Raw genomic sequence first — 119,370 nt, 5'->3', positions numbered from 1 at the left:
ATATTGAGTGTTTTGAATGTAAGTGTTTGGGTATTAGGAGTATTTATAGGGTGTGCATTGATATTGGGGTTATTGGTATTAGTTATATTGAGGGTATATGTTATGGGAGTAATTTTATTTAGCTTGTTGATATTGAATGTATTTATATTTCGTGAATTGGTAATGGAGATTAAAACATTGTATTTTTAGAAAGAGAATGCAACAGAAGGGTCCAGTTTGCTCCTGTATAAAGAGCTGGCTTCACTTAGACAGAACCCGGCGTTCATGAACAGCAAGATAGGTAAGACCGTGAACGTCTATGTATATGCAGTATTTTTTTCTCTTCTTCAGTTAAAGCGCAGTTCATTAGATATAGACAGTAATACGGAACGATTTTATTATTTCTGAATTCATTTCAAAAGTCCATGTGTATTTTAGATATACCGGACGGTGATTTGAATGAACAAGTAATCATGTACGGCCGGGGAACGACGCGCGGGGAACGCTATCTCGTTATGGCATTCCTTGGCAATGCCAAAAGCAAGCAACTAGATGCCTCGTCATGGGGTTTGCAGGGCAAAGTTGTGTTCGCCACGAAATTGGGCCGCCGGGACCACATGGTCAAGCTCAATAACGTGACATTGAACCAGGGGGAGGGGCTTGTTGTGCACCTGGAGGAGGTCGAATTGCAGGCTTAAAATATTGAAAGAAGGGCTGTGCCGATTGATGGCTAGTGGAGTTGTGTTGTGTGTAGATTGATGGATTATCGAGGTGGGTGTGTGGGTGTGTTTTAGATAACTATATAATTATATCCAACATTTGATAGCGTACGGATGATTTGAAAAGTAAAAAGAATGTGTCGCTACCTCATTGTGCGTGCGTGCGTGCGTGCGTGCGTGCGTGCGTGTATGTGTGTGTGTGTGTGTGTTTGTGTGTTGTATAACTGTTGTTTGTGAGACTATAAAACATTTATTGTCATTTGCAAGCTTTTGAAATACGATACTAAGTAACCATGGACATTCCATTGTTTTACTGGTGCTATGCTTTTGATATGTTATCTTAAATCGACTGTTATACATTAATGTGCTAAAAAGGCAAATGATATATTCGTTTATACATACATGTATGTATGAAGAATTCTATCCTAATGTAACAAATTATATTACGGAATAAACTATGAAAAACTTCATTATTTATTGACACAGACTCATTTATTTAATGCACCAATCAATTGTAACCACGCCCCCCCCCGGGCCGTGTTTTACCTTCCAGGTAGCCCCGCAGTGCATAGTGGATGCGGTGCTTTTGTTTTCGCGTCTAAAATAGAGGGAAATGGGCCTTGCCTAGGTATCCCGGGGTGCGGGGGCATTTGGCGGGGATTTTACCCGTGACTTGCTGAACCGACAGTCAAACGAAAAGTCCCCGCTTTTCCCCATGGGGGGCATGGTTACAATTGACTGGTGCATAAACTGTGTACATGTATTGCAATTTGTGTTCGGTGCGCACAAATGTTGCGTAATTCAATGCTTGTGCTTTAGTTAACATGTATTTGTAATTCCTAACTTGGTGAATGCTAATTAACGTGATTAATGATATCACCTGTTGACTTTCAAAGGTGAAGTATTTGATGACGTGCTACCATAGTTGAATAATATTCAATTACAACTAAACAGTTGTCTCAAATCCTGTTAAAATACAGCAGATCGCAACTGTGTCCATTAAATTCATATTGCAGTAAAGATATAAAGAACGACGATATCGTTAACAACGTTGTTATTATATTTTTAACTTTAACTTAAGTTCTGAACATTCGGCCAAATGTCAAATGACAGTGTTAAATTAAGAAATTCGTGTTTAATCATTCTGCTGAAAATACAAAAATATATCAACTGCTTTGCTATTTAACCATTTTCCCGCTTTGGTTCATTATAATCGCAGTGTCTTTAAATCAATTAATGTGGTAGGGTTTAGGTTTCAGATTGAGAGATTCCGTGCGTATGTGCGTGACGGTGCCTTTGTGTTTAGAACAATAGGGGAGAAACTCCACAAACAATGACCCAAAATCTCAACAGATATTTGATCGTTGTTAAAACAAAGATCTTAATTAACTTAGAAACAAAATGGCTGACGGTGTAATTAATAATGTTTAAAGACAAAATGAGAAAAAAATAAGCATACTTAAGTAATCTTCAAGTTCCAGAATGGCTACAATTATGTATTCGGCAGTTCTATTTTTATGTTATTTTGGAATTTTCTTTGTGTTAACAGGTAAGCACATATTTTCTCTGTTTCACGTCGCATTATTAAATAACAAATCACGATATGGAAAACGTTTGTAGTTTTTTTCTTTTTACTAGACAGGCTTTACTGTACCGTTATCACTAAAATAGCATGTTACAAAAAAACCTTTAGAATTTATACATATTCTTTTAAAATGACACTTTTATTTAAAAGCAATACATACACATTTATGACAAACATTATCTTTGACCTACTGTGATCTACTATCGTCTCATAAAGTAGAAATATCGTGTTTTCTGCACCTTTATTTCAAAATAAACTTGGTATCCTTCATAAGAACCATTGTTTTCGACATTATTTCATTCTGATTGTTTAGGGGTATTTGTTACTTGTCGACAAAAATACAACTGGTGCGGTTTCCACAACTTTGTCAAAAGGACATGAATTACATTACTTTAAAATGCACCCTTTCTCCCAAATAAGATTAAACAAAATTAATACATACTTTTAATATAACAATCTATTATACATCATTTCATAGGCAATTCATTTTATCTGTAAATAATTTAAAAAAAATCACCTTCCAAAACCCAGACGGCCAATGTACCTTGCCGCTAAGTGACGGCACGTGGCATTCGAGTACGCGCGGCACGTGGACAGTGGCTACGAGCGGCGGAGCAACCGAGGTCTCCAACTTCGAGGCGGCACTGTCCTACTCAAGTAACGTGGCGACGCTTACTTGTCAACAGAGTTCAGGGACACAGTACATTTTAGGGTGAGTGCATGGCTTTTATTATAGGGCCTAAAGTGTTGTGTACCGACTAGTCTTCACTTGTTGAATGGGTAAAAAAGAACCCAAGAACTGTTAACAAGTATTGTAAATGTACCCGCTATTTCTCCTGTTTGCTTTAAAAGAAGCCCCGTACGAATTTAAGCAATTTTAAGCAAAGTATTTTCAGGACGAATTGTGAGATATTTTTCCAAGTGTTTATCAACGTGTCCGTGTGCCTGGACATACGGACAATCAGTGACGAGAACACAGACAGCTACATATTCTACTTCGCCACAGGTATACGTCCATAAAAGCATTATAACCAGTCTGTTTGGAAGTTAGAAACAAATATTTTATGATAAACTGTTGTGTCACAGCTACCGTATGATTATATATAAACTATGTATGTTCTTTGTTGTTTTTATACTATATGTCCTTTTTACAACTTTCTATGTTTTTCTTCTTTTTCTTCTTCGTCTTCTTCTTCTTCTTCTTCTTCTTCTTCTTCTTCTTCTTCTTCTTCTTCTTCTTCTTCTTCTTCTTCTTCTTCTTCTTCTTGTTCTTCTTCTTCTTCTTCTTTGATTGTTACTCATTTTCTAATCGGCGCCCTGCGTATATCTGAGAACGGAACTATATATTTCCAGCTGTTGATGATGCTACCGGGGAGCGGTTCACCAATAACACTGACGGGGCGTGCTCGGAGATCGGATACGAAACAGTCGCGAACGTTCAAATCCTCGTCAAAGATGGTACGTTTTATTTTGAATTGATGTTGTTGCGAACAAAGTTCAGTAGTTTTCTTTCTATTCAGCCAGAAATTCTCTATGCAGAGGGTGTCATAATATATGTCCCCATTTGTAATAAATGCACTTTTTATGCAGACAGATATAAAAGAAATCAGTGTTCATACTCTTAATGCATACAGAATAACCATGAATCGCCATGACTATTTAAACAAAACGCAATTTTACCCGTGGTGAGTCCAAAAGGAACTTACTAAAGCATCATGCGTTACATGTAAATATAAATATTGGCTCCCCGCCCGACAGGACAATAAAGTCAACTGCAAACTAGTAATCAACTTCGTCTTCAACCAGGTTTTGTGGCGAGTGCGGCGATGCAACTGCCGAACCTTGCGTTGGGGAACTATAGTGTAACATACGAGGTGCTGTTGTCAGCGGTTACCGTGGAGAACTGTACACTTGACACGTGTACCAACAAGACACTCATGGAGTTCGGCAACTCTGACCCAACTCAGTACCTCGGCTTTACAAGTAAGAATCGGGTCTCTCCAGTGACAGATGTGGAAATTTCTGACTATTATGTAAAAAATATTACGCTTATAATATGACAGTTTCTAGTAGGTGGTAAGCAACCCACTTCCTGATTTTCTGTGGTGTCATCATTTGCATTATATTTTTTGGAATTCTGATAATTACGATTTACGACAGCATTGTGAATTATTTCAAGGTGGTGGTCAGATGTACTCCATCTACACGGACTCTTCTGGGACTGACACCTTCACGTTAACGTACAACGCGGACGTCAGTCCGGATGGCATCAACACTCATCGCTTTGCATGCTGGGTGATTTGATTATTTTTCAAGCTTCATTTTTGATAAATAAAAGGGTACAGATTGTGTTAAAACATTTGTCAAATGTTCGATGGAAAATAGAGACAATTTTAAACGCTTAAGAGCAAGTAAATTCGAACTATTTGTGTGCAGTGAACAACTATTTATATGAGTAAATTGAAAAGTGGCCAGTCTCCACACGGATTTCTTTAGCCAAATACCATATACATGTACTTGAATCATCACATTTCGTTTCTGAAACTGTAACTGGTATTTATATATTATTTCAGGCGCTTCTTTATTCCGACGGGACGTTGCAAGCGACGGTACTTCCGGAACAGTGCGAGGGCTCTCAGACATCCACGGCGGTGACCAGTGGCGGACAGAGGTTAACCATGACCCCATATTTTACATGCGGTAGGTGGACTTGTATGGTTGGTCAGTTGGTATCCTCGTTAAGAATCGTTGGTATCAGTCGTCGTTATCATCATCGTCATCATATACATGTATGATTATATAAATGCTTATCTATGAACTCCGATTCCAGGCCCAGAGGAGGAGGCCGTTGGTGGTCTGGCGGGCTGGGTGATCGCACTAATAGTCCTTGGTATCTTGGCGCTAATCCTGATTGTTGCTATCATTATTGTCTTCATTTGTATGCGCAAGACCGTCGCGTCCTTGGATGATGAGGAGATGCTTAAGAAAGGTGAGATGCATCAGATTAATAATTGTATTCGTCTGTTTGTCAGGTTTTGCATAGAATATAAGTGTTGAAGTGTTCCAATAGGCTGTATTTTCAAGTCACGGGATTGAAATGAGAAAATTTGGTATTAAATATAGGATCAATGCATCCGTAAGAATGGAACAGCAGTAACTTCAAGTGTTTCGTTTTGATGAAAATCCGAGGTATAGTACAGAATGTTCATCACTCGTATTAATCGTTTGGTTAAATTCCAGAGGGTTCCCGGCAATCGACCCCGGACAGTCTGGTTGGGTATGGGGAGAAAGAAAAGGAGGCCATAAAAACCATCAGGCACGGGAAGGACCTAGCGTAAGAAATAACGCTTTTGATTTCGATAACGCATACTTTTTGCATAACCATTTGTCATTTACAATTTAACTTTGACAATAATATACCTGCTTTACATCTTTATGCTGTTCAGCAGCCTTTTGGAATAAACAGCATGGTTAAAAATTAAAAAACGCATACTGTATATTATTAAAATCTTTTTAACTCGTAGTCAAAAAACCTTCAAAACGTAAATATTCAAAAGCATATTTCTTTACTTCGACGCCGTTTATTTACTTGCTCTGGTCACTCAGATATAAACCGTCTAAACGGGAAAAACCAGACCGGGAGAGGACGTTTGATTTGACGGAGATTGGGAAACCTGGGGGCGGGAAAAAGTTACAGGACGGACAACCCGTGGAAGCAGAGAAAAGAGTGGAGACTTCAAAGGTGCGTGCGCACGTCGCCTACAGATGAGCAATAATTGCGGATTATCACGGAATATCTTAATCTTGCAGTATCCTAGAAGTTTTTCATCCAATAGGGAAGCATGCGATGTACTTTGACAAAAAAAATATTATTAAACGAAGTACACAATGTACTCTTGACTTATATTATTCCGCACATATCCCGTGTATAAAAATAGTTTCAGAACGTTCTTAGCAATTGTTAAAGCTGAATATTGAAAGGTTAGGATTTTCCTGACTAATATAATTCACCTTGTTTTTTCCAAGAGTGTGCAGCTACGAAAAGATATACAAGGTGGTGAAAGTTTGGGACCCATCGTGTTTCCACCCGGCAAGAAACCTATACCACCGACCACCCCACGACCAGACAAAGATGACGAAGTAAGAGACGAAAAAACATCATAGGAACGTTTAAAACTAGCTTCTACGGAAGCACATACCTGCCAAATGATGTTTTTTTGTATTTCATGGACAAACCACAGCATCCCCACTCAATACTTACTGGCGTTTAATTTCACCAAAGCAATCTTTCAGCGCTTTGTTTTTCCTCTGTAGAGTGGGTTATTTTCTAGAAAGTTCTGTTCTACTGTTCGACGAATAATTCGTTTATTTTTGTTTCTTATAAGAGTTAACTCCTTATATCATTTTTAAAAAATATATAAATAAACATGGTATAAATAAAAATACCAGAACTGTCAGTTAAACAAACATAAGAGTAATCAAAGCACCTACAGTACTAATAGACAGGGGCAATGTCATCATGATAATGTTCACAGCAAGTCACTTACTTGATGTAACTCATTTAAGAATTTGTATTTGAAAGAAACGAAATTTGCCCTTGTTTGTTCAGTAGCTGCGTTCTCATTATGAATGTTATTAAAATTATTATGCTATAATCACGATGAGGTATCAATTATAACGTGACTTCCTTTCCTAACTAGGTGCTGTTGCGGATTAAGAAGGAACGTGAGCGAAAGGAGCGCGAGCGTGAGGAGCGCCGGAAGAAGGAGAAACAAGCAGAGGAGCTCCGAATTAAAATGGAGGTCAAGGTAACTATACCGAATAAACGCCTTATAAACGTCAAAATGATTCATATAATAAAGCGGTGCTTCAAATTTGATATTTTGTTTCATATTGTAGTATTTTCTTATCTGTGTTTGTAGCAACGAATGCCATCTTTCTGGAGGAAAGCAATTGTATGGTGAAAACATTTTACACAACGAAACGCCTCTACAGTATTTGAATCCAATAGGTGTCATGCATACATCATGCACATACTTATCTCCAATTCTTTCTTTTTTCCAGAAGGACCCCGAAGAAATGGTTGATAAGGTATGTGCTCCTATATGTATTTCTTGAAAGGTATTTTGTTTTTCAAATATATTCCTTTGTCAACATATCGGAAGCAAATGAACATTGTTCCATTGTTTCACTAGTTAATTAAAGCTTAATTAAATATTGAATTCATATCTTTTTCAGGTGATTAAGCACCCTAAAGAACCGGAATCCAGTGACGAATATGAGGTAGGCTTCCGAATATATCACTGACATAACATTGATATGAATGTGTGTACTCATGCTATATAGACACGTGATGTATGTATATCTTGATCATAAGATGACAAACAGTTGCTTCAATGTGGATGATATTTTATTTCACAGACCGACGATTCTGAGAAAGAGGAGAGGGCCAAGCAGTTAATGGAAAAGGTATCATTAAACAAATGTGACCTATCATGATCCTCATTTTCTAAAAATCCACCGTCAAAACATTGTTTGTAATTCTTAATTCACTTAAAATGTATTTTTCTTTATATTAAGTTAGGCCACTCCTTTTTTATTTTTTGGTTTACAAGAATTTTTGGAAAAAATGTCCACCGGGTGGTCTAAAAAAAAAAAAAGAGGAAAAAAGTCACAAAACATACTCTTAAAGGGTGAAAATCTGAGAACAACATAAAAACATTGAAAATTTCTATCATTTACTTGACATTTTAAATTTTTAAACTGCTATTAATGCCTGTTTTAAACTTTTAATACACTCAAAGTACTAATTAAACACACAGTTTAAATCTTACATATTGTGCATATAAAATGAAATTGACTATAAAACATGTTTACATGTATAAACTACACTTTTTATCAAAGATACATTGACTATTACTCGGCAGGACATTTGTTTAGCTTTAAAGCTAAAGCAAAAGTGAATGCAGAACACTTAAAAACTGACCAATATTAAATTGGAAAAAAAGGGAAGGCAAATTTTACGCTTTAAAATACACAAGAATTGCACTGTATTAAGACAACACATTACATTTTTTAAGCATTGTTTCAGTTATTTTAATATTGAAAAATGTCAATAAAGTGAAATAGTTTCCAATTTTGTAAATAAGGAAGTTATATTGTATGAAGACATTGTGCTTTAATATTGTGCAAACAATTCCTGAAAAACTAAAAACCAAACTAGACCTAGATTTGAGTTTTAATAACCTTTACCATGCGGGGTCCTAGTTGTGTGTAACCCAATCCATGCTAAGTCCGGATATTTTCGGACCGGGATATTTACCATGCGATGTTCAGCAAATCCATTTCAAATTCAAATTTTGCAGCAAATTACCACATCAGTACATAAAAATCACATAGCAAAATAATAAATCTAGCATGTGACTTAACTTTATGTTCCAATGATAGTAACAGTGAAATCCATAATTATGTATCGGATATTTTCATCTTCTCCCAACTCCGCCAATTTGTGTATCATGCGTTCACAGGGCATCTATACTTCATGAGTGTTTATTTTTCATTTTAAAGAGTATTCCTTGGTTACAACAACAAATCTCATTTATAGTGAAATATCAAGTTCATTACAAATTAAAATGGACTTATTCAAAATAGTTTTCCGTGTTGTTTTATCTTAATGTTTTGCACACAACTCCTGGCATTAGTAAATGTCATTGACACATGTGTTCAACTCTTTCATTGTTTTTACTCTACTATTGACCCAAACATGAATAAACATGTAACCTAGAATAAACAGAAGCTTTACATTGACTCAATGACAAGTATTTCCAAACCAGTTTGTGATTTAAAATCCATAAACACAACCGACCGAACTTGTGAAACTAGGTCACCGGTGTCAACCTAGGAATTTTACTTTCAATTACACCACTCACACTAAGTGCACTGTTGTTTGATATTTAACCATAAAATGTTATAAAATATTTTTTCTCACACATAATTTACAGATATTTGTGTCTACTTATTCGATGGCAGCCGCTGCCACTTATTTTTCATCTATAAACAACAATATTTTCATGACCTAAATTTGCGGGGAAAAACAACAATCACGTGACAGTTATTGTTTGTGTCGGTTGTTAAATTTGCCAATGTATTTTGCTATTGTTATTTTAACAACTCCTACATATTTAACTTAATTATTTCATACAAAGAATGACTGCTATCGTCAATTCCGCCATTGCCAACGGCGCTGCCATAACAGTTGACTGGCTCACATGCTATATCACTATAAATCGGCGAATACGGCTACGGAACAACAAACCAGTCGAGATCTACTGCATTCGTACTCTTATCTGTTCGTTTTTCTTTCGTTTCGCACCAAAATCAATACGGTCGGGAAAATAATTTTGAAAAAAAAAGTGAAATTCATTTTTTTATTTTTTTTGTACTTTTCGGAAAATTAGACCCGCCGGTTTTGAAAACCAATTTATATAAAAGTAGTGGCCTTACATGAATGTATATTTGATTTTTATGGATGCAAGAAATGTAATAGAATAGAACCACAATGTTTTTAAGTGAGCAAGTGTATTGACATTTCTACTTTTTAGCGGCGGCGGCTGGCAGGTGCGACTTGGACTCCTCCGGGTGGATTGTCGAACGCCAAAGACGTGGTCGGCAGGAAGAAGCGCAGGAAGGTGAGACGGTGCATGCCATGTTTGTGTTGATTAGCATTGTTTATGCGTTCATGCAGTACACTCGCATTGGCGTTATTTTACAACTCTCGGGAATTTTGCAAATTTAACCGTCGAAAAATACTTTTCAATCCTTATATGTGTCATTGTTTTATTTTTTATACAAACTTCAAATTCAGGTTAAGTTATGGCGAAACATTTATTATTTAGTTAAAAAATACATGTCTGCAGCAATGATAAACTTTTTTCCTCATATTTTAGACGTTGTAATCAATGTTTCTTACTGTCTGTTTTTGTTAGCGACACGGACACGATGAGGGAGAACTTGGTGGGGCGCTCGTGACCCGCGAACAGCAAGATCAGCTAGAGTTCGACCGCCGCCGCCAAAAGAAGGCGATGCGTAAGCGCGCCAAGGGCCGCCGCCAGCAAAGTGATGTCAGCGGAAGTGAGACGGACACGGACAACGGTCAGCGTCGCCGGAAGCGGCGTAAGCCGCTGGCTCGAGGAGCACCGTTCATGGACAAGTACATTGTTAAGAATGAGATTGAGCACGAGTTGGATGAAATTGACTTTTGGAACGAGAAGACAAACACAGCGAAAAATGTTGACGACATTGTAAGCAAATCTTGTAAATAAGAACATCATTTGCGATTGTCCTGAATTATTTTTCACCGAGTTTTGTTACACACACACCCGTATTCTGATATACTACTCTGTTGCTAAGCTGTAGCTTAACTACGCTTGTTTACTTATAACTATCTCTGACATATTTAGATTGACGAAAAACCCAAAGGAAGTGGGGAACTACCAGACGGGTTCCATTTTGACAAGGAGGGAATGTTGTGGTATGGATTTCTCTATCGAATATTGAATCCGAATTCGAACCAAAAACGTTAATTATAAGGTATTGCAACAGTAAAATATTCTTAATTATTGGAAATATATCCCAAATTCTTATTCATAGAAGTTGCAACAGAATATTTATTTTACCTACACGGATTTATTTATCTTTTCAGAGAAATGTTGACGGTAAACTTATTCCTAAAGACATCTATCTGAAACAGATGGAACTGCGGAAAAGGTTTAATGTATTTGCACTCCCGAGATTGAAGAGGAGCACAGACGGTCGTCCAGTCGGGGTAAGTTTTCTGCGTAGATATCCTGTAAAACAAAAAATTGTGCACTCTTATTCAAAATCAGTACAAACACATAAATAACAAACATAAATTTTGAGTGATCAACCTTAAACTTCATACTTAACAATGCACTTTTGGAAAATATTAATAATTAATAACAAGATTATGACTGTGTATTTACTAGCTGAAAACGCAAAAATATTAAATGATTGGTGAATGCTAAAAGATTTACTTTGATCTACTATCATTTCATATGGTAGAAATACCGTGTTTTCTGCATTTTTCTTTCAAATTAAACTTGGTATCACTAATAAGAACCATTGCTTTTGACATGAATTTATCCATTTTGGTATATTAAAACAATTATATCAATTGTGGTAATTCTATTTAAGAGTAAGAGTGCATCTTTAAAATGTACAGGCTTGATAGAAATTAAATTATATATTCTGGTTATTGTAATAAGTGTAAGTCTGGTAATTTGAAACTAAACTGCTAAACACTTTGAATTGGTTCCAATCTAAGTCGTTTTGTATAAGCTAATCCAACCCCTTTTGGTATCCAGGGATACAAGGACGACGAGTTCGGGCCGACGGCTTCCTGGGACTTCGGCGAGCCGGCGAGCGGCACAGACGGGGAGGAGGATAAACGGCAGTCAGTGGTAAGGAATGAAGTATAATTTGATGTTGCATTTATGCTATGGGTGATGTGTTTGTCATTGTGGTCATCGTCGTCCAAAAACTTTTACCAGTCATAAGAATCCATTTCGATTTAAACATGCAACTTTATACACGAGTTCATTATGACAAAGCGCCATAATATTGTGTACTAAGACGTACCACTCTGATTAAAAGAAATTGATGAGTTATGCCCCTTGCTTAATAGGAAAACTAGCATTTGCAACCGTTTGTAGTGCCAATGACTAAGTCTGAGAATAAAGCTTTAAAAATTTACCTTTTACAATATCAAATCCCAAATGAGATTTGTTGATTTTGCTTGCATCTTCACAATTGTTTAATAAAAATGCATTCACAACTTTCTGCACCTTTTCCAGTCTATCAGGCCGGCCTCCGGTCGCCAGGTTGCCTTTAGTGTCGGCGGCGATAGAAGTAAGACATCTTCTCCTTTGGAGGACATCGACTACAATACACGGAAGGTCAGAAGACGCACTGAAATATCCCTTAAGTGTGATGTATTTGAGATACATTAGCAGACGCACTGACATATGCCTATAAGTGTTATGTATTTGAAATACATAAGCAGACGCGCTGGCATATGCCTTATAAGTGTGATGTATTTGAGATACATTGGAAGACTCACTGACATATCCCTATAAGTGGGATGTATTTGAGATACTTTAGCAGACGCACTGACATATCCCTATAAGTGTGATGAGTCTGAGACGCGCTAACATATCCCTATAAGTGTGATGTATTTGAGATACATTAGCAGACGCACTGACATATGCCTATAAGTGTGATTTATTTGAGATAGATCAGCAAACACACTGACATATCCCTATAAGTGTGATGTACTTGAGATAGATCAGCAAACACACTAACATATCCCTATAAGTGTGATATATTTGAGTTACATTAGCAGACGCACTGACATCTACCTATAAGTGTGATGTATTTGAGATACATCTGCAGACGAACTGACATATCCCTGTAAGTGGGATGTTTTTGAGATACATTAGCATACGCACTGACATATGCCTATAAGTGTGATGTATTTAAGATACATTAGCAGACGCACTGATATATGCCTTATAAGTGTGATGAATTTGAGATACATTAGCATACGCACTGACATATCCCTATAAGTGTGATGTATTTGAAGTACATCTGCAGCCGTACAAACATATGCATATTCGTGTGATGTATTTGAGATACATCTGCAGACGAACTGACATATGCCTATAAGTGTGATGTATTTGAGATAAATCTGCAGACGAACTGACATATGCCTATAAGTGTGATGTATTTGAGATACATCTGCAGACACACGGACATATCCCTATAGGTGCGATGTATTTGAGATATATCAGTAGATGCACTGACATTTGCATATAAGTGTGATGTATTTGAGATACATCAGAAAACATACTGACATATGCCTATACGTGTGATGTATTTGAGATACATCAGCAAATGCACTGACATATGCCTATACATGTGATGTATTTAAGATACATCAGAAAACATACTGACATATGCCTATAAGTGTGATGTATTTGAGAAACAGCAGTAGATGCACTGACTAGTGATGGAACGATTATCGAGTACAATCGATAAATCGTCGCTGACAATGCTTAGTCGGCGACAATCGATAGTGGTTGTCCAAAATCGATGTCGCTAATGTTACTTCCGGTAACTACGTATTTTAGTTACGCGGTAAAATAAGGTTACATGTCAATTTTTCCATCCGGTAAATTCTCGTTGAGTTCATTTTAACAAGGGAGATCAGTCTCTAACACAAATGCGGTGAATGTAAACACTTTTGCTTAAAAACTTACAAGGTCTCCCAAAATAAATTGTTTTTAATTGTATATATATTTCATAAAACCCAATAGTCGGTATCTATGGTGTAGTGGGTCCGATCTAACCTGCAAATACCGGGGATCCCGGCTCGATGCATTCTGTTTTTGAAACCTTTTTGTGGTATCGTTTGTTATAAACAAATTTACTTTTTTGTGAAGTATTATGAATTTTTTATGAAATCTTCCATATTATAGGTTATTGAATGTTAAGCTGGTTCACAAATATTCAATATGTTTTTACATGGATAAAATGCTAAGATAACATACTTGATGCGGTGTGCATCATTTTGCAATTGATGTGCAATTATTTAGTATGTGTTTTGTTTTTTCGTTAAGACAGAAAAAGGTTATGGATATTTACTTACTGTTGCAATAAGCACGACTATAGCATCACACATACTAATTTTAGATTAAACAATTTAAATGATCATGATTATACTATGTATATAGAATGTATTTCCTAAATGATTATATGAACTTTCGATTATTGTCCGATAGTAAATCGAATTACTTGATCTGATTCGATTCGATTATCGATAGCAAATGGACTCCGATTTTCAAACAGTAGCACTGACATATGCCTATAAGTGTGATGTATTTGAGGTACATCAGTAAACATACTGACATATGCCTATAAGTGTGGTGTATTTGAGGTACATCAGTAAACATACTGACATATGCCTATAAGTGTGATGTAATTGAGTAGGATGTATTTGAGATACATTAGCAGACGCACTGACATATCCCTTTAAGTAGAATGTATCTGAGATACATCAGCCGACGCACTGACAAACCCATATAAGTGTGATGTAATCGTGATACATAAGCAGATGCACTGACATATGCCTTATAAGTGTGATGTTTTTTAGATACATCAGCAGACGCACTGACATATGCCTACAAGTGTGATGTATTTGAGGTACATCAGTAAACATACTGACATATGCCTGTAAGTGTGATGTATTTGAGGTACATCAGTAAAAATACTGACATATGCCTATAAGTGTGATGTATTTGAGGTACATCAGTTAACATACTGATAAATACCTATACGTGTGATGTATTTGAGGTACATCAGTAATCATACTGACATATGCCTATAAGTGTGATGTATTTGAGGTACATCAGTTAACATACTGACAAAAGCCTATAAGTGTCATGTATTTGAGGTACATCAGAAAACATACTGACATATGCCTATAAGTGTGATGTATTTGAGGTACATCAGTAATCATACTGACATATACCTATAAGTGTGATGTATTTGAGGTACATCAGTAAACATACTGACATATGCCTATAAGTGTGATGTATTTGAGGTACATCAGTTAACATACTGACATATACCTATAAGTGTGATGTATTTGAGGTACATCAGTAAACATACTGACATATGCCTATAAGTGTGATGTATTTGAGGTACATCAGTAATCCTACTGACATTTGCCTATAAGTGTGATGTATTTGAGGTACATCAGTAAACACACTGACATATCCCTATAAGTGTGATGCATTTAAGACACAGCAGCAGACGCACTGACATATGCCTTTGAGTCTGATGTATTTGAGATACAGCAGCAGACGCACTGACATATCCGTTTGAGTCTGATGTATTTGAGATACATTTGCAGACGCACTGACATATGCCTATAAGTGTGATGTATTTGAGATACATTTGCAGACGCACTGACATATGCCTTTAAGTGTGATGTATTTGAGATACAGCAGCAGATGCACTGACATATTGCTTTGAGTGTGATGAATTTGAGGTACATCAGCACACGTACTTACATATCCTTATAAGTGCGATGAATTTTACTTATACTGCTCTTTTCGTTATAAATTCTAAATAATTTATTTTAGTTAGTTTATGTTTTGCTTGTGGTGACTGCTAACAAGCAATGTGCTGAAGAATTCAACTCTCATGTTAAAGGGTCGACAGTTGGGATCGGCGGAGCGGGGTCTGCTTAAACAGCGGTTGTTCGATAAAAACGGCAAGCCAACCACTGAAGAAAAACATCCAACCACACCGGTACTACTTTTTATCATTTCTGTATGCGAATCCCAAAGAATGGATTCATCTTCTCTTAAAGCTTCACTCTCACAGATTGATAGTTTTAACAACTTTTTTTTTGTCTTGGAACGAGCCAATTTATGCGAAACTGCATGGAAAACAGTGATATAAGACTGCTGGCAAAAATCAGATCGCAGATTTTATTTTTTAAGTTTAATAATTGATGTTTTATGCATTTTTCTTAAACCGTTAGTAACGCTTAAGGCAATTAAAATTAATTTTAAACCGGAGAGATGAAAATCTGCGATCTGATCTTCTATCAGCAGTCTTATATAACTAGTTTAGGCAAACATTTGCTCATTCAAAGACAAAAAAAAAAGTTGTCAAAATGGTAAATCTGTGAGAGTGTAGCTTTAAACGGCTGCTTGTTAAAAAAGCTTCCATTAAATTGCAAGAAAACACCCGTTCCTTTCAGGTGGTCAGACCATTTACAATGGATGGCCGCGTAACACTTTTCGCAACAAACACCATACACAATTCAAATCCGATTTCAGATCTTCTTCAAAGGTCCCACGGGCGGTCTTAAAGCGGATGCGGTTTACATCGACAGTGCCCAGATAGAGCGACACGAGCCGGTGAAGGCGCCCGCACGCAGCCAGTCCCAGCGGCCACCAGCTTCGGGCTCACAGATGATCAAGCGCTCAGACACATTCGAGGAAGGACGACCAAACATGAGCCGCAGAAATTCAAGTGAGTTATTTTGTCTTAAGCCTTAATGTGATTAAATACAATTGATTATTGAAAATCACTTACAGGGCTCGAAACAGCAATACTTCATTACTCATGTTCCATTAATGCTGATTGAATACATGACCCTTTAAGTCCATATTCTCGTTTAAAGCCGCCCTCTCACAGACTGATCGTTTTAACAACTTTTTTATTTTGTGTCTTGAATGAGCAAATTTTCTCGTAAACGTCTGGAAACTAGTGATGTAAGACTGCTGAAAAAAGACCAGAACGCAGTTTATGATTTTGGTTCGAAAATTAATGAGCGTTTCTAACACTTTCAGAAAAACGAACTGATCGGTAGTTTTACCAAACATTTTTTTTGTAAATTATTTTATATGACTGAATTGAATGCATTGATGCTCAAATCAGCCGATTTTGAGACAACTTGTTAAAAAATGACAAAACTGACTATCTGTAAGAGAGCAGCTTGAACGGTTCACTCCGTATAATATGTGCTGCATTAAAGTTAACGTTTGTCATTACATTTTTTATTAACATAATTGTCTTGAAAACTATGATGGTATATCTATAGCATACAGTTTAAAATCAGGTACGAATATTGAGCTACGTTTCAACCAATGTGTTGCCATGTCTGTTTCAGGGCTGAGGTCTTCCTGGACAGGCAATGCAAACTTGATTCCCGAGGAAGACAACGCTATGCAGGTTTGTAGCACTTGCATGGGCTACTTAAAACTTAAAATCAATTGAATCGCAAGCATTATCATTAGTGTCTCTTTCCTTCATTTTGCGACTCTTCATGCTTGTGCAATTAACAGGCAGTTTTTGACAGCTGGTGTGTCCCGGTCTATCTATTGCATTATCTATATTCATATTTCGTTATTTTAAACCATTTCAGGGCATGTCAAAGGGCAAACGCAACATCGGGTCAGATGACGAGTTTTTCCTGGTTGTTGGAAGTATTAATCAAGTCAGTACCTCTTCATATCTTACACCGTTCTATGCCAGATAATGTGTTTTGTAACTTATTTAGATTTCAGTTGAAATAGTGTTTATAAATACAAGAGCTTATGTTAAAGCTTTAGTGAGCATGCTGTCCATTGATCTCGTGTAACAATGTATATTATGTCTTATTTGAAACTGATATACAAATATAATTAGGCATTAGGACATATTTTGAATATTTTGCTTATTTGATTTCAATACATTTACGCAGGGACACTAAATAGAAAAAACGTATTCGCAATTACTCTTTAATACAACCCCACACGTATAGTTATTTCAAATATTTATATTCTTATAGCTAAGCAAGCCCCCGGAGATCCTGGATTCCCAGCTTGGCATTAACCGATGCACGCGGTACAGTGAGCGACACGGAGCGCCCCGGGAGCCGTCCGGTTTAACAGACATCAGCATGCGCACGGCGCCCGACTCCACTACACCCGACAACGTGAACTGTCGGAAATACCTAGAAGAGCTTTACAAGGATAAGATATACTTCGACAAATACGTTAAGACTGAAAGTAGGTATACTTTAGAGTAATTATTTATCATTTATCTGTCTTAATTTCATATATTAAGTTTAAAGCCAGAGCGTCAGAATTAATTCCAATACTTCATACATGTACTACAAAAATCTAGTTCCGACGCAAGAAAAAATGCTCTTCTATTCTATTTTTTTCATTTACTGGCTTTAGTCGTGCATGGTCTAAAATTATACCGCTAACTATTGATGTTACGGTGAACTTAAATAAAATACGCATTGGCTATTAACTCTCCTTTCAGAGCTTCCTACAAATGCTGCAGTGGAGACACGTGAACTAGCTGATCACGCGAGGAGTTACCTGAATAACTGTGCGGTGTATTGGAAGGAACACCAGCCTCTCAACCCCGCACCGCCACCAAGTGAGCTTAGGTTGAAGCTTTCCCGCATGCACACAGTCCATGCTGAGGATTTAAGGAAAAACTCTATGCCAATATCAGTAAGCGAACGTCCATTGAGCGCCGACGACATAAGGGACAGTACAGTGGCCTCTAAAGCACAGAGCCGTGAGGTCACCATGTCGCTTACCACTGATAGGTCGGCATGGGCCCCGGTGGACACTACCGGAGAGCTCGTGCCACCGTCTCCCGTGGGCATTTCCGGTGAGCGTGTCCCGCCAGTAGGGGGGCCATCAGGGTCAATTGAAAAGACAGTCACTATTGATGAACCTTCTAAAAACCTGACGAGGGAAAAATCATCCACAAAACCCCCAGCGCCACAAAAGCATTCACCTGCAAAGAAAACAAGTGTTGCGACGCAGGAGGCTGTAATACCCAATAATGTGATGTCTCTTGTAGACACATCGTAACTTGTGTTTCATAAAACCCGTTTGTAATAAAGGAACTCCAATTTTCTACTTTGTAAAGCCATACGGTAGTGGTTATATTTGTTAGTCACGAGTTTTCATTTTTTTCTTTTAATTATTACTGTTCATTTGTTTTTATATGATCCGTTAGAAATTTAACTTGGACGGTATGTCTTTGATAATGACTGCTATTCATTATAATTCTAATTTTTGAGAGAGAGAGAGAGAGAGAGAGAGAGAGAGAGAGAAAGAGAGAGAGAGAGAGAGAGCGTGTGTGTGTGTGAATGCGCGCGTGCGTGTGCGCGTGTGTATGTGTGAGAAAGAGAGAGAGGTTATATTCGCGTTTGCTCTTATATATGATATATCTGTGATATTCATTGTTATCATTTTGAAATAAATGCTTTCATTCATGTGCTTTCTTTATTAAACAACAAATAGTTCGCTAACATATAAATTTATTTATCGTAACATATACATATAAATAACTACCTTACAACGGAAACGAATCTAGCTTAAAAAATCAATATAATTTTATATATTATGCACATCTTTAATAACATAATAACAACGTTTACACTACGAAACAAAAACCCTATAATGGAGAGGTCTCACGGTGGAAATATATAACGTCCGCATCTCACAGCATACACTATAGTTAGATTGGATTAAACGTCCATTTCGGGTATGTCATGGTCTAGCTGTGTGATTGTGTGGTGACTTTGCGAAGGTGACCGGTAAACATGTCGGAGACTTGCGTCCTTGTCGATCAGATCACTCATTTTCTTCCGGGGACGCCGAACTTGAGCGACTGGTTGTTTAGTTGGGTCTGTATGCTTACGCCTCGATTCTGCCTTTAATGTCTCCTCGTCTCGAGGTGTAAGAATCTGTTCCGGTAGTGGGCTTCCGTCCCTGTACGTGGCTTCCTGGATAGGAACGAAAGGCGACAAACGGCCACCCTCGCTCCCTAGTGGCGACTGCCGTGCCATTATTTCCCGGTCTTTTTTCTTCACGCTGGCGGCGTCTATCTTAATCTTAGGCACCTCCACAGCGGTTTTTCTTTTTTGAAGGGATGAATTGTCCCTGTGTGTTAAAACCTGTTGCGGTAGTGCCGAAAAGGAATCAAATGTTGACTCCCTCGATCTGACAGCGGAAAATCCTGACGGTGAGCGGCGGTCAAAAACGCCAGCTGGAGGGCGCTGGAACTCAATATTGCGTGTGCTTAGGGGACCCGGCGATGGCGTCATAATACTGCTCATTGTTATTTCTCTCTGTTCAGAGAGCGGAGCAAGCGAGGACTCAGCTCGACCCATGTCGGTTACATGGCGTTCATGACTGACTGGAGCTTTGGACGGCGATATCGTTCCTTTGTCAATATCGCTGAATATCCAGTTTCCGTCAGGTGAGGTGGTTATTTGAGGCTGGGTAGCTGAAATAACGTGTGTACATGTAGGTTTGTTATGATTCCAACAGAACGCTATAAAGTCAAAACAATTTACTCAGCAAATTTACCATATGTACCATATGTACGCCTTATTTTTGTTATACAATGTTCTGTTGTGTAAAGAACATAGTTTAAACGATTCAATAATAAGATATTATAATATTCGTAAGATACAGTAAGTGAAATTCGATCGCAGTGATTGAAATATGACTGCGACATAGCGAGTTTTCTATATACATTATCGACATAAGCGGAAATGTGTTTTTTTTATAAAAACAGAAGGAATAAATTCGGGACCGGGAAAAAAGTCCGACATAACAGAGTTAGACACAACGGCTTTCGACTGCAGTCATGAACTATTGAGTATTAAACACAGCGATTTACCTTTCGAGTACATGACAGACTTGCCTCCCCCGACGCCCTTCCACAGTCGCCAGTACCTCCAGGCAAAGTATCCTAGGATTACCGCGGCAATGAGCGCCAGGCCAAACATTACTCCTAGACCGATGGCGGCTCCGCTGTTGCATTCGGTCGTCGTCGCCTCGCATGGACCCACTGTGGACACAGCCAGGGCTAGCATTTGTTGGATTGTAAGAATAAGTTGAAAACTATTTAAAACATCGAATTCACAATGTTCATCAAATAGTGTGTATTCTGTTTCAGAATTTCATTTTTTGTCAAATGTATCCCATGTTTTAGGATGACGAGCAAAACTAGTTTTCAAACTAAAAAGGTACCAATCGCTTATAACAAAATCATTGTTTAGCTGTTTAATAACACGAATAGATAATTGATTACAACACGAGTAAAGGCGTAAGTTGTGTTTTTTTTCTCCCAACGAAAAGAAAACAAAAGTTGTCCACAAAGGAAAAAAACACTATATAATTTTACCACATGATGGCGGCACGCTGTCCCAGGAGCCATTACGGAGGCAGGTGCTGCTCGTTGCTCCTTCTAGCGTGTACCCGCTGGCACATGTGTATTCTGCTACAGAGAGGGAGCCGCTTGTCGTTACCTTGTACGACAGGCCTGTTCCAACCTGCAGCTGCTCACAGCGTACTGGAAAACAGGACTAGAACACTCAATTTTGAACAAACTGACATACCATGGTCATGATCCACGTCGAATATATCACAAGCACGCTTTATATTGAGATTAAGTGTTGATTCCGACAACATTGATTTGGGTTACAGTAAAGCTTAAAGCGCTCGTATTACAAAAAAAATGTGAACAGCAACAAGAAGAAATTGGTTAGCTTTATCCGTTACCGCATGTCGGAAGGTGGATATTCCATGATCCGTTAGAGCTACAGGTGACGTTTTGGCTGTCGGCGAGGGTAAACCACGGGTCACATAATACAACGGCTTGACTGATCACACCACTTGTCACTAAGGTCACGTTCATGTTACTCCCAAGGTGCAGTTCCTCACATTGAACTGTAAGGATAATGTTGAAAAAACAATTGCTGAGTCTGTTTGCATTGAGTTAAACTTTTTTACTATGGCGAATTAAATAAGTTTTACTCAAGACCTGACAAGAGCCTATTTAAATATGTATCGTATACTTAACTGCTGTCTGTACCGCTTGTAAAAATGAGACATACAGTTAAACAATTCAATGAACAGTGCCTAACTTATAAGAAATTGTTCAATAAGTACCACAAAAGGGATCATCGTCAGTCCAAGCAGTACCGTCACTTTGGCAGACTCTCGTGGTTGGACCTGAGAGACTGTAGCCTGACTGACAGGAATACCTAGCCGTAAGCCCATCTGCAGAGATGATTGTTTCCCCATTTTGCAGAGACGGCGGAGGTTCACAAACTGTAAAACATAAAATTAAAAAAAAAAAACGATAAGAAGTGAGTTTGTGTTAACTTAACAATTTCCTGATACAAATCTAATATTTCATTTTCGCACAATGACAAATGTAACAAAATCAGCAATATAAACGTGTCATATACGGGCGAATACAACACATTAATGATATCATTATTATACAAAAAAATGTTAAACAGCCTACCACAATCAGGTACGTCGAAGTTCCAGGTTCCGTCAGCTCTGCAGTTAAGGGTTCCACTGCTGTCCAACACAAACCCTGCCGGACAGGTCACATTGGCAGAGGTCATCTCACCGTCTGTCATTATCGATACATCACCGACAGACGGGGGCGTCAATGTTTCACAAACCTCTGCAAAGGTGTTTGTATACATATAACTGAATGCAAACTGATAATTGCACCACTCGGTACGGAATTGCAGCGTTAAACGAACGCTTGAAAATCAGATTAGTGTTCTAACGAATATATATTTATCATTAACTATTAAACGTTACTATTATCAGTATTTTACAGTCCTTAGCTTAAAATTTCTCTGTAAAAACAAAAAATAGAAAAAACTAAGCCTACCACATGTAGGCTGACTGGCATTCCATGTGCCGTCGGAGCGACAGCTAATGATTGTCTTCCCGCTCATTGTGTAACCAGGATCGCATTTAAACTCGGCGTACGTTCGTTCACCGTCCGTAAACTGTATAACCTCAAGACCAGCCGTTGAAAACAATGTTCCACATATTACTGAAGCAATAAACATAGTATTATGAAACCAAAAATGATTAAACGTGTACGTGTAAACGTTTTCACGGACGAAATGAAGTCTACAAACCAAATCAACATTTTACCTTAATTAAATCTATATTACACGTCGTTAAGTGACAGTATTACCACAAGAAGGCTGCTGCTGGACGGAGGATCCAGATGTTGCAAGAATACATTCTTGAGAAGGAACACCCTGGAGGGAAAAACCGACATCGCAGGTGTATGATACTTGGGATCCGTCAGCTGACACCGTCATGTTGCCATTGGTGGGGGACACAAACCGGTCACACTCTGGAAAAGTAAACAGCTAGCAATTATTGCTTCTTATTTCTATAAACCCTTTATTATAATAATAATAATAATAATAATAATAATAATAATAATAATAAGTAGTAGTAGTAGTAGTAGTAGTAGTAGTAGTAGTAGTAGTAGTAGTAGTAGTAGTAGTACTAGTAGTAGTAGTAGTAGTAGTAGTACCATTATTATGATAATTAATAAGAATTCAAAAAAGGATAGCCTGAAGCTCACAACTGTCAATGTGGTTCTTTTAAAGTTAAGAAAGGTCGAAGTACATCTTTATGCATTAATTCATTGATAATATTAGAAAGAAGCAAAAAGTATTACCACACTTAGGTATGGATTTGTCCCATATTCCGGAGGAGTTACATTCCAATATTTCCGAGCCAGCCAAACTATATCCGTCCTCACATGAAAACGCAGCTGAAGTTAAACTCCCATTTGTGGTAATTGTAATATGACCGTTCAGGATCGTATCAATGGCAGAACATGCAACACACGTTGGCTCCGTAGCTGACCATGTTCCGTCCTCCCGACATGTCAGACGCTCGGTACCAGCCATCGTGTAATTGACGTCACACGAAAACGCGCCTTCGCTAATGGTACCAGTGCTGGTTACATTAACGCTTCCATGACTGTCCAGTGTGAGAGCAGGGCATTCCACTGGAATGTGTTATTTATACGTAATAGTATTTGTTTAATTTGATATACTTCTTCAATTCTATTAAAAAGTACTTTGATGTAACGTCGACTAAACATTCGTACTAAGTTCACATAGTGAATTCAGACTAAATTCTCTTTTTTGGAGAGTACAAAAAAACAACATTTCCAATATGCTTGATCAAACAGAGCCACTTACCGCAGTCAGGCAGACTTGCATTCCATGTACCATCCGGATTACACACAAGCATGTCTTCTCCACGGGCAGATGTACCGACATCACATGCCACTTCAACGGACGTCACTGAGCCGTTCGTAACCAGGGTTATATCCCCGTTCGAAAGAGTGGTCAGTTCAGGGCAAGAAACTGCAGATTTTCATACTAGACTGTTACAATACTGTCTCATGCACTACTCGAATAAAGTTTTTCTAATTTCCGAATTTTGAGGTGTTTATTACAGTTTAATTACATCCATTCATACATATCCATCCTTTTTAATAATAAATCACATTGCAAAAAATGTCGTCTTAATTCAAATGTATGCAAAGCTTCTAAAATAGCTGATCCTAAGGAGTTTTGGAATAATTTAGGAAACTATATCTTGTCTAATGTTTATTGGTTGAACAAGCACATTCAATTACCCACCACAGCTTGGTTCTGTGCCAGTCCAGCCTGTCCCGTCGGTGTTGCAAGACCTAATTCCAGCGCCATTGAGCGTGAAGCCAGTGTCACAAGTGTATGTCACCGACATGCCGTCTGCCGACAATACCGCCGACCCATTGGATATCTGACCGGATGGGTTACATTCTGAAATTATAAATTCATCAGCATTATGTTTTAATTTTCACATTTAGGAGGTTTGACAAAGTGCACTTTATAAAGGATGCATTGGTAAAGGTAACAGCTTCTGTGCGCCAAACATCAGCGGATTTGGATGCGGAGGTGCGACGGGTATTCTTTTGGAAGGGGGCACACTTTCTTAGCCGCGCTTCCAAAGTGCGCACCCTCTCACGCCAAATTCGCAGATTCCTTTACATTTGAAGTTTAAACCTGCATGTGATCATTTTGACACTGATGTATCATCTTGTTTCCAAAATGAACAGAAGTCAACGGGAACCCTTTTTGGATTAAATAACTACATAAATCCTAACCGTCGCCTTTAGGTCACACATATCGCAAAATACGGTAGTCCGTATTCCACTCCAGTGCAATACGGCCGTATTCCACTCTTGTGACGTCATGTCATAACAAGTATCGTTGCGCGATGTTAAAATGGTGTCATCAAACAAATTAGTTCGTCTTTAAAATGACATTTATTATGAAAACATGTGGCTTTTAAGTGCTCTAACCAGCAATGTATATAATAAAAGGGTTATTTGTGCTGCGTTTTGATCCGGCATGTCGTATTCGACTCTGGTGGATTTTTGCTGATTTTGATTTCCTTCGGTTCGTGAAATCCAAATCTGCAAAAAAACACTCAGAGTCGAAAACAACAACACAGTACTAATAACCCTATTTGATATGTATGTAAATGTTCATACTGCACAGAGGTTGATGGAAGTCCCAGAGTGCACTCAGACCGTCTTCTGCCTGGCATGCGAGGCTGGATCTGCCGTCAATGAAGTAACCGCTGGCACATGTGAACATTGCAACAGGGTTAGATCCATCCGTTGTAACGTTGACAAAGCCACTTGTTGGTGTATCCAAGGCAGGACAGGAAACTGTAACAAGACAACAAGAGCGGATGGTAATTTGACTGTTAGATGCAAACCACATAAAAAGTAAGTGTATATATTACAGTATATAGATTACACAGATTTTTTTCTTTCCGCTTTCCAAAACACTTTGCAAAACATCCTTTTTCTTTTCAATAATATATACCACATATTGGTTGCTGAAAGTCCCACGATCCATCGTCTCGGCATGTGAGATTAGCCGCTCCGTATAGGGCATGTGTCGTCTCGCAAGTGAAAACCGCTGTTGTTGTCGTCCCGGACGCCTGTAGCTCCACTGTGCCCCCAGATACGGTGCCTAATGTCGCACACGTAACTATTTAAATAAAAAAGTAAACTAATCAAATAAATCAAACTGATATTCAGAACAAAGTGTTTCTTACCCAATTAATATAGAAGCAAATAGTTAGTATGTTGATTATTCATTTGGAACTAGAGGAAAGCATAGCACTAATTTAAAAACAACTACATCTACAATCTAAAGTTGAAACAATAATAACACTGTGAACATTTGTAACACAACTTCGAAATATTATTATTTCAGTTACCGCATGTTGGAGGAGACGTGTTCCATGTTCCATCACTTCGACAAGTGGCGATACTTGCACCAACTAACGTAGCCCCAACCTCACATGAAAATGTCGCCGAAGTCACAGTTTCGTCGGAGGCCAACTGCAATTGCTGCGGTAGTTGATAGCGGATCGCACAGAGCTGGCAAAATACAGCTTTGTATGAAACACATGAAGACATGATATATTCCTCTAAACTATGTTGATAGGCTACCGCAAATATAAACAAAATTGAACATGCAGTTTATATTAAACACAATATAATATTGATTTATTTGGCAAACTGTTTATATTATGATACAATCATGCCATTTATTATCTCGAGAAATATTTAAATCCATAGTTTACATACTGCAAGATGGAGGTGTATAGTCTGGGGTTGTTATTGCTGTAATGCAATCTATTGTAGTGTCTCCCGTCAGTGTGAAGCCTTCCCCACAAGTGTAACTAGCCTTAGTGCCGTCCGTGGAAATTGTCAAGTTCCCGTTCTGTGGTGACCTGAACACCTCACATTCTGTCAAAAAGACATGTATCAATGTAAGGGCTGACGAATGATACCGTTTCTTTGGCTCAGTATTGAAGATTTGTCAACATATTCATATCTACATAAAACTTCAGGGTTTATTATTGATGCGTTTTAAAATAATGATTTTTAAAACTATTTAAACACATTACCACAAGAGGGTGCATCATCCGACCACGTTCCGTCCGGACGACAGGTAATTGTCGACTGTCCAATCAGGGTGTAACCGCTGTCACAACTGAATGATACTTTCGCCTGGTTGTCTTCATTAAACGAATCCGAAAAGCCGTTCTTGGGGTCGTTAAGCGAGGAACAATACACTGACAAAGTAAGAAATAAATATCGTTACAGTTGACTGGAAAGCATATATAATTTTTTTTGATTGCTTACAATACTATTTTCAAATTAGGTTGTGGGTGGTTTCCAAAGTTTCATAAATTCGAATGTCTTTGATACTTTCTCTGACATAAAAAGACAGGAAATATAAAATACTGACCACACTGAGGAAGTCCGGTTGTCCATGTGCCGTCTGGCTGACAGGAAACTATGGCATTATCACTCAGAGTATGCCCCAACTCACATTCGATAGTGAGAGCTGTTTCAGTACCATTGGTGGTATAAGAAACGCTCCCGTTCACCATGTCTTCTAGTGGGTCACATGGTACTGAAAAAGTAGAATAAAGTAAGTGAGTCAACCAGACTGTCGTTTGGTAATATGAACAGATATACATTTAAAAGGAAACATCTAGTAGAAGAGAAGACCTTCTTGAGCGTTGTCTTTAGAAAAAAAATGCATGAACATAACAATTTCAATTTTATCGGAATTGTTCATTGCGAATATATAATGAAATCCTGGGTTTTTAAACACTGCATTACCACATGTAGGAGGATCAGATAGCTCCCACGTTCCATCTTCAAGACATCTGGACTCGCTGACGCCAGATGCTGAGTAGCCGACATCGCAGAAATACTGCACGTGTGTGACGGTACCATTCGTGCTTAATAATACATTACCCGAGTCTGGCGATGCCAGATCACCACATTTTACTGAAATGCAGATGTACACAAGTGACACATAAGCACATGCCGATTGGAAGACACGTTTTAAAGAAAAGAGTATTATTTAAATTACCACTTTGATTAAGACTTTTATTTCATGTACACCGTCTATTGCATTTGTACAAAAAAGATACCTACACAATACAGAAAAAATACTTTCAAAGTATAAATAATGATTCTTACTACATGAAGGACTAGAGTCTGACCAGCCATCCCCGGAATCACTACATGTCCTGACGGTCATTCCAGAAAGTGTATACCCCTCAATACACGAGTACTCGAGCACACTGCCGTTTTCCCTTACCTGGTAAGCGCCGTTTGAAATGCTAGTTGGCATAACGCACTCTGTGAAAAAAAATGGTGAGCTTTGGTGATGTTTCGAAAGCATAATAAAACAAATAAAAATGTAAAACAAACATATGATACACACTGTGTATTCAAAATAATTTGAACCAAGGCGGAATAACCTAACTTACTGCAAACAGGACTATCTTCACTCCATAGTCCAGACGTATTGCACAAAATTACATCAGCTCCCTCGAGATAATATCCAGACGCACACACAAATGCAGCTTCCATGGTTAATCCGTCAGTGCTTACGTCGACGCTGCCGCTTGCAGGATCAACAAGGCTTGGACATTGCACTACAAAAAACGGTTTATCTTGCTACAGCAAACATAAAACTTAAATTTTACATTTCGACACATGCAGTAGGTGTTTGAGAAAATTGTCCAATTGCAATAAGGATTACTGGAAATGTATTAGAAATCCCTGTTTAAAATATTCCTTCGAACGCAAATGAAAAACTCAATACCACATGAGGGTGTCTGGAAATCCCAAGTCTGATCCGTACGACATGTCAGAATGGAGGATCCAAGAATGCTGTACCCAAGGTTACAACTAAAGCTGGCAATTGTAACACCGCCTCTATAAATCTGCTCTAACACTACTCCCTCTGTTGCATAAAGGCCCGGGCATGACACTGCATGTGAAAAAAAATCTATTTCATTAATGGCTGACCTTCTTCATAAGGCTAAATTAAAAATATGTCTTGCCTTTTCCTTATGTTTTCTGGTCATGTACATGAGATGTGACTGCCATAGTAAATAATTAGAATGAAGTTAACCCACAATCAGATGATGAGAAGATCAACCTTATATAGCTAGTTTGAACTTACCATAAGAAGAGGGGCCATAAAAAGGAAGTGATCTTACCACAAGAAGGCGGGTCATTTGTCCATAAACCATCGCTACGGCACTGTGTACTAGATGACCCGACCAAAGTGTAACCGACATCACAAGTAAATTCCATGACGGTCGTCAACCCATCCGTACTGGCATTAGTAAATGCGTTGGTTGCTTGGAGCGTCGCACACCCCACTATAACAATAATTTATGTTCCAAGTAATAATAATACTCAAAGCATTTTTTCATCTTGCGTGTAATCATATAAAAGCCAGAAAAAACACGGAATCAACAGGGTTTCAGACCTGTTAAAATGAAAGGAAAACAACTTTAGATGTATTTTCTTATAACTTGTAGAAAAAGACATACCACAAGTCGGTGGGTCGTTGCCGGCAAGCTGAGCATCAACAGTTTCACAGACTTGTTGTGCCTCTCCACTGAGAGAGAATCCCTCTGCACAGGTATATATGGCGCCTGTTCCGTTCTCCGAGATCTTCAGATCGCCGTTCAAGGGAGATTGGAATGATGAACACACTAAACAATATGTAACGTAGTAAGTAATGAGTACAGTAGAGAAAAGTAGTACTATGAACGAAACCATTTTAGATATCACATGGGAACTTTTCAGCGAATATATATATACATGTACATGTATATCAATGGTTTATACCGCATGTCGGGGTTGTTCCTTGCCATGACCCATCAGTCATGCAAATCAGATCTTCATCTCCAACCAAAGTATATTTATCCATACACGAAAAATTAACAGTCGTAGTTGTTCCGTTTGTAGTGATGACCCTGTCGGCGTTGTGGATACTTGCCAGCTCTAAGCACGGGACTGTAGTTCAATATTAAGTTTTAAGAAACTTGATAATAATAATAACTTTCCACGTGTTTAGTGCGAAACGTAAGAAATGAATTGACACAAATGTACACAAAGAAGCACTATTTCTAACTCAGATACGACTTTGAAGTAAATATGTTTATGTTTTGTTTTAATATACATCAGAGCAATGAAATGCAGGCTATACAGTACCACAAACTGGCGATTGATTTGACCACTGTCCATCTGACTGGCAAGACGAAAATGAAACACCGGCAAGTGTGAAGCCCACATCGCACCGATAGTCAACTATAGTATCAGTTCCGTTCGTACTCACGATATAACTTCCATTTGCCAAGGCGGCAATTTCAGGACAATACACTTAAACAAAGAATGGCAAAATAATAGATAAGCATTATAATATGAATGTATAACAATACATAAGATAATATCATATATATGTCTATACAAATACATTTTTGTCGTACCACAGGTTGGCACTTGCAGATCCCAAGAGCCATCGCTGAGACAGGTGGTGACGGATACTCCGGATACAGTGTTTCCTACATCGCAAGTGAAAGTCGCCAATGTCGCCTCACCATTAGTGGTAAAGTGGTATGTTCCGTTTTGAACAGAGCCCAATGGATCGCATGTAGCTAAAATAATTATAAAAATACTTTTGACAAGACATTATTACTTACAAACACATATAACTTCAAAAAGGAGAATACGTCTTATATTTCAAACCTTAAATCAATGTATTTGTTGACTGAAACATATGGCAAATATAATCACACATTTATCACAATATCATTGAATCATGAGGAAACATATTTCATACAACACTCCGGCTGTTCTCCCAGCCAGCCTGCCCCTGCGGTGTCACACATCTGTGAAGTATCGCCGAACATGGAGCTACCCACTTCACAACTGTAAGTCACCATTAGCCCATCCACAGATATGTTAAAACTTCCGAGGTTTAAAACGGGTGGTTCTTCACACTCTGAAATGTATATCATTACATCCATATATAACTTTTAAAGTGTATGTTTAGCAAAAACAATACGAACGTTATATATTTGCTATTTAACTACAAGTAAAGAACATAACTCACTGCAAATAGGAGCCACGTCTGACCAAAATCCGTTGGTTTGGCAGGTAAGGCTGTCCGTTCCATCCAAATAGTAGCCAGCAGCACACATATACGTAGCCTTGGTGGTTGTACCATCCGTTTCTAAATCAACTGTACCACTGTATGGGTCGGTCAGGGTTGGGCAAGAAACTAATGAAAAAACAGAAGTGTATGACATCAACAAAGATGTACAGCACACACCATGGCTCAATATAACATCGAAACGTCCCTTTGAGATATGACGGACTAACTCACTAAAAAATTGATACCAAGAAATCAAAACTACTAACCACACACTCCAGGTTTGAGATTCCAAGATCCATCTGCTCGACATGTAAGATTCCTTGCACCATTCAAACTGTATCCAGTGTTACACAACACAGATACCTCAGTCACCGTACCATCTGTTGAGTAACTTAGCGTTCCGCCCGCCGGCTGCGTCAGAGGATTGCACGAAACTAGACAATAACACAAAAACATTATAACATAAGCACATCAATGTCGTTATATACGTCATCATCCATTAATATCAAAGGTTCACAACGAAATCGAATTTTGAATAAAGCATGTTTACCATACATTTTCATCTGAGTATCGTATTGAATTACTTACCACACCCGGGAGCTTGGAAATCCCAGGATCCATCGCTCCGACAGGAAATATCTGAGTCTCCCTGTAGCGTGTATCCCTCACCGCATGTAAAACTTGCCATCGTTGTTACGCCGTCAGTAGAAATATTTACTGATCCACCGGAAACGAAGTCCAATGTCGAGCAAGGTACTGTAATAAAGCTCAATGCAATTTATAATAACCACCCTAGAGAGCAATCGTTAGTATTTTACGCTGTTATATCATACAAGTTTACGAATAGTTTAAACTTACACACAATAAAACTATAATTCAAGTACAGCAATGTTTTCTCACCACATGTTGGAGGTAGGCTTCCAGACAATAAGTCCTCGACACTGCCACACTGTTGCATCGTCTGTCCATTGAGCGCATATCCATCACCACAGGTGTACGTTGCAGTCGTGCCGTCAGCAGATATTTGAATGCCTCCATTTGTCGGCATTTGAAAGGACGAACATACTGCGAAAACGTGAAAATCACATTATGCAAGCTTGTTTAAGGCATTACAAATTAAGTAGTATGTAACTGTATTACTATTCGGTGAGAATGAAAGACATTTGGTAATATTTCTATGGAATGTCGGAAAACATTTGTCAAGGTTAGACACACTGAGTTCTAGTGTTTCATGACCCAAAACTCCATAATGAAAAAAGTTACGAACTAAACATTTAAAAAAAAGTGAGTAAATGTAACGTTCTATAGAAGAAAAATAAAATCGGTTGAACGTAACCACTATGTATTTGATTAAGTGACCACATCCGGTATGGACGTTCAAACGATGCGATGAAACTGCAAACGAAACAGTAAATCATGTATACCTAGCATGTTTGGAATGTTTTTATAATCAATAACCATTCAGATTTAAAACCTATAAAGATGAAAAGTAACCAATGGTCTGAGATGGTATAACCATGCTTTGATTCACGTTCATGTGCTAAAACACATGTAACACTGAGCAGTCACTTCCTAATTGATGTAATTTGCCATTGAAGATAAAAGAAAATATATATCATTGTATAAAGATAGAGTATTAACTAGTAGCAAATGTAAGCATGTGTTAAGCCATCATTTCTTCAACTGAGTTGTGTCATTTGGTTAATTTGGCATAAGTCGTCGATGAATTTAGATTTTGGATTTTCCAGCGCGGTTTTACAAGTAACATCTTTCATTTTAGAATCTATCGTTCATGACTTTCACTGACAGAAGATGTTAGATTGAAACATAGATGTCAACCATTTATTTGAGTATGTGTTTACGAGTGTGTATGCATAAGTAAGTGTAACTAGTTCAAGGAGCGATTTGACTTGTTTCCATAGTATTTCCCGGCCGGTAACAATTGCCAGGTAAAGTATTGCTAATTAATAAACAAATATTAACCGTTAACGTACTTATAAAAGTAACGACATCCTTCTCTGGAATGAATTATATCACTATTAGCAATATACGTTGACCTACCGCAAACAGGAATGTTGCCTGCCCAAGAGCCGTCACTTGCACAATACAAAACTTCGTCTCCTACGAGTGTATAGTCGGCATCACAAGAGTATATCGCACTTGTTTCGAGTCCGTTTGAACGTATCGTAAAGTTACCGTTCTCAACAACAGCTGGTGGTAGGCATGTAACTAAAGAGGATTTAATTATAAAGCACATGTTATACAGCAAGCATTCTACATAACAGCATAAATAACACCCCAATATCGTCTTCAATCATATTATATTACAATCAAATAATGTCCCAGTCTCAAAACAAGCACTAAAGATGGTTTCAGTCTTGGTCAAACACCAGTTAATAAATTAATGATCACACCAGTTAATAAATTAGTGAACAATCATATTACCATTTTACTACATTTAAATAGTGTGCACTCGTAAAACTACTCACCACAAAACGGTTGACTGGATGACCACACTCCAGAGTCAGAACACGAAAGAATAGCTGTTCCAACTAGGGTGAAACCAAGATCACATCTGTGCTCTCCCTTTGTCACAGTGCCATTGGAGCTCATGGATAGGCTCCCATTGTCTATTGTATTTAATTCAGGGCAGGACACTAAAACACAAACAAAGTAAATTTAAAAAGCAACAACACTTGGTTTCATAGAAAATAACTATTCGAGCGGTTAAATAGTTCTCACAAGATTAACATCTTTGCAATGATCATAAGGAACAGTAACTACTTCCAGAGACTCAAATATATGTACCACATATTGGTTGTTGAAGATCCCAAGAGCCGTCCGGTGAACAAGAGGCAACAGCATCACCAACTAGAGTATGACCAACACCACATGTAAAGGTAGCTGACGTAGTTTCACCGTCCGTATTGAGATTGACAGCACCATTGGTTATGCTTGATAGCAAGTCGCAGACGACTACAAAACAAACACGTCGTTATTGTTTCTTTGTGTTTCACATACTGTTGGACCAATATTTTGTTCTGCATTTCTTCTTTAGTTAAATATTTACCAATGAAATTTTGAGGGAATTTTGCAGCTTAAAAAGTTTTCATAAACATTTTGAAATTCTGATTTTATTGACGAAAAGTTAATTACGATTGCGATTTTTTTTCCATTTCAAATCAAAAATTGAAAAAAAGAAATAACTTATTGTCAGATATCCTCACTAAGAAATCCAAAAAGTTTGAGCAATGCCCTTATTCGAAACAATTATTATAGAGGCTTGCTTTATTAAGGAAATTCCCTAATTAAATAGACTTTCAAGCACTATTTCGTAATATTTGCATTCAACCACAAAATGTTCCTACCAAATGAAGCTTAATAAGGTCTTTACACATAAAGGGCAATGTTTATCATATTTAAAAGATAACATTTTTCATTACAAAACACCTTGTTTATACAGCATGTAAAACATACAGTAAAAATAACCATTGTGAATTAGAACATAGGTATGAAAATTGAATTATTTCATCTCAAGATCACTCTGTAAAGCTATAGTTCTCACGTCGTCAGGAAACCTACCGCACTCAGGTTGTGTGTCTAGCCAGCCTGTTCCCTCGGAGTCACATATCCGTGACACGTTTCCGACCAATGCGCTGCTAACATCACAACTGTAAGTAACAGTCTGTCCGTCACTGGAGATTGAGTAGGATCCGTTCTGTATTGAGGGCGGAGCTTCACATTCTGTCAAAAAAGATCGTTAAAACACACATTATGTCAAGAAAGGTTCATGAGTCTCATCATTAAAGAAAGATGATGTCAATTCTTGATTAATGAATTATTTAAGGTCACATATACTTCTTGGGATTGCAAGTATTTTATGGCAAATGACATATACAACGCGACGGGTTACTCACTGCAAACAGGTGGTTGATCAGACCATGTTCCGTCGGTCTGGCAAACTATGTCACTTGATCCATCAAGATAGTACTCAGAATTGCATGCATAGGTTGCCATGGTAACATAACCATTCGTCATAATGGAAAGCGTGCCACTGTCAGGGGTTTGAAGGCTTGGGCATTTCACTAAAATACGGAGATTTGAATTTTCAAAATACAAGCGAAACGGACATTGTAATTTCAACGCATTACATGTACTTATATAAACATTAGACATATGAATGGTTGAAATTGTTATTTTTTCCATGTACAACTTTAACTGAAAATAGAACAAAAGTTTTAATGCTGACCACATGTTCCAGGCAGAATATTCCAAGACCCATCTGAGCGGCATGTAAGATTCTGTGCACCATTCAAAGTTGATCCAACGTCACATAAAATAGTAACCGTTGAAACTGTCCCATCCGTGGAATAACTTAGAGAACCGTCCGATGGCTGAGTTAGAGAGCTGCATGACACTAGAAATCAAGAAAGAAAATCAAACATTATTTTTTAAAGCTAACTCTGTGTAATCTAACACAAGTTATTCGATAAAACGATACAACGGGGCCAGAATATAACTAAGTCATGTTTGAAGGTTAAACACAATGAAGAACACACGAATGACCATAATATCAATACCACACCACAATACTTACCGCACTCTGGAGCCTGCAGGTCCCATGATCCATCACTCCGGCAGGTGATCTCCGAGTCTCCCTGTAACGTATACCCATCTTCGCACGTAAACGTTGCTGTTGTCGTGACGCCGTCGGTGGAAATATTCACATTACCCCCAGAAACGTAATCCAGCGTTGAGCAAGTTACTTGAATATAAGAATTCACGTAGGCATTACCGATGTATTAAAAAGCTGATTTACAAGTTTTACGTTTGAAAAGTATTATGAAGTACATAAAAATATTCATAACGCAAACTGATGCACGCCGAATTAGTCTTACCCGAAGGTAAAATCAGGTAAACCAACCACGTTAAATGGAACAAAACAGTTCAAACATCCCGTATTTAGAATGTACTTAGGATGATGCAGGATTAATATTTTCTTCATTTTGAATTATCATCAAAAATCAAAAAGTATTACCACAAGAAGGAGATGAGTTTCCGGCCAGTACATCCTCAACACTTCCACATTGTTGGAGCGCTACTCCGCTTAGCGTATACCCTTCGCCACATGTGTACGTTGCCGTAGTTCCGGCATCGGATATTTCAATGTCTCCGTTTGTCGGCGTGTGAAAGGTAGAACAAACTGTAAATAAAAATGTAACCCTGTTCCGTTTAATATAAAGCGTTCCCCATTGCAAATACAAAGGGATAAGCCCTGACGCCAAACATTGTACCGATGCAACATGATTATTAAATACGGAGACACAAATTGTACGTACATAATAACACAGGCATACCACACATGAAAATATATAAATAATTTTATGGTATTATCGCCATGGAACGGTTAATATGTTATACTATGTTACAGGTTGTGGTTTGATTAAATGCTTTTCTTGTAGATTCTATAACTTCCCTGGATTTTGTTTGTCAAGTCAACTATACACGATTCGCAATGCTCTGTGGACGTTACTTCTTAAGAACGTTAAGCAAGGAGAAAACAAAACATCCAAACTTAGTTATGACCGAATTGTATTATTATTTTCTCTATAATGACCTACCGCAAGTAGGCATGTTGACCGTCCATGAGCCATCATTTCCACAATACTGGACGTCGTCTCCAACGAGGGTATAGTCAGATTGACACGAATAGTTTGCGGTTGTCTGTTGCCCATCGGTACTTATCACAAAGTTACCGTTTTCCAAAATAGTTGGCTGCTGACATGCAACTACAACATAATACATTTTGTAAAGAAATAAAAACAAAACGATTTACGGCTAACTTTTCCAAATAACACCAACAATTGTGCACACAATCATTTATTATTTCTAGATTGCAATAACAGTCATGATTTTTTTCTGGTGCTCAAAATTAATCTTGCATTTAAACAAGTAAATGTCCTAAATAGTCTTTCAAAATCAAAGCAACCATATCATTTTCAATAACAAATAATTGCATTCAATACTTCAAATGACATGCATATACTAGTAGCTACCTTTAAAAACAAAGAACAACTCACCACAAACCGGCTGACTAGATGACCAAGATCCAGATTCAGAGCACACAAGTGTGTCTGTCCCTACCAGTGTAAAACCAAGGTCACATGTGTGTTTCGCTAGCGTCAAAGTGCCATTGGAACTCATCGTCATAGTCCCGTTGCCTATCACACTTAATCCAGAACAGGATACTGAAAGACGCGTTTATACAAATAGTGAAACTCAAACCTTGGAAAGTCACAACGTCATCAGTATGATACCTTCCTACCAGAGCCTCCATTATTTTGACCCATTAATCTGATAAATTTAACGATTTAAAAATAGTTATATCCTGCTAAAAATAAAACGCCGGGATACAGAAATACAGCGTGGAAATAGTCGAACAAGCAAGAACTCATACTCGGAGCGCAATACAACTAATCTATTTTTATGATATCGTCGTCATTCTGCTAAACATAGAGAGCATTGAGACAAAAAAATGGTTAAAACGACATGAATAGAATTTGTTCATGGGAGTTTGCGGTCTTAAGACTCCCTGCGCGCATGTGCAGATAGTCTTAAAACTTAAACGTAAGAACGCTACTGTTTTTAGAGATCCTAAAAGGATTACTGACAAGATTGCATACATTCGGTGAGAACAGATAACACCACATATATTCAGATTATATATTCCAAACAATCATGTGTATTATACTTACCACACGATGGTTGCTGTATATCCCATGTGCCATCGGATTGACACGAAGCAACAGAAGCTCCTGCTAAAGTGTTCCCAACTTCACATGTAAATACAACCGACGTTGTTCGACCTTCCGTAGTGAGATTTATAAAACCATTTGCAAGGTTTGTCAGTGAATCACAGACGACTGCAAAATAAGGATTGTAAATTTCATTTTATCCAATGATAAAATTACTTGAAATAAATGCTCGATAAACATAACTTTTTCACACGTTCTCGAAACTTACAACACTCCGGTTGAGTGCCAAGCCAGCCTGCTCCCGCGGTGTCACACATCTGGGAGGTGTTGCCGACCAAAGCGCTGCCACTTTCACAACTGTAGGTGACAGTCTGTCCGTCGCTGGAGATTGTATAAGTGCCGTGTAATATTTGGGGCGGAGATTCACATTCTGAAATTATATTTAAAGTCGGTTAAGTGGTGTTAGGAAAATGTGCTCGCTGAATGGGTATAACCCGATGGTTATATGGAATGCATTTCTTGTAAGCTGGTGACCCTCAACGTCCAAGTTTCTGAATATGTGAATCATACATATTGTAATGATAGACATGGGTAGCTCATCTAGTGTGGAAAGATTGTGCAGTGTATTTGTTAGGAACAAGTCGACATGTTATCACGCATGACTGAGTACCGATCAGAAAAAAAATGTGATAGTGACTGACAGGCACGAATTTTTCACAAATACAGAACCTGGTGCAGTGAGTTGTCATATGTAAATAGCATAAGGTCGTGTGGCACAACTTTGTTGAGGACTGTCGTGGAAAAGTGGCACTGGATTTCTGACATTGTGAATGTTTGTATTGGTTTATAGTGATAATGATGGAGCATACTTTTGGGTTTTTGTATTGGAAATATAAATGCCTTCCCGTTATATTACTTTTAAATTAATAGATTGCGCAATTTCGCCTTAGCAATAACATGCCAAAAAATCAAAGAGCGCATAATAAAGTGTATGTATTGGTTAGCAATCATGCATTTGAGTTCTTTCAACATGACTTATATGTGTTCAATGGTGAAAGATTTCCTACATGTGCATGACGTCTGAAATTGTACAGCAGTGTTTTATGGCAAACGAATCATATAAAACTACTGGTCAGTTTACTTACTGCAAACAGGGGGTTGGTCCGACCAGGAACCGTCGGTAAGGCAAACTATTTCACTGAGTCCATCCAAATCGTATCCAGATGCACAAACGTAATCTGCTACGGAAACAGATCCGTCCGTTGACATTGATAAAACGCCACTGCTAATGTCCTCAAGGTCAGGACATTTCACTGCAATTGTGAATTGTTGCAGAATAAACATTAAGCTATTTTAAGAGCGTTCATGTTAACTGTTGAAATGACAAATTCATTTAAGGTTTCATTTTGAAATAAAAAAATAATAAAACAATTAAGTTTTCAGTAGAGACAATTATCATAACTAACTGACCACATGTCCCCGGCTGAAAATTCCATGAACCATCTGCACGGCAGGTAAGATTCTGTGCTCCAAGAAGGGTGTAACCGTTGTTACAGGTAATTCCGGCATTTGTGGCTGCGCCGTCTGTCGTATATTGTAGAATACCTCCAGTAGGTTGAGCCAGAGCGAAACATGGTGCTGTAAAACAAAGCGCAAATGGTAATCACGTGTTAAACTAGATACATTTTCTTTTCGAATCCTATTTTAGGTTTTAGCGAAGCTTCGTGCATTTATTTCGGAAGAGTCTTCCTCATATGAACAGGGTGTTAAAACAAAGGTCTTAACAACAAGCCATATCATAAATAGATAAAAGTCGGTGATGCATTTTCCTATGATAAAAGTAATTGTAGTTCAACATTTATAGGGACACAGGTATGTACTCAGCGACGATGGTAATTTTGATTAAATCATTTATGTTTATGTTAGTTCCATTTTAATTCCTTACCGCATTCAGGGGCCTGAAAGTCCCAAGATCCGTCATTTCTGCAGACGATGTCTGCTTCACCCGTTAGCGTGTACCCTTCCCCGCATGTAAAAGTAGCCGAGGTGGTTTCGCCGTCAGTTTTTAAGCTTACGCTTCCGCCAGACACGGTGGCAATGGTTGAACATGTGACTGAAGAAATATATTAAATACAATTAGAGCTAGAGAGACAAACACAGTAGTCGAAATCTCAGACATAAAACCCTGTTTAGTTGCGCATGGCAAGAGCCAGTAGGTACGTAATAACACAATGTCAAGAACGAACCAGGGTGTGGTTCAGGATGCCCTCTCTATAGTTAAGACTTTAAATACTTTTTCAGATTGATGTTTTCTTTAAATCTGACCGATGCACACTTATAATTTGGTATACTTTAAATTCAGTACAATTCCTGCACTCAGAGAGAGAAAAGTTTCATTAATATCTCAGAAATTTAATATTTTTTTTGTTCGACCATAACTTGGCTGTCTTCCGTTTTCATGCAACATGGGTTGCTTAGCATATTAACGGTGCTTATTATCAAAATGATTGAATTTTCTTAGAATAACCTCAACATACCTCTTGTTTCTAAATGTATGGGGTCAAAACTGAATGTTAAGGAAATGTAGGTTGTTATAAACATGTACTTCTGTTTTCTTAATGTTTTACGGTCAGTTGGTGTTTTACAATACCGCAGGTAGGTGCAGTTCCGTTCCATCCTGATCCGTCTGATTGGCAATACCGTAATCCATCTCCGTACAATGAGAAACCTGCCGAACAGCTATGCACAGCAGTGTCAAGGTTATCGCTGCTGTTGCCATATTCGACTGCACCGTTTACTGGGTTCGACGGTAAAATGCAGCCTGTATGAAAAGCTTACGATGTTAAAATTGACGCTTACCACTGAAGTTCATCAAATATATTTTATGTAATGGATGAGATGAGCCATTCTTAGAACAAACAACAGGATAACAATGTATGTAATACTAACGGCATTTGGGCTGAACTCCCGTCCAAGATCCTGACAACAGGCATTCACGTGAACTGTTCCCGTCCAGGTAGTAACCATCAACACACGAATATTCTGTCCTCGTTACCATACCATCAGTAACCAAGACAAAACTGCCGCTATCGGGAGCATTTAGCGTTGGACATGTTACTAAAACAATACATCGATTATCACATAGTTCTTCAAACTAAATTACTACCTGATTCGTTAAACAAATATAAAACTGTTATTTGTTGCTGTTTTACATGAAAGCTATAAACATGGCTTGGAACTATTACCAAGGCAACATTATTAACTTTTCCCCACTCGCACTATGACGTCTTTGCAATTTACTAATTTGGAACTTAATATATTAAGTTAAATATTGAACCCGAAATTATACCTTCATCTGACTTTTTGTACTGTTATATTGGAATAATATACATGTACGTAACAACACCTCATGCATATGTTTATTTATAGATAGCATTCCTTTGTTAAGTTCTGTTCACCACTTTTCATATGTTATTTTTCACTGCTATAAAGCCGAAATAAACGTATTGTATTGTATTGTATTGTATTGTATATACCATAAGAAAAATTGACGGTATACCATTAACGTTCGGTGGGTATTTTAAACACAAATGAAATTTTGATAAACAGTTATTTATTCATTCCTTAAAAACTTTTGCGCAAGTAAAAACAGTTATTTTATGGTTATATCAGTCAAATATAAAATCAGAAACCTACAGCAAACCTCACTTACCACAACTCGGTGCTTCGATAGACCACGTTCCGTCTATCCCACATTGTGCTGTATTAGCGCCACTAAGAGAAGAACCGGCTTCACATTGAAATGTAACTGTTGTTTGTAATCCGTCAGTTGAAAGAAGTCCTGAACCCGATTCTATAGCTGGTATATCAGCACAAAGCTCTGCAAATTCGTTTTAATGTATGTAAAACATGATGATATAACATGATGAACACTTAAGTGTATATAAACAAATTAATACGTAAATGAATCATGAAACGAAATCTTACCGGCAAAAATAACGACATTTAAATATCATTTTTAGGAAACGTTTAGTGCACAGGTTTTAAAGGGTAAGAACTTACTACAACTTGGCGGAACATTATTCCAACCAGTGCCGTCTGACTGACAAACAGAATTGGAACTTCCAACGAGAATGTAACCCAAGTCACAAGTAAATGTTGCCACCATCAGGTCTTCCGATAGTGTCATATTGCCGTGCTCTGGTATTGACTGTGCTTCACATACTGATGATAGAAGTATTATTGGTGTGTATAATGTAGAACAAAACAAAGATAGCGAAATGAATATCTTAAGTTACTACAAAAAATGACACTTGAGGTGATAGTGAAATAAATATCTTAAGTTACTACAAAAAATGACACTTGAGGTAAATAGTTGACTTTTATTGAACGAATCGTGACTTCACAAAGTATCCTACCACAAGTAGGTGCTTGGTCTTGCCATACTCCCGAGGCACATTCAATAATTTCATTCGTGTTCAAGTGATATCCATCAACGCAGCTGAATGTTGCACGGGTAACCACACCGTCGGAGTTGTACGCAACAAAACCTGCGTCTAGTTCCAACAGACTTGGGCACAGATCTAAACATTACAAGGTAAAACGGTATGCTAGAGCAAGTTCCAACAAAAACATTATTTAACCTAATGTTAGTTGGTATTTACGTAATGAAACATACAGTAGACAATTCATTGGCCATTTACTCGCAATTAAACATAGCACGTGTACATAAATATCTTTCCGGGAAGTCGGACAAAAATATGAAATATTGCTGAAACTGTTTTTAAATCCATATAAAATAACTTTGAGGCAATCTTTATTGCAAGAAGTATTTTATCTTAATATCTATACGTATGTTATATATAGTAACACAAACACAAGTTCATGCAACAGATTAGAATTCTGCAAATATGTAAAATATAAACAGCATAATAGCACACCGCAAGATGGACTGCTAGCATTCCATTGCCCTTCTTCTGTACATCCGATGACGTGGTGTCCTACAAGACTGTAATGCAAGTCACATGTAAACCATGCGAAAGTGGTTATTCCGTCTGTGGTTATAGAAATACTCTGATTTTCTGCTGGAGACAGTGCTGGACATTCGACTGAAACACAACAACATAATATACGTTCCGATATTGCTTCTCTAAGAGTTGGGCATTGGTCTTACAATCTTTTATTGATTACAAAATATGGCAAAAACGTGTTTATGTTCATTCAAATAAGGTTTTGTTTCAGTATGTTGATTTTATTTCTTTATTTTTCTATTATTTCTGACCCTCATCAACCAGCAGTCTTGTTTGTCAAATTGAACATTGGAAGACTATGGAAAAATGAAATTGGAAAAACATATGCAAATTTTGGAATACATAACATAAACTTGTATGAAAAATGCTATTAGCTACATGCTCATTAAAACTATTACCGCATGTTGGCGCTGTGGCGATCTGCCAGACTCCATCTTCTCCACACTGGATATCGCTGTCTCCACTAAGAGTTGAACCAACATCACATTGGAAAATTAATTTAGAGGTGCTTCCGTCAGTGGAAACATTGTAGCTTCCGCCATTGACCATTGGAAACTCTGCGCATGCCTCTACGTAATTAGAATGTAAAGATTGAATGCAAAGATTTGAGGGTGTTTATCATGTAATAAAACAGGAGAGCGGTATGAAAACCATGAAAGCTGAAAACTTCAATGGAACTACAGGGACAATCCTAGTAGTAAAATCAATGGAACCCTGCTTTAAAAGCACGAAATAAACGATAATGAACGAGGGAAAGAAACGTTCAAACACCGCAAACAGACCACACGTGCAAAGAAAACAGCTTTAAAAATAAATGGTGGAATTACCGCATTGGAACGGTCAGTAAAACACGAGTCCGCAGAAACACGACTTTACTAGGGGGTTTACCTAGTTCATATGCGCATAACATCATATTGTTCCAATATTGATCAGTAATCACAAAACTAAAAATAAATGCCACATCGGTGAAAACAATACTGAAGAAACCCTACCACAAAAAGGCGTTGTTCCGTTCCAGCCAGAAGAGTCCTCTCCACAGGCTAATACGGTGTCGCCCTTCAACGTGAAACCTACGTCACAGGTGAACGTTGTGAGCCGATCGTCCGCTGACACAACTGAGCTACCGTTTGCTGGAGCTCCAATACTATTGCACACTGGAAAAATAATAATTAATAACATCCTCAATTACTTGCATAATGAAATTTAAGAAAAAGAAAATAAATTTATACAAAAATAAAATCTTAAGAACTCTTACCGCATGTTGGCTCATTGCTATCCCAGGTGCCGTCGGATCCGCATGTGCGAGAAGCGTCTCCCTGTAAATGATATTCGGAGGCGCAGGAATAACTCACTGTCGTTTCTATGCCGGTCGTAGACATGAAGTAAAATCCGCTACTGACATCTGGTAGGTCGTCGCACTGCACTGTAAATTGAAACAAAATGTTTATTGTTTTCTGGAAATACGAACTCATCATTATATACTCCAGGGACAAGTTGTTCTTTAATTTTCATATATTGATCAATATAAAACGAAATATACCACAGATCGGCGCTACAAAGTCCCAATCCCCGCTTGGACGGCAGGTACTTATTTGAAACCCTTTCAAAGAGAATCCAAGATTGCACGAGTACTCCACCCAAGTGTGACTTCCGTTTGAAGAAAGATCTATTGAGCCATGGTCCACTGGTGCGATGGCAGCGCAAGACGCTGAAAGCATATAAATGCTAGAACAAAAGCGATGACAGGATCAATTTAGAGATTTTGGTTATACAAGGATTAATTACTTAAATAAATAATCTTTCCGCATGTGTGCTTTCCTTCCACTTGGTTTAAACCAAACACGTGACCGTCCTTCATTTCCAGATTTAACATATTGGTATGCAAATTATGCTAATGATTATTCATTATTCAAGATTTACTTTTCATGACAATGTGCGAATAAGGTGTAATATTTCGGACAGATCATGCATAAATGAACCAAAAACATAATATTCAAATCTTAAATAATCATCAAATACATCCACAAGTCCGATATAAACGGTTTAATGCTCACTGCACTCGGGAGGTTGTATATCCCACGAGCCATCAGACCGGCACTGCAGGGTGGTCGTTCCGCTGAGTGAATATCCAGTATTGCAGGTGTACATTGCTGATGTACTTGTTCCATCTGTTACCATCGACAAACTGCCTCCCGTTAGCGAAGGTAAACTGTCACAAGCATCTGAAGTCGAACAGAAACATCATGTCTCAATTAGCACTTTGATAGTTTTTAGCTTTCAAAAATCCGAGAAAAAAAAGATATATAAACATCACTACGTACTACAGACGGGATTTGTTCCATTCCATCCTGACCCGTCGTTTGCACACACACGGACAGGTTCTCCGTTCAGAGTGTAACCCGGCTCACATGTATAATGCGCCGTGTATCCGTCCGCATCCACTGCACCATCAACGGGTTTTGAAGGCGTTTCACAGACTGTAATGACGAAACTCGTTAACTATGACTACTTTTTTTTCTTGCATAACAGACATGCCTTTATGGATTGTTAAGACTAGCCACATGCATCCAAGCGCCATTTCAGAATACTATTTCAATGGATAATGATTCTAAATCAAGAATTGGACAATTTTGAACAACAAAGTCAGAACAATGTTCATCAAAAAATACTAGTATATCAGTACAAAGTTTAATGAAAACATCTAAGCGGCGATATCAATCGGGAACCATTTGCCGTTCACTTCAGATTACTGCGCGTCATGACGTTTGCGTTAATAAACAACCTTGCACGCGCAATTGAGTGGAATATCTAAAGTAACCCTTACACCGTCAAAATTGCACTAAAATTTAGATTTTCAGTATACAAGAAAAAGTATTGTTCACATGTATACGGTGCGTCGTTATCGGATTCCGCATGTGACCTCGGGTTGGATTGTTCCATTCGCCCCGCATACATGTGAAATATTCTTAATATTTTTTGCGAAACCCATACATTCCCCTTGCTAACAAAACCTGTACGATATAGCATTCTATACATTTTTATTTACCACATGATGGTCTTTGGTATATCCAACTTCCATTTTTTGAGCAAGTGTTTATTTCTTCTCCCACGAGATAATAACCGGATAGACAAGAAAAGGTAGCCATGGTAACGCTGCCATTCGTAGAGAAAGACACATGACCACTCGAGGGTGCCAAGATGTCCACACATGAAACTGGAAAATAAAAATTTAATCATGACGGTCGAACTATACGCACTTTGCCGCATATAATTTATTAAACATTTTAAGAAAAATACGAAGATATATTCAAAAGGATTCCATACCACATTCGGGAACTGCAGACCCCCATGATCCTTTGTCGTCGCATGAGATTACGTCTAGGCCGTTCAACGTGAATCCCCCCTGGCACGTTATGGTCGCGTAGGAAGAAATGCCGTCTGTTTCTACAACCAACGCTCCCGCATTTGGTGCTTCAACTTCGCTACATTGAACTATTTCAGGACAGAAATGGGAATTAGAAAATTACATTAAATGCCGACACATTCTGTAGAGGAACGATAACATTAGTGTGATTATTCAAATGGTTAAAGTAATGCGTGTGTAAGTGCAATAACACAAGCGTACCCAGTATTTCACAGTGCTGTGAATTTACCACATGAAGGTTGGCCTCCGTCCCAGCCCAGACCACCAGTCTGACATTGTCTGGTAGTATTACCCTCTATAGTAAAGCCAGCTTCACAACTGTAGGAGGCCACATATCCGCCTAAAATAACTTCTACCCATCCATTAGTTGGAGCGTCTGGTATATCGCACACTGAAAGTCAAGCACAGGTAAAATATGTGAAGTCCGCTGCTGAGGGTAAAACAATTGTTTTCCATATATGTCAATAAGGTATAGAAACGTTGATAATCAAGCAGAACTTCCACAGCGACTTAACAAATATTTTTTCTCGGAATGAAAGCATTTCATTTGTTTCATTAAAATCATATTTACGAACTCAATGCTTACCACAAAGCGGAACGGAGCCATTCCAGGACCCATCCGCCTGGCATTTTAGCAGTGACGGACCATCCGCGTAGTACCCAGAACTGCATGACACACTTGAAAAGGTATTTAAACCGTCTGTGTATTTTGTCATTGTACCGCTATCAGGAGCCGCGAGGTTCAAACAAGCAACTGCAAAAAGAGTTATCACATTTGGTTTAACCAGTATGTATTTTGATAATATTATAAGTTCTCAATTTACATATACGAGAAAATTGACAGAATGATAATCACAAAGTTATCATGGTAGTTGATATTTGTAAGTAGAAAACATAAAAAGTGCAGCTATCAATTAAAGTACTCATTTTTTTCCTAATCTGTCTACTTATTACATTTGTCAAAATGACTAAAGATGACTACATTGGACACTGGTTTACTGTTCAATCATATTTGATGGGGAAATTTTTTGACGCCTTATTATTTTTATTTCTGTGTACTCAGAGAAAAAAACTTGTATCACTTGGTGATGTCAGAATGTCCTAAAACAATTAGGCAACGAAAAAAACACAAAACATATATACATGAAAGTATTGTAATACACATACCACAGTTCGGAGGGGAACTAGTCCACGTCCCATCTTCAAGACACGTGACGACCGCATCTCCTTCCAGACTGTAACCCTCGCCACAAGAGAATGAGTAGCTGCTTTTCAATCCATCTGTACCAAGCGTACTAGAACCATCCGCCACCCCTAACACATCGCTACAAGCAACTGAAATATTTGCAAACAAAGATTGCAACACTTTTTTGAAGAACCGTTCGTTTTAACCATAAAATGCCCTTATTGCTATAATGTAAATATATCTAATTCATGATAAAAATACACAAAGACGTTGGTAATATACGGTGGTAGTTTACTTACCACAGGTTGGAAATTGTTCGTCCCAAGATCCATTGGAGAGACAGTTGACTAAAGAGGTACCCGAAAGGCTGTATCCGGCCTGGCACATAAAAATTAGACTTGAAGACGTTCTGTTCGTTTGTACGGTAACGTCTCCGTCGTCTACTGTTGGTGGGTCTCCGCAGGTAACTAAATTGAAATATAACTTTACAACACATAAACATTACAAATGTTTAATAACTTAAACCGATCATCAATTTATTTTGAATTAATGGACACATTTTTCAGAGACAAATTAAATAAAATCATACCACATAGTTGTCCATCTGCCGACCATTCTTGGAAATTTCCGAGGCATGATACACTCTGCTCCCCTTGTAATGTAAATCCTCGGTCACAACTATATTCTGCAGACAAGCCATCAACTGACACGGAAATTGAGCCATTTGCTAGGCTGGAGGGTTCAACACAAACTGAAAAAAATAGTATAAGCTCATTTATCGAATAAGCGTGTAGCTGAATATCATTCTTTTTAACTCTTAATTGTGTTATCTCCATCTAACCTAAAATAACATGTATTGGTCTGAAATCAAACAAAAATGCTAAACGCCTTTTCACTTACTACATGTTGGTGCAGTCGAGTTCCAAGACCCTTCTGTGCCACACACAGAGGTCTCATCCCCTATCAGGTAATAGGCCGCATGGCACGTGTACTTTGCTGTGGTCACAAGACCATCGCTAGTGACTGCCATGAAGCCACTGTCTGGGGCATCCAGAACCGGGCATTGAACTGAAAAATATAAACAAAAAGCTAACATGAACAAAACAAATGTTTTATTCGTTATAAAGAAAACAATTCATGTTGGAGTAATAATTGTATTAAATTCAGACTCTCATTACATGAAAAGTGGAAACTACTGGAACAAGACCAGTAGCGTACAATCGAACCAACATTTAGAAAATTGTTGTGTCGCATAAGAGATGAAGACCTACTGCAAGATGGTTCTTTGAAGCTCCATGTACCGTCATTTCTGCACGACAACGTATCTTGTCCGACCAAAGTGTAATAAACATCGCAAGTAAAACTTGCCGTCGTCGTTTGGCCGTTCGTTTGCAATTCCACATGTCCTCCAACAGGAACGTCCAATGCCGAACAGGCCACTAAAATGAACCACGGCAACATACATATGTCTTTCAAAAATAATCAGACATTCAGCAATCATATCTTCCAAAATTGCGTGATTAAATAACACGGGTATACGATAATTATTCATACCTCCACAAGAAGAAACTTCCATATCCCAGGCTCCATCTGTATTGCAGGTGAGTGCGTCTGGTCCCGACATGGTGTAGCCCACGTCGCATTTCACCATTGCTAATGTCTGGTAACCATCCGTGGTCAAATTTATTGAGCCGCCAGTTGGAGCCGTAAGTGCATCGCATGCAACTGCAATGTTTATGACATTATTCCTTCACAAGTAACACTTAATGTACCACACATATTTGTTTTGTTATACGGTGGCAATCCATCACTTGCGAACAAACTTATAAACATTTCTTGTACCTACCGCAAAACGGTTCTATGGAACTCCATCCAGATCCATCATTTGAACACACTCTTGTGTTCGGCCCGTTTAAAGTATATCGCTGATCACACAGGAACGTGATGACAGACCCATTTGAGGTAAACTCGCCATTTGCAAAATAAGCCGGCGGAGAGCACACTGAAACAGGGTATATATTTTGCATTTACTGATAATTGCTTTGACAAGTGTGAGATTGAGTACTCAACATATGGTTGAAACAGTCAGTGAATCTAGAACATATGTTGACACCTACAGCATTCTGGTTCCGACCCCGAGTATGTGCCCCCACTGCATTGTCTAGTTGTTTCCCCAGATAAGAAGTATCCGGTTGTGCATGTGTACGTCGCTAAAGAAGTTGAACCATTGGTTGTCAGAACAACTTCTCCGTTGGGTATGACATTAAGAACTTCGCAGCTCCCTGCAAAACAAATTGGTGTATACCAATATCAATATGTATCTTAATCATTGTGGTCGGTGTTTTGTGTTTTGGAGGGGGTGGAAACTGGAGTGAAATAATACAAACATAAATTCATTTCACTTTAAAGTGACACGATTAAAAATTACCGCAGGACGGCGGCGTAATATCCCAAGCACCCGTATCATCACAAATGCCGATGAAAACACCCTGGGCACTGTATCCAAGGTCACAGGAAAACGTCACTGATGTAACCGTTCCATTGGATGTCAGTGTAACATCACCGTCCGACAATGACTGGAGGTTGTCGCATTTAACTGTAACATATAAATAAAAATAACGTTCGTTTTAATATCTGTACCAATATAAACAAGAAGTGGGAGTCATGTTAGTGAACATATCTAGTGTAAAAGCGTTAGTACATAAGGAACTTACCACACGTCGGGGGTTGACCGCCCCATCCTGATCCGTCACTACCGCACGTTCTCATATTATCACCAACCAGTGTAAACGAGACGTCACATTCGTAAGATAGGGTCATGCCGTCCGCGCTTATGGTGAAATCGCCATTTATCAGTGAAATCGGTGACTCACACACTATAAAATATATATAACATTGCCAACTCATTGACATCGACAGCAACCATGACACAGTGTCATGCTTAATTAAGGATTGATCGCATTTTTTCTTGCGCAATAATGGAAATAAACAAAGACCTCATAACTCCTTGCGTGTTATAAAATATGAACGTCTAACTTTATCTATACAAAAGACTAGGCGAATGTAAACATAATGCTATAAAAACTACAAAAAAAACTTTCACGAAAAGAACTTCATAGTCACCAACCACATTCGGGAAATCCATCGCTCCACGAACCGTCCGTTCTGCACTCAAGACTGTTAGTGCCACGAAGCATATAGCCGGATACACACTCATACGTTAACATCGTTTTCAATCCATCACTGAACATCAATACGCTACCACTGGATATTGCAGACATGTCTTCACACTCCACTTTTGGGACAGAAAAACAGCATCACAATTAGCTTTTTAAAGAGAACATAGAATTATAATGTCAAATATTTCTCAGATTTGTCACAAATGAAATAAGAAAGGGATTAACAGATAAAACGCCGTACCGCATATTGGAATAGGGTCAGACCAGAGTCCGTCTACGCCACAATAACTGAGAGGGGAACCTGCAAGGGTGTATCCAGCGATGCAGGAAAATGTTGCTTCCGAAACACTACCATTAGTGTTAATGGACATGTTTCCATTATTTGGCTCAGTCAGGGGATCACAGCTCACTAAAAAGTAAACGTTCAGTGAGAAACAAACAAAACTTACATCATGAATAAAGTAAACAACGAAATATAGAATGTATAAAGAATAAAAGATGTGTGTGGTTGGGGTGCAATATGTGAGTGGTTATAGCGGTGTGTGTGTGGAAGGGGTGGATAGAGCGTTGATGACGGTGGACGAGTAAGAAGTCACTCGTGCTAAACATAGACTGTTGGAATGTACCGTTATCGGTGTGGACTTAACGCTTCAAGCGTGTATTACTTGACGTGTAAACCTTATGAACCAGTGTATTGTCGAATAGTAATAGTTAAAGTGTGACGTGGAAGAGATGAGATTGCTATGCAGCATATTCCATTTCAGGTTCATTATATACGACTTCCTTGAACACTCAAAAATATGACGTACCGCACGAGAAGCTGTTGACGTCATACGTCCACGCCCCGTCCTCTCCGCATTGCAACTCGACAATTCCATCAAGTGTGAACCCTGACCCACACGTCACAGTTAGCAGTGTAACTACACCATCAGTTGAAACGCTGACGGTTCCTTTAGCAGGGCTCTCAAAACTATCACACTGAACTGAAACAAAGCCATATTGACAACGGTTGCAAGACATACCTTGAAATAACATATTCTTATTTGTTCACAATAATGCATCAATTGCCTGTTATCAATTCAATTTCTCACCACATGTCGGTTCCACGTGGCTCCATCCCTGTCCACCCATCAAGCACGTGCCTTCAGCAGTTCCGTTCAGATTAAATCCCTGGTTGCACGAATACGCTGCCGTTCGACCGTCAGACGATAAGGTCAGTATGCCGTTAGTGATTTGTGCTGGTAGGTCACACACTGAATAAAAAAGTATTGAAATATTTGAGTCGAAAAAGACAAGAATAGTAGATTGACTGTTAAAACAAAGTTATATAAACTCATGGGTTTCATTGGAATGGACGTTTCATCATACAAACAACTGATAAACCAGAAACCGATAAAATTTATCCTAGACATTGTGGTAGTTTGTTGTCTAAAAACTATTTTGTGACTAAGGTGACAGGCAGTCCCTATTCATCCGAATGTTTTAGATACTTTACAATAAGGCCTAACCACACTCCGGTTGATCACTGTCCCAGAGCCCTTGAGTAGTGCATGTGAGGACTGCCTCTCCCTCCAGATGGTAGCCCGCTTCACACATGTATGTGACCAACGTCACTGAACCATTTGTGGACATTGACTGTGTGGCGGAATCTGGGGCAGTCAGGGTGGAGCAAGAAACTGGAACAAACACGGGTAGGGTTTGATAGGAAAGCATCCATTATAATATTCCAATGTATTTTTGAATTGAAGTGTACTGATTGGTCTTTAAAATCTGAAAAACGCGTACAATATATGAAGAAAATGCATAGACATCTTGGAAATCCTTGTGTTTAAAAGGAAAGCAAAAGAAATAGAAATGGTCTCAAAAACAATAAACCATTCTCCCACCACATAATGGTTCAGTTCCCAGGTACGAGCCGGATAAACCACAAGTGAGTTCGGACGAGCCTTTCAGTGAGAAACCGACGTCACATGTAAAGATGGAAAACGTTGCTACTCCGTCAGTAAACGTGCTGTAACCACCGTTAGTAGGACTCGATACTGTCTCACACATGACTGTAGAAAAAAGAGTGTTGCAAAGAAAACTACGTCACATAGAATATAAATTCGGAATTCCATTCAGCATGTTTATTGCTCGGTACACGCAATGCACATGTAGCTAAGTCTGCCCTCATGAAGACAAAACAGTAAGGCATAATATATGTAGAAAATCATGTTGATAATAGCAACACAAATTAAATTCAGTATAGCTTACTGCACGACGGTCCAGTTGTATTCCAAGTGCCGTCGCTACGGCACTGTGCTGTGGCCGGACCGTCCATCGTGAACCCAGCAGCGCAGGTGAAAGCGGCTTCAGTCACCAAACCATCCGTTGACGTAGATACTGATCCACCGCTGATGTTTTGGATTGTGTCGCAAAGAGCTAGAAAGGTTGATATACAATATACGACTCTTGGTATAAAGTCATAGTTATGCTATGATACAACCATGTGTACATATATGCAAATTATCTCCAACCAATCCCATCTTCTTCCTCTCCCCTCTCGTTGCCCTCACCTCTTTTCCATCACTTCTTTCTCCGCTCCCCCTCCATCTATTTATCCATTCTATCTTCATTCCTCCTTTTCTTACCCCTTTACCCAATCTCACCATCTTTCAAAATCATTAAAGAGAGTGTTGTGATTATTTTTATTACAAACATGTATTATACCACTTCAAAACATTGTATCCTTTTTAAAAAGGTGAGAGCCAGGAGTATCGTTTAAGTTTAATTATCTATGTTATTTACCTTCTCTTCATATTAGACAATTCAACAATTACCAGACGTTCACAATAGCTATATGCCTAAGCAACCGGACATCATTTGTATTTAGTCTAAGAAGAAATAAATATAATATTTACTGCATGACGGTTGTTGTCCAGACCAGCCCTGTCCATCCGAAAGGCAGGTACGCCCTGGGTCTCCGTCCACCGAGTATCCGAGAGAACAAGAATAGCTTATGACGGTTCCGTCTGCCGATAAAGTTATTTCGCCGCCTGTAGGAAACTCAGGAACGACACACGCTGAAAAGGCAATGGAATAATACCCGAACGTTCTTTTTTGCAAAACAGTCATTTAAATAATTGCAGTTAAAATCGTAAAGAAAAATGTTTCTCAAAAGGCAATAATTAAAAATCAATTCTGGAGATATGACGTTAAGTGATAATACGTACGAAATGAGGACGGTTATTTGGAATGATACGTACAGCAAGTTGGTGAATTGCCTGTCCAGACCCCGTCAGTGCCACAAGTACGATTCACCTGGCCAACAAGTTCATAGCCCTGCACACAACTGTAAACCCCTGTTGTTGATATCCCGTCAGTCTGCAGGAGGACCTCGCCACTGTCCGGGGCCAACAGTGTTGGACATGAAACTGTGAGATTCGAACATTATTAAAAACGTATATTGCAAGTGACATGATATCGCACTACCATGTTAAACATATTATATATTAACTAGTCACGGGATAGCCCTTGACAAACAAAAACACAAGGAATAGGATTCAATACATTATTTTGGTAAATAAAATAGGTAATCATCGAAGTGATACAGCCCTATTGATCGCCCGACAAGATAATATTCCCTATTTACCACAGGTTGGCGTCGTGCCGGACCATGATCCATCAAGGACACATTCGAGAACCGGACTTCCCACAAGCGACGCTCCGGCTGGACACGTATACGTATACATGGTGAAGCTGCCGTCTGTACTCTCTGACAATGATCCTCCAGATATATCTGATATCGCCACACATTGAACTAGAAAAGCATTGATTAATAAATGTATTAACCATATTTTATTCGGTAAAAAATAAACATTAGTTTGTAGTTTTTATTGAACTCACTACCGTATATGGAATCTACAATCATTTTTGTTTAATTAATTCACACTCGGATCAAGAGTATTCACTTACAGAGTATCGTTGTTGAATCAGTTGAAATATTTAATTCAAACTCAAATATCAAATCACTTACTACACTCTGGCACATGACCGCTCCAACCAGATCCTCCATTAAGACACTGAGCCGTATTGTTTCCATTCATGGTGTAGCCAAGATCACATAAAAATGTCACTATCCGTCCGTCTGTCTGCATCTCCCCGTTTGCTGGAACTCCAGGGTTGTCACACACTGAAAAATACAGAAAAGAAAAGAATAACGGTCATCAGAACGCAAAATTGTTGAAATTAATTACACGGCATATTTGGATATTTAGAGAATAAAAAAACGCCTTAATGAGATTTGCAATGAAAGCGTTACAAAACATAGTAGGTGACATGATAACAAGCAGTCTCAAGTCTCAGACTCAAGCGGTTAAATAGCAAAAAAAAACTTCTGACTTTTCTTCTAACGGAGAACTGATGCAATTATATTACTAACTGCAATGGTACAGTTACTAGTGATTGCATATATATTTATAACAGGAATGGTAGAATAAAGACGAGTTTATTGTAATTTAATAAAAGGGTTTTTATGAGTCTTGTTTTGGACTTAAGCCTGTTCGTAATCATGGCCTCGGAAGGCAATACATCCATGGGTTTACTCACAGCATTCTGGTATGGGGTCCCACGTCCCGGAGGAGTCGCAGACCATGACATCAGCACCTTGCATGTAATATCCGTCTAAACATTGTACAGACAGGTAACTCGCGGTTCCATTCGTTTCTAGCGTGTATACCGAGTTTTCGATAGTAGGGGCTGCGTCGCAAGTGACTAGAAAATAAAGAAGTATTTTAACGTTATGTACTTTAAGCATTTAATACCAAATGAAAGACCAGTTAATGACTGTGTGCTAAGCAGGAGATTTATTTAAAACAAATGGAGCATATTGAATGAAGGAATGGAATGCGTTATTTTTGTTATTACCCTTAATGCATATCCTTTCAGTGTTTTATATATGTGTATTTACTTCAAAACGGAACCATTATATCACGGACAGTATTAAACGATCTTCCCAAATAATATTGTTGAATTAATCTTACCACAAGTTGGAGTAGGTTGTGACCATGTCCCATCTTTCAGACAATAGAGACTTTGTTCCCCGACCAGAGAGAAACCAATATCACACGAGAACGTCGCCCATGTAGTTTCGTTGTCTGAGGTCAGCAGTATGTCACCATTCGCGGATGATTGCAACTCCATGCAGAAGACTACAAGTATATAATGTGTTGTGATTTATAAAAAAAAGTGATTTCATGTTGAAAATAAATTCCGTTTATCACAGAAAGCGGCTAACACAGAAGCCGTTATAAAAGTGCAGCTTGATGTAAGAAACAACAAGCATTGCATAGAAGTAGGACATTGATCGTAAGATATGGTCTTGATATATTTAACAATGTACAAAATATTTACGAATATGTTGGTGTTATAAACAACATCCAGGGAGACCTACCACATGAAGGGAGCTGCTCAGAGTAAGAGCCATCTGGCTGACATGACAGTGAAGGATCAGTTGCGGAGACCGTAAAGCCGACGTCACAGCTCACGGTGGCCTGTGTCGTAGTGCCATCTGATGTCAGAGTCACCGTGCCATTTGCTGGATCGGTTGTAGCTACACAACCGACTGTGAATTGAAAACAAAAGATGTCGTGGATCAATATATTCGATTTTGAAATAAATGTTTGTAGATAACAGGTCTTTTCAAATGTACATGGCATTATAGTAAATATGTTATCGTTCACTGAAAGTGCCATCGATGACAATCTCATAATGTAGGTTAAATGCAGAAAATAAAGCTTAAACACATGCTTCATAAACAATTAAAACAAATGTTAACGGTAAGATAAAACAACATTTGGATGGTGCTTTAAATATATTCCAACACATTCTCGAACCAATCGCAACGTTTGGGACATCAACATACCGCAGATAGGGTCTATGTCGGACCATCCTGTACCGTCCAAGGCGCATGTACGTTCAGCTGGCCCATCTAAGCTAAAGCCAACATCGCAGTGATATTGCGCTGTGTAGCCATCATATTGGAGAATGAACCCACCGTTCTCCGGCGACAAGGGAGCATCACACACTGAACATAGAAACACATTAACTTTGAAGAAAGCAAAACAATAACAAGTACATTACTGAAACTTATTCAGATTTTTTTTATGAAAAACAACAATGAACAATAGCATCGTCAATAAGCTTAATTAAAACATCATTATGATTTTGAAACTAATGTTGACCCAAAACAAAAACACTGACGATCAATCCAAAAAAACTTGGCAAGATCGAAAGAGTAGTCCAGTAGCAAACATGTTTATGGTATATTAAAGCAAACAAAAGAACTATAGTGCTTTTGTGTTTAGCTAAATTGCTCTGCTGATACGCTTAGCAAGCAAAGTTACCACAGGTAGGGTCTGTCGAGTTCCAAACGCCGTCACCCTGGCACAGCCTAAAACTGTCCCCTTGTACATAGTAGCCGCCAGCACAGCTGTAAGTTGCCATACTGTTGGTGCCGTTGCTTGTTACTACAACAATGCCGCTGTCGGGACTGGTAAGAGATGGACAAGAAACTGGAAAAATATAAAACATGAAAATTATGAAGCGCGTGGGCAAACCACGCATTGTACGTCTGAAGACATCGGTCTTAGGCAAAGTGCAAGAACGCCACGCCAAAAGAAGCTTGTAATCAGAGTGTTTCGGTTAACAAATAAAATACCTCTATGGGTCACATCTCATCGTCGGAACCTGAGTTTTTGAGGTTATTCAGGCTACTCTACATAATAACAATGGAGTTATATATGTAATGGTCTGGGTAATGGGGTAGGCGTTGCAGCGGAAACACTACCTTTTCGAAGCGAACAATTGTACCTACCACAGGACGGCTGCTGCTCGCTCCACGTGCCACTAACTGTGCATGATGTTTCGTGCACTCCGTGCAACAAGTAGCCGACCGCACATTGGAATGCAATCGTTGTTGCTAGACCGTCCGATGTTGTCGTAGTTTCAAGTCCTTCCGTTTGTACTGGATTTGTGCAAGACACTGAAGTAAAAGATAAGAGACGTAAAATGATACAGCAAAGTTACATGAGTAATGCTTATTTAAATACCTACTGGATACTATTCAATGAAATACTCGACGACGGCGTAAACGACGAAGTGAAGGCGAGGTCGTCAATCCAAAGATATGACATATTTACTGTTTTTATGCACAAATTATCACTCTGAAGCGTTTTTCAACTTTTCTTCAAAAAAGTCGATCGAGCACTTCAGCGGCCTTGCGGCCTAGCGGCGTGAAGTTAGCGACCTGGCGGCCTAGCGGCCTAAAATGGTTTCCTATTTCAAAGCATGTATACATGCATTTTCTTCTAAAACAATGACATATTAACTGTTTGAATGCACAGATTAACACTTTGAAGCTATTAGCGATAATCAACATATTTTTTTTCAAAAGCGTCGATTAAGCAGTCAGCTATTTCAAAGCATTAAACATGTCTGATCTTCTAAAACAATGATATATTTACTGTTTTTATGCACAAATTATCACTCTGAAGCGTTTTTCAACTTTTTTTCAAAAAAGTCGATCGAGCTCTTCAGCGGCCTGGCGGCCTAGCGGCGTGAAGTTAGCGCCTGGCGGCCTAGCGGCCTAAAATGGTTTCCTATTTCAAAGCATGTATACATGCATTTTCTTCTAAAACAATGACATATTAACTGTTTGAATGCACAAATTAACACTTTGAAGCTATTAGCGATAATCAACATTTTTTTTTCAAAAGCGTCGATTAAGCAGTCAGCTATTTCAAAGCATTAAACATGCCTGATCTTCTAAAACAATGATATATTTACTGTTTGAATGCACAAATTAACACTTCGAAGCTATATAATTAGCGATTATCAACAGTTTTTTTTTTTTAAAGCGCCGATTAAGCAGTCAGCTATTTCAAAGCATTAAACATGCCTGATCTTCAAAATCAATGATATATTTACTGTTTTTATGCACAAATTATCACTCTGAAGCGTTTTTCAACTTTTTTCAAAAAAGTCGATCGAGCACTTTAGCGTTTAAGAAGAAACTGCATGTATACATGGTTTGAAATAGGAAACCATTTTAGGCCGCTAGGCCGCTAGGCCGCCAGGCCGCTAACTTCACGCCGCTAGGCCGCTAACTTCACGCCGCTATTCCGCTAGGCCGCTAGGCCGCTAACTTCACGCCGCTAGGCCGCTAGGCTGCTAGGCCACTAGGCCGCCAACTTCACGTACATGACAAAATAAACTATTTAAAGATCCACGTCTCGATAGATTTTTAATGAAATATTGTAAAATTGATGATTTTGTCGTCTTACAATGAAATTCGAAGTAGTATTCTGAATAAGAAAATATTGATGACCATAGCTAACGTTAAATAAAACTAAAGCGCTTTTGATTTATAATGTGTTTGAGATTGTTATTCAGTTATTACAATATCTATAAATGTGAAAAAAAACACAACAGATTCTCATACCACACTGTGGGACGCTGAAGGACCACGACCCTGAGGTGCGGCAGGTTAAATGGTGTTCTCCTGCCAAGGTGGTGCCCGTCTGGCAGCTGAAGTTGGCATGTGTTGAGGCACCGTCCGTCCATAGGAGTGCTGATCCACCAACCACAGAGTCCAGCGTGCTACATTCAACTGAAAACGGGTACGGTAAGTTGTTGAAGAAAGCTCGCGTAGTTTAAAACAATGCTTGAAAATTCTGTTGTCAAATATTTAAAGAGGTTAATAAGATTTTATTACGATTGTGACAAATAATAACCAACTCGGTAGGTATATAATGCGTTTTATCACAACTGAATCGTTTATTTTGTGAAGGGATGAAAGCGAAATGGTTCTAGGTCACATAACATAAACAGACAAAACCTTTTCGCTATTCTCATATTCTGACTGGAAAGGTGCATCATATTCAAACGATAATTTCTTTCTAGGTACATACCACATGTCGGGGCATCACCAGTCCAGCCCGTGCCGTCGAGACGACATTCTCGTTGGCTAACGCCAGACAATGTGTTCCCGACGTTGCACGTATAGTCAGCCGTAAGTCCATCCGTCGAGACGCTCACTGCGCCGTTCAGAGGCGACGGTGCTTGACTGCATACTGTGATTCGAGAAAAAAAGACGTAAAACGACAATGATGGGTCGTTTATTGAATGCGTTCAGTATAAATAATAAAATGCATAAATATGATATATAATTACTTATCTACTGAAATCAATCACTCCTCATTTTCGTATGCAGTTACAGTTCAAAAAATTGCTTAAACTGGAGTTAAGAAATGCAACTCACGGCAGACCGGCACATCCCCGTCCCAAGAGCCGTTAATAAGACAGTTTCGTTGCTGATCGCCAAACATCGTGTATCCGGTTAGACAGGAGTAGATGGCGTGACTGGAACTTCCGTCGGTCTCAATACTGACACTTCCGCTTGCCGGGTTAGCCAACGTCTCGCATTTAACTATATAATACAAATCATACAAAAAGGGATGTGCTTGGGACATCAGCAATTACAAAGTTAGACAAACACAACAGTATTGCCAACTTTATTTGCTATAATTACTTGGCGGGTAAATACATGGAAAAGAATAGATTACCACAATCTGGAATGCTGCTGCCCCAAGTGCCATCGGGTAGACAAGAGACAGCCGTGGTTGCACTAGAGAGGGAGTAGCCGGCTGGGCAGCTGAAGGCGGCTACGGATGTCTGCCCATCACTCGTCACGGATGCACTACCTACTGAAGAGGCGGCCAACGGTTGACAGCTCACTGTAACAGAAAAACAAACGAGAGTAACATATAAGTTCGTAAACTAAAGGTATAGAGATTTCCTAACCGTGGAAGATTGAGGGTTGTACTAAATCATTTGAGGTTTACTATACCACATGAAGGTTGGGGGTACAGCCAACCGGTTCCATCACTGCTGCAGTTGTTCTCTGCCTCACCGGCCAACGTAAAGCCCACATCACAGGTAAAAACCATCGAGCTGCCATCCGAAGACACCCAAACACTTCCGTCGGATGGAGCTGCCTGAGCGTCACACACTGGGGTAAAATGACGTGAATATGGTAAATGGTCATTCTAAACTGGTCAAGTCTTATTTACAAACTTTGACTTATGAAGGGTCTATTATCAAAACATGTGACTGCCGCCAAGAACAGGCAACGGAGCACCTACATGATTGCTTTGCTTTAAAGCACTGATAAGTTCACCTAAGTATTTAAGATTTCGAAAACAACACTTAATGTAAGAATATTGAAATTAACTATATGAAATACCAACTTTTATGTACGTCCGATCAATAACTTTAGAAGCCTTTATCCAATTTTCACCGATTTTGGTCAGAACGTGTATGGGCGTTATGTCTTGGACCAGTTCGATAATCAGCTGTATAGTTCAATTCACTTGAGAGATGTCACCCTTTTATTATATAAATTACTTATATAAATCGGTATTGCCCAAGCCATAATTAACTTTATTCAATTATCACCAAAGTATCACCAATGTGTATTGGTAGAAAATCTCGGTCAGGTTCGAAAACCAGCTACGTCGCACCATTCATTTCAAAGTTATGACCTTTGAATTTGAAAAACTCTCTCTCTCACTAGAGAGAGTGTCCGCTTCTTTAATTTGACTAACGTTCAACCAATCACCAAAATTGAACGGGCGTACAGTTGGCGCTCTTGTCTGTATTTTTAGGGTAAAACAATGACGAGTTCATACATACCACAGTAAGGAAAGGTGGAATTCCATTCCCCACTGTCCGTGCATGTAAGAGAATTGTCACCCATGACGTGATATACGGATCCACACGTCACTGAAGCCGTAGTTTCGACACCGGATGTTGAGAACAATACGTCCCCACTGTCAACAGTCCAACTTAGGTCACATTGTGCTGTAAGAGATAAATTGAATTACGTTTTCATAAATTAATCGATGCATGTATTAGAACAAAGCACTAAGCACATTTGTATATTTTTTTAATTTTAATAATTCATTTTAACTAACCACATGTGGGTTCTGGTGCGTCCCAAGAGCCGTCATTCTGACAAGTAACTTCCGATTGCCCACTGAGAGAGTATCCGAGGCTACATGTAAAGGTGGCTGTTGTTACCGCCCCGTCGGTCTGTAGATGCATGTTACCGTTTATTGGCGATGTCAGCGTAGTGCACGATACTGAAAATGTGGACGCAATACTGTTAGCCACTTGTTTCAGAGGATAAGAACGGATATGAAGTTGTGATACACATATTAGCCATACTTCCAATCAACACGTACATAATTATGTCGATTGACAGACACATTTTCTAACTTTCAAATCATCGTAATAATATCTCGATAAAGACAGATATTGAACAGACTATAAAAAACAAGAGGCAGATATACCACACTCCGGTAGCTGTCCTGTCCACGTTCCGTCAGGCTGGCATTCCAGTGAGATAGCCCCAGACACAGTGGAGCCGACATCGCAGCTCACCGACCAAGACGTCACGGCGCCGTCAGACGTTACCTGAGACGTTCCGTTACTAACACTCTCCAGCTCAGGACACGCCACTATAGGTAAAGGTTATGTAAGAGATATGAGGATACCAACACCGTCGATAAAATATTATATTCGCTTTGAGAGGCACGTGTGGACTCAACCAGGTTAATTACTCATCATTTAGAAGGAATTGGAGATTACCACAAGTTGGCCAGGCAGCATCCCAGCCCGACCCGAGCGTGTCGCAGACGGATGATTGGGCACCAGACAGGGAGAGGCCGACGTCACAGGAGAAAGTTGCCGTCATTCCGTCAGATGAGACGTCTACATTCCCATTGTTGAGATTAGTCGGGACGTCGCACACTAGACGATACAGGTTAGAAATATAAAGCTAGCGCAATCTAGGTTATCAAGACGTTATAATTTTATCGAGGTTTAGTATTTATGTTTTCTTAAAGGTTTTTAAGGGGTGTTTTTTAGTAAATGACGTTAAAATTAAGCAGTACTAAAATAACATTTTCAAAAGCTCATAATATACCCACCACATCTTGGACTTTCCAGGTCCCAGTTGCCAGCGGCGCTGCATGTCCGAGAGTCAGCTCCGTCTAGATGGTACCCGGACACACAGCTGAAGGACGCTATAGTGGCGACACCGTCAGTGAACGTCGCAATATGTCCAGCCGCCGGGGCATCCAGAACGGCACATTGAACTTAACGCAAAAGTCAAAATATAATTATATAATTATATGAGACAGTATTTTTAAGCACAACTTTTACGTGTATATGTTCAATAAAAGTTTTATGAAATTAATATTCATGTACTATACCTGCTAGTTGCTAAGTTTTCATAATACGTATTATACGTATGGATGTTACTACTGTTAGAAGAAATGAGATTACATTATACGTACATATAAAGCATCAAAAGTCGTATAAAACGCATATTTATCAATTGATAACGTATTCAGTTACTACCACAAGAGGGTGGAGTGAGGTCCCAGCTTCCGTCCGAGCGACATGAGAGAAGTGCAGGACCAGATATACTGTAGCCCACCGTGCACGTGTAATTAGCCTGCGTCTCCGTGCCGTCCGTTAAAAATTGAAGGTTTCCGTTAGCCGGAGTCGTCATTGATTCACATGCAGCTAGGTGGGAAAAGTTGTGATATTTTTTTATTTAATTTTTTGTATATATATCCCTTATATCAAATTTGACAGCATGTAGCTGTACCAATATCATTTAAAGCGACCAAAATGGAGGATCTATTTTGTACATTCTAGTCTTCAGGAAAGACATAAGAAATAATACAAAAGAAATGGTATCATCCTACTAAGTACACTCTTGTTCACTGATATTGTCTGCGTAATAAGTATCAATATAAACCAGTATCACTCGAGAAAATTTACACTTACTGCATGTAGGCACGGAGAGGTGCCATGTCCCGTCACTTCGGCAGACAAGGGTGGACTCGCCGCTCATTGTGTATCCAGTGTCGCATGTGATCTCGGCACGTGTGTCCGTGCCGTCAGTTACCAAGGTTACCTGACCGCCACCTGGGCTCGAGAGAACGTTGCACACCTCTGGGGAAATAAGGGATAATAGTATAAAAATATATATATACTCCAGAATTTCTCACTTTTAATTAATTTTTCCAACATCTTACCCCCAAAATGACATTTTGCATCATGTGATTGTTTTATAATTTTAGTATGTTAGATGTGATGCCCGATATGATACAAATCCACCAAAAGAAATTCTGGGCATTTTACCCCCATTTTTTTATTTTCCCTGGACTAATGTATTATTATACCAGTAACAGAAATGTATTTAATGCATAACTCTTGAAGAAGAAAATGAAACGAGTATAATCAAAAGCTGTTCACGTATTTTACACTGAGGGATGTGTGTTTCGCTCTTAAACGTCTACCTAAGAAGAAATAGAAAGGCAAAATTTATTTTCTTACTACATGAGGGGTCTGTTTCGTTCCATCCGGCACCCAATGTCCGGCAGCTCCTTGCAGACACGCCCACTAAAGTATATCCTGCATCGCATGTGTACAACGCCGTCCGACCGTCCGCTGAGATCTCCACAGACCCGCTGTCCGGGGTCAGAGGAGCATCGCACACTGAAATATTATGAATACTTGAAGATGTTAAAAACAGTAATAAAAGTTTACCTACAAGATCAATTCATACTTGATACACATTTATGAATAAATCGAATATTGATAAGAACTATTTCAAACATATCTACCGCACGTAGGTGGAACATTGCCCCACTGTCCACTAGTTTCACACGTGATTGACACCTCCCCATTCACGTGATATCCAGTCACACACGAGTACGTGGCCACCGTTACCAGTCCGTCCGTCGACAATGCTACTTCTCCGCTGTCCGGGTCAGTCAAAGTGCCGCATACCACTGTTTAAGAATTTCATATCATAAAAATAGTATTGCCTGGTGTTTCTTACTGAAAAAATAGAACGAACATATTCATAGACAATGCATTTGCTTCCTTCGAACATATCAAAGTACAATTTATTCATTGAACAGCAGTAATTGCTATTGCTTCTTCCTGCATGTTCTGATATTATTACCGCATGTAGGGAGGTCGCCGGACCACACGCCATCGGAAGAACACGTGATACTGGCAGACCCTAGCAGGATGCCGCCAATATTGCACGTAAAAGTGGCCACAGTGCTCGTGCCGTTCGTGATCAGAACGAGGCTACCGTCCGTCGGGGCGATCAGTTGTGGACAGGATACTGGAATGATTTACGGAATAAATATTGTTTTTTCGTTGTAGTTGGGTTTGTTTTTTGTTTGTTTGTTGTTGTTGTTTTTTTTGTTGTTTTTTGGGTTGTTGTTTTTTGTTGTTGTTGTTGTTGTTTTGTGTGTGTTTCTTTTGTTGTTGTTTTTTTTTTTTTTTTGGGGGGGGGGGTATATAGAGGACGTTATCCAAAATCCAGTATGGCCAATACTCACTTTGCGTAAAAATAATCGAAGAATTTTACCACAAGACGGTGCATCGCCCTCCCAACCGAGGCCTTCAGTTGAGCATGCGCGCTGAGGTTCGTCGTCAAGTGTGTATCCAAGATCACACGTGTACACAGCCGTCTGTCCGTCTGACGTCACGGAGCCATGCAGGATCCCAACCGGATCATTACACTCTGTGTGTAAATATTAATACATTCTCGTCTATGTGTGTTTTAGTCACGACATTATGTAACGTCAAATAACCCAAAAAGAGTTTGTTAATAATTACATGTTCTAAAATTCAGTATGGATAATTAATATGATGATGAAACATACGGCAAACAGGTTCGGCCGCAGACCATGAACCATCTTCAGCACATGAAATGACGTCATTTCCGACAAGAAAATAGTCTGACCCGCAGGAGAAGTTGGCTGTTGACGTCATCCCATCGGTAAACATAGAAACCAATCCACTGTCGGGAGCAGATAATGTCGGACACAACACTGAAAATTGTGACTGTACGTTAGTATCTACTGTTTTAGAACAAACGGATACGAGGGTTATATTTCTTGTGACAAGGGCAACTCAATTACAAAGAAAATGTCGAGTACTTTGATGTTTAAGAAGTTCAAGTTGTCCAAACTAAAAAGTAATATTCTCTCCCATTCTCTGCACATACAACTTCAGTTGCCCAGTTGCAATTTTAAAACAGTAGGAAATTCAACCAAAGCTACTAAAGTAACGGAATGCATCGCCACTGACCGCAGTTTGGCTGGAGGCTACTCCATGAGCCATTCTGTAAACAATGCAGAACGCTTTCCCCTGTAAGCGTGGCACCCAGCATGCATGAGTGTACAGCGCGGGTTGTGCTGCCTTCCGTATCCAGGGAAACACTTCCGTTCTCGATCTGAGAAAGCGCCTCGCAAGGTTCTTTGAAAAACAACGAGAGGACACAAGATTTCAATAATATAACTAGAAAATGAACATTGTTAAAGAATTCACTGGTCATTTTCGTTTACGTTTACCTGGTAAAGAATATGTCTTCGAAAGCACCTCACAAAGTTATTTGATTAATATGAATAACAATACATTCACAGATTACGACACTGTATACTGATAACAATAATTCCCACCACAAGTAGGCTGTGTTCCATCCCAGCCAAGGCCAACGGAGCTGCACTCCCTAACGTCAGACCCGGAGATTACGTAACCGACGTCACAGCGGAACGTCGCCGTCATGTTATCCGCCGACAGCGAAACCGCGCCCTGATCTGGTGCCGCCGGAGACTCACAAACTGTAAATAGCATATATCGTCCATGGTATATTCAGATTCGATGCTATGCTGGTTTCGAAACTCCTGGCCGTTTGCGGTTACACAATATGAATGTCAAGTCTCCTCTTTACAAAAGACTGGGCGGATGTAAATATTTGAATTTGAATATTAGAGAGCTATACATTTTATCGTATTCCGTGTCTGTAACACATACCACACGTCGGTGACACTTGCGTCCAGACCCCTGTACTTGTGCATTGTGACTCGCTGCTGCCTGACAACATGTAGTCGGGGACGCACATGAAACTCGCGACCGTCGACGTGCCGTTACTGATAAAGTGGACAGAACCACTATTCGGTGTGACTAACGCCGTGCACATTTCTGCAATTGAATACATAAGTATCCGCTTTAATGTGAATTTCAACTTGATAACATCTTGTTTCGGCGAAGTGTATATCAGAAAAAATGCGGCACAGAAAAGATATGGCTCTTTAATACACTGTAATCGTAGAGATAAAGTGCTAGTGATGTAATAAGAACATACGACAAATCGGGTCAGAGCCAGTCCAAACGCCAGTGACGCTACACTGCCTCGTCCCGTCACCAGCCAACGTGTAACCGACGTCACATGTGTACGTTACGGTAGAAGCTGAACCGTCAGTAGACGTGGTCATGTTGCCGTTATCAGGTTGGGTCAATGTCGTACATGATACTGAAAAAAGATCGGTATACAATATACGTTTTAAACATCCTCGTTACACACATGATGATACTTAAAACGCTATATTTGGGCAGCATACTACCTATGTTACTTGAAACATCAAATTTGTGTCTAGGGTACGGATGTTTTCGAAAGCAAGAATTTTATTCAGTTTATTTGCATGAATTCGCAAATATGTCTGTCTGTTAAATCCTACAGTTTGAAATTACAGAAACAGAACAGCACAGAAACCAGCATTCTTCAATGTTACAAAAGCGACAGTATGTACTCTTTTTGTTTAAAAAGACGATGTACCACATATTGGTGGTGTCCCGGCCCAACCCTGCCCATTTGTCTGACACTGCTGCTCGACGTTCCCTGCCAGGGTGGTCCCGGAATCGCACGAGTACCTGACAGTCCCGCCGTCTGTCGACACGACCACAGAGCCATCGGCAGGCGTCGCAGGGGTGTCGCAAACTGGCATATATAAACAGTACATAAATATTTATTGTCTGATATGAATTGTATTAAAGTTTTCTGAGTGCAAAAAAAAACAAACTTGTAACGCGAAGGTTCATTTATGTATTCGATTTAATGTTGTTTAAGCTTCGATAATATCATAAACATTAATTTGCATCACCGGCTATCATCCTCGTTTATATCTTGATGTTCACAGAACAAAATGCTGGCTGCGTTACCACAAGATGGCGGTGTTTGTTCCCAGGCACCGTCCGATCCACACGTTATCGTTTCTACACCATCCACGTGGTATCCCTGTACACACGTGTACGTTGCCATGGTAGCGGTGTCATTGAAGTTTAAGGTCACCGAGCCACTGTCTGGGTCTGACAATGGGGTACATTGAACTGAAAAAAATCTTAAATTTAGGACCAAGGCTATGTAAATTTCTATCGAATTCCTCTTCCGATTAGTGCCTTTTATCAAATACTTCGATGGAAGTCAGAAATTTTTTCAAGCACGATTTATAACAATAAAAAAGTACAAACAATTATTTTCAACAAACTAAGTTAATGAAACTTGAACGTTTAGAGACAAAATAGTGCAGTTACCGCAAGTGGGTGGAGATTGACTCCATGCTCCATTTGATTGACAGGTGACGTCACTGGAAGTCACGCCTTGCAGAGAGTATCCAGCCATACAGTTGTATGTTGCCACGCTCGTGCTTCCATTTGTTGTTATGGTAACATCACCGTTGCTAGGGTTTGACACACTTTCACAAAGCACTGCAATGTATGTTATTTGTTAACTGTTAAGAAAGCGTCGAACCGACACAAGTACATTCTCTAGCAACATGAAATAAATAACGGTTTCGCAAAGAAAGACAGCCTCTGAGCTATACAGTATATGGCATTATGCGTGCAACCGTATGTCTTTTGGCCTTAGTAATGTTCCGAACCTATCAGTGCTGAATGGATCACTGTATTTGTGATCTCGACTTGAGAAACCATCTTACTTACATCCACAAAACATTCCAGACATGGTGTCGATAACTATCAAGATACATTATTACGCATTTTGTATATATCCACCAGATACAAACTAGTTAGAACACGTTTCATCAGCAGAAGATCTTTTAAGATAAAAGGCCCCATCTAATAGTAATGCCCGCCTAAGAAGTTTTGCGGTGTTTATTATTTGCATGATATGAACGGCACTCCACTGTCTTGTGTTGGACATGAAACAGCCTGCTTACTGGGCATACAAATAAATGAAAACATATTTACCAAACAAAGTGGAAAAGGGATCAGTCAATGAGAAGAATATTTCGTCCGTATCAACATCTAAACCTTTACATGTTCTGCCGAAGACAAGTATTATACTATACATACCACATGAAGGAATAGCATGGTTCCAGCCTAAGCCAGCGGGATCGCACAAAGTGGTGGAGGCCCCGTCTAGGGAGTAGCCAAGGTCACATGTAAAGGCCACGGTCATTCCGTCACTTGATACAGTGACACCGCCATTGGTAAAAGATGCAGGCGGTGAACACACTGAAAGATAACGAGTTGTTATAACGCATATTGAATTAAGTGTCTGTAATTTAGTAATGCTTTCTTTGTTTAATGCGAACGTTTACATACAATATCGTGTAGCGCTTTTAAGGCACATTGAAATCCTTACATCATTAATCAGCATGTTGTTGTCATTTGTATACATTTTATTAAATGAAACATGATACTGTAATGTCAACTTACCACATGAAGGGTCAGTGCCCTCCCACGTTCCGTCTGATAAGCACGACCTTGACCCCGCCCCGACAAGGTCATATCCAGGAAGGCATGTGTAGGAAACATCACTGAGAGAACCGTTCGTCGTCACCGTCACAGAACCGCTAGTTACGTTGGCTAGGGTCTGGCATTCCACTGGAATTATACCAAAGGAAAGTATACAGTAAATGTCTTGAGGCTTTAGTAAATGTATATATATATACAAAAATATAATTTTGTTCCTATAAGATCGAATTTAAATTTAAAACTATTATAGAAGCCAAAAAGGTGGTTTTTATTTTGTCTTATGAAAATTATCACCACAAGTGACTCCCATGACGTCCCAAGTTCCCTCAGGGCTGCACTCAGCTGTAACACTGCTGACGTCACTGATGCTGAATCCCTGGTCGCACGAGACAATCGCACTGGTCGTTGTTCCGTCCGTTGTCAGGGTTACATTTCCGCTACTGGGGTCTGTCTGGTCCTCGCACTTATCTGAAAACCAGTATTTAAAATCATAAAAAATGTAGACAATGAGTGTTAATAGTGACCATCAAATTTAAATTTTAGAGGTAGATTGCCCTTGACCAGTTTTCGAATCTCTTGTTGGAAGGGGTCATTAGGTCAAAGGTCAATGTAACATTCAATTTTATTGTTTTGGGTCAATAGGTCAGTGGCCAAGGTCACGGTCAACAGTTTGTCTTACGAAAATATTGTCCGCACAGGAACTCGAGACCAGTTTGACCATCAAAAACTTTCAGTTGATGGCCCCTATTGTTTTTAACTTTTTACATCAGTAGGCACAACGTAGATGAAACAGTTTAATGAAATCATTTTTCGCTGAGTAAATCGAGAATCCTTAGACCTAGAACCATCAAACTGTAGATGTCGGATGCCCTTAACAAGCATTAAGACATACTTGATTACGAGGTCAGTAGGTCAATGGTGAACATCTAGGTCAAGAGTCTTATAAAATAGTCTTGTGAAAAGTTCAAAGTTCGAAATGTTTGTCTTAAATATCATGAAAATGTTTGGCAAACATAAATGATGAATGCGTTTCATCTTAAAACGCCTTTATTTAATCTTGCACATATTTCTGACAAAGCGGCGCTTAGGGGGCATAATGTGTGGCAATAAATTTTGCTCAAAATAACCTTTAACAACGACTCCAAAGACCAAACGATGTTTTGGGCTTTGATGGGCATGTTCATATTGTGTATACGAAGTTTTATGTCGATATCTTAGATGGTTTGAGAATGTGACCGACAACGACGGCGATGGTGCAAACATTATAAAGACTGTCACAAAACATTGAATTTCAATTCGAAAACCAAATAAAAAAACTGTTGAAAAGGATCTAGAATGTCATCATACTGCAGGTTGGCGTTGTGGCGTCCCAGGAGCCGTCCTCACTGCACGTGAGATTCTGGTTTCCTTGTAGACTGTATCCAAGCTGGCACGTGAACGTTGCGAGGGTCTGTAGACCGTCTGGTGACGTAAGTTCCATACTTTCACCCGTCGACAACGGGCCCAGGCTGGCGCACACAACTGGGTGTTTAAAAAACATATTGATGAAATAATGTGGCATAATTTCGCAGTTTTCGCAGATTATTTGCATTGTGTATAAAAGGAAAGAAACATGTACGCTTACACGCATATATTACGATGATGAACGCGACAAAACCCTTGTTTACATTCAAAATTAGAGCGGAATTATTTCACTTTTTACATGAATAAATTGCTGTCAGTATACATATCGCTCTGGTAACACAAATGTGCACAAACCACAAATGGGTGTTTCGGCGCTCCATCCCTCCCCATCACTTCCGCATGAGGCTATGGTTGCGCCGCTGAGGGTGGTACCAGTGTTGCACGTGAACATTGCATCACTTCCGGTCAAAGTCACGGACCCATTGTCGGGGGCGGCAGGTAATACACATTCTACATATTAAGAGTAAAGTTCAAAGATGGTCTAAATCTTTCTTCTCAATAAGGGTCACATTTAGTGGTATGTATGGTGCAAAAGGTAATTGTGTTATATGTAAATTATATTTTGTTTTTGAATTACTCACCGCACGAAGGTTGTGTACCATTCCACGAGCCATCTTCAAGGCACGAGCGGACGCCGGATCCAACGAGCTGATACCCGGTCGTGCAGTTGTATTCCGCTGACGTCCCTGTACTGTCACTGACCAACGTAACGTTACCACTGGGTGGGGCTGAGAGCGTGGCGCAAGTCTCTGGAAGTTAGTAAACATGGATGACATTTCATCGAGTCCTGACACGCATACACATACACACAAGTTGATGTATTCTGGTTGCAATGTATTCAATCTGCGTAGGAGCAAATTTATATCCGATTGTTTTTTAATCATGCCCTAAAAGATATATTGTGATGTATATGTAAATAAAACACCTGCATAAAGCAGTATCGTATGAAGTGGAATTATATTTATCAATGGAGAGAAAATACAAAGAAATTCACATACTACACGTTGGTTCTACGCTAGACCACGTGCCATCAGTTAGACAGACAGCAGCCGATACTCCAATAAGCCTCGCTCCACTATTGCACGTGAAGCTGGCTGTCGTCTGCATACCGTCTGTTGTCAAGGAAACGTTCCCGCCGTCTGGTGACGCCAATGATAGGCAAGCGGCTAAGAAGAAGTAGTTTTATTAAAATTACGGACCCGAAGAACAACGACGATCGGATGAGGATTTTAAACAAACTATTTAAACGATGGATAGAGAATGGAAGATTGTGAATTGTAATTTGTCCATTTGAAACCCAATCTTAAGACAAACACAAGCATTCAAATAAATCATAAGGCAAATTAGAAAAACAACCGTGGCCACTTAATTCATTTATACCGTACCACACGAAGGTGCAGTGCCAGACCAGGAGGTTCCGTCCATTATGCACGTGCGGGTGGCGTCACCATCCAAGGAGTAGCCGACGTCACATGAGTAGGTGGCCGTTCCAGTGGCGACGTTCACGACAACACTTCCAGAGACCGGGGAAGACAGTTGCTCGCACACTGTAAAAAATACAATCCCAGCACTCGTCAAGAGCGTGTGGCGTCCCACTACATGGAGTACCCGAGTCACATACATTACTTTTGGTAACAGCGTTTCGCATGGCTTAATGACTACATGTACAAAATAGGAACTGTTGGACTTGACGATTGTTGTCCTAATGTTTTAGCCGCCGGGTTTACTACTACAAGGCTATAAAGGTCATAATGTTTTTATTTTAAATCGGTCATGAAAACGATGATTGATTCAGTTCAATAAGTGTTCAATTATTGTTTAGACTCTGGAGATGGCTATGTTTAAGTTTAAAGAGCGTACCGCAAGCAGGCTCATTTCCAGACCAGCTTCCGTCTGATGCGCAAGCTAATGTTGCCTCCCCGCTGACGTCATATCCGGTCTGGCACGTGAACGTAGTGAGCGTATTTGAACCGTTCGTGGACATCGATAAGCTGGCTAAATTTGGTGTTGTCAGCGCGCCACATTCAACTGCAATGTTATTATTTTACCCTAGTGCTCATTTAATTATTTACGTATTAATCATTTTACAAAGATACTTATACGAAATAATCAGTTTGCATTTACATGTAAAACAGTGTAGAGGGCGATGGAAATTATGTAAAATACATATAGATTTAGAGAGAGAGAGAGAGAGAGACAAACTAGTGACTACATTTTTAAAGTTTCAGACATAATAACAGTATATCGGAAGGAAAACGGTACTTGTTATCCCCACACACACATACATCCGCCATTTACCGCCTAAACCTACCACATCCTGGTAACGTGTCGCTCCACGTTCCGTCAAGCTGACAAGAAACTGACGTGACACCATCCAGACTATAACCGACGTCACAGGAAAATGATGCCACGGTTGTGCCACCTTCTGACGTCAGCGAGATAGATCCGAATGAGAGAGTGGTCAGGGGCGAGCAAGTGTCTAAAATAATAATAATTATAATAATAATAAAAAAAAAATAAAAAAATAATAATAATAATAATAATAATAATTAATAATAATAATAATAATAATAATAATAATAATAATAATAATAATATAATAATACAAGTGTATTTCAGTTAACAGAGTCATATGGTATAATTTCCGTAGTTCTATCAGCGGAATACGTATATACTGCTACATGACTGCAAACAACAACAATACAATATACGCTGTGGTTAAATTCTATAATTTTTTATTATCATCCTGGCAGTTTTGCGCGGACTATTAGTTGTACATGTACAAACAGAGTTTCATGAAATGTTACCACATGTTGGTTCCGTTCCGTTCCAAGAATAGCCCTCGGTGGAGCAATACCGATTTTGGTCGCCTTTTAGAACGAACCCAACATCGCACGTGTACGTCGCTACGTCACCGTCACCAGATACCGTCACGTTACCGTTCAACAATGGGTCAGGGGCAATGCATTCTGAGTGAAGTTGAAAAGAGAAGAACTTGTGTGATTGTAGCTTAAAATTGACCGCAACCTTAAATGTGTATTTACTGCGAAATCATACACATTGTACTTGCACTCGCTTGATAACTACGGCTACCGTTAACAGTTGACTTGATTTACCCTTATACATTGTACACTCAAAATCTGAATCACGTTCTTATAAATGTGTTTTCATTAAAAAAATACTGACGGAAATTTTAAGAAATCCAATTGTTGTACGTATGTTTGTTAATTATTTACTCACTACAAGACGGTGAGTCTCCCGTCCAGGTGTCGTCTCCCATGCACGTGCGCTCGGCGTCCCCGTACAGGGCGTACTCCGGCGCGCATTCGTACGAGGCAGTGGTGGTCGCGCCGTCCGTCACAATGTTGACGGTGCCACCGGCGGGGGCGGCCAGATCCGGACAGGATACTAACCGATTAATTGAAAGGCAATCATGTCAGATAATTCCAATAAACCACAATCGCATTTTTATTTTAATACAGTCATAGACATGCATTATGTAGATGTCATATTTGATATAATTGTTTATAAATGATAAAAGCACATCTATTTATTCAACAAATGAAACCAACGAAAAATATGTGTAGGCGATGTGATAATTTTATGTAGAATAAATATATGTAGGCTATAAGACTAATTTATGTAGAATAAATAGTGTTATTAAACTATATGAAAAATAAATGTATGTAGACTATATGATTAATATATGTAGAATAAATATATGTAGGCTATATGACTAATTTATGTAGAATAAATAGTGTTATTTAACTATATGATAAATAAATGTATGTAGAATATATGATAGATTTATGTTACAGTAAAAAAAATATGTGTAGAATTATAAACTCACGACAGGAGTCTGAAATAAAAAGTCGCCACAAAATTAGTCACAATTTCCAGAGCCACAACAAAACAACAAATTGGAACAAATGAATTTATAAAATAATATATATTCCAATGTATTTGTGTAAAATCAAGCCAATGCTTAGACGTGTCATTTTATAGTTAAAACAGTAGAGGGTGGTGGACCGTGGATCTCACCTATAATGTTGGTAATGGTTATTTTGGCGCCAATGAGATTGCCGTTCGCATCCGTCGGGAAAGATGCCGACGACATTGACTTTCGACAGAAACTCGGAGCAACAGAGGCTGCTGTCTTGTCGTCGGATACAGCCTTAAGTAAAAGAAGAAAAAATACAGAAAATGAATTAGAATCACATAAACAAAACAACTATACAAACGGGATTTGCATTTGCATTGACGTTTGTCAGAACGTAAGTCAGAATAATATAAATATTATATAAAATAAATAGAAGCTTTAAAATATATTAACCATGCACTATGTTAACAATACAAGACACAAATAGACAGCTTACAAAACAAGCGAATTGGAACGTGTTAACGCCGTCCGTAGTTCCGCTGTTGTAGACGGTGACGTAATTGTCTCCCCCTGACGGCACCGTGTCAACACACGTTACCGTGCTCGTGTCTGAAACACATCATGTGGGTTGTGTCATTGCTATACTTATTGGCGAGATACCATGTTGTATGATAGTATGTTCAGTTCATGATATTTTACTTTCATCATGTTAAGTTTATACCTGAATAAGCAACTTTCGTTGCACACGCGTTCAGGTCGAACGTCATCAACGTGTTATCTGAGCATGTGTCCCACGTGTCTCCACTTCCGGTACATGTGACAACGCCTCCAGAAGTTTCGTGTGTATAGTCGTACTCGCCGAGGAACACCCATGGACAGCTGACAGCAGCGGATCCCTCGGCGCCCGACCGGATGAGGACCTCATATTCGGAACCCTCAGACCCAAACTGTTGGTAACACATCTCGGTCTTTAAAGAGTAAGTGCCGCTTGGAGCAATCAGATACCTGGCGCGTCCAATTTTAACTTGCTCCGCTATAACATAAAACCATTTGTTGAACTTAATCCTTCCAAACAATCAGGTATACTGTTTTCAGCAAAATAAATGGTACGTACATAGTTTGATCAATTTCCTAAAGTTTCTTAATTACTACACTTACGGGCCTCTACGCAGTACATGTGATCAACTTCCTTAAGTTTCTTAATATCAACACTTACGGGCCTCAATGTAGTATCTGTACGAGTTAGCGGTGACCTTTGTCATTCGTAGACAGAGATACGCATAGTAGGTTGAGGTCACAAACTGTTTGAAACTGTTCACAGATCTGAAAAATATCAATCTTACTATTACACTTACGGGCCTCAATGTAATAGCGGAAGGAGTGGTCGGTGAGGCGCGCCATGCGGAGACAGAGGTAAGCGTAATAAGGAGCATTGAACTGGTCGAAGGTCAGGACTGAACTGCAACACCAGAGACATTTCAAATTAGGCTCAGATGCAAATGTAGTTATAATGATCTTATTAAAGTCGGCGTAGATTATCTGATCATTTTGAGATTCCTTAAGAAGTCCATTCAGTCAATGTACACTATTTACTTAACCATTTGTTCATAACTTTAAATGAATCGAAACTTCAATAGTTTAGATGCTACAGCCGATTGCTTCTTGACATACTATATAAACAGTATAAGATGCATATCAAATAAAATTAATTGACAAATTTTATGCACTTAGTTATGGCTAAATAAAGTTAATAGTATATAATTCGCCTGTATAATTACCGCAGCATAAGGTACCCTTCGGTGGCGAAATGATCGGCGTTGGTGCACTGCCACTGTGAAACATTCTGTCCGTCCAGCAAGAATGACCATCCGTCCATCGTGGTCTCCTTGAACACCAGCGTCCCCTGCCGGTTCGAAAGCCACGTGCTCGAGGAGAACTCGCTGGGCCACGTGCATACTCCATCTGTATAGAAGACTCGTTATTTCAAACGTATTTTGATCACGTGCTTAGAAACAGATCATTGTGTTGTACTTACAGCTGCACTCTCAACGGTATATCGTTTTGAAAACTGTTTTATTGTGGGTTTTTTAATTGTTTGCGTAAATATCTGCATACCGGTGATATAAGTCTGCTGACAAAAGATCAGATTTTCATATTTCCGTTCAAAACTAATGTTTATGGCTAAAAGCGTTACTCACGGTTTAAGAAAAAGGCATAAAACATCAATATATGAACTTAAATATGAAAATCTGCGATCTGACTTTTTGTCAGAAGTCTTATATCACTGATTTCCATGCATGTTCGCATAGATTGGCTCGTTCCAGAAAAAAAATAAAATAAAAAAGGTTGTCAAAACGTTGTCAAAACGTTTAATATGTGAGAGTGCAACTTTAAAACTTACATACAGTATTGAAATGAGTTGGATTCTTAAAGTAAAACGCACAAATTTAGGTGTTTGATAAAGAATTTCGACGTTTTTGCTATATGCATGTATGTTTTTCGAAGTATTGTTTCACATTTTATAAAGAAATCGCTGAAATTCTGAAAAGCTCACGAAACCAATCGGTGGTAAAATCAAGTTAAAACAGAATTGGAATTAAATATGATTAATTAAGTCGATTGTTGTTTACTTAAAAAGTTGTTTTTACTAAACACAACTTACCGCTAAGATGAATATTAATGAACAATATGAATATAATAAGATGGACACTCTTTCGTATGATATCCATTTTAGAAAATCGTTTTTACTTTTACTGTCATGTTTCTAATGTATTGAAGTCCGACAATAGTCACAACAGAAGTGATTCCTTTAACTATGCCTACTGTCATTGTTCTGAATGACTCCAACCTAAAACAAAAGAATGACATTTGAGATCATATCGTGTATAGCGTTCATACCCAATTTCCATTGATTGATTTCACTATTCATTAAGTTTAAATAAAAATCCATTTTGAACTTAAATATTTCTTAATAATCATGATAATAATTAGCATGAATAAGTATTTAAATAACTTCATTCATAAATCATATCTCATTTAACTACTTTACAGAAAGGGCATGCATGTACATTCAATGTATACATACGTTGTTTTATTTGTTTAAAAAATAGCTCTTCGAACTATCTTTGTGTTGATACATATACACCAGGTGTAGCTTTCCGTCGATATTGTATATTTATATTTATTGGGGTCGACAACCCGACGGCATGTCGGCCAGTCGGGTGATCGACTGGTTAGTCGGATGGTCGATTAGTCAATCGGAAGGTCAATTGGTCAATCGAATGGTCAATGATCGTTCGGTTGGTCGATTGGTCAGCCGGAAGGTCGATTGGTCAGTCGGGAGGTCGACGGGTCAGTCGGGAGGTTGATTGGTCAGTCTGAAGGTCGATTGGTCAGTCGGGAGGACGATTGGTCAGTCGGGTGGTCGATTGGTCAGTCGGGAGGTCGATCGATCAGTCGGGAGGTCGATTGGTCAGTCGAATATGCGATCAGTATATCACAATTTGTAAATTACATGTGCTTTTGAAATAGATCATGCAATGTTATTTTGTGTTATTTTTTATCATTATTGTCCACAACCGATTTCGACTATCCTCCTCAAAATACCATGTTCTGGGATAAACACGTCGTACCTTTTAATTGAAAAATAGTGATGCACAAGAGCATCACCAAACTAGATATTGAAAAAGATGATATTTTTCTTCATAAAACCAAGCGTTTACGCTTCAACAATCTCAGAGTTTGTAAGACGGACGGCAGGTGGCCTAAGATAACCGGAGACGATGAAAACAAGTTTTTTTATGATCAATTATACTATCGAGTCCGATGATCACTCTTTACCTGCGTAAAACTACATGTAGGATAACTGCAAAATAAAATTAATTGTGTACCTGGGACAGTATTCCTACAGCATCTCAGTGGATATTTTCAACTTAGACGAAAATCTTCTTTTTACTAAGTTGAATCTAAATGGAATACCATATATTGTTTGTACACTTACATTTGTAAATAAGCAAGACAAATACATAAATAATAAATGTATATGAATAATTTTATGTAAAACAATCGTTGTAATAAAAAAGAAAATGTTAAATAAGCTGAACATTTTCATTAGGATAATTTATGAAGACAGATCCTGAATAACATTTACTGTGAGCTTCGACTGCCTGACATACATGTACATAGTGTAGCATTCTTTAATATACAGATATATGCACATAACTTTTAAGTAAAATAGTTACTCTTGAAATTCAGTAGACACACAATTAAGTGTATAAAGAAGATATATACATTTATGAAAAATATTAACATAAAAAGGTCCAAAATGAGATCCTTTAGAAATGATTGTCGGTACCATACATGTAATATTAGTGTAACGTTTCTATATAAAAATACTATCAGATCTTCCCTCTCTTCTTGCGGCAGGCAAACCTTCTTTGCCAGCTCCGCAATATCGGAATTATCCAGTCAGCTACTGGACGGTGCACAGCCTTTTTCTAATTGAACGCTGCATTGCATGCTTAGCTGGTCGATTATCATAATTTTAACGCATTCCTATTTAAGAATGGCATTCAATGACTTCGATTTTTTTTATCAATTTCAATCTAATATGGTTGCAGAACAAGCGGAACCGGAGCACATGGAGAGAATAGTACTTTTTATCTGGAGTACTACCGTTGTTTGTCTGGTACACAAGCTGCTTACTGAAATGCCCAAATAGAGCAAGGGGAAGGAACTCCAGACTATCACGCGGTGAGCTCACTAATATAGCTATGAAAAGTATTGACTGCTCCGTACAATTGAATGATAAAAACCGAGGTCTTCCGGAAAACTTACATCTTTGTTTACTTCCGGGTTGCACAACGTGTCAAATAGTAGGCGACAAAATGTAAGTTTTTTTCTTCATTATTCGATTTCTTTGGTCTTTTTTATTTTATTTCAATTTAATTATGTGCCTGCTTCCATTTCAGGTCGAAAGTTACTTTTAAAATAACGCTGACATCCGATCCGAAGCTGCCTTACAAAGTGTAAGTATTTGACATATGTTTGTATTTATATCCAAAACATTAGTCATTTTGTAATGTAAAAATAAGTGAGAACTACCGACCAGTGAGCCTAACATCAGTAACATGCAAAATATTAGAACATATTATCTGTAGCCACCTACTGAACCACTTTGAAAAACATAATGTATTTACATCACTAAACCTAGTCTAAAATAATAGACGTGTTATACGGGATTCTTCCAATCCCTAACGTCTAAACGGGAATGTGCAAAAAACGGGGGTGTTTTAAAAATATTGAAATTGTTTTAAGTGAAGTATTTTATTGTTGAAATTGATCATAAAGAGTAATATTCATATTTTACCATGTAAGTGAAATGTTATTTTGCACTAAACAAGCATTTAATGCATAAAAACAAGTTGTTTACCTTTCCAATAAAACGAAAGTTGACTGACACAAACAACAATTATGCGAAGGGGAACAACTCGATACAATCGTAATAACTCGGCCTCCTCCGACAAAGCTTCGAGATAGACCTCTTTATACAATCGTAACAACTCGGCCATGGCTGAAATGTTCAGAGCGATTTAAAACTGTGCCCTGAAGCCTTGCAGGTGCCCTTCATGTATATATCGTTATGTTTTGACAGAATGAAATGAAGAAAAGCCGTCAAACTCATAATCAGAAGTTGGATATTTATTTTTTGTGTGCGGAACTAATATAAAATAACATTATCTGGTAATATTTCTTGTTTTTATGATATTTTATAGACGCTTTATGCTTTAATCCGGAATCCTGATCGGAACAACTACCCACTTTTGATACTAAACAATTTGTACGTGAAGGATTTGCCATATCAAAAATCTAAAAAATATCCGTCAATGTTAGGGATTGGAAGAATCCCATATAGCACGTCTAATATTTTAGACTACATGATCGCCTACTGCAGAAGATGTCGCATTACGGGGTAAAAGGCCATCTCCTGGCGTGGTTGTCATCTTTCTTGAAAGACCGGTCCATGAATGTAGTGGTGGAAGGTGAAAACTCAAAGAGCATACATGTAGACTCGGGAGTACCACAAGGAACAGTCCTAGGACCGCTTATGTTTCTCTGCCATATAAATGACCTGCCTTTGAGCGTCAAATCACAGGTTCGACTCCTTGCGGATGATTGTTTGTTGTATCGACAGATAAAGAACAATTCAGACCACATTAAACTCCAGAAAGATTTATCGGAACTAGAAAAGTGGGCCTCCACATGGGGCATGAAATTTAATGCTAAAAAGTGCTATATTCTTAGTGTCAAAAGTAAATCATCCCACTTTTATGAACTCGCCAACACTATACTGAAACACGTGGACTCTAACCATTACCTTGGATTACTTATTTCAAATGACTTAACATGATCTAACCACATAGCAATCATCTGCAAAAAGGCATACTCTACACTTGGATTCCATCGCCGTAACTTGAAACATTGTCCACTAGAATGCGAGAAAACTGCCTTTATTGCACCCGTAAGATCTAGAATATGGCTCAATTATATGGCACCCATACCTGAAGAAAGATATTGATAAACTAGAAAAAATTATACGCCTAGGAGCATGCTTCATCCTAAACAACTACAAAACTAAGGAAGAAGGCTGTGTGACAGAAATGCTTAACACACTGGAACTTAGCCCTCTACAGGACCGCCGTGTATCCAACAGACTGGTGATGCTCTACAAGACAGCAGGGGGTATGGTGCCGGCAGTGGACCCTGATCTTTACCTGACTAAACAATCAAATAAGTGCTGCATAAAAGTAAAGGCATACACAGATTATTTAACTTCTAATATAATAGATAGACGTGTTTCAAACAACACACGTTCATATAACATTCCATTTGCTCACACTGAACAGTATAAACATTCATTTTTTGTGGAAACACTTGTAAATTGGAACCACTTGGAAGACAGTGTTGTGTGCGCATCTACAGTCGAGGGCTTTAAAAAAGCTCTCCCACAGCGCTACTAGAACCCCTCCCCCCGTAGAAATATGCCAGAAGTGGCCCTTCTACGTAGCTGAACAGATACAGATACAGAAGTGCTTTTTAAAAAGATGTAGCTACTATAATGAACACCCTGCCCAATAGTAAAAGGTCAAATGGCTGTAATAGTCATTGAATTCACCGCCACCAGTGGTGACCACTAAACATTGTTATCACAATAAATTATTAGAAATGGCCTATGTAATATCATGTGACTCGGAAGCAGGCATACTTGTTAAGTCTAGCACATTGAGCAGAAGAGTCACGATTTTTTGCGCAGAGTTAATTTCTCTCATTCTCGTTTGAATCTCATGCATTTTAACTGTGCATATTAATGGCATTACTGCCGTAGTCCAAATAATTGTACGTTGAAAAAATTTTGATGATTTTTTTTATATGGCAAATCTGTCAGGGTTTAGAAGAATCCCACATTGAAAGTCTATTATTTTAGACTAATTAATGGTATTGCTGGCCTCGAATGTTACTAGAGCAGACCACATTGGCTCAGATGATAACCAATATATGAAGGATATTAGCGGTCCAAGGTAAAAAAAAACAACACTTAACACTGAGTATCGACCCATTTAAAGTCAGATTGTGTCTCTAGCAGAGGAGGATCTCCTCCGTAAAGCACTGTTTGTAACATCATTTGGTATTATTTCATAGAATATTTGTATTTCTTTCAGGTTATCAGTTCCTGAGGCAACTCCCTTCACAGCTGTGTTGAAGTTTGCTGCAGAAGAGGTATTAAAAGTTGAAAGTATATGCTCAGATATTTCTCAGTAAACATTATCATAATATAACATTGTTCACATGTCACAGTACTGAAACTAGTTTTTAATTACACTAAATAAAAGTCATAGCAGTTATGAGCTAGGGCCACTCATTTTTAAGTTTTAAAGGATTCATAAAATTATGACTGTATGCTAGAATATTTATTATTGAGTTAAACTTTTTTTTCCAGTTCAAGGTACCAGCAGCAACCAGTGCAATCATTACCAATGATGGTATTGGAATAAACCCAGCACAAAGTGCAGGTCAGTGCTCACATTTATTGTATAAAAAATCAGAGAGGATTTAAGTATATCCATGCACCGTCTATGTGCTGTATTCTTAGTCTAGATGTTAGTTTTTATTATAAGCCTGTAAAGGGCATTGTGCTCATATATGTGTTTTGAATCTCTTAATTGTACTAAGTCATGTATCTGGATGGACAGAGCTTCTTCTCTTTTTTTAATCTCAATTGAATTCAATATTACTGAAGTTGCTAAGTTTACTGTTATTTTGCAGATACAAGTAGTACCGGTAGTATTCTTGGACAAAAAGAACAGTTACTGTAATACGTTCGACATAAAGAATAGTTTGAAAATGTATCTTAAAAACATAAAAGGTTGCTATATAACACAGACAGATTACAAGGCTATCACAATTATATCCTGTTCATTTATGACGTCACATCAACAATTACTACATTAGTTTTATATAAAAAACTTGTTCTGACATTATTTCATGATGGCGATCACATTTTAGTATACATTAACCATTTTAATGACCATTTTATTTTCAGGAAATGTGTTCCTAAAGCATGGTTCAGAGTTGAGACTTATACCCCGAGACCGTGTAGGACATTGAAATCAGTGCTGTACATAATCATCTAGGATATTCTAATTATTGTACCACCAGTCAGCAGAGGTAGACAAGATCAAATAGCAACACATGATCTTTAGTTTAAGAGTTTTAAATGATGGAAACAAACATGTGTTCTTTTTTTCAGTTGTTAAGTTTAAAGGTGACCTTTTTATTTTAAAATATTGCGCTTTCCAACACTGCTCTCACAGGTATAGATATTTTCAACTTTTTTAATGTTTAAGAATATTTACATTTACACATGATTAAAGCAAAGGTAATTTTTCAGCGCTGAAATATATGATATTGCTAAAATTCTAGTTATTGGAGGAAAGTAATATTTTGAGTTTATTCTGTTGATATTCCTGATAATTTATTATTTTAACTTTGCAATAATAACTATTGACCAATTGTGTAGATTTTGATGTACATTTTAAATTGTATTTATTTGGAACACTGGTTGTTAAAGTAGATAGGCCATACTTTAATATGTACTTATTACCATGTAGATACTAAAATGGGGTTGATAGAAATTGGAGAACTACCAGTATGTCTCCAGGTCTTGTTCAAAGTCATAAAGTGTTGCCAAAAAAATAAAATATTTACAGCAAAAAACGAAAGAATTAACCAGTTATAAACAATTGTCTGATGACCATTCTCTCTATTTTGTTAATATTTAAATTTTCTTAATATTCAATCTCATGAGAATTATTTAGCTGCAAAATCTTAGTGTTCAAATTGTATAAACAGTTAAATCTGGTGCCATTATTGGTTTGGAAAAAGAAATAAAATCAAAATAATCTTTGTCTGCACACAGGAACCTAGTCTAGTGTTCATGTTTTACTGTTTATTTTCTCATCATTGCAATTATTAATGTATGTTTTTACAAAAAAAAGAAAATATGATAATAAAATCTAAATAATTTTAACTGGTGTTATGTGTTGTTTGGCAATTAATATTGTTGCTTAATTTTGAAAGAATTTCAAAACCAGTCATATTTACAAGATATGTTTGTCAGACACTAAGTCCCCTGAGTGCTGCTTTGTGAAAAAAAAACGTGCATGATTGAATTGAGGTGTTTGAAGAAGTTTCAAGAAATGCATTGATTATTTATGGTTACACAAGTCTTCAGAAGAAAGAGATTACAAATATATAGACCTATGAACTACATTGTCATAAATCCATGTCTGTTGACTGCCTCCTTTTCCCTTGACCTACTCATTTAAAAAAAGTGTTATCTGATGGCCAATTGCATCCTACCACTGAAGTTTTATGGTCCTAGGTCAAACCATTCTCAAGAAATTAAAAGGGCAAAGTTTTCAGAAGACTGTTGACTGTGACCAAATGACCTGCAAAACAATCGAGGTCATCTACTGATCAAAACTGCATTGATTATAATTGGTTACACAAAGATTCAGAAAATTGAAATTCAACAGCCTGATCTCAAAAACAATACCGATCATATATTAGTCAAAAGAACCTATCGCTGAAGCTTCATGGTCTGACATAAAATTTTCCAAGTTATCGACTGCCAGTATTCAAAAACAGGGTTTGCTGTGACTTTTGACCTACTCAGCCCTTAAACAAAAGGGGCAGCTACTGATCAAGGGCACCCTACCACTTAAGTTTAATGGTCCTAGGTAAAGCCATTGTGAAGTTATTGTGCATACCCATAGACCATCAGACCCAACATACTGACATTTGCAATGTATATATGCTTATTGAATTGTAATTTTTTGCAGCACAAATATCATAAATAGAATACAGAATTTATCCTGGTCATAAGAAATCTTACAAGGCATATTGTTCAGTTAATGACCCACCAATAATGAACCCAATGTTTTGGGCCAGATAACACTCCAAGCCGTGTTATTGCCCTCGACTAACTGTGCTGGAAATCTTTTGACAAGTGCTACTCTTTTGACCTAAACTCGTGAAACTTAATAGAAATGTTCTAAAAATTTTGTTTGGATTGCATTCGAGATTATTTACGAACAACAAGGCTTAAAATCTTACATTTAGGGAACCGGTCAAGATGGAATTATAATCTTGCATCTTTTTGCATACTTAATGTCCTTGATATACTTAATCAAAACACTCAAATTGATAAAGAACTTATTACATTAAACATAGTTAACATGTATGCAATTATGTACAGTACCCAGTGAATCAATCAACAACACACATCTATCGAATATAAACACTTTAATTATTGTAAGTGTGACATTTATTAAGATCACAGATATGCATACTTAAAGATTTAGGTCATGTATAAAGAACAATATGTAATACATGTGTTATAAAAATGATAATAAAATACTGAATTAAAAAAAATAGTAAAGCCAGAACAGTGGAATGTGTAAGTCTAGTCCAATAAAGGGTATGAAATCTATAGCTTGAGAAACACAAAAGTTTGGACAGCAGTAAAACAATGTACATGTACAATACCCCTGGTCATAAAACTGAGTGACATCGTTGGTCTTCAATATGCAGCTTGAGTAAATCTTATGGTCATACATCATGAACTTCATTCATTGGATTGGTCCGTTATTTATACCACGTAATCCGATTGGCTACCTTGTTCTTTGATCCAGTCAAGACCAATATTGAATACCACCCCTGGGCGTTGTTGAAAATGTCACTCTTAAAGCTACTACTACACAAGGCAATGAGGTATAATACCCTGAGAAGATATTACCAGTATTGTTTTAGATTGCAATGCCTGAACACATATTTAACATTTCTTTTCAATGCTATGGTAACACTCCTGTCTGTAAAATCACATACAAGAACATTTTTTGTTCAAATACACATCTTCAAATCTTATTTAAGAACGTCAATGATTGTTGGTGGGCAAAAAGTTAGCAAATTGAGCGTGGCAAATAAAAGTCATTACAAGTATTATCAGAAGATCAAGCAAAACCTATTATTGCACTAATGGCTGCTAGCACCATCTTGAGACTCAATAGTCTTCCTGAAATGAAAAACAAACACAAATATTCAAGTGTATTAAACATCAGGCCCAATTTTTCCAAACTTATCCCTTAAAGTCCCTTATAACAGGATTAAGCTAAACCTACTATTTTTGTCTTTCATTATTTTTCGTTTTATGTACTCCTTTAAAAGTTTTAATACTTTAGATAGGAATTATCTTTATGATTATCACAATAAACCATTTTTCATTTACAAAAAATCACTATAAGTATTTACTTTGGCTAATTGAAATAAGCAACTTAAGCCTGTTAAGCTTAAGAAGTTTCGAGAAATTGGGGCCAGGCCTTAAAGCTTAAAAAGAATTAATAGGAACTGGCTCACATATTTTATGTTGGAATTTGTTTTTAACTTTTTTGAAAATGAGTTAGATTACTTACTTTAAAACACACACAAAAACACGCAGCTATGCATTTGATCGGAAGTTTATAAATCAAAATAAAATAGAATTTGATTTTCAATAGCATTAGTAACTCTATTCGGCAAAATAGAGCACTTTTCTGTCACATTTTTAAATACCGTAAGTATTAACAATTGAGATCTAATGTGAACTGTATATGATGTTTTATCATTGTAACATGGTCTTGTACACATTTCACATACAATTTTCATAAAAGTTAACAAGCATACTACACAGCTAAATTATTGAGATTTGATTTTACAAGAAAAAAAGAGTTTATTGTGATTTTCTTACAGAAAATTCCCTTTAACAGTCTCAAAACTCTTGAGAAGGAGAGTATTACTCAAATATATTAAAACAAAAATAGTTTGTCGAGCATGGTATGTGTTATTTATAAGTGAATTAAGATTGTTGGAGAAATTGGGGCAAGAAATTAATGACCATAAGTTACGCCATGAGAGCAAAATATTTCTTTCTTCTTCTTCATTTATGGCAACATAGAATCTTTTACTCTTCATCTCAGGAATTGCATTTACCCATTCATCAGAGTCGACCCCCTCGGATTTGTCCTGTGGCAGGGGTTCATCATTTTGGCCCAGTTTATCTGTCATCGCACTGATGAGCTGACATAGGAGAGGGAAATATTGATCCATTAGGATGAAATATATATTGTAAAATCACCATTAAAATAAGATTGAAACATATTTGAAAATACATGTGAATATACAACACCCTAGTGATGAAAAAATGTTTCCAATGTTTAATAGCAAATATTCGAGAGCTTGAAGTTAAACTCAAAAGTAAGAACATTTTTGTTCTACATCTAATCAGCTTTATAACTTTTCTAATTATGGATTTAATCACAGTTGGGCTTCATTCCTAACAGAGGTGTAGATTGCTGCGGTGAAGTCCAATTACAACTGGTGGATTTCCAAACCAGCCAAGCACTTATTTCGCATCATTTTCTCTTCTGACAGAATGTGCCATTGATAATATGTGCTAGTGTATGTTGGTGATGCATTGAAAATGACATAAAAGAGCACAAAGTATAAGTAAGATTTACCTCTTCTTTCTTCTGTTCATCTGTCTTGTACGTGTCTGCGCTGTAGCTGTCATACTTCCTCGCCTTAGGGGCCTCTACTGGGGCCTCACTCACTGCAGATATATAGCAATATGTACAATATGTAACATGCATAGTTAAGGGTGTGGCATAGTCTGATCAGACTTTGAAGCCACCATCCAGTCACCACTTACATTTCAGTGTGCGCTATTGACTGTTCAGTCTTGTTAGCCATTACTGGGGCCTCACCTACTGCATATATTACTTGTATTTAACTTGATAGAATGTATATTTTACAACACCTATCATTGTTTTATTTTACAGGAAGGTAAAACAATCAAATGTCAACTTCAGTACCCTTAATGGTACCAAAATTAAACTGTTCATACAGAATTATTTTAACTTCATTTTTTTATGTTACATCTGTCCAGGGAAGGGAAGCATGCACTTTCAATATTAGAGGCTTCAAGAAAGAGCCCTAGCTTGGTATCAAATCTTGATCCATTTGAATTTACTTCCCTTGCAAAAAATAAAAATATTTCATACATGGTTTCATATCTTTTGGTCTGAGGGATATTTTGACTGGTTGCTTGTTTCCCCCATTTAACCACTCCTGACTGGTCATTGTTGGTGAACCAGTCTGTGGGGTGTCTGGAAACAGGTCGTCTTGGAAATACTCCGTCTGCAAGGTGAAATTGCACATATGAAATATTAAAACTTTTTTCTATACCCAAGTGAGTTCATGAGCAATAATGATTCACTTTAGATCAATTCATGAACATCTACACAATTTCAATTATTCACTTTCCTTACCCATTGATATTGGCAGAGAACTTGCACATTTCTCATTAAACAGAAATTTAAAAAAAGTCTTTGATCTTTTGACAATCCCTCGTTTGGGTTGTATATCATTGTATATAAACATGCATTCAACATCTACAACGTAGGTAGAACTTTACGTATAAATTGCTGAAATTCATGTTATTTTAAACCATTAGCAAATTTATAATTTATTAAGCCAACCTTGACCCTTGGTACTGTAATTGACATGGGTTCCACTGATGTCTGGGTAAGCCTCCAAATCCGGGCCATCTCCACGGCCCGCACATCACATGTGGTTACAGGCATCAGGGCCATACCCTGGTGTTGGCCCTCAGGTTTCATGGGTGTAAGGGGAAACAGGTGGGGGAATTCCTCAGATACCTCAAAGGCCTGGATATAGCTGTCACCCTTAAATATAACATTATTGAATGAGATAAGACAGAAGTTTCTCTTTTATGTCTTACCCATCTTACTCTTAAACTGACAACTTTTCAACATCTTGAAATTAAATCTTCTAAGAACATGAATGATTGGAATAAAATGATCCTTTAACAACACAACATCATCTTTTTTTTATTTTTCTTCAAATTCAAAAAAAATAATCTCACAAAACTGGTGTTAAGAATTTAATTAAGGACATTTAAAAATCATTACCGTAATTCAACATGGGAGCTGTATCTTGTTGGTTTGAAAACTTTTATACTTGTATGACACAAGTTATTAGTTGCATTATCAAGATAAAAGATAATTTATCAACTGTTAAAAGGTTAAAGTCAGAAAGGTTATAAATTTCATATTTTTACACAAAAACTTTAATTCTTAACAAAAAAAATATGAATTTGCAATGTCAAATGAAAAAAAGATTCAAACAAAGATAATTTTCCCACAAACTGGTAACCAGTCATAGCAAGACACAACAAGAGCACCGCCTGCAGATGCTGATTTTATCCTTTTACGGTTTATTTATTTCATATTGTACATTTGATAGTGAACAGGTATTCCAAATATTGAAAGTGATGGCTTTGATAGTTTGCATGTAAGTGATCCAAGCACAAAACTTAAAAAAACAGACAAGCTAAAAATTACAACATCCAAAAATGCTAAAATACCCCCCTACCCTTTCAAATGTGTGACTCAAAAACCCGTTTGATAGTTCATTATCCATTTATTGTCTGTGAAACACTTTGAAATCAATCCAACAATAATTAAAGAATCCAATTCTCTAAATCAACCAAAATCCATCAAAATTCATGTTTTTTACCAAAAAAACTGGTGAGACTCAGCATCTTTAGGGTACAATGTGAAAAAGGGTATTAGATGAACAAGTTCCCCAAGTTTCAAAGTGATAGCTTTGATAGTTTCCATATAAGTGACCTAAACACAAAACTTAACCAACGCCTCTGATGACAATGACAACTACAACAATCAAGTGATGACAATAGCTCGTCATTTTTTTCAAAAATCAGATAAGCTAAAAACTAATTAGGATCCACTCAAATTCTCCAAAGTCTAAATTTTAAACACTGAAGGAACAAATCAACTAAAGCCATTTTACCCGTCCGGTGAGGAAGACAGTGCTGGTACCCAGATCATAATGGGGGACCAGTAAAGACGGGGAAACATCCAGGGCAACAACATGCAGTGGATCTCCAAGATTCGCCACGGAGTACACACTTAGCTGTCTGAAACTCGATCTGTGGAGAAGGTGAGAAAGAGAATCCAAGATAAGAATTATATAGTGGCAACTTTTCAACATCTTTATTCATAAATGCTATGATAATTAGTTTATACTTATTTATTTCAGCTTTATTTTGAAGACAGCTGTAAATTTATATTATTAATTACCGTACACTGTTAGTACTCGAGGGTGTATAGGATATACACATGTAGAGGAGTTTTATACCAGGAGAGAGCATAATCAGGGTTCCGATAAATCATAGAAAATAAAATTCCCTGACTTTTCATTGACAAAATCCAAATTTCCCTGACCAATATATTTGTGTTCATACGAGCTTAATTGGTCATCTATGAGTATTGGCAGATAGATAATAACTTTAGGATGGGAAACACCTTTTAATAAATAGTGCCAATAAAATATTTTTATAAGTATTTGGATAAACCAGAAAGTAAGAAAATGCCTGAGCCTTATTTTTTCAGTTTTAAAAATTGTTTCCACGGCCCTTAATCTCAGGTTCCCAATTTCAGAGACTTTTCACGGACTCTCGCCCATTTCCCTTACCAAATTAAATATTCCCGGACTTTTCCCTGACCCTGAAAAACAGACATTTTTCCTTGACTTCCCTGACCGTTGGTACCCTGATAATGATTATATCTCACTTATCTCAGCCCACACTTGGCCAAGTTTTCACCATTTATCTTATTAAGTAGCATAAAAATATTACCTCTGGATTAAGAATAACGGAATTTTCAGATGATTTGTGAATATTTTTTTATTATGAACATTTGTTTTTCAATAGCTTGTTTGCGAAGCTTAATTATACACAATACATCAGGTTTGATTTTAGAAATGTGCAATATGTGGCAATATCAACCTTCTACAAGTTGGATAAATGAAGAAGATTGTTGAAAAGCTAATACTGTCTTATTTATGCATGGTTTATCAAGATACAATATATTATAATTTTGAAACATATCTGATTATTATGTTTTCATTGCATATCTTGAGGTATAATACAGAGGCATATTGCATTTGACCACTCTTAACCAATCAGATGTCATAATTTATGTATGAGGTGAGATATGAATCACTCTCAATAAATTCAGTACTGGTGTCCATTTTGAAAGGTCAATATTTATCTGGTGGGGATCCAACAATGACCACTTTGGTGACAGTCCAACACCTATATCACTAGGTAACTCTTAATTATAAACCCTTTCAAAACATTTGACCCTTTATACAAAACAATTACATCAGCGTTCAGATTTGCTTAAAAAAGTTCACCTGCTAAAACAAATAAAAAACTATTGAAATAGTAACTTTCTTACCGTAAGACATCAATAAAAATATTGTATTTATGCTTAATAGGGAAGTTTACAGTACTGTTACATTGCATGGTCACTTTTTTCAGTTTATACTGACTTTTTAAAGGTCATGAGAAAGTACCCCTGGTGGGGACTGAACCCACAACCTCTTGAGAGAGAGACAGACACAATGAATTTACTTATCAAAGCCAGAGACGACAAGATATTTCATGTCACATGCCCACACGACCCTGGCCGCTCGATTGCCATCTGGCGCCTTACCCACCTGCCAAAACAAACATGAAAGCTACCTTTAAAAGGTTCATTTCCCTAACCTTTACATAAGAGTTTAACCATGAAAATAATTACTTTTGAAAACCAATCTCAAATGATTTCAAATTATTCAGGCTATAAACATGATGGTATTTAAGTATGGCCTGCGGGTGAAATGTTTTGCATTAAGCCACCATCTTCAAAAGGTATAACAATGCCTATAGCATTACTTATGAATCACAACTCGCCTACCTTGATTGCTTCAGTAGAGTTTCGAGGGTCAAATATCCTGATCAGGCCATCCTTACACACAGTGGCAATGTACCGGCCATCTTGGCTCCACTCCCCACTGAAAATCTACGATCAGAAGTGATAAAGTACAGGATTAATCATGAGCTCCTTTATCCATAATATGTGTAAGTTATAACATTATAACATCATTTATAAACTATGCTTTAGCAAGGTCACTATTACAGAATATTCTTTGTATATATAATGATCTAGTTTTATGATGTCAGCGGTCCATATCATATTTTTGGAGGATGCGGACCTCGCCAAATATATAATATGGACCATTATATGGATAAATTATTGCAAGAACTGGAAAACACAATTAGCTTTGTTAAATAAAACACATCAAAGTACATTCTTTAAAAATAATATTTAGTGTAATATAAAATGTTCAGTATAATATAAGATATATAACACACCACTTCGGACCATGTGGCATTATAAGGATTGGCCAGTCAGTCCCAGAAGTTGAGTGGACCTCGGCTTATACCTTGGTCCATATAAATCTTGGGGGACTGACTGGCCAATCCTTATAATGTCATATGACTCTCAGTGGTGAGTAATATTTCTTAAATAACAATTTCCGTTAAAATTATTTCTACACAGATATAAGTTAATATGCTGTACATTTAGAATCTATTTCCTGTCAGAGTGAAAGATACAAAAAACTCATTTCACATCAAATACACAAGAAATGCTGAAGTAGCATTTGATGACACCATTTACATTTTTTTCTTTTCAATAAAATTCCTTCACAAAATAATATTTCTGTTTTAAACCCCTACCTCATCCCCATGACAGGAGATATTGATGACCTCTGAACTGTCAGCCAGGTCCCAAATTTTCAAGGTCATATCGTATGCCGCTGTCATCACTATGTCCTTCGCCAGGGGATGGAAACGAACAAAGTATATCTTCTCGGAGTGACCTGAAAATTTGGTTCTTTCTTTATTGTCAAATTTCTCACAAACTTCTTTGAGTTCTTAATGCTTGCTACAATGTTTTTTTATCTATTTCCTTAATATATGTTTTTACAGAAATTTTATAAAGGCACAATTATAACTTAGTCAATGATATCAACATCTGAAAATTTATTTAAAATTGCAAGTTAGTGCATTCTTATAACCTCATGTGATACAGACCTTCACCTAATCATGTGTTTAATTTATTTCTTAATTTATGATTTTTTGTTTTTGATTTGAGACTTTACCAGTCTTACATATTGATTAACTGTTATCTGAAATTCACACATGTCCAATAGAGTTATTCACATGAAATAATACCAACCCATGAGGTATGACTCGTAATCGTCTAATGTCTCCGTGAGGCCCCCCTCTGGTATCTCCCACACATACACCTTCGCATTGTCACACCCTGGAAATGTACAATTCATTTTTTTTTAGATTTAAAGTAAATTCATTATAAACATTGATATCATTTAAAAACATGTGTCATTTTTTGGCTAAACACATTGCTAACTTATCATTCATTCCATCACTATCTTTATAAGCAAAGTGTATTGAATTTTATGTTTGATAAAATTTCATTCCCTTGCTAGCATACAGCAATAGGACTCCCCCAGGACTACTGGTATCTGGTGAATGTAGATAGAGGCATTTTGTTTACTCAGGATCTTATATACCTTATTATATCTTGCCTTTAAAGCATATAAGTCTGAACTTTGTGTCATTCCATTCCCTGTAAACATTAACAAATTTCTAATGGAGTGTCTAACAAAGACCAAAATGTGCATCCTATCTAGGCTTGGTCCCACACTCGGAACTTAGATGTGTCTTATTCAAAGAAAACATTTACTGATTAAAAAGAAACCAGCAATTTTGAATTTACAAACAGAAAGAATAATCAAGTAAGAGTTATTCTAACAATTCACCTACCAATAAGCAGTCTGCGATCATCGAAGGGGTCAAACATGAAGTCGTTGACCTTGCTGCCATTCTGAAGCATGGGAACCCCGGTGTCAGGCAACCGGCCTGGCTTGTCCAACTTAGAAACATCACAAAAATGTCAGTATGATGTATGCATAACCTATGCCTGTATGTTTGTTTGAATGAATACATTCCTATCCTGTGTTAAATGGAGCTAAGGCAATACTTAGCTTATAGGCGCAACAAAATGTAAACATAAAAGTAGACCAAGTAGATCCAGCATGTGCAGCAAGTTTTAAATCAACAACCATTTAACTTCAAAACCTATACAAATGGGAAAAGCACATGTCCTGAAAATTTACAACTATGCTTTGATTCAGTGTCACACGATAGAAAGTAAAGTTATGATTTGGCGCTTTCTGCCCTAAGAGACAAAAACAATGAAAAACCTATAGTTCTAGACTACTAAATTTTCTTATAATACAAAAAATAAATTACCTTAAATCAGAGGATGTTCATAAAAGTAAAATTTCAGTTCATAGCCAGACTGCAATCCTACCTCCAGTATACAGACCAATCCCCCAGCGCCCTCTATAGGTACAGCACAGCGCTTGGTGTTTGCAGCAAACAGGTTACTCTGTATTGGCAGGTTGCGGCAAAGCTTGCGAACGTTCACGATGTGTTTACTTGGGTGCTCTGTGATACCTTTCAGGTATTTACATTTAGACTGGTGCATGGCTGAAAGTGGAGCAAAGACAAATTACTGAGAGTTTAAATAAAATTATTTTGTGAATCACTAGTGGTTTTGCCTAACATCCAGTTTTTCAATGCTGATTCGTATTGAAATAATTGTTAACTAAGCTCATGCAAGTAACAATCCATTAGCTAGACCACTTTAACCATTCTAATGTACTGACCACAATATGGGCTAAAAACAACTCTGTTTTAATGGGGGCGACATCAATAGGATTTTAGCTATAGCTTCAATTATGTTGAATCTGTATCAATATCACAAATGACAATACATTGAACATTTTTCATTATGTCTACTCTGTGTTGATTTTCTATGTTGGCTAAATTTCAATTCACACAAATATGTAGCAAAATAATGGCACTAAGATAATTTCAATTTAAGACTAAAATCTTTATTGAAACAGCCACCACGTGAGCACACTCACTTCTGCGTTTTCACAGGGTACAAAACCATTTTCTTGCTTTATGGTATTTCAGTGTAAAATGGATAAAATTGTTTTTGTAATTCCAGTTATTCGAAGATATCTTTATGTGTATCTAGCCTTCATAATGGACTTACCAGCAAAGGTTTTGGAAGCTTTGCTAGGTTCAGTTGGCACAGGGGGTTCTGGTTTTGGCTCTGGCTGGGGAACTTTAGAGACAGCAGGTTTGGTTGCCTTGGTTACAGCGGGCTTGCTGGGCTGCACAGGGGCATGAGTTGAAGTGTTACTAGACTGCTGGGACGGGGTTGGTTTGTCTGCCTTAAATAATGATATTTTACACACTTAAGGGATTGTTATTTCAAATAAGCATAATTAAAACCATTTGATATTTTATTTTAATGGATACACAATACACATTTATCGTTCATTCCTGTGTGTTCAATTACCCAATTATTATTATTTAAAACTAAGGCTATGGAATGCATTAGTAAGATGAGCCACTTATACCTTTGGTTTACTGGATGTTAGCTCCTTATCTTTCACCACTTTTTTTGCAGACCTCTTTGAAGGATCAAGGCTTATAAGAGACACCTGAAAAACATAAGCCAGTATATCATTTCATAATAACATGAGGCAACGTAATGACATGTTTACACTTCTCAAACATTTATAACTTTACAGAACGTTTTCATTAAGATTGCATTATCCAGACAATAATGGAAGACTGGAAACATTTGTAGATTTAGTACCAATCAAATAATCTATGTAAGTTTGCTGTAGTCTACCTTTACTAAGCAGAATGACTATGTTATACATGAAAGGGGCCCAACATGTCCCAGTTATTCTTAAATACAACAACATTTGACAAAAGCTCATTTTTTGTGCAGAGTCACACTTTAACAGATCAAAAGGCAGGGTCACATCCAGAGAGAAACTATGCTCAATGTTTTGGTCATGTATCATCTATATATATACATGTAGGTACGTTGCAGAAAACTTAAGTAGTAACTGTGTATCTCAACTGCTGTTGACATGAATGTACTACTATGTTAAAAATCCTTCGCTGTGATCTCCCTTGACAAGCAGAGAGGTTCATTGAGAGGTCCACTTACAAAAAGAGCTGGAATTCAGCTAAACAAGGACTTGTTTTTTAAATACAAATATAATGTAAAAGTTTATTAAATTACGATGTCTTCAGAGACAAAAATAAATATTTATTTCAAATGAATTTTTTTTTTAACTGTTTGAATGATGTGACATTATTTTGATCCTTATCACATGATATGTTTGGTGAGGTTGATTACTCTGTGTCAAAGGAAAGTAACCACTGTGTGGAGTTTGACTATGTGAATCACTACCTGTCCATTTTCCCCTGCAAACCACTGTCCTGCAGACAAGGCCGGCTCATCACTCTTAGTGTCCGGGAACAGGTCTCCATGATAGTCACGGTATTGCTGCAGATCAGGAAAATACAATTTATATTTTTTTACATTTACATTGAGGATATTTTTCAGTGTAAGACCACAATATATTTCACGGCATAAATACCAAAAGCTATATTTGATGAGTGGTGTAGCCAGTACAATGCTGTTCACAAGATGAAATGTATTGCCATCTTACACTTAAACAAACTTTTTGCCTTATTGATATATGCCTAAGAAAAATCTATAAAGTCAAAGTGTATGTGATGGTAACAGCATTTCCCAAATGAAGGTCATTGAAATTGTGTCTCAGCCCCGTGTTTGCTGATATTTTATATGGAAGTGAGAGCAGCTAAAATTGAAAAAAAGTGAAAAATATCAAATTGATATTTTCACTGTTTGAAACATAGACTGAAATGAACATGTAGGAACTTGCAATATTATATATCAACCGATATATTGCGGTACAGAACAGAAGTGATACATATACCTAGGGGCAATCAAATTGATATTTTTTAATATTTTTCGAAAATTGCGTTGCCCATTTTGAATGCATGCATTTTAATCATTCCAGAAAACTTTGTTTTTTGTTATAATGAACAAAATATTCATTGAGAATACTATAACTAATTACAGTTTTTTTTATTTCAATAACATTGTTTGTAGTTACATAATTTTGGTATAGACAAATGGGCACCATTACAAAGATGTAAAGCTTACAAGAACAAATAAGTACATTGCTAATATGTTATATTGACACATTATAAAAGCAGAAAATGAAACAGTGATGTTCTAAACATGAAAACTCAGTTTACTACCAAGTTTTATCTTATTCTTATTTGCAAATGATACATCAAAATACATATGCGCTATGCTGTAAAAATATCTTCAATGTATTGTGATGAAACTTTTTTTCCAATTTAATCCATTAAAGGTAAATGTCGGATCTTACCCTCCTAGGAACAATGTACGGTAGGGGAGCAATGGATCTTGGGAAGAGGAGAAGCAGCCTGTCCACCTCACCCTGCATCACCTCCATGGCACGCTTCGGCACCAGGCATGCCCCACGGATCTGCTCACCTTTCTCTGTATGCTCCACGGTATCTAGAGTAGAGAAAAGTAATTTTAAAACTTCTGCAACACATAACTCGCGTCTGCACCAGGAAGGGTCCAAAGATCTGCACAGATTTCTCCGTATGCGCCACTGTATCTAGTATAGAGATAAGTAATTTTTAAACTCCTGCAACACATCCATGCCATGCTTTGGAACCATAAAAACTCCACGGATCTGCTTACCATTCTCTGTATGCTCAAGGGTATCTAGTGAAGAGATAAATTATGTAATTACTGCGTCAAAACAACTAGCTCTGTAGATCTTCTCACCTCGCTTGGTATGCTCCGCAGTATCTATAGGGAGAGATAGACATGTCATACTGAGATTTAAACTAATATTTTGCTTTAATGATCTAATGTTCAGTGAACAATTTCCATGGTCAGTATGTTTCCGCATCAAGTAAGATCTATTGATCTTTTTACATTCTTTGTATGCTCCATGTTGTCAGGTAGAGAATAGATATATCAAATTGATGAGGTGAAGCAATTTTAAAAAATGACATCAATATGTCTTCATCAATTCATGTAACAGTGGGTCATTAGGGGTGCTAAGTGGATCTTCTCACCCCTCTGTAGCTCATTGGGATGGAGAAAAGGGTAGACAAAAATAAAAATAATATATGACTGCATTCACTGACTTTAAATCCCCATTTAAACATTTACACCACAATTTGGAATTACATATTTGCTGTTTTAAACCATTCTCCTGCATTGAGTTTCAGCTGATGCAAAACATTACCTTTCACTAGAGTGAGCATGAAATGACCAGGAGTGGTATTCAATATTGGTCTAAGTGGATCTAAGAACGATGTAGCTAATTGGATAACTTGTTATTATTAACTGACCAATAGAGTGAGTGAAGTCAATGATGTAAGACCATAAGATTAACTTAAGTTGCATATTGAAAACCACCCGTGGACATACAGTTACATGTAAATTACCATAGATATGATACCAAATGAACTTACTTTTTGTCACAAATGGCTCTGCCGTTGATATTTCATAGTATGACCAGCTTGTGTCAGCCTGAAGAATACACAAGCCTAAATAGTCATTAATAATCTTAGATTTTACTTTTATTAAAATGTTTTTTTTACAATTGCAGATCTCAAAACATATCCAACTTTTGTGATGAATAATAAATAAAATCACACAAACACTTCAGGGTTTTTTAACTTTTTTATCTCAACATTTCGGCATTACCCCTTCATCAGCATATATAAAAAGTGTGACAGGTTTGGAACCTACCTTGCCTACCACCAACATCATGTGAGTGTCTTCATCAAGTAGAGGCATTAGAGTCCTGAAAAAGATCATTTTATTAATGCTTCGAAAAGTGTGCAATACTTCAGCTACAGTTAAAGGATGCAATGTAATAGTTCTGCAGTTAATAAGAATTGTATGAAATTAGAAAACATTTGAAAAGTTTCTCTATTATAATAAATCGTAATACAACACTGAAAAAAACAAACAATTTTTATACAATTCAATGTAGTAAACAATTGGCTGTTTGAACAGCAGTTTTATCAACGTCACATACATTTTACTACTATAAAATGTCATTTGACTAATCACAAATATTGATTTTGTACCATTAGAGGTATTTTCTGAACATGTTGCATTCATCTAAGGAAGCTACGGAGTGGAAAAATATATCCAGGTTTATATAGCTGTATTTATTAAATAATATATGTACGTATTTACCTGTATGTCTTTTCATAAAAAATAGATATGCTTTTAAATGAGTGAGATAAAATAAATTTTAGGCAAACTAAATTATCTAAATAAACCATGTATACTAATCTTGATTTTTAAAACAGTTACTGAAGATGTAAATTTTAATTGCCATAGTTACCCAGTGTTAGAATCGACAGCCACGGTTTTGACTGCATGTTGCATATTCCTGGTATCCCATAGTTTCACTTCTCTGGAACGTTGCTGCGAATGGACACAAGACGCTTGCCAATAGATATATACATGGTGTATTCTGTAAAGCTTAGTTTTGGTATGATTATAAATACCATAAAACATTATACAATTCAAAAGATAAGACCAAATATGTATATGAAAAGTAGCTTCATTCAAATGTAATCACACTAACTACTTAATCAAATCGATCATTAAAGCAATTAATTTGATGCTTTATTCTTTCTCTGTATACCTTAATGTAATATTATGCCTAGTTACCTTTTCAAATCCAGTGGTGAAAATAAAGTCTGTATTGCCGACCCAAACTGCCTGACAATCCTTCACACCTTCATGTCCCACACACTCCTGGGGAGAATAAGTGAGAAAGGAAAATGAACAAGTAACGGTGTTACAACCCACACAGCCCTACAATCCTTCACTATTTCATATCTGACACACTCCAGGTGAGAATAAGAGAGAGTACACAATGTATGAGTAGTGGTACAACATAATTGTACAAGTAGTGTTGCTGACCCGAACTACCCACCAGCCCTTCAAACCCTCATGTCCTAAACACTCATGAAGAGAAGGATTTTTTTTATTAAAATTGATATTTTTATAGAATACATGTACATGTATAGTTACTTTTAATATATTTATTATACACTTATCATTCTTATGGCGGCAGTATGTTACAAGTTTCATGGAGGGTTAGGGAGTTCTATTGGTATAGTTGTATGCCTCTAACCCAAGGGTTTGTTGGTTCGATCCCCACTAAGGGGCCTCTCAAAATGGACACCAGAAATGGTTTCTACCAAATATGCAGGCTCCTGTTAATCAAAGAGAAAACAAATAGTGGCCATACTCACCTGCACTGACGTACCTGCCCTAGGGTCAATAACTCTGAGTTTCCTGTCCTTGCATGATGTGACTAAAGTAGTCCCCCCTGACCTCCATGACAAGCTTAACACCTGGTCATCGTGACCACTGAAATCTAAAATCAACAAAGTTTCAGACTTTTTATTTAGCTAACTTTGGCCTGACTTGCTTGACTGTTTAATAAACCCGGGTAAAAAAATGAGCGAAAACATATAGGAAAATTAACAATATAAATCTAAACTGAATTTTATTTCTGAAAGAAAAACAAATGGCCATGTCTAACTTTAGGGAATTTCAGAAGTGATGGTGTAAGGGTTTGAGTTGATCTGTTGGTTTTGCTGTCCCTATTCCGTCTACAATGTCTCTGGTGTACAGTCAGTGATTTTCTAAAGGTCACTCAAAATGGACTATAATCCTGTTTTTTAAACAGCAAAATTCAGCATAACCTATTTCTTTAATCGAGTATAAATTAGAACACATCTAACTAAATCATGTGCAAAACATTAAATTTTGATGATACATGTGATTTTATAACAGAAATAATCTGTCACTAGGGTTTAAAAACGTGTAATTTTATTTTATAATGAATGAAGTGTTCAGAATAATGATTATAATTAAATAATTCTGACAGCATTCTTTCATTACTAATTACCTAGCTTATTCCCATCAGGATTTGAGACATCCACCACTCTAACAGACTGCCCAGTCGCCACAGCCAGAGTATCATCTGCAGTTGGGTGCCAAGCCAGGGTCTCTGCACGGCGATCTCCTGCCACAAAACTGCACGAGGAGGTCAATAATGGAAGTTCCTCTGACAGACGCTCTTTCTCAGGGAGACGCCAAACTTTAACCTGTTGAATTATTTTCTTTTCAATTTAATGCTGTATTCTTTTAATTAACTGAAAGATACTTCGAAGGCAGTCATGACTCCACATCACAATATCAATGGATGCATAGTTACCAGGGTACTTGACCATGAAATAGCTTAAGAAAGAGAATGACACTTTATAGAAATTTATGTTGCTCCACTTCTGAAGTCAATAATTATACATTGTAACTTAAAGCCTTTAAGTTACAAAGTACAATGTACATCATCAACAAATATTATTATTTACATATTTATTTTATATTAGAAGCAAAGAAGTGGTAGGTGTCTACACAAATGAAGTTCCATGTATATAATACACAGGATTCCTGTGACAGGAACATTAGTGCTCTATAGTGAAGAGCTGAAACTAACATTTATCTTGAAGAACTTTTATGCAGTAGACATCGATGCAGTTTATGACTTACGGTTGAATCAGCTGAGCAAGTTGACAATACATCATCATGGAATGGACTAAACTGGAGATCAGTGATGTAATCTGAAAACAAAAACAATAACAAAAAAAGAAATATTATAAAAAGTATTCATGTCCTGGTATGGGCTTCTTTTCAGATGTTTTTGGCAAATAAACATGCTCATCAATTAGTGAAACAAAACACAATCACAATGCTGTTTTTCACCCAAAACATGGTCAATTTTTACAGCCCCAATATACAAGGTCACCATTGTTGACCTATTGGCATCAAAATCAATAAGGGTCATCTACTGAACTTGACTAATGTGCATACCAAGTTTGAAGATTCTACACCAAATTGATAAATAGTAATTGATTGGGAACTGCCATAATTTATTAAGTAAATGACCTAGAGGTCACCTACTGACCCTGACCAATGTGCATACCTAGTTTGCAGGATCAACACAAAGTTGTTCGAAACAAACTGATTGGAATTGAGAGTGTGATGACAATGGTACACAAATGCCAGACAAGGCTCGTTTGTCAGCCATGCTTTGCACATGACACAAATACTGGAACTTTACAAAATAATGACATATTAACATGAAACAAACAGGATACAACAATACCAAGCAGGAGTGTTTTCATTTTTTTACCTCTCAAACTCTGGTGATTTAAGCATTAACGCTTATTTATAAAAAGAGATGTACCAGCATGTGCCTTCAGTAGTGGCAAGTCGTGCCCCACCCTACCGGCGGTGTCCAGGGGGAGAATACCAACACTCCCTCCACCTGAAATCGAACAGAAAAAAACATTTACATAAACAATAACCATGTTCAGCAGATACAGGTCATAAAGATGACTTGGGATTTTTTTTCCTTGGCATCATATTAAATACAAGAACCAAAACACTGGATGGACTTGGACATACCAGCTTAAATTATCAAAATCCTTAACAAAATGGCTGATGAAAGCTGCAATGAGCAAGAAAATGAACTATTTTTATACCACAACACTTAATAACTTCAATCAAAGACATTAAGTATATGCATATAATGATTAAGAGTTTAATACTTGAGTGAAACCGATTATTGATAGTTAAATTGTAAATTCTGCAAAATTTGTCAATTCAAAGTCCATTTCTTTGGAATGACTGAGTCTTTCCAGCTAGCTATTTAACTCGAACAACACATTCTGCCCATAAACATGTAGTGATCAAGTTTTTGGGTAATTGGCACAACTCCAGTTATGGCTGTAACGTATTGGTGCTGCCATAACAATACATGTATTACTTTAAGGCTTAGTTCTGCTTGTTGCAGTTCATAGTTACAGTGTTGCTTTATCCCCACCATTTTGAGGATGGGGTAAGGACTGTTTTTATTACGAAAAATGTGTTATTTTAACCTAAATTAAGAATTCAAATTTTGTCTAGAAATGAACAAAAATGTTTTAAAATATATACAGTAATGAATGTGAAAGAGTTTGTTTCTTTTTGAATACACAAACTCTTCCAACTCTAAGAAGTTTTTAAAAAATATAAACAGGAACTGGGAAATTTATTTTCATATTTGGTAAAAAGTATACGTGTAAGCACTGGAAACTTTAGCCCCAAATAGGTCAGAAAAAAACACTCTAATATTTAATAATTCAAAGCCAAACTATCTTATTTAAATGAGTTTCTGTATCTACTAACAGTATCAAATATCAATGATGATCAAGTATTTTATTATTAACTATTCTATCAATGGATCCTGACACTGACATATCATGCATAATGTTATAAAATAAAAAAAAGATGTTGCCATGAAGAAAATAAACCATATGATCAATTCATAATATCAGTTTCAAAACAGTGTCAATCAGTCTTATGTACCTCCAGTATCAAATGCAATGTAGAGGCAGCTTGCAGCTATGTGGTTTCCACAGGTCTGCATTAGCGTCGCATGGGGCAGATCCTGAATAAGTTCCTATATAAAGGGAGAAATAATTGCTACATTAAAAATTGCATAAATCTTAGTTTTATATAGCAGGGCTTGTTATTAGCACTTGTTTAAACTTTTAGGCCCGTTTATTCAAAAGTCTATTTTCAACAACTTGAGAAGTTCTACACACGATGTTCACCAATTTGAATCATTATGGTGACAACAGAATGATCAAGACCAATTTATATTAAATGGAAATAATGATTTTACAATAACCTCTCGCTTTGGAAATTTAGGGGCAGCATTCTTGTATTTCGAGACTTTAAAACGCCACGCCATCTTTGTTTAGTTGAGCCTAGAACACCTGTAAAAATGAAATAAAACATGTATGAATCATCAATTTCATCTTATTTAAACTAATAATATAGAAGATTCTATGAAATAACTATGTACTGTGCTATAATTAGACATTTGGGCCAACTTTAATGCAACTGCCATGCTTTGCTATGAATTACCCTCCACATAAAGCATAATAGGGGCACTAATGAGACTATGACACAGACAAGCCTTTTTATAGGCATGCAATGGGTCCTGAGACTCCAGACCCAAAGTATCTACTGTCTCAAAGGCAAAATTCTTTCAAATCAGCAGAATTTCCAAATTGGCAAATTACTTCTGAACTTATACTTAAAACTGCAATAATTTTAGATTTTTTCCCGAAATATAGCAAGTACTTTTTACAGAAAATAATTACAAAATGGCCATTTATCTTTTTAATATTAACCCAGTCAATAATAAAGTATACGCTCTTGCAGACAGAGGATGGGGCGTGTCCAAGTTGACTTTTTATGTCATCTGCTGATAAAAATTAGTTATAAACTACACTCAAAATGCACAGTTTCGGCTTAGAAATTGTTAAAAGTTTCATTTTCCACAAACAATCATGCAAACATCTTAAACCATTTCAATTTCGGTTTCATTGATTCCTGGTGTTTTATTTAAAAAAAGTTGTTTTTTTAAATTGTTTATTATTTAAATCATGTAGGTAAAACCTCATAACTGGAGTGCACTGACTACAGCACCTGTCCTTTTTATCACTCATAGTATAACAATATTTTATTTCTATGTTTTTTCTTGAAGGAACATTTTAGCTTCTAAAGTTTCGTTAAAGGGAATATTCAGGACCAATAGCTGTGCATAAAATTTCTGTGCTGCATTCACTATTGAGTTTAAGATAAGAAGTATGGACACCATCACAAAAAGTTGTATACAGACTGTAGTCTAAAATAACAGATGTGTTGTACGGGATTCTTCCAATCCCTAACGTCTAAACAGGAATGTGCAAAAAACGGGGTCGTTTTAAAAATATTTAAATTGTTTTAAGTGAAGTATTTTATGGTTGAAATTGATCGTAAAGAGGTTTATTCATATTTTACCATGTAAGTGAAATGTTATTTTGCACTCAACTAGCATTTAATGCATTAAAACATGTTGTTTACCTTTCCAATAAAACAAAGTTGACTGACACAGACAACAATTATGCGAAGGGGAACAACTCGATAAAATCGTAATAACTTGGCCTCCTCCGACAAAGCTTCGAGATAGACCTCGTTATACAATCGTAACAACTCGGCCATGGCCGAAATGTTCCGAGCGATTTAAAACTGTGCCCTGAAGCCTTGCAGGTGCCCTTCATGTATATATCATTATGTTTTGACAGAATGAAATGAAGAAAAGCCGTCAAACTCATAATTATAAGTTTGATATTTTTTTTTGTGTACGGAACTAATATAAAATAACATTATCTGGTAATATTTCTTGTTTTTATGATATTTTATAGACGCTTTATGCTTTAACCCGGAATCCTGATCGGAACAACTACCCACTTTTGATACTAAACAATTTGTACGTGAAGGATTTGCCATATCAAAAATCTAAAAAAAATATGCCAACGTACAATTATTTGGACTAATACAGACTGGTGACTATTTATATGGACAACCAAATGCCACACCTCTTATTACTCTCAGCTAGTTGTCAATCAGATGTGTATTTGAGCCTAACACTAGGCAAACTTCTGCTTTAAGGCTGGCTTTATTTTGAATTTGCAAAAAACATATCTTGATATATCAAATTCAACAATGGTTGACAGTGTTAGTGTTTGATACACGCCCACCTTTTAGAGACGAAAATTACTGATCTCTCTGAAGAGGCAATTGTAATTTTTGTATGTGTTGATTTGCTTAAGATAGTGAGTGTTGAAAATTATTCATTGTTTGTTTATTTTGCGATGAAATCGTTGAAAATGCGGTGAAAAACATTGCTGCAGACAAAAACTTACTTCCTCAAACATATGCTTGTTTGGCGAAAACAACAGTTTAATCGACTAAACCGGTTCAGTATGAGAAAATTGGCAGTGTTTTGAAAGCAGAGTGGCTGTACCTTTAAACGCATTTAAATACGCATTAATTACTTCAAAATATAAAGATTGCAAAACACAAATTAAACAGATAACGTGTTCGAGTATGCTATGTTTTGCTCATTTTATGTGAAAAAATACACACTGAGTTCTTCGTGTGCACTGTACTGTATAGTTATTTTTACATGATCGAATATAAAGAAATAAATAAGTGAAAATCTTGTTCCCTAGTTTCCAGCTAATTATTACTAAATCAATTGTGTTATTTTGCTGAGATTTAATTTTTATTCAGTATTTAGCATTGTGGTGATGTTTTGTTTCCTTGTTCAAGGTTGTTTTTTTATATCATATTTCTGTGATTTTCTTAAATCTTAAGATTAAAAACGGCATCAGCGTTTCATTTTGTTACTTTTGATACAATCAAAATCATGTAAAAATGCTGTCTTTGTTAACAAAATATCATTAAGATGCTAGAATAAAGCATTCTCGTTCACCAGAGTGTAGATGTTATGCGCACCATTACGTAGATTTATCACGATCGAACCTCTGATGAATGGGAAAGGAATACAGCGACATCACTTATCTCAGATTAAATGCCATACTGCTCCAGAAGGTGGTGTTCATGTATGTTTTTGCCGTGGCATAGGCTTCAGGTGTGTAAAAGGACACATGTAAGTCTTACATTTTAATAATGTTACCATTGAAGGCAACAATTTAAAAGTACGTTAAATAAATAAACGTAAATAACGTTAAAATACAGTTTGCATTTCCAACCAATTGAATTACAGATGGCAGTCATTAAGTGATAGACCTAATCATTAGGAATTTCAACTTGTGTGCGTGTGTTTAAAGGTCCCACTACTGTCACTCATCCGCTACACACTGTTCTGCGCATTCTTAATCATTAAGATTTTACTTAACAATTCATGTCGTCTTACAATTACTAATTAAGTATAAAAAAGTGTTTATAAATCCATATAAATGCTAAGACATAAATTCATAAAACATTCTATTTACATTTAAAGTGTCTATAGACTAGAACTGCGTAACAACAAAGCGAATACTTACCTATACTTATATATGTAACCATGGCAACTTTTTAAATGTATTAGAACATTCTGTAAAAAATTGAGATTAAACCACTTATCTATTTATTTTAATATTTAATAATTTGTTTTGAAAAGCAGAAGTAGTTTTTGGTGCTGATGAGTATATAGTTTTGTTGTCAAACGTTTTGTACTTCTGAAATGATTATGTTTTTCGACTTTGTAAAATGATCTTTCTGTTAAAGTTGTAAGTTTAGGTAATACAAAACACATTTCTGATGCCGTTTAAACTAGTTAAAGTATGTCGTAGCCGCTCTTTTACCATTAAATGATATCCGGTAACTAAAAGAAATCGTTCCCATAGCAACATACTTTCATCTGATGAATGTTTAACCACCAATTGACACATTTCAGACTTTGGTATTCCAAGAAGAGCACGTTGCGTGCGTGCATGTTATGCCGCAATTTGATAGGTATCTAGTATAAGCTTCAAAAATGTGATTTTGTGCGGTTTTTGTTTCATATATTTTTTGTTAATTTTCATAAATACATTATTCTTCGTGGATTAAACAAAAAAAAATCTCTTTTATCACTGTTATTGCTATGATAAAGCAGTTAAACATATTGTTTAAAGTTCTTTAAATATGATTTTGGAAATATATCAGTTTTATTGTTTATGAATTTTCGAAATATTTTTAAAATTTACCTAAGATTCTTCTGCAATTATGGGCCCTGTTTTACTTCTAACATTTCTCTCAGAACAGTACAGCTTGTTTACCCAGACCATTGCATATTTGCTAATTGTTGAGTAGACAAGAATTTGAAATTTATTTTGAATAGCATAAATGTTCACTTTCGATCATAAATACCATTACACTTGTTGTAATAACTTTGAATTTCTTTTCTCACATATGCTCCTGATTGTATTATCATACCCCTTAAAGACTATAGACTATGGAATAACGCTTATTCATGCAAAGCTTGTCTCTCACTCAAATCATATCTTTAAACATTAAACGTTTTGTTTGTATAACATGCACTTATATGTTTTATGCCCCAAAGGCAGGCATATATTTTAATTAATCGGATCTTCTTTTGGTCCAAACATCAAGGCTTAGGTCCAGAGACCTTAAACTTTTTAGGTAGGTCAGTCATGACCATTATTTGAACTTTTTTTTAGGTCATTGGGTCAAAAGTCCAGGTCGTGGTTATCTTCAGATGAAAATCGATTTACATTACATAACTGTTTTGGCACAAAGAACACAAACTTTGTACTACAGTTGGCCATGACAAGCAGATGAAACATATTAAATTTTAGATAATGGCTTAAAGATGAAATTGCTGGTTATCTTAGGCTGGAAATCGGTTTTCGATCAATATCTGAATAACACTATGGCGCAGGGATCTCAAATTTTGTAGGCAGGTTGGTCAGCAAATATACGCTATTGACTGAGGTCAGTGTGACAAAGATCACAGTCGTTGTGACCGTAAGCTGAAATACGCAGTTTTCTATCAATATCTAAAGAACTCTATGGTCGGTTACCTCAAACTTTGAAGGCAGGTTGGTCAGCAGATGAATTCTATTTATTTTGAGGTATGTGTGTCAAAGGTCAAGGTCGTTGTGACAGCAAGTTGAACCAGGGCTTTTAGCAAAGCCCGGCTAAAAATGTTGTTTCATATCAATAATGAAATATCATAGCCATAGATACCTCGAATTTGATATAGGTACCTCAAACATGACCAGGACCATTACTTTTTTGATGTCAGTTGTTCAAAGGTCAAGATGGTGGTGACCTTAAGCTGAAAATCCGATTATGTTCAATGCTTGTAGCCAGGAACCTCAAACTTGGTATATCGGTGAACTGCATCTGCTTCCTTTTAGGCACGTTTCAAAAACATTCGTGGCGTCTTTGGTGCTTTGCATCAACACTAGTCTTGTTTTCATTATGTAATTATTGGTATTGAGATCAACATGAAAAGTATCAACATTTCAAACTTGTTCCGTGCTGTTTTAAACGACAACACTGAATTTTCTTTAGATTAGAGGGTATAACAAGAATGAATAAATTTACATGAATGCGTTTCTTTTTATTTAGGATTTATGTAGTATTTTTTTCTGAGATATAAACTTGTTGACATATAATACACCCTATTGGACCAGTTACAAACGGTATTAGCCAAGTGCGCAATCCCACGATTTTCATCCGATGAAGCTACGCGGCGACGATAGGTGCATTATGCACCAGTCAATTGTTACCACGCCCCCCCCCCCCCCCCCAGGCACGGGGACTAGCGGGGACTTTGACTTTCGGTCCAGCCAACCCCGGCTAAAATCACCATCCTGCGGGGACGAACAGATGGTAAAATCCCCGCCAAATGCCCCCCGAACCCCAGAGACCCTAGGTAAGGCCCATTCCCCGCTGTATTTAAAGCAAAGACAAAACCACCACATTCACTCGGCACTGCGGGGCAATCTGAAAGGTAGTTACACGGCCCATTTCCCCGGCTATCCCCGGTATACCTCCGGACCTGGGGGAGGGGACGTGGTTACAATTGACTGGTGAATTACCGACACTCAATAATACGGTTTTGGCGTATATGTAGAATAATGCACCAGTCAATTGTAACCAATTGTAATCACGCCCCCAAGGTCCGGGGAATAGCGGGGACTTTGACTTTCGGTCCAATCCTGGGTAAAAACACTTCCCTGCGGGGACGATCGGCTGGTAAAATCCCCGCCAAATGCCCGCGCACCCAAGGGACCCTAGGTAAGGACCATTCCCTGCTATTTAGGGCGCGAAGTCAAAACCACTGCATTCACCCCGCACACCTGAAAGGTAAAATCACGGACCATTTCCTAGGTTACCCCCGGTATAACCCCGGACCTGGGCGGGCTGTGGGCGTGGTTACAATTGACTGGTGCATTAGGGTTTAAAATTCACTTGTCTCGTATTATCCTATTCAGCTCAGATTCAAAATCCTCACTTAAACCGTTGCAGATACGGAATACATGTACCCCTGCCGTTATGTCACACGTTTTAGAGGTATTGCACCACGATCAATGATGTCATTTTGCAATTGAGATAGTTTTTGATCATCATTGTTCTATAGCGTATATGCGCATTCTTTATAGTATATATTTAACTCATGAAACATGTCTCATTGAACTACTTGTGTTCGATCAAACAATAAAACCTACTATAGGTCCAGAATTATTAATTGATATCAGTATATAAATGATTCAATAAAAGTTTTGCATGTCAAAAAAAACCCTCTTATCACGACTTAAACTTAAAAATAGCGACTTAGATAGAGGAAAGGCCAAATACAATTATGTTTTGTTACTCAGGTACATTCGCTTCATGTCTTCCCATTTTAGTGTTTCAACGGTTCGAATGTGAACAAGTATTTATTGATTGTACATAATTTGTTCAACCGAATGACGTTTTTTTAACTGTATTAAAAATATCATTATCTAATATATTACACCCTGAAATAGATAAGGCAATTCCTCCACTCCAACGTTTTAACAAAATACGTGTCTGTAAAACTAAAGATTAGTTTGTCTTGATAAATCTAACAATTTCAGGTTTGACTGTCATGTTTAAAAGGTTATATGGGTACTTCTGCTGATAAAAGCAAACGTGTATATGTACGAATTCGTTGGAGCAATGCAGAAGAGGATGACGATTGGTTGGATTTTAGGGAGCGTGGTCTAATTTTTATTTACTCATGATTGTGAATGAAAGCATGGTAATACCATATCAGACCATCGGCTACTTTTCCATCTTGGTAGGTTTTGAAGGTAAATAGTTTGAGCTTTTAAAAAAAATGATGAACATGCTTGATCTACTTTTTATTGTTTAGATTTTCCATTCGTGAACTCCTCTGCCATTTTTATCGAAAACAACATGAAAATGGCCGAGGAGTTCCGAATGTAGATTTTCACTACATTGTATGAACTCCTACGTGGCATATTGACTTGTTACTGTTGTATACATAAAGTGAAACTTTTATCCCATTCATGGAGTGATATTTCGTGTGCAAATCGGCCAATTCGTTATAGAATATATATACGGAATTAATTACTGGTTAAGATATAACCTAAAAGTGTAAAACAGATACCTGAGCGAAAAAAAAGTACATTATCTCATTATGAGCAAGATGACGTTGTTTTTTTATCCTAATCTGTATTATCGATAAATCCTCAACTTACAAGAACGATTGGAGCGCTTAGCTTCTCGTACTCGAAGTTCAACCATAACCATAACTTTCTTTCCTATATACAATAAAACAACAGAACAAATAACTTGTCAAAAATTTATTTTGTTTTATTTACATTTAAAGTTTGGACTTAATGGCGAGGCTCCATGTTATATACACAAGCACGAATTCACAAGCATGAACAGCGAACGAAGCAATCTGGTCACCTGCCAACTTGGCGTATTAATGGCGACCGCCACAAAGGGCAAAGCAGCAGTTTTTCATAGCCCCCAATGGCTTTACGAGTTTGATTATGAAATAAACTTAAGTATATGAACATGAATTCCGTCAAGGTGAACTATGGCCGGAACTCACAAGCTAGCATTTTAACTTTAAGTCTACTGTCTGTATTTATATAATTCAAATAGCTTAATAAAACATCATAATTTAAGTGCTGCCGAACGCTAATCACAACTCATAAAGCATTCTATACATAACAAACACAAAATGTCACGATTTTAATAGGAGCCACGTCGCTGGTAATTTCACGAGTTGTCCTCGTGGGTCCCACGAGCAAAGAATGTGCACCTGTGTTTGCGTAGTGGTCAGCGACTTTGCAAGTTCGTCGTGGTGGCTTTACACGACCATGGATGTTTTAGCTCTGGTGAAAACAGATATGCAAAACGGGTGCAGACAAATGCAACACATGCCGCTATTCATGAACATAACAATTAACTAATCAAGAGCTAAGAAACAAAAGACACGGCAATTGGGTGGGAGGGAGGGAATGTTTTTAAAATAGCGATCCTAGCTCTTAAAAAACTGACCTTTCGGTTCGACTGCCTGAACGAAAGTGAAACGGTGTGGTTTTAACCAATGAAATGCTTTAACGAAATGGCTGGCGCGGGAATCTTTTAATTACTTAATACTGTAAGGCGCCCTCAAGCGGATCTGTTGAATGATTAGACGTGTATTGCTAACGTAAACATCAATTGATGAAACGGGTTGATTATTCTCGATAACAACAGCTATTTTATAGTTAATAGCTGGTATTAACAACGACAGCGTTAACTGCATACACTCGCTCTAAATCATTATGGATTAGCATTCCCATTAACATGAAAATTATACGCTGTTAGACCTTGAGCTGCCAATTGACCCTGCTCCCCCCAGGGGGAATTTTGAAGGTTATGATTTTCTTAAAGCTTAAGCAAAACGCCACAAAATGGGATATGTTTATGCTCTGAGGGAGGGGGCATAAGTGAGTAACGGACTTTTAAACTACGTTACCCTAAGTAGTTACTTTTAAGTTTTATCTGTACTATTTTTTCTATGTATAATGATCGTTTATGAGATAAAATTTGGTAAATCATCGTTCTTATGTTCGATGAAGGTTTTCTAATAATTCATACCGCGCTAATTGGTGAAAATTACGTTACTGTTAAAACGTAACATAAAAAGCAACGTTTTTACAGGAATAATATGTTACACAGAGTGCTTATACAAATAAGGTCATGTTATTTTGCTTGATGAAAGAGGTATACCATATTTTAAATACGTATTAGACGATTTCATCAATAAATCCCTAAACTTTCTTATGATGGTACAGATAACGAGTGTGTAATTTACGTTACTTTTAGTTATATTTTGCATAATAACGATTGATGCTGGTAAATTATGAATACCCTTTACACAATTAATCGCTTTAGTTATACACACATTATATTCTTGTTTTATTTCTAATTTGAACCAGTGATAAAACCTACGTAACCATGATTACGTTACTTAGGAAAAAAAAAGAATATTATTGTTAAGTTTCATCTGGAAAATGGGTAAGATCAAATAGAGTTGCAATCATTAAATGTTAAAACACAATAATATAAAACACATGTATTTGTTCAACATAACTTGTATAAAGGCATAAATATATATATAAATTAATACTCAATGCAGCGTGAAAATTCATTAAAATGCAGTTTACAAACATAAACATAAATTGATAAATAAGTGGAAAAACTAAATTTTATAAGATAAATTAGATATAAAATTGCACTCATGGAATGGGCTAGGCAACTATGGATTAGGTCATTAAAATCCAATTGTGAACAAAACTGCCCTTTTCCTATGGTCAAGTTACATGGTCCTTCGTTAGAAACTGCTGATAGAATGGCTTTTAAAACCATGTGAGGATGTTGCACAAACATATGTCGGCAATGCAACACTTCAAAGCCTACCATGAGTACCTGATACATTCGGAAAGCTGGTTGATTACCCTGATTTATTGAAGTAAGTTGAATGAAAAAAAGAACTGCGCCAATATAATTGATATCTGGTCCCGAAACAAGAACTCCTACGGATGGATGGTTTTTATGGGCAACAATGACATACTAGTAACCTAAATGTCATGTTTACTTTTCGACCAGTGGAAAATTGACAACCTTGCAGAAAAGTTTTGAGACCCTGTTGTTCTAAGAGAAATATGTTAAAATCTTACAAGGCTTGAAGGTGCCAATGTTGAAATATTTCACAAGAAGGCATTGTTTTCATCCTAATAAGAGGCAGGCATTAAAACGTTCATTGTTAGATCTCCAGATGTCCTAGTGGTTTAAGCGAGGTACTTCAGGTTTTTTCATGCCGGTGTAGGTAACAAGCAGCATTTTTCTTTGGAAATGAAATTGGTCAAAACAAATGAGAAGATATTTGTTCAGTTATATTAAAAGCCATTCTTATAGCATAGCTTCACAAGATGTGATACAACAATGGCGCCCCTTTAAATCCTATAAAATGGCTATTACCAATTCCATATGGGTGCACTGTCTAAACGTGGTCACATTATTGAAAGAATGGAATGCTTTGTCTGCTGAATGGTAAACCAAAATATAACAGGTGAACAAATTGAGATATGACACATTCTGCAAAAAAAGAACCTAGGTTCTCAAGGATTCTCTGTAGACTCCAATAACAGTATGAACATGAGTTGTAGAGCACCCCTTAAAATGCATGGTCAACTACCAATTGTACGTCTGGCAATACTTCCATGAAAATTAGCCACTTCAACTTTGAGATATAAAATGAAGTGGTTGGATAAAAGTGCCAAGTAGAATCGAAAACGTGTGGACATGTGATAAGATTGTATCACAAGAAGTTATTAAAAGTTTGTGTACTAGGGAAGAAGAATTTTACAGTGACTCGGAAAGGGATGTTGAGTAAGTGGCGCATGATAATATGAATGAAGTAGTATTTGATGATGAATCTGATACAATCTAGAGCAGGATGTTGCTATATTACGAGCATATCGGTTAAAGTGACACTCTTATTCAAAATTAATACACGCACATGTATAACAAACAACGATTTTAAGTGAAAAGCCTTTTACTTCTGAAACTTACGCAATAATCCATTTTTGGAAAATGTTATCTAATTGTAATAGTGTATTTATTATCTTAACACGCAGTTTTCTAAGGTTGGTGAGTACTAAAGATTTACTGCGATCTATTTTCGTCTTATAAGGTAGAAATATCGTGTAATTGTCTGCCACTACACTCGGTATCCTTTATAAGAACAATTGTTTTCGGCGTTTATTTATCCTCTTTGGTTTATTAAAACATTCGTATTATTTGTGTTAAATCATATTTGTGAGTAAGAGTACAGCTTTAAAAGTATAACGAACATTAAATGAAGTTACTTGACTTCACTGACTGCAAAATGTTTTTTTTCAAAATTGAACTATAATGAATAATATTAAAAACGTATAGACATTTTTTTCATGTAAATTATGCAAAATTGGTAAGATGTATGAGCATTACAATTTGTCACGTATATGACACATACTGTTAACAAATGTCAAGTTGTTTTAATGTCATGTAAGATAACTGCATGTAAAGGAACACACGGGCGTGTTCAGCAAATTTCTAGACTGTGATTGTTAACATAGTGTGTACAATTATAATCATATATTGTCCCGTTGCATGGTTAAGGATATTATTGTTAACACTGGTAACGTAAACTACAATTGACAGATGCAATAGTATTCCCATGTAGGAATGTAATTTATATTTCTAATCCATTAACATAAAAAATATAGGAGTGGTATGTTATGACTTATCGAGTCCAAATGTCAGGTCATGTAATTGAAATTTAAAGTAAAGTATTTTATATGCAGATTAGCATTTTTTGTGACATATCTTTAAATTAAATTTAATGATGTAATGAACCGTCATTTTTTTGCAATTTAATCTTGGATAACAGATTAGAATTGTGATGTGAAAAGTGTAAAGTTCATAAATCTAGTCATGTTTACTTAGGAATTGTCTGTAACGTCTTTATTTTTTACAAAGTAACGTAGTCTACATGCACATTCATCAGAAAATGTGATTGTTTATCTAAATTATATTTGTAATTTGCTTTTGTGTCACAAACAAGGATCACTGTATAGATAGGTATTGCAAAATGACGATAAATGCTCATTGTAGGCATTATTTATTTAATATATATAAACAGCCAACATACTTTTCTGATGATGTAACGTAATATTAATGTGAAAGTTTAACTTGACATTATGTTTTATTCATCAGTACTGTCTGAAGTTTGATGTTTAATTAAAGATTCCTCATCAAATTGATGCAGTTTATTTTGATGCTTGTTTTTCGTCATAAAATATTTCAAGTTTTGAAGTAACGTAAATTACAGTATAGTGAGCCATGAAACATCTTTGTTTTTAGCTGAAAAACTATTGGTGTGTAAAATAACGTCATATATTATTGAATTAGAACAGTTTTCTACACTTTTTTTTAATTAAACGACAATATATTACAAGTGAAAGTTAAAATTATTTGGTAACGAACTTTATAATGCTGTAGTTTCCAAACGCCCCAACGGCCAAGGCGTAAATATGTCTCAAAATGTTTGTAAGATGATACACTTTCATAAAATCATGGTCTACAAAATTCCCCCTGGGGGGGGGGGGGGGGGGGGGCAAAACCCTTTTCTGCTCATAGTCTATGTACTCTATTTTCAAAGATTACCCTTTAAGCTCATTAACGGTTTAAATTATATACACTAAGTTTTCTCAATACAAAAGTCTTGAGTCGTGCAACACAATACCAACAGCTTTAAGCCTTTCAACTAAGGCCATACCAAATTGTTTTATGTTTAGCGTCAACCCTGACTACAAAAACCTATCTAGCTATCCTGAAAAAAATAAACGAACCACCGGAAAAAACGACTGCTAAATGAGTAACATCCTATGAAGGATATAAACACCAGAGCTTCCTTAGTCCCATCGTCGGCAACCACTGTACATTTTCTATTACACTTCATACATGTACCATGTGGTAATTGACAGACAAAATTTCGTTTTAATGAATATGCATGAGACAGGAGAGACAACTATTCTTCCAATAAATTTGCATGTTACACTCAAATATTGTTCAATAACAACACGGTACGTGTCAGTAGCCTCCGTGGCCGTGTGGCATTGACTGCTGTCGAATATTTATGTACTTAGACGGCGGACCCGGTTCAACAGCTTTCAACCGTAAAGCATCTGGTACTTTCCGGAACCAATGAAACTGCCGCATTAATTATTCATGAATACGATATTTTCCAAGCCAAATTGCTCAACGAGGCATCGCGTAGTGTGTATCGCGGGTATCCGTCGATGCCTTAGTCCTCTCTGGACCGTCCTCATGTGTTATATTGATCTCAACCGTATAATGAGTTCCAATAAAAATAATTATGTTGATCATGGGAAGCGTATAGAACGCACCATTTTCTGATACCAAATGCCAATAATACTAGAACAAAGTATGAAGCATGTTGTTATGTTATTAATACTTGTATTCTGAAGAAGGAATTCAAGTTAAACGATATGAAACATGTTCGGCAAAGATTATTGAGCATATAAAATGTGTTTTTGTTTTTGTTTTCGATCGGGAGCCCAAAACCTATACTACGGAATGCCATTAGGGCCATCGCCTGTGAATGTGTTGATCTAAAACGCGATACTCGATAGTACGATTCAAACGCGAAATCACGAAACCACGAGGGTGTAAACGCGACAGTAAGATGATCAAAACGCGGCAGTACGATAACGGAAACGCGATAATACGACAGTACGATGATGAAAATGCGATACACTATCGTGTTTTCACCATCGTACTTTTGCGTTTTCACCATCGTAATATCGTGATTTCGCGTTTTCATCATCGTACTTTCGCGTCTTCATCAACGTACTGTCCTGTTTTCATCTCTGTCGCGTTTTCACCATCGTAGTTTCGTGATTTCGCGTTTTCATCATCGTACCTTTGAGTATCGCGTTTCAAATCAACACATTCACAGGGGATGACCCTAACGGCATTCCGTACTATCCGGCCGAGGACGCTAAACATAGAAACTATTTGGTATGGGCTAAGCTCGTTTTAACAAACAAGTGATTTACTATTTTAAACCATATGCCAAAAATCTACTATATTTGTTTATAAACACAGTACAAATGTCTAATTTAAGTGTTTCAACTAAATATAATGACAGAATTGTAAGAAACTAAACTAAAAGAAAATATAATAAGGAAGAGGCGTAACAAGCGATGCATCTCTTTTAAAGCGATGTAGTAGATTGTTGGCTTGCAGAGCGAGAGGTCGTGGGATCGATCCCCATTCAGATCAACATAGCAATTGGTGCAGTTTCAGTTACATTCATATTTAACAATTAATTCAAGTAATGAAGACAAAGATGTCCCGCCGGATCAACTTAGCCACCGGTTTTAGAACAATTATTATACATTTAAGGTATCGCCTTCACGCAAGAAGAGGTTAAAAGTTAAATTGATTTAATACTCGTTTTATTTATGTTTCCCGAACAGATATTTCAGTTAAGGGATATTTCATAAATTATATCACGGTCGCAAAATTTCAAAACATAGTCAGTCTGCCTTTATTTGCATTCCTATTTGTAAGATTCATCACAGATGACAAGTCCACTTTGACACGACCTCGCGCAATAAATACCTGCGGCCATTCATTCTTAACAAACGATCTTTGTAGCTTGTATTTGTTATACAGGTAATCGATTGACCAATGGTCATTGCGGTTGTAATGTAATCATGCTGTGCTGTATACATGCATGACTAATTATCCGACATTATTGGATCGTGAATACATGAATAAGTACTATTTCAGATTAGTAATAGGGTTGTATGCTTAAAGTTTTAAAAGTGATCCTATTGGAAATCAATTCGAACTGTTTGTACAGAAATAAAGACTATGTAGAAACAGAGTTGAGATGTGCGGAAATGTGATACAGAATCTATGCCAGACTCTAGGAAAATAACAGGAGAAACACGGACATTGGAAAGCGCCATTTATAAATCACAAGGTACGTGTGTACGTTGAATTATATATTTTAGTACTATTTAAGAAATATAACACACCACTGAGGGTCATATGACATTATAAGGACCGGCCAGTCAGCCACCGAAGGTGTTTATGGACCGAGGCGTTAGCAGAGGTCCATTCACCTTCGGGGGCTGACTGACCGGTCCTTATAATGCCATATGGCCCGAAGTGGTGTGTTATATTTCTTATATCATACCGAACACTTTTCGTTACAATTCAATATCTTTAAAGCGATTTAAATGTGTTTTATTGAACAAAGCTAATAATGTTTACTTGCGACAAGTTATCGCCGTTGTGAAAAAAGCAAGCCGCACTTTCCTATTGTATGACGTCAGCGGTCCATATTACATTTTTGGCGAGGTCCGGACCGGCCAAAAATATAATATGGACCGCTGACGTCATTAAACTAGATTTTCATCAAAATACAGTGATATACGGACCGATCGAGTTTATATATATACATAGAAGGGACAAATTTATGTGAGGTATAATATCAAAAAATATATCTCTACTGTTTAAATGTTAATATTACACCCCAAAACAAGGTTCTGAATATATGCATTAAACAGTCAAACGTGGTTATACTAGACACCAAAAGCAGTACGTATAAACTTATCCAACAGTACTTGTTAACAAACTTACGTACAAATCCATCTATCTGTACAGCATTTTTAATTGCATGTACAAGTTTTATGTCGGTATAACATCTGTTGAAGTTAAATGGAACTATGTTTACATTGAGACTGATGGGACATAGTCATTTAATTTTGTTCATATGAGTCAATATATACGTGTCTGTATATATATGCAGTCACTATTTCGTCCTGGTTCATTTTCATAAAGCAT

General features: G+C 37.3%; 8 protein-coding genes and 1 long non-coding RNA gene across 11 annotated transcripts; 2 read left to right on the top strand and 7 right to left on the bottom strand.

Annotated features, from left to right (window-relative positions):
- The first annotated feature begins 2,110 nt into the window (after positions 1-2,110).
- On the top strand, positions 2,111-18,755 carry LOC128225680 (uncharacterized). The gene is made up of 27 exons (XM_052935589.1): positions 2,111-2,247; positions 2,815-2,995; positions 3,180-3,289; positions 3,637-3,741; positions 4,090-4,266; positions 4,463-4,578; positions 4,857-4,983; positions 5,114-5,272; positions 5,524-5,617; positions 5,890-6,025; positions 6,310-6,423; positions 6,984-7,091; positions 7,348-7,374; positions 7,522-7,566; positions 7,705-7,752; positions 9,885-9,971; positions 10,269-10,583; positions 10,743-10,813; positions 11,050-11,107; positions 11,667-11,762; positions 12,156-12,257; positions 15,577-15,675; positions 16,212-16,407; positions 17,048-17,109; positions 17,303-17,374; positions 17,708-17,927; positions 18,190-18,755. The coding sequence occupies exons 1-27, from the start codon at positions 2,181-2,183 to the stop codon at positions 18,753-18,755; spliced, it is 3,558 nt and encodes a 1,185-aa protein (XP_052791549.1). The 5' UTR covers positions 2,111-2,180.
- A 440-nt stretch (positions 18,756-19,195) lies between these two features.
- LOC128225679 (sushi, von Willebrand factor type A, EGF and pentraxin domain-containing protein 1-like) lies at positions 19,196-28,206 on the bottom strand. The gene is made up of 17 exons (XM_052935588.1): positions 28,104-28,206; positions 27,445-27,615; positions 27,065-27,232; positions 26,398-26,559; positions 25,625-25,792; positions 25,285-25,464; positions 24,389-24,550; positions 23,942-24,109; positions 23,410-23,745; positions 22,912-23,076; positions 22,597-22,764; positions 22,213-22,380; positions 21,852-22,013; positions 21,462-21,629; positions 21,085-21,252; positions 20,578-20,766; positions 19,196-20,178 (listed from the first exon to the last, which is right to left on the bottom strand). Exons 1-17 carry the CDS (start codon positions 28,204-28,206, stop codon positions 19,418-19,420), a joined length of 3,567 nt encoding a protein of 1,188 aa, XP_052791548.1. The 3' UTR covers positions 19,196-19,417.
- Positions 28,207-28,285: 79 nt separating this feature from the next.
- LOC128225678 (sushi, von Willebrand factor type A, EGF and pentraxin domain-containing protein 1-like) lies at positions 28,286-46,672 on the bottom strand. Its single transcript, XM_052935587.1, has 40 exons — positions 46,586-46,672; positions 46,229-46,390; positions 45,900-46,067; positions 45,622-45,789; positions 44,897-45,052; positions 44,630-44,797; positions 44,116-44,283; positions 43,831-43,998; positions 43,568-43,729; positions 42,974-43,144; positions 42,486-42,653; positions 41,964-42,128; positions 41,608-41,769; positions 41,258-41,425; positions 40,495-40,662; positions 40,196-40,366; positions 39,491-39,658; positions 39,016-39,183; positions 38,691-38,858; positions 37,814-37,975; positions 37,546-37,713; positions 36,871-37,038; positions 36,412-36,579; positions 35,829-35,993; positions 35,388-35,555; positions 35,040-35,207; positions 34,708-34,875; positions 34,373-34,534; positions 33,599-33,766; positions 33,280-33,447; positions 32,852-33,019; positions 31,691-31,855; positions 31,379-31,546; positions 31,057-31,224; positions 30,749-30,916; positions 30,476-30,637; positions 30,123-30,290; positions 29,181-29,345; positions 28,842-29,006; positions 28,286-28,293 (listed from the first exon to the last, which is right to left on the bottom strand). The coding sequence occupies exons 4-40, from the start codon at positions 45,719-45,721 to the stop codon at positions 28,286-28,288; spliced, it is 5,937 nt and encodes a 1,978-aa protein (XP_052791547.1). The 5' UTR covers positions 45,722-45,789; positions 45,900-46,067; positions 46,229-46,390; positions 46,586-46,672.
- LOC128227552 (uncharacterized) lies at positions 36,426-37,656 on the bottom strand. The gene is made up of 3 exons (XR_008259830.1): positions 37,546-37,656; positions 36,871-37,038; positions 36,426-36,579 (listed from the first exon to the last, which is right to left on the bottom strand). It is a non-coding gene; the product is annotated as an uncharacterized LOC128227552 (long non-coding RNA).
- A 405-nt stretch (positions 46,673-47,077) lies between the features above and the next one.
- Positions 47,078-61,159, bottom strand: LOC128225677 (sushi, von Willebrand factor type A, EGF and pentraxin domain-containing protein 1-like). The gene is made up of 33 exons (XM_052935586.1): positions 61,096-61,159; positions 60,251-60,412; positions 59,967-60,137; positions 59,663-59,830; positions 59,313-59,474; positions 58,844-59,011; positions 57,218-57,385; positions 56,748-56,915; positions 56,267-56,428; positions 55,796-55,966; positions 55,386-55,553; positions 54,952-55,116; positions 54,380-54,535; positions 53,996-54,163; positions 53,610-53,777; positions 52,618-52,785; positions 52,251-52,418; positions 51,873-52,040; positions 51,456-51,617; positions 51,174-51,347; positions 50,606-50,773; positions 50,313-50,480; positions 49,900-50,061; positions 49,614-49,781; positions 49,303-49,467; positions 49,032-49,187; positions 48,740-48,910; positions 48,457-48,624; positions 48,086-48,253; positions 47,775-47,936; positions 47,485-47,652; positions 47,167-47,334; positions 47,078-47,100 (listed from the first exon to the last, which is right to left on the bottom strand). The coding sequence occupies exons 1-33, from the start codon at positions 61,157-61,159 to the stop codon at positions 47,078-47,080; spliced, it is 5,244 nt and encodes a 1,747-aa protein (XP_052791546.1).
- Positions 61,160-61,728: 569 nt separating this feature from the next.
- Positions 61,729-67,286, bottom strand: LOC128225676 (CUB and sushi domain-containing protein 3-like). The gene is made up of 15 exons (XM_052935585.1): positions 67,118-67,286; positions 66,647-66,814; positions 66,316-66,483; positions 65,961-66,122; positions 65,590-65,757; positions 65,163-65,330; positions 64,865-65,020; positions 64,448-64,615; positions 64,104-64,271; positions 63,814-63,975; positions 63,262-63,429; positions 62,827-62,994; positions 62,394-62,561; positions 62,053-62,214; positions 61,729-61,922 (listed from the first exon to the last, which is right to left on the bottom strand). Exons 1-15 carry the CDS (start codon positions 67,284-67,286, stop codon positions 61,729-61,731), a joined length of 2,517 nt encoding a protein of 838 aa, XP_052791545.1.
- A 152-nt stretch (positions 67,287-67,438) lies between these two features.
- On the bottom strand, positions 67,439-77,185 carry LOC128225675 (sushi, von Willebrand factor type A, EGF and pentraxin domain-containing protein 1-like). The gene is made up of 20 exons (XM_052935583.1): positions 77,064-77,185; positions 76,180-76,363; positions 75,757-75,860; positions 75,123-75,434; positions 74,898-75,010; positions 74,563-74,695; positions 73,762-73,929; positions 73,329-73,490; positions 72,833-73,000; positions 72,382-72,549; positions 71,907-72,068; positions 71,520-71,687; positions 71,103-71,270; positions 70,816-70,971; positions 70,405-70,578; positions 69,352-69,525; positions 69,019-69,186; positions 68,653-68,814; positions 67,873-68,046; positions 67,439-67,647 (listed from the first exon to the last, which is right to left on the bottom strand). The coding sequence occupies exons 1-20, from the start codon at positions 77,128-77,130 to the stop codon at positions 67,439-67,441; spliced, it is 3,294 nt and encodes a 1,097-aa protein (XP_052791543.1). The 5' UTR covers positions 77,131-77,185.
- Positions 77,186-79,220: 2,035 nt separating this feature from the next.
- Positions 79,221-83,987, top strand: LOC128226576 (ubiquitin-fold modifier 1). The gene is made up of 5 exons (XM_052936524.1): positions 79,221-79,289; positions 79,372-79,428; positions 82,120-82,177; positions 82,398-82,470; positions 83,001-83,987. Coding segments are annotated over exons 1-5 (255 nt in total). The 5' UTR covers positions 79,221-79,287; the 3' UTR covers positions 83,066-83,987.
- A 1,260-nt stretch (positions 83,988-85,247) lies between these two features.
- Positions 85,248-105,824, bottom strand: LOC128228318 (coronin-7-like). Of its 3 annotated transcripts, none has more exons than XM_052939561.1 (27): positions 105,804-105,824; positions 103,739-103,826; positions 103,414-103,507; positions 102,251-102,331; positions 101,554-101,624; positions 100,913-101,111; positions 100,251-100,375; positions 99,661-99,747; positions 99,329-99,411; positions 98,722-98,776; positions 98,442-98,499; positions 97,313-97,464; positions 96,298-96,393; positions 95,447-95,530; positions 95,077-95,257; positions 94,324-94,502; positions 93,774-93,882; positions 93,166-93,252; positions 92,664-92,806; positions 91,840-91,944; positions 91,515-91,600; positions 89,888-90,026; positions 88,534-88,740; positions 88,057-88,192; positions 87,514-87,605; positions 86,987-87,073; positions 85,248-86,033 (listed from the first exon to the last, which is right to left on the bottom strand). In XM_052939561.1, the coding sequence occupies exons 2-27, from the start codon at positions 103,799-103,801 to the stop codon at positions 86,022-86,024; spliced, it is 2,811 nt and encodes a 936-aa protein (XP_052795521.1). In that variant the 5' UTR covers positions 103,802-103,826; positions 105,804-105,824; the 3' UTR covers positions 85,248-86,021. The 3 variants fall into 3 exon arrangements, with proteins under 3 accessions (XP_052795521.1, XP_052795520.1, XP_052795522.1); XM_052939560.1 differs by lacking the exon at positions 105,804-105,824 and adding an exon at positions 105,639-105,781; XM_052939562.1 differs by lacking the exon at positions 105,804-105,824 and adding an exon at positions 105,477-105,495.
- Positions 105,825-119,370: the final 13,546 nt, after the last annotated feature.

This window comes from Mya arenaria, chromosome 3 (genome assembly GCF_026914265.1).
Source record: "Mya arenaria isolate MELC-2E11 chromosome 3, ASM2691426v1".
NCBI lineage: Eukaryota > Metazoa > Mollusca > Bivalvia > Myida > Myidae > Mya > Mya arenaria.
This window is presented reverse-complemented; position numbering and strand designations above follow the sequence as displayed.

Bases quoted from the DNA above. Each gene is read 5' to 3' on its own strand.
- LOC128228318 (XM_052939561.1), bottom strand. From the start codon at position 103,801: ATGGCGTGGCGTTTTAAAGTCTCGAAATACAAGAATGCTGCCCCTAAA. The intron at 101,112-101,553 runs GTAAGTCATAAA...ATAATTCAACAG, and splicing joins CTTGCTCAGCTGATTCAACC to GTTAAAGTTTGGCGTCTCCC. The intron at 99,748-100,250 runs GTGAGTATGGCC...TATTCTCCCCAG, and splicing joins GGGCAGGTACGTCAGTGCAG to GAGTGTGTGGGACATGAAGG.
- LOC128225680 (XM_052935589.1), top strand. From the start codon at position 2,181: ATGGCTACAATTATGTATTCGGCAGTTCTATTTTTATGTTATTTTGGA. The intron at 5,618-5,889 runs GTAAGAAATAAC...CTGGTCACTCAG, and splicing joins AGGCACGGGAAGGACCTAGC to ATATAAACCGTCTAAACGGG. The intron at 10,814-11,049 runs GTATGGATTTCT...ACTGCGGAAAAG, and splicing joins GACAAGGAGGGAATGTTGTG to GTTTAATGTATTTGCACTCC.
- LOC128225676 (XM_052935585.1), bottom strand. From the start codon at position 67,286: ATGCCAGTTTGCGACACCCCTGCGACGCCTGCCGATGGCTCTGTGGTC. The intron at 66,815-67,117 runs GTACATCGTCTT...ATCTTTTTTCAG, and splicing joins CGGGACACCACCAATATGTG to TATCATGTACGACATTGACC. The intron at 66,484-66,646 runs GTATGTTCTTAT...ATTCAATTGCAG, and splicing joins TGGCTCTGACCCGATTTGTC to AAATGTGCACGGCGTTAGTC.
- LOC128225675 (XM_052935583.1), bottom strand. From the start codon at position 77,130: ATGGATATCATACGAAAGAGTGTCCATCTTATTATATTCATATTGTTC. The intron at 74,696-74,897 runs GTAAGCTGTCTA...CTTTTACTTAAG, and splicing joins CGTTCCAATTCGCTTGTTTT to GCTGTATCCGACGACAAGAC. The intron at 71,688-71,906 runs GTACGGTATAAA...ACTTCTTCTTAG, and splicing joins TGGCACTGCACCTTCGTGTG to CCGCTTGCCTATCATTGGCG.
- LOC128226576 (XM_052936524.1), top strand. The intron at 82,178-82,397 runs GTATTAAAAGTT...TTTTTTTTCCAG, and splicing joins TGAAGTTTGCTGCAGAAGAG to TTCAAGGTACCAGCAGCAAC. The intron at 82,471-83,000 runs GTCAGTGCTCAC...TTTTATTTTCAG, and splicing joins AAACCCAGCACAAAGTGCAG to GAAATGTGTTCCTAAAGCAT.
- LOC128225677 (XM_052935586.1), bottom strand. From the start codon at position 61,159: ATGGGTGACAATTCTCTTACATGCACGGACAGTGGGGAATGGAATTCC. The intron at 47,653-47,774 runs GTATGATTTTAT...ATTTCAATTTAG, and splicing joins GGCAGATGGACAACTATGTG to TTACCTGCGGAGACCCACCA. The intron at 47,101-47,166 runs GTATGTGTATTA...TAATTGTTTTAG, and splicing joins TAGTTCCCCTCCGAACTGTG to GACATTCTGACATCACCAAG.
- LOC128225679 (XM_052935588.1), bottom strand. From the start codon at position 28,206: ATGGAAGCTGCATTTGTGTGTGCGTCTGGATATTATCTCGAGGGAGCT. The intron at 27,616-28,103 runs GTAAGTTAGGTT...TCTGCATTTCAG, and splicing joins TGAAGATAGTCCTGTTTGCA to TAAAATGTGGTGATCTGGCA. The intron at 22,765-22,911 runs GTAATACTGTCA...TTATTGCTTCAG, and splicing joins CCAGCAGCAGCCTTCTTGTG to TAATATGTGGAACATTGTTT.
- LOC128225678 (XM_052935587.1), bottom strand. From the start codon at position 45,721: ATGGCTACCTTTTCTTGTCTATCCGGTTATTATCTCGTGGGAGAAGAA. The intron at 42,654-42,973 runs GTAATAGTTTTA...GTTGTGTTTCAG, and splicing joins CGCCACAGCGCCAACATGCG to TCGAATGTCCAGCACTGTCT. The intron at 29,007-29,180 runs GTATGTCTTTTT...TTATTGTTATAG, and splicing joins CAACGACCCACCGACTTGTG to TGGGGTGTGCGACGCTCCAA.